Below are 127,085 nucleotides of genomic sequence, written 5' to 3'. Positions count from 1 at the left end.
ACGATCTTTTAAAATGGTATTTATTTTCAACGTAACAAATATACCGCTTACCTTCTACTTAAAACATATATATGTTGGGGGAATGCATATGAAAATGCAAAAGCCAATAACAGTCATATAGAAAAATTTATTCGTGCAATGTTTTATAAATACATAATGGAACACTATTCCTCAATTATCACATTTTACCAGTACCATCCCTTTGCCCTTCCGAACCTTGAGGTCTTTTTTAGAGAAATGGAAATTATATCGACAAATATAATATGAGATGTACTATAAATAGCGTGTTGCCCTAACCAAAATCAACTTTCATCTTTCAATAATTAATCTTTATGTAAGGTATTGGTTGAGATAAAAAAGTTAGTGTCACGAGCGGGATTCGAACCCACGATCTTCGACTAAATACACCTCTGCTCTACCATTTGAGCTATCGTGACCTCGATCCACTAGGATACCAAATCTCCATCTCAACCTCACCTTCCGAATTTTCCCTCCTTTTGATGAAGTATATCATCACTAATGCTCTCCGTGGCTATTTCATTTGTCGCCGAAATAGATTACACGACATTTGAAAAATGGCAAAAAAGATGGAAAATTCGAAAGGTTGGGTAGAGATTGGAAGTTGGTGTCCGATTGGATCGATGTCACGATAGCTCAAGTGGTAGAGCAGCGGCGTATTTAGCCGAAGGTCGTGGGTTCGAATACCGCTCGTGATATTGATTTGTAGTAGCATCTGCGGAGAGTACCTACACAAAATAAACTGTAGGGCATCTCCAAATTGTGAGACATGCGATGAACCTAAAAGCAAAAAAAAAAGCCAAAATCTAACGGATCAAATATACGAGAAATAACATGTTACGTTTGTTATAGTGGCTAAACAATCTTTAAACTCAAAATAATTGGTGAGCGAGTTCCAATGAAACCCCAAAACTGAGCAGGAAGGGTTTTTCATTCTGAAACGTTTTAATCCTTGAAGGCTCAGGATTGCCCACAAGCAATTCGGGCCTATTGGACGATCACTTGTGAGATTAAACCCACCAGATTGGAATAAATCCAACGATTTCATAGAAGTCACAAAATCGTCCATGTCCATACCGAAAACCTTTTGTCCTTTTCGTTAGCCGAATGTTTTACGGTTCTAAGGGCCAAAAATGGTGGCGACGACAATCCGAAAGCTATTTTGTTCAATTCAAACATCTGAAGAGATTCTTCCGAGGAAGATCTTCACAAAAACCTTTTATACTTCCTATGTTCAGGGCTTAACCAAATTTGACGATACATTTAATATCTAAACTTACTGCAACCAAAAACCATCGGAAATGAACCAACAGACTAAAAACATCCATCTGTAGTTTAGAACCAACAGACTAAAAACATCCATCTGTATTTAGGCCCAACCAACAATAGGTCATTTAACGATTTTCCCGATGTGGTTTTAGCAGTCGCGTCAAAGACAATACCCAACGGTGTAATGGAGCTTTAGGGCTTGAAAATCCCGTGGTAGGGAATAAAATAAATGCTGTTGAAATAATCCAGCATGACTAGCTTATAAACAAGTTCCAAACTAGAGGGACTATCCAATTTTTTCTCACTTTTGTCCCAAATGATATCCCGCAACAATATGGTTTTGTAAATTCGGTTATCAAAACGAGAACAGATCAATTTAAAATAAGAAAACAACAAATTTAATGGCTTTGTAAAAAATAAGTCAGTATCCACCAATATTTGAATCTATCAGAAACACATTATAGATGTATTTCATAAACAGTTATGTCGATTCAATTTACACAAGACCTTGCAAAAGCATTTGACACATCATGACATTTTGATAGCGTAGTTGGAGGCATAAGGTTTTTATGACAGTTTTCTCTGATGGTTTCACTGTTATCTGGAAAATAGTTCGAAATAGTCCAACTTAATTTTCCTGTATTTTTTTAAATTTAGTTACTTCAGGAGTTTCTCAGGGCTTCATTACGACTGTTTTCTTATTTTTATAAAGGACATTTCCTCTGTGCTTAATTATATAAATTTTCTTCTCTTTGCTGACACTCGAAAATTTTTAAACCTGTTCCTCCTCCAAAACAATTTAAATTCTCTTTACTCTTGGTGTTTAGATAATAATCTAAATTAATTATACTTTTACTCTTAATACTTCAAAGAGGTTCTTCCGCTTCTCAAGTTGCAATAATTCTAGCAACTATACTTACACAATCGATGACACCTTCTCCAGTCAAGTAACATTGTTATGCATGAATATAGACACACATGAAACCAGTCGTAAAAACATGATATTATATTTCTCCATAAATATAAAAATACTACACATAAACTGTCGAGAACTCCTCAAATTAATTGAGTTTATATTTGATCTCAGAATACCAGAAACCCTCAAACCTTCAACGTAGGTACAATAAGAACAATTAAACTTATTAGACTAATTATGTGTGTTGATTTGGTAGTTTAAAGAAATTGTTTTGAGGGAAGTTAAGTTTGAAATTTTTTGGAAAGTTATGAAGTGTCCCTTTATAAATGGTGGTCGAAATTTTTGCGATGTGTCTTTGTTACTTTCGCGCAAGTACTGAAGGTTAGTTAATAGTTTTGTCCATCAATGTCTGTGGATTTCTGGTTGCTAGATTATTCTGTAAGGGGTAATGAGCAGACAAAATTTGTAGCCATAATTTTTTCTTGAAATTCTATTAGGTATGCTTTCTGTTCATCTGATCCCTTTTCCATAAGTATTTTTGCTCTGAACAAGTCAAACTTGTCTTTTATTAGATTTAATGATCTGAAAGGGTTTTTATTATTGGCCGGTCCTTTCCTATCATCAAACTCTTTGATTAAAAACTGATTCAACTCATTCCAATTGGCATATTGTACGTTCCTTAAGGCTTGCCCGATCTGTTAGTTTGTTTTTGATGTGTATGAAGGCTACTCGGCTCATGATCAGGATTAATATCCATTAATTATTAACTCATTTATTTGAGATGATAATCGTGAAATTGCTCAACTTTTGACATTCATCCTGACCATTTTAGTGAGATCAAAAACGTGTTGAAAAAGTGTTCTATTTTTTCGACCGAAATTTTTTTTTATTAGGGACGCTCATTTTGAATTAAAGTAAACAGCGAAACCACAACACACTGATTGTGTTTATCTTAACTTACTATGTTCCAGTAATACCACTCGCTATCAATGTAAATATATTTTCAATTTCAAAATGGCTAAGAGTTCCCACTGCGCAGTATACCTGCCTCTATAGTATATGTTATCTGCCAGCATTGTCAAGCTCTATACTGGATCCAAGCATTTAATCTCGGAAAATAAAAATTGCTTTTGTTGCCCAACGGAGTAAAATTAAACGCCCTTCTAAATAAAACAAAGATAGAACAATAAATCCTACCCAAAAAAGGACGGTCGGTTCTAACGAAACCAGAAGAACGTGTAGTCAGAAAATCGGGCCAAGTCATTACCAATGTTAGTGGACTGTATTTATGACTTTTAAAAAATTAAATAAATAAATAAACAAACGAACGGTATCATAAAGCTTTATCATACCATATCATAGGAATCAGAGAACTGGCCCAAATCTTCTTGGGAGTACCAAAGATTTTACAGAAATGTTAACGGGTATAAGTGGACTGTATTTGTAAACTTAAATAAAAAAATTAAATAAATAAATAATCAAACGAACTGTATCAAAAGCAGTATCATACCATATCATAGGAACCACAGAAATGACCCAAATCTTCTTCTTGGGAGTACCAAAGATTTTACAGAATGTATTTGTTAGGGTATAAATGGACTGTATTTGTAAATTTAAAAATAAATAAATAATTAAACGAACGGTATCCTAAAGCTGTATCAAATCATATCATAGGAATCACAGAACTGGCCCAAATCTTCTTGGGAGTACCAAAGATTTTACAGAAATGTATTTGTTAACGGGTATAAATGGACTGTATTTATAAATTTAAAAATAAATAAATAATTAAACGAACGGTATCCTAAAGCTGTGTCAAATTATACCATAGGAATCACAGAAATGGCCCAAATCTTCTTGGGGGTACCAAAGATTTTACAGAAATGTATTTGTTAACGGGTATAAGAGTACTGTATTTGTAAATTTAAAAAAAAATTAAATAAATAATCAAACGAAAATTATACCAAAACAATATCAGTTAAAGAAACTTTGTTTTTTGTAATAGTATATTTAAAAAAATTTTTTTAAAAGGAATTCACACATTTAATTTTTTATTCTAGGGTAAGAAAATAATATGCAGGATAGGAATATGTCAGATTAGATATATGGAAATTTACAAAAACTAAAAGACGCTCTCAGTAAAGTAGGTTAAAAAACTTTTTAATAACAACTTTTTTAGCACCTTTTAAAATCCTTAAAAACTAACTTTTTGAGCCAACGAAAAAGAGACATTGTTGGGCTGGATTAGATAGGGCAATTGTTTTTTTCTCCAGTGTCCTGTTGTTCCACTTAAAAATGTATAGCTTTTATCCAAATCTAATGTTATGTCAACCGTTGGAAAGCTGGATAGCTCTGTTTTAAGCCAATGTTAATAATATTTAGATTTTATGTCATTATAGGAGAGAAAATCAAGGATGAAGACCACAAAAAAACCTTCAGGCGTTTTATTTTATATCTCAAATTGTAATTTGTTTTCGGTGATTTATTTCATTTCATGCAATTTAACGATCTAAACCCCTTTAAAGTTTCCCGAGGATCGGTGGAATCATTTCAAAGTTAGTTAGACGTAAAAAGGAACTTTTTTCATTTTACCAAAAATTTATATTCAGGGTTTTTTCGGTGTGGGAAAAACGGATGTCTATTTTGTTTCTTGATAAGAAAATATCTTAGCCTATTTTTTCTACGTCGCTCGGTCAAAAATTATGTATTTCAATATCTACGATCCTACCTAGCTGCCAAATACAATTTTGACGTAGTGAACAAGCAATGTAGCAAAATAGGATGAAATATTTTTCTACCAAGGGTCAAAGTAGATTTTCTTTTTTGCAGCCTCAAAATTCCATGAATATGTAGGCATTATGGGAGGAAAAAATCCACAATATCCTATCCAAAGGCTTTCATTTTTTTGGAAAAATCACAAAAATAGTTATAATAACTGACTGTTGTAGATAATTTTATTATCTGACAATATTTGAAAGATCGTTGGTAAAATTATTGATAACATTAACTCATCATGAAATGTAAGCCAAATTATGCTGGAATCTATTCCAGATTGCATAAAAACGTATTGTAAGCGCCCATTTCGTCATGTCGTTTTATTACTTTTATTGCATTCCAGAATCCAATAATACATTAAGCGTTAATAAAATGAATTTGTAATTGGTAAATTTCGTGATAAATTGATTTTGCATTATTCTGCTTATTGGTGATGACACTCAAGTAAACGGTACGATCAGGAATAATAATGTTTTAACGAATTCATTGCAATAAATTGTATACACGATATATTTAAGAATACGCAGACGCTTAAGACTTAAGGTTTGAAAAAAGTCCGAAAAGTACGAGCATAAGCGGACCCGAACACCAACTATCCGAATTACAGGCAAAATCGGCTTAAAAAACTCGACAAATAATTTTTCTCGTTTTTCCAACAAAGTTTACCTTTTTTCGAATCATCTTCGGAAAACGTTTGCAATCGGTGAAAAGCGAACGAAGAGAGCCAAGAACATCGAGTTTTCCCGTGAATCGAGTACAGATAATCGATCTGAACGATGTCCGACGGGGGAGATCACTAAGCGCTTCTCTAGTTCTCTTGGTTCAGTCCGTGCCAGACAGCCGCTATGTTAACAACCATAATCCTTTTCTGTAAGTAGCATAAAACAAAATCATCAAAACAAAAGAAATATGCATATCCTATACACATATACTTGTACAATTACAATTTTTGAAGGTGGGGATTTTTCTAAATATTTCTTTCGAGACTAATCCAGTATTTAATTCGATCGCGGTTTTGTAAATAAATTTAAATTAAAATAGTATAACGGATGGAAGAGAGGGAGATAAAAAGAACGAGACTCAAGGTGAAGGAAGACCGGTTATTCGATTATTTTTTTGTTATACAAAGGATTAATTGAATTCTTCATTTTTTCTCAGTGATTCAGATTTATTATATGTACTTTGTAGTCGTCGGTTGATTTATTGCGTCGGTTTATTTCATTTTATTAATTTAAAAGCGCAATAAACAAACACTGCCTCTGTGCTTTGATTTTTTTTAACCTATTAAAGTAAAACCTACTATTAATAAAACAACCCATGGTTTATTTATCACTTAGTTTTTATAGTGATATCTGTTAATATTGAAAATAAGATCAGTTTTATGACGTTATCTCTTTGAAATTGACGTAGGTCATTTGTCTGATATTCGTTATTTTATCTTGAGAGGTTCTATGAAACAAAGGATGCAAAGGATTCTGAAGTCCTTTTATTCAGGACTTGAATGTGTCTCGCGGCTTGTTTGTCCGAGAATCAAGGCCGAAACGGCTTCTTTCCTGCTTCCTCGACTTTGCAAATCTCTCGCAGGTTTCCGGAAAGTCCGTATTTTGTGCAATTGTCTTGACCGGATTTTTGCAAATTCAGAAGTTGTTTGGGCTTTTTTTTATATGCCGGTTTGAGAAAAGATTGCAAATTTGGGCAAAGTGGAAAAATGTCGGGGTTTTTTTTTCCTTCGCGAACCCATTTCTCGTCTTGTTTCCAGTTTTAGCCGTAGGAAAACCTGTTTTAAACTTGACCCGAAAAATTTCAATACACCGTGTAGGGGAAGAAATTCGCCTGTTTTTTTTTCTTTTTAGGGTAAAAATTTGAAAAATTCGCGACGGAGTTTCAAAACATGTTTACCATACAGGCAGGTTCAGGACTCCTTGAGGATTTATTTTTACCTCGGACAAACAGTATTAAAATATGATTTGAGAAACATCTTTATCATTACAAATTAAAATTACTTCCATTTGATGATATTAAACAATATTACGGAAATAAAGTACTAATCTTTTTAACTGAATGGATAACAAATAATATCAATAAAATACTACCTTTTTTATTGAACTGATCACCTAATTGTTTATTTTTGTTTAAATTTAACAAAGATTTTATCAAATATTTCGTATATATTTTTTCCCTAATCGTTTAATCGTTTCATGAACGATAGATAACATTTCGACCTTCAACTTTTTAACTCGCGTCACCCAAATTCACTGTTATTGGAAATTTTTTGATAAATTTGATTTGATAGACGGTGTTTGCCTGTTTTTAATTTCAGTACAGAGAAGTTTTATTTATTGTGGTCTTCTGTACCACTCTCAACAAGCACATTGCAGTGTAGACGTTATTTCCACATCCCTTGATCTAAAGCAATATTGCCCGAGCGAGTTTTTGGGTAGGGTCATAGGTCCTGTGTTTCGCCATCGTACTCGTCACTTAAATTGGTCCCAAAAGTGTTCGATAGGGTTCAAATCTGGACACCGAGCTGGCCACAACAAGCACTTAATTCCAATCTCATTCAGGTAGTCATCCAAAATACGGGCTCTATGGGGCTTGGCATTAGCTTGAATTAGCAAGATGGGGGGGGGGCAAATGGCATTGCATGTTCTTCGAGTATTGTAAGTACCTCTGTGAAGTTAGAGATCTTCCTCGCACAACATCAATTCGGTGCGGGCGATCCAACAAAATGTCACCCCAGAACATCAATGACCCACCATGGAATGCCATCTGAAGAACCATACAGCATGAGGCTATGGGCTCTTGAGGGTCTCCACATAAAATTACGCCTATCTAGAGATTTGAGGCCAATTCTCACCTCAACTGTAAAAAGAACTCGTCCCCAATGTCCCATTCACACGTTCACGTCCTGGTCATTTTCAGAGCCATTGTAAGAAGAGGTACCCGCTAGATCAAGTTATGGTCTTGAAGAAGAAAGCAAATTCAGTTGCTACGGCCAACTTTCGACCTATTTTAAAACACTCATCAGGGCAAAACAATCTTAAATATGGTCACAGATTGGCATTCTGTAAAAAAACTTAAGTATTGAGACATAGTTAACGTTGTTTTGCCCTGACGATGACCATAAAATATGTAGAAAGCTTGGGAGAACAACTGAATTTGGTTTTGTTTTTTTCAAGAACAAACCAAGATCGGGAGTGAAAAGTGGTCGATAGTTCTAATACTGAAAAAAGAAAAGGTCCACGAGCCTGGTAAGGGTTCACATTCCGGGCTCTAAGGTTATTTTCATTAGTCTTCTTCTTTTAGTCCTGGAAGAAATCGAAATATTGCGGACTTGCCTTACAAGATTTCTTATCTTATTTCTTTGCGGCATTGTAGAGCCTGATGACGGAATCTATCGCCTCTCTCTCGTATGTAGACCTAGGTCGACCGTGTCCTGGCTTTCTAGGGTGAAGCCTTGTTTCTCTGAACCACAGAAGAACCCTTCCTGTTGTAGAGGGATTTACACTCAATCTCCTTGCGACTACGCGCTGCTTTATTTCCTCTAATAATGTTATGACCCTGACCCTGTCATAGTCACTCAAATGGTTATGTGCAGGAAGTGAGTAGGAAGGAAAGCAGCCCAAAATAAAAATTGTGATCGAGAACGGCATCTTTGGGTCCTCCATTCCGATTTTTGAAGTAAACAGGGTTATTTAATTTGATATTGTACTGGTAGTTTTTGTTGAGTGTGGTAAATATATTTATTGGCATGAATATGTAATGTGAGGAATATAAAGTACCCCATCGACTCAGGAGTGCAATAAACTGTACAGAGTTTCACTGATAAGAGGAATTCCTCCAGTTCCTGGTATCCACTCCATCAACCCTAAATTAGATTAGTCAATCGCTGTAAAAGGTGATGTCTAATCGGGATGAATAATGTCCCACCATCCTGATTGAATGAATGGTATATGAATGAGAAAGAATGTGTTTAGGAATGAGTGAGAGTGTGAATGGTTTTGTATCTAGGAACTGCATACTTTAGGTGCTGAATTGACGTAGTTGTTCACATCACCCGGTGCCCAACGTCAGTGGTTCGACCCCGGACTGCCAACACCCAAGGTGGGTATTCTCGAGGCCTGCGGCAACACTAGATGCGGGCATCCACTTCATCAGTTGATCCATTCTCTACAATATTTTGTTATTAACACGTGGAAACAAAGCAAAATCTAGAGTTCTACTTCGTAGTCAAATGATTATCATTAGGATATAAGGGGTTATGATTAGTATTAGGGCGAGAACATGTACATCCAACTGAATAAATCATCCATTCATTATCACTAGTTCATTATCAATTATCATAATATATATAAAATGGGATGACAAACAGCTGAGGTGATCGCCGTCCCTCTCCGTGTTTTCTTTATTTTTCTGGTCTTTCACGCGTATTTTGTCCAATTACAAAAATGTTTTCTAATCAATAAAATTTAGCGTTCTACTTTGTAATCAGACACTTGACATTAGGGCGAGAGATTCTTGCGGACATCCAACTGATTAAATCATCCACTCGCGACACTAGTTCATTATCAATTACCGTTTTATATATATATATATATATATATATATGACGGACGACAAACAGCTGAGGTGATCGCCGTCCCTCTCCGTGTTTTCTTTATTTTTCTGGTCTTTCTCGCGTATTTTGAGCAATTACCAAAATGTTTTCTAATCAATTAAAGTTAGCGTTCTACTTTGTAATCAGATACTTAACATTAGGGCGAGAGAAACATGCGGACATCCTACTAATTAAATCATCCACCCGCGACACTAGTTCATTATCAATTACCCTAATATATGGGCCGACAAACAGCTGAGGGCATACCTACCATCTGCGGGTTTTCTTTCTTTTTCTGATCTTTCACATGAGAATTTTGTCAAATTACAGGGTGAGAGAAACATGCGGATACCCGACTGATTAATTTGTTCATCCGCGACACTAGTATTAAGGCGAGATAAATATGCAGACATTCAGTGAATGTAAAAATGCCAAAACACTTTGAAACACAAAAACAACGGAGATTCTTCTCATCAGGGCAGTCCGGAAAATAGATTTCTTTATATTAAAATACATGACTTTTTAAAATATATTTTTGAGCTTCGTAGGTATGTTTAATTTTGCCTATATATCTGTTTTATACTGGTGAACGTTCTCAATTGTTAATCACCGGCAGGAGGGAGCTTTTTACTCACGAAAGGTCATTTACCGATGACCCCCTTCGCCCGTCAGAACGTAAATCCCATTCGGGTTTCCGTTTGAATAAACAACTAGATTATTATTTAACAAACTCTCAAAGTTGGACCATTTAAAAATTAACATTTCGAACTACCTGAAATTATCCAGTTAGCGATCATTCCTTAAATTTATTCCTGGGGTTTTTTCCCCAGTTCCAAAATTTGTTCTTTGGTTATTTGGTATGCTCAGTTTTGTTCAGATTAGCCAGAATAACTGCAATAATGGAGAAACTATCAGTAAAACGGTTTATGGGATAAATTGATAATCGTAACGGATTTCGTGGATGAACATTGAACAATAATCTGGAAGTTTTGTAAAAGTGCCGTTAAATAGTTTCTGATCATTTTGGTCTGCTTATTCTCACTGTTGCTGCTGCTTTTCTCCTTGCCATCTTCAGTTTATAACAACAATTTTGTTTAAAACCCGACAGTGAAGATGGCGAAGCCGAAACTCGTCTGACAGACCGAAACTTTTGAAATGAACCGAAACTTCAGGTTCATCACCTCTCCGGCTTTACAAAAAAACTTCAAAAATAAAGCTTTTTTTCTTTTTATGCCAATTCTCAAAACTGATTTCTTACTTTTCCAAAGTTGGCATTTCCAGATCCTCAAATTTCTCCAAGATTCCTGAGTATGCACAGTTGTGCGATTCATTGCTTAAATTGTTTTCAGCCTGTGAATTCAAATTATAAACAATTGTCCTGATTTATTCCTGGTCCGTTTAGTCTCGCTGTTTTATCTTGGTCTGTATTGTCTTGCACTAATTTAGCCAATACTTAGTAGACTTTAGATATTTGGTATATTGGTTTGATGATGATGTCAAATTTCCTTGTAGGCCGACTCAGTCCCAACAATGCCAAGGACTATAATAGTTACAGTCCGATCTTCAAGGAAATTTGAGATCGCCTGTAGAAACTTAAATATGTCAATCGGTAGATATATGTAAGATTGTTTTGCCCTGATGATGGCCTTAAAATAGGTCAAAAGCTTGGCAGTAGAAACTAAATTTGATTTCTTCTTCAAGACCATACTTTCCAGAGTGTTCGTAAGTAAAAAAGTGGTTGATACTTCTAATACTGAAAAGATGATGATGTTGGTGACGGTTATTAGGAAGCAGGGTTTGTGCTCCCCAGGCTCTGCAGCCTTCTGACACTTTTCCTGGCGTCGACATCTCAGGTTAAAAAATTGATAATGAAGATGATGAGAAGTTACTAGGTAGTCCATTTGGCCTATTGTACATTCGTAGATGGTTTCAGTTCTATGTCTTAATTGAATTAAGGTGCTAACCCAGCATCAAAGCATGAGTTTTCAACGCAGCGATACACTACATAGGTTTAAAAAAATCAAAAACATTTAAAAGCTATCATTTCATAAAATTGTTTGTCTGAAAGTCAAGGTGTTAATCAAGCAACATAACACGATACAGCCTTACGTGGATAGAAATAATTTAACAAAAATAAAATAAAACAAGGTATGATTTCTCAAATCGACGTGAATTCAAAAATTCAAAGCAATTCTTTAAAATTGAAGGGTGGAGATTAACGATGCTAAACCAGCAATAGAAAATGAGGTTTTAACGCAGCGATACACCGCTTAGATGAATCTTCGCCTGTACAGTTCAGATCGTTATTTTTTCCATGCAATAGCTAAGCAAGAACAAATGTTAACTTCTTCCAGAACAAAACAAGAACGCTTTAGCCTCGCAAATGAAAGCTACAATCTATTATAGCATAAGTAAATATATAATCCATATATTTAGTAGTCATAATTGACCGTGTATATTATTTAAATTTATTATACTTTTTCATCTCAACCAAGATCTTAGATAAAGTATAATTAATTGAAATATATAATTATTTTTATCATGATTGTAATGACGAGATACTATGCAACAAGGATTTGGTATTTCCCAAGCAGCCTTAGTCTCTAGGATGTCATTGCTGCAATTCTTTTTCTCTGGTCTTCTGTTTATGGTTCATTGAACTGTTGCTTCTCATTCCATGATGATATGGGTGGTAGTTTCTTCCTCCTCATTACATTACCTATAAACGAGGTCTACTCCCAGGTGCCAGTGACCGATGCTATCACTCCCCTAAGTTGTACCCTGTCTAACTGTAGCAAAGTGCTTGCCAGTTTTGGTGAGGGTTGTTACATGAGTTTACTGTGTCTGACACCTCTGGATTTCGTCCACTTCTTTTGTTTTTGGTGAACCCATTCTGAGACTGAGGAGTCTATTATTTGATCTTTTCATCCCAATTAACATGTTCAGGGGCTTTAGTCTTACAGATCCTCCTCTAGCCATTTAGTCTGTTTGTTCATTATCCAGAAAATCTTTGTGCCACGGTACCTAAGATGACAGTTGTTATGTTTGCCCAGGTTTTGGCAATTGTGGATGCATTCACTGACTATTTTGGATGTGACCTTTTTACAATGCTTCAGAACTTCGGCTTTATTTTAATACTTCTCATAGTTGAAATTTTGTTCCGCAAAGGTGAAAATTGAATCGAGACATAGACTCTTTGCAAAGTACCATTTTCCCATGTGAGACGGCTGTTTAAAGTGTTTTCTTTTTGTTGTCAACTATACTTACTTGATCTAAATATTTTTAATTTGAACTCATAAATAATAAACATTTGTTTTTTGTATGTGTTTTAGGTATAGCTGGATTGCATTTGACAGCAAATGGATCACCATGCACCGTGGACCCGGACGGAAGTGAAAAGTTCAACGAATTTGACTGGAATTTAACGAAGGTAGTAGTAATTTGTCGCTTCTAATATGTAATAGCATGCGTACATAACATTTTCAGGTTTCCACCCTTTGAAATCATAATATGATAGTAATTTTTTTTACATTTTTTTAGGCGGTAGGAGCCAGCGGTGCAAACAAGAATGTGATTCTGTCGCCCATAAGTCTCAAGCTAGTCTTGGCGACCCTTTATGAAGGGGCGAAAGGGAGTTCGGCGAAGCAGCTCAGGGAAGCCCTCGACTTGAAAGATGACAAATCGAAATCGACTTCCACGTTAAAACTGGCGAAAATCGTCAACTGTCTCAAGGTAAGCAGATTAGACCATCGCGGTAAAAAGAAATCTCGTCCTAAACCCTGTTCAATTTCAAGAAAGAATATGCCGGCTACGATCTGGACATCGGCACAAAACTATTCATGGACAAAGGGGCGAAACCTCGGCCATCTTTCCAGAAGAAAATTTTAAACCTTTACAACGCGACAATTGATCAGGTCGACTTCAAAAACACTTCAGCCACAATCACGCACATCAATGCATGGGCAAAAGCTGTCACAAAAGGGCATATTCAGGATCTTTTATCAGAAGGTAAAATATAATATTTTCTTTTTATTATTAATGCATACCTGCAACAATTTATGCCATAAGCAGATAGGTTATAAAGAAAGAGCATAAGTGGCCGTGCATGTAGTGCCCACCCCAATCTCAAGTATTTGACGGGGTCTGCTGCTGGAAGTGGAATTTAATTCAGATAAACGTGAGGGAGTATTTTGCGTTTGAGGGCATAGAAAGTACTCCGTTTACTGAACCTGGGTCAAAGGTAATGAGGTGGGCTTGAAGGGATCGAATTTGTTAGAACGGTGTCGAGGTTTGCAGAGATTGCTGTATCATCAACAAAGGTGGTGAGTGTGTCAGGGTATTAAAGGAAGACTGCCTTGTATATACTAAAAAGTAACGGATCAAGGATGCTTTCTTGACGAACAACAGACATGACAGAGTGCATGGAAGAGGTTGAGCTTCGGTAGCAAGAATGAAACGATCAGGTAGGATGAGATTGTATAAACTAGAAAGGAACGATTTGATTTCAGTCCCAAAGCAAATACTCCAAGGCAAAATATACTCCAAACATACTCTAAGGCAGAACTGCTTACGCTCTAGAGACACCAATTCCAGCAAAGAACTGTGGGTTTGAAGGTTTCCGTAGGACATAACAGGATACCTGATCGGTTATCTTTAAGAATTAGGATACCTTGTGAGAAACCAGAGTTAACCACGAAATTGGATTCCCGGGCAAAGAAGTATGTGTTGGGAAGATTCAGTTTTAATATCAGTCCATCGTGCCATACTTTATTGCTCAACATTCGCCTTCCTTAAACTCAAGAGAGAAGATGATGGCGTCCATAAAACAATGAATTAATTAGGTGAATCCTTCGTTAAAGATGATAGGAGTTACTCGAGTTGTACTGGAGGACTTAACGTTTGGGTCCCTCGGACGTTGAGTCGAACTACTTAACCCAGCATAATCTCAAACGAAATTCCTACCCAGCACGATGTGTTAACGCAACGATACACCGCTTACGTGAAAAGAAACAACATAATACAAAACAAATCCCGTTCAGACTTATTTTGGTACACTAATTGACAAATATTCAACAATTAAAAGCCACTATTTGAAAAAATTGAAGATTAGGAGGCCAAGATGCTGAACCAGCACACAACACGATGTTTAACGCAGCGATATTCTGTTTAAATGAAAAAAAAAATTAAAAACCTAACTTGTTACTACTATTTACTACCATAATTGAACGATATTCAAGAATTAAAGGCCATTATTTCAAAAAAAATATAAGACAGAAAGCCAAGAAGCTAAACTAGCAATAATACATTATGTTTAATGTTTCAAGTTTTTAATGCAGCAATTCATTGCTTAGGTAAAGAAACAAACAATAAAAAACCAAAACTATTAAGACTACTTTTGGCTACACTAATTAAAAAATATTCAACCATTAAATTAAACCACCATTTCATAAAATTGAATGTCAGAAAACCAAGAAGTTAAACCAGCAACAAAATACGATGTTTAACACTGCAACTGGTTTAGGTGAACAAAAACAAAATAATATAAAAAAACCGTTCAGACTAGGTGCTCTAGGGATACCACTTCCAGCAAAGAAATGCAGGCTAGAAAGTTATCTGTGGGAGATGATAGGATCGGGATAGGAATAGGATAGCTATGTCATCAGCTATGGAACTAGGACCTATAGGACCATGGGGGACGTACGTTTTCCAAATTAATCTCAAATAAAATTGCAAGGGCTATGCCGGGGTTCGAACCCAGAACCAATCCATAGATATAGTCTGACTCACTAATAACCTGACCACCTAAGTGAATAATAGGCACTCTCAACACGACATGCAAGAATGGCACAATTACACAGAAGACAAACACTTCGAGCCCTGAAGATGATCTCAATAAAGATCGAAACGTTGGCACGATAAAGACAATGTTTTTCTGAAACCTACATCACACCAGACCGCATCTCACGATTTCTGAATAATTAAGTGAATAATTCTCAATTTCCTTTCATTTCAGCTGACACTGAAGACAGCATAGTTCTTCTTCTTTTGAACGCCGTCTATTTCAAAGGAGTGTGGGAAAATATTTTCGCCGCGAACGAGACGATGCGTGGGAAATTCCAGGTGGATCCTAAAACCACGGTCGACGTCGATTATATGAGAGCAACGTTCAACCTGTCCTACGTCGAATCGCCTGCGCTCAGCGCCAGCGTCGTCAGGCTTCCTTACGTTGTAAGCATTCCATTGACATTCTTCCTTTGTTTATCAAATTAATTTGACTCTTCGTAGGGAGGAAGATTCGCCATGTACATAATCCTTCCTTTCAAAAAGAACGACTTGCATAACGTCATGAGCTCGATAACACCGGACTTGTTGAGGGCCGAAGTCAATAAAATGGAGCCCATTACTGCGAGACTTTCACTGCCCAAGTTCAAAGTGGAATTCGCTTCGAGCTTAGCACCCGTTCTTTCAAAGGTAAATTTTACCAACGATGGTTTGTTATTTGCCAATTATAAAAAAGAACACTCGCTACTTTCTGTGATGTTTTGTTAAAACTCCAAAGATCCTCTAGAAACGTCTTACCAGATCAAAGAAAAAACAGAAGAAGGGCCTTTTTGCCATATGACTGTACCAGGCAAAAGGTAGCAACAGATAATCCACTGAAAATTCAAAACCATGATTAACAACTAAGAACCAAAAAGATATTACCTGTATACACTATCCATTCCTAGTCGACCGTACACTGAAATGAAAATTAAATCTATAAAATACATTTTCACCATAAATCAAATGGCTTTCCTTTTAACACTAGTGTCTAACAAGTGCATCACCATTCCCCTAACAGTATTTTACCTTAAACCAGACAGTCACGTGACCTTACTGTAATTTTGAAGGCAATAATGGAGCGGCCTGTGTTATACTCCAAAGTACGCATTATAATGAGACAAAAGCAAAAATAACAAAGGAAGTGAAAAAGATAGCCTAAGGTCATAACGGTGATGGACGATCGCACTGTCAAGTTGGATAAATCATAGAATGTGGAGTTTTTGTTTGTTTGTTCAATTTAATTGTATAATATTATTATTTCACAGTAATGTGGAGATCTTAGGTGATAGATTTGTCTTGGCTATAGAGCCTTTTACACTGCGTCTACATATACGTCTATTGCCCTTGAATGTGTTATCTTGCTTTAGGCTTTTTATTAGCTTCCATAAGTATTGGTAGTTGTTTACTGGATCCAGTTTTTCTTTGCCCGAGAGTTCGATTTCTGCTTATGCCACGCCCGTTATTTTCAAGTGCTTATTGAGGTCCAGTGTCAGACCGACAACGATCTTTAGTTTTGTTCGTCGTTACTTCGTTCTCTGTCCAGGTGAGATGTTCCATCACGTAGTTTTTAACCTGATCCATTCAGTAATTGCTTTTTTAAGGGCAGCCTGAAATTTTACAGAAGGGTTCTGCTTCTACTGGTGCAGTTGAGGATCACACCCTGGCTAGTCTAGTGCAATATCACTTTACATGAACGTTTCCGCAACAGGATGGCGTATGAGAGTTAATATAAGGGAATAAGAGGAAGTGTCCAAGAGGGTAGTTAAGGCGATGTGGAGGGTTCCCGCGATGTGGAAATGAAGAAAATGCTTGTGCAGATGTGTTAAAATAGATCTGGAGGTTGTTATGGAACTGGGTATATAAATACTGTCGCTACTTACCTAGCAAGGAGTATGGACAATTTGTCTGAGGACTTTTGATTGAAATGATTGGATGGCGTAGGCCGTCCACGCATAGAGCCACTCAAAAGAAACTGATTAGTTAGACGAATTACTAACCGGTACGCAAAAAGTCTCTTATGGTAAAACTGAATAACCCGTTAGTACTTCAGGCAGATTCACTAGTGGCTGAAGTTTGGGTGATAAACAGGAACATATTATTTGTGAAAAAGTTAAATATCCTGTTTTTTACAACTTTTTGTTCCTGGTTACTCGAAGAAAGACGTCACTGAAACGGCAAGGCATGAAGTTCGAAAAACGCACGAACGCAAAATTTTCATCGTATCTCTTCTGTAGCGATGATAGTACAGTATGACAGCTTCATCGCTTAAATCATCACAGGAATCATCACGAACAAAGACAGGGATGATTTCCTTTCTACTATTTCATTGAAGAACTACTGTTAGATCTACATATTTTGAGTTGTTTCGTGTGTGGATCCGCGTCACTAATGAGTTAGTAACTTATTAGTGATTCCAGTCACAAACCAGTTCCATTGATTTTGAGTAGCCCCAGGTCTTAGTTGATACCATGTCCAATTCCATGTAGTCGAAGTAAAGATTTGTTTAAATTTCGCTGGGATTCAAAATTTATTATGGTCCCAGGAGCTTTCGAAGTCGTGCGTCCCTGTAAATAAGTTGTTTTATGTGGGAATTGCATGTCGGTCTGCCATATAAGTATGGTCCTGTTAGGTATTAAACCTGTTAGAAGAAGACTTCCAAGGATTTTGGGCATTACAGGAGGGTGTTAGGTGGAGGATGGGGTTTTGAGATGTGTGTCCTGGCAAGGAGCTATAACAATTTGTGTGAGGACTTCGATTGGAAAAATTCGATGCATGGCGTATTGGGTGACTTGGCGAAACCATAGTACTATGTGATCAAAATAAAGACTTGTTTAAATTTTGTTGGGTATTTAGACTTGTGTCGTTGAAGTCTTCCAGTTGGCTCTTAAGTCTTGCTTAGGGATTCAACGTCACTCTGCTATCTAGGTAAAGTACTTACTTCAGAGGAAGCCGGTCATTGTAGTTGGTGTATAGGTCGGAAGGTATGGCTGTTTTCTTCCACTTTGATAACTCAAGGTGTAGTTGGTAGGAATAGGATTCGAGTTAAAAGATGCATAGGAATGTCAGCAGTAAAGGTAGGATCAATATTGCCCCTTCTGAGGAGCCAGTTTGTATAAGAGTAATCTCCGAGTATTCGTTGCCGCACCTCAATAGGACCGTGGTTAAAGAAGATTGTAAGAAACGTTGATTTTGCCTAAGATGTCTTGATACGGTTTTAATTGTCTTTATGCATTTGAGGTTAAATGTGGTAAAGGACACATATTGGAATTTTTTGTTTTCCATTTACGGAACTGTTCTTGAAGAGGTCAAATTGCCAGGACAGGATCGAGGTTTGCAGAAATTGCTGTAACGTTAGCAAGGTAACAGTGTGTGTTACAATGATAAGGGAAATCTGCCGTGTTTTTGCTAAAAAGTAACTGACATAGGATGCTCCTTGATGAACACCAGAGAGGATAGAATGGTTGGAAGAGGACGAGGTTCTGTAGCATGGAATAGGTACGATTTTAGGAGAGACAGTATGTACTATAAAAGAAGGGTTTAAGGATAAAGGGGATAAAGTTTGAGGGAAAGGATAGTGGGATTTCTTTTTATTTTCTAGGACAGGATCGCGGTTTCCACAGATTGCAGTGTCGTCAACAAATGTGAACAGTGTATTGGGTGTTGAGGGAAGTCTGCTATGTTTATGTTGAAAAGTAACGGATCTAGGATACTCCCATGAGGAACACCACAAAGAACAAAACAGATGGAACAATTTTAAGATGAGAGTATCTACACTGACAGGCAAAAAATTCCACCCCATTGATTTTTTTTCATTTTCTCGATAAAAGAAAATTCTGCCCTTAATTTGTCTCATTATTTTTACCAATAAATATTTTTTATGCTAGGTTTTAAATTGGGAAAAACAATTAGAAGTAAACACACTTACTCCTTAATCTAAAACAAGGATAAAGGATATTTCAATGTTTACTTTGTACGGCATTTAAAATATTTATTCTGTCTTCAGAATTCTGAAGAAATAAACTGTTAAGTTTTCGTCTTTGTTTTCTTAATTTCAATTTTTAAACTGAAAAATGCCACTAGTGCTGAGGATGTTGCGCGTGGTGTGGCACTTGATGATGGACTTTCCATCGGTATGCGGCTTTTGCCATCGGAGTTCCCTACGAAACTCTGCAAGTCGCCGTTAGACGTTTGCGAGAAACTGGGTCCTACCATAGATGACCCGGTTCTGGACGCCCTAGGGTTACAGAACCACAGGATGACCGTTTTTTGACTTTGAGAATTTTGCGAAACCGGCACCTTACTGTTATTCAAGCGATTCAGCTCCAGGAAGTTCGAGGTGTCCAAATTTCTGAACGTCCTGCTCGAAGAATATTAAATCAGTATAGACAGATGGCTTTTCGCACCGTAAGAGGACCAGAATTGACCAGAACACAGAGTAGCACGGTTCGCATTTGCTCGAAAACACAGCCTTAGGACGATTGGTCTGCTGTACTTTTTACAGATAAGTGTAGATTTGCTCTACGGTCTCTAGATGGGCGAGAAAGAGTGAGGAGAAGGCAAAATGAACTTTTCCCAGATCAAACCTTTTCAACTTAGCTCAGTGATGGTGTGGGCGGGAATTTCAATGGAGAGTGGTACAGAGTTGGTTGCTGTTCGTGGAGACGGCCACTCGCTATGTGGATGAAATTTTGGAACATCGTGCGTTGCTTATCCTCGATGAAATCAGCGACAATCCTTTTCTAATGCACGATAATGCCCGTCCACATGTCGCTCGCATAGTACAAACGTACCTTCAACAGCAGAACATCAGGGTCTTAGCCTGGCCAGCCCTTTCTCCTGTCTTGAACCCCATCGAACATTTATGGGATAACCTCAAAAGACGTATAAAAGCACGTCCATCCTGGTATCCTGGTATACTCCACGATCTTGAAAGGACTCTTCTTGAAGTATAGGCTAACGTCCAACAAAGAGACATTTCCAGACTGGTAGAAAGTATACCCAGGCGTCTTCGAGATGTAATTAAGGCAAGAGGAGGAAATACACGATATTGAAATGTTAATTAAATATCTAAAACAAAATTAAAATAGATTTTATCTGTCCGTCTTTTTCTTTTTTTCATTTGCCGTAGCAATTTCTCTTTTTTTTACTTTTTTAGACAAAGATTCAATAATTAAACGTTAAAAAACCTGAAACTTTGATTAATATATAAAAAAATCAGGTTATATTACAAGTGTGTGAAATTTTTTGCCTATCAGTGTATTAGAAAGTACCCTGATTCCAGAACCGATAGAACGCCTGGGAAACGGCTAGAAAAATTTCAGGGCAGAACTGCTTACAAGGCCATTTTCAGCAAGGAAAGTTGAGTTTGAAGGCTTATGTGGGGGAAAGGGTATTAAACGTGTTAGAAGGAGATTTTCAACGGTTTTGAACATCACAGGAAGACGACTGTTAGGTCTTTAGGAGGATATGTAGTCGGTAGGTTTGTGCGCGTTAGCAGTTGTGAGTAGGGTGTGGAACAAAATTTCACAACTTAAATCTCCCTTGTACAGTTAAGCCTCTTTGTATACCTTGGTAAATTAACTGTTGGAAATCTACAAATATATCTGATTTACTTCTTGTGTATGTTGTCTATTTTGTTTTAGTTAGGAATAACCGATATATTCAACTCGAAGGCGGATCTTTCAGACATAGCTGAGAGCGCTAAAGACCTCGTCGTATCCAACGTGATTCAGAAAGCCGGCTTAGAAATCAACGAACAAGGAAGCACGGCTTACGTAGCCACTGGTAATCCCCAGGTCATTATACTCAATCGAGTTAATTGCTAAACTGTTTTGTTTGTTTTTTTATTCGCCAGAGGCTGAGCTGGTCAGCAAGTTCGGAGAGTACATAACCGACGTCGACGCATCCCACCCTTTCCTCTTCTTCATAGAAGACGAAGCTACTCGGACGGTCGTCTTCGTCGGACGAATATCCGACCCGACGGACGGCGGACGTGCCAAAGTCGCCGGCGTAAACCAATACCCAAGTAAACTAAATTCAACAAAATAATTAAATTCGTTTTTTGTATTAATTGTTTCTTTTTGACCATTTCACGTTGACTTGTAGGTGAAAATAAAAGTCAAAATTCGACTCGTTGATTTCAACAGTGTTCGATTTAGGGAAGTCGATTTCTGAACGAGGACAAAATACATACACACACGTTTTTCCAATGTTTTGGGAATTATCAGCGGAGGTGTTTAACCACGCTTTATTAAAATGTATCCGTATATCTCCGTATTCAGTAGATTAACACAATGTAACAGCATGTAACTGCTTCTTTTGAAATAAAATATTATTGACGAAGTTCATTGTTGCATTTCCATTTCCATTGGGACGACAAAGAAAAATATAACCTCATTTCCACATCATTTTCATACTTATTAAAAAAAGCCAATTGGACAAAGACCAAATCTCAAGGCATTTATCAAAACTAAAAATACACACGAGCTTATTCTAGAGACGTTGTGATTACACAGCCTAATTTATGAACTTTAATCTGCATGTACTAGAAAATTGGTTAATGGATTTATCACCATTTTAATAAATCACTACTGCTTCATGTAACATTTTACTAATCAAACAGTTTTAATTTGCAAGCTTTCAATCCTACTGGAAGGTTGAGGTTAAAAGGAGTACCCAATGTCCGACAGGGGATTGATGCAACCCAAAATGTTCTGGACTTTACTATTGATGTGGTTGCCTTTGTGCCTGACTGCCCAAGTTGGATGATCTATTGATGACAATGCCCTTTTGATCTCACTGGCACCGCGTTCAACAGCCACAGTCTGGGGAACAAAACTCTGAATTTTGAGATCATCGTGGACAGAACCTTGTCTATCTTTAGCTCCACTGAAGCTTTCATTGGAGGCCTGTGAATGTGTCTCTCGACGGATGAAGATATGTAGTGGTGGTAGATTCGTGAGGTCTTCCTGGACGTCTGTCTGTCTATCTTTCTCTCTCTCTCTCTCTCTCTCACTCACTCTCTCTCTCTCTCTCTCTCTCTCTCTCTCTCTCTCTCTCACCCCCCTCTCTCTTTCCTTTTCAATTTTATCTTCTCCATTTAAAAAAAAAACTTAAGACTTGAAATGATTTTGAAATATTCAAGATATATTTAGAGCATTCTATCTGCTCTAGAAATTCCATTCTTGTAATGTTGCCTATTGAAGAATGTTGACGATTTTCAGTTACTGTATAGTTTCAGTTGGTTTTTATGAATATTGCGTACCTCAGAGAGGGCAGAACCAATGGCAGTTTATGAATTACGAATCAGATTTTGTTTTCTTCAATTAGAATCGATTTCGGTAATCTCATGATATTCTGAAGAAAAATTAGCGTACAACCAATCCGGATAAATTGCGCAACGTTAGGAGGAGGGAGCGGGAATCCCCTTTTTCTAATCCCCCTGAGAGTTGGTGCTGAATGAAGACGGTTCTGCATTTGCGGTCGGACTGCAGAAGGCTTAGGTGAACACTGGCAAAATCGTCCCGGCACAGACGAAATGCACGCTTGGATGATTTTCTGGCCTTTTGGTAAATACCTTTCCAAATTATTTAATATAGGTGTCAAAAATAAAAAATCATAAGTTATGGTACAAAAATGCATGGCCTTTTGTCCGGTCTCCTTCGATTTCGGTTTGATTCAGCTAAAAATATTGTTTTCTGCATGACTCGGATTTTTTTACCTAAAAGAAAGTAGGTATTTTACATATGTAAACACTGGTTAATTTCATAAATTTAAACGGCCAATAAAAAGAGGTCGAGACCAAAAAAATGGTCAAAACGTCTTGCTGACGTAAATTTAACTTATAGCGTTTGACAAGACGACTGATTATGAATGTATTAAATGAAAGTTTAAAAAAAATAGATTACAAAGAATCAGCAGAGGATTTCCAGACATTTATCACAAAGACCTACGCGAGAGTCAACATGCCGACGTACTATGAAAAATTCGAAACGCCAGAATACACAGGATGCAAACCAAAAAGTTTACAAAATACAACTAAGAAGTGATTTCAAGTTGACATTAGTTGAAATGATTTATAGTTGATAGTCAATATTTTTTTCCTGCTTCCACCAATGTTTGGCAAGCAACGAAGACCTAATGATACATTTTTGGTTGGGTGGCTGGAGTCCATTCGTTGCTTCTTTTAAAGTTTTCTTTGTTCTTTTTACTAATAGCCTATCGATAAATATTTCTTGATATCCACTGTTTTTACCTAAGATTTTAATTGTTTGTAATTCTTTTTTGTAATAATTAACTGGTGTTAAGGGGAGGTCCAACAGATGTTTTATGAGTTAAAAGTATCCAGCAACTTTTTGGGGCGTCTAAGGGTGAAAAGTATCTGCTCATATCATAGTGTCTGTAGTTGTGGGTTGTGTATATATGTCTATTTAAAAGTGTTATTTATTATGGACAGCTTTATGCCTAAAAAGTTTAAACAATCGACTTAGTTTATTTCCGATTTAAAATTTATACAGGGTGTAGAGAATTAATTAATTGGAAGAATTCTTTTAGAACCTCTAATGTTCCCGACCTATACATAAAATATAATTTACATAGCGTTTCCAAAAAAAGTCATTTCATAAAATTTATTATTAAATTTATATTAATTAGATAGTGGATAGTAATCTGTAGTAGACAGATAGTAGATGTAACAATTAGACATATTTCCACCATCTAATTATTGGAGAACCAATTTTTTTTCTTTTTGTATGCAGGTCGATGGAGGAATATTGAATAGTCCATCTACCAAATAGAATGAATGCTATGTAAATAGGTTGTGAATGTATTTATTAGTGTGAATGCGAATTGAATGTGCGTTGTAATATTTCGCTCGCGGCTGAAATGACCAAGCTGTGGATGCCCATTAGAAAAAATTAAACCTTTAAATTGATTATTAACTGAAAAAGCACGAATTGACCTAATATTGCAAATACACTTTAAAACTAATTGAATAACCTTAAATTCAATAGTGCAACGGAAAACAGACAAAAACTCCTAAAGGGCCTAGAATTTTTAACTAAGTGATAAAAACAAGCAGCAATCGACTACTGACTAAAAATATACAAATTTACATTTATTTAGAAATTGTGAAATGCAGGTCTGGTGTGATGTAGGTTTCAGAAAAACATTTTCTTTATCGTGCCAACGTTTCGATCTTTATTGAGATTGTATTGTAATATATACACAATGTTTGCAAATCTCAGGCCCTGAAGATGATCTCAATAAAGATCGAAACATTGGCACGATAAAGAAAATGTTTTTCTGAAACCTACATCGCACCAAACCGCATCTCACGATTTCTAAATAAATATCGATTAACGGTCACTAATCACCACACATACAAATTTACTTAAATTTTTCAAAGAAACATAGCCACCTGAATAAATCAATTGATTAGTACAACAGTGCCAAACATCCGAAAACTGCCAAATGGCCTAGAATTTGTGGCAAACTGATAAAACCAAGGAACTAATTTCCTACTGGACTACAGTTTAAACTGCAAATTATTATTTCCAATTTTTATGCAAAGACGGTTGAGAAGAAAAATTAGTGTCACAAGCCGGTGCTTTAACCATTTGAGCTGTTGTGACCTCGTATTGAGCCGAAGGTCGTGAGTTCAAATCCCGTTCGTGACACTAATTTTTCTTCTCGACCGTCTTTGCATAAAAATTGGAAATAATAATTAACGATAAATGATTAAACTAATTTTGCAAAGACACTTTAAAACTATCTGAATATTGTTAAAAGTTATAGATGTATATCCTTTTACGAAATAGAAACCCTGACCAATCAAAAATTAATGATTGACCAACTATTAAACTTTTGAACAGGAAGTGCCAATAGACAAAGTATGAAACAACATATTTTTGCAACATAAACTTTCATAAATGCTCTTGTCTTTTATTTATGACTGTTATATTCAACGATGTTGGGTTGTGGGATGTGCATTCATACAGAAAACACAGCGTAGTGCTCAATTCTTTAATTTGCCAACGTTTCGAATGGTTTTCATTCTTTTGCAAGGCAACGCTGGAATAAAGGTAGAGCCGCTTTTGTTTTTTCTTTGTGTTAGTTATTTTTTCCGGTGTTAGCATTAAAATCGAAGCAGTAATTCGTTTCGAAGTGGTAGTTCTTCAAAAAGAAGAAACAAAAAAAAATAACTACCACTACGGCTACGATTTTAATGCTAACACCGGAAAAAAAGTGGACAAAAACGGCTCTACCTTTATTCCAGCATTGCCTTAAAAAAGAATAAAACCATTCGAAACGGCAAATTAAAGAATTGAGCACTACGCTGTGTTTTCTGTATGACTGCACATCCCACAACCCAACATCGACAAATGCTCTTATTGACTTTTACCACAGTAGACGTCCTGAAGATGAAAAAAATTGATTAAGCAAGCTTAATTATTTATACTAAACTGCCTTATTTGCCGGAAATGTCGGACTAGTCTGGCTTCGAAAAATCGCCAAACATATCCTGAACTGCTATTATCTGAATTCTCCAAATATCTATTTCTGAATAACAAGTGTTTTCTTTTTCAGTGGTTTCGGCGTTAGGAGTAGCGTACAATCCCGAAACCAGCATGTCTGTAAGTGATCGGCGGCTTGTTTTTTCTCATTTCGACATGGAACTGTCACGGGTAAAAATTCATCACCGATTAATCGTTTTACTATCTTATCGCCCGTTATAATTTTAATAAATTTAAGAGCATATTTGACGAATATGAGGGAAACACAATCGTCTCGCCAGCAAGCATTAAAACCATGCTTGCGCTTATTTTGGCAGGCGCGGGAGGCAAGACAGAGGAAGAGATACTCCACTTACTCAGATTGGACAGCTTTTACAACACAACTTCAGCGAGGAAATTTCTACATGACTACAACATGGATTTGCAGGTGTGTTATTAAGAAATCAAGATGCAAAAAACCTGCTTGATTCCTATATAAAAATTCTTGTTTATATTTGTTCTTAATCTGTAGAATCCATCGAACAGTATAACAATGAAATCAGGAAACAAAATACTCGTGAAGAAAGGTTTAAAGGTTCTTGAAACATACAGGGCAAAGATTCTCGAAAGTTTCGGCATTCGTATCGAAGCTGTGGACTTCGGCCAACCGGGGACGATCTCCAGCTACATCAATAAGTGGGTTAAACAACTGACAAGCAATGCAATATCCGAGATCGCGACTGAGAGTAAGCCAACTCCAATTTTCTTTTATTGAAACAAGCCTAAACAGAGAAATTTTCCAGGTTCTTTCACACCTCTTTCAGCATTGGCGATCGTCAACGTAGTTTATTTCAAAGGCGACTGGCGTATCAAATTCGACCCACAGTCGAACTCAATTGGCTGCTTCTACACCAATTCAAAGTGCGTAAAAACCGAGTTTATGTCTATGACTGGGGATTTCAGAGCTGGTGTAATTGGACCTCTTAATGCCCTAGTATTAGAGCTTCCGTACAGCGTGCGTTTTGTTTATTATCCTTTTGTTTATGTAGTTTCCCCTTTAACTGTAATTTACCGTTTTAGGACCCACGCTACACCATGGTCTTCGTCTTGCCGAAGATAGGGATGAAGCAGTTGATGAGGGACCTCACATTCATCCCTCTCCTTCCTTTACTAGACTCTCTTCCATATGTCGACGTCTCGATCAAAATCCCGAAATTTACTGTAGACTATTCCATCAAATTGAACAACATCTTGACTAAGGTGATTTGAACAAAATTAAAATACAAACAAAAAATTCTTTCAGAAAAAAAGTACGGCTTGACTTATTCAAATAGCAGGGAACCTCAACAGACAACATCGACAATACAATTGATACAATATCGACAAGACTAAGGTTACATATATAAGAAAGAAATAGAGAGAATGAGAAAGAAGTAGAAGTTAATAGAACTTACACAGAGAGGACACACCANGATACGGAGAGAGAGAGAGAGAGAGAGAGAGAGAGAGAGAAAACCCACCGAGAGAGAGAGAGAGAGAGAGAGAGCAAAAATCCCTATTACAATTCTTTAATTAATTTAATTTATGAATTTTAATTACAGTTAGGGTCAGGAAGTATGTTCACCGACAAGAGTAATCTTACTAACATGTTTGCGACAAGTGGAAAAGTCACTGACATGGTGCATAAAGCCAAGATAGTCGTTAACGAAAGAGGGACTATTGCAGCTGCTTCAACGGGTACGTACTTCACTTTAAGTGAAAGGCAATACTTCTACTATTTAGATGCTTCAACTATATCTTTACAATTGATTTTTAAATAATTAGCATTTTTGTTCCAATGTATTCTGTTTGATTTTCAGTTTCGTTCGTAGAAACGTTAATCGCTTCTTACACCCGTCATTTCGTGGCAGACCGTCCATTCCTGTACTTAATCAGGATGAAGGATGTTGGATTCCTTTTCCAAGGGCAGTATATGGTTCCAACCGGTGACGATGTGAAAAAAGATGTCGAAATCATACCGCCGACTTTGCCGCAACTATTAAAAGGACCAAGACCTCAGGTCAGTTCCAATTGAAGTGAGTGTCGCCTGTTTTCACCCATCCATAAAAGTGCATCTGTTTTATGTATTTGACTTTTCAACTGCCTCGCCATTACTTTACGTTGCATCTATACCAACTGTCAGCATGCTTTATATACATTTTAAAATATTTTATTCGATTGGCCTGCAATCATATAAAAAGTGCGAACTTTTTTTAATGATTTCCTCATAGTTTGTAAACCTTTTAAAAATAAATTCACTAATTTCGTGGTCCCCTTGGCCAATTAATACATTACAATTATAGTAGATGATTGGGTTTGGTCTGCGAGTTGGCGAACTCATGTTGAACCGGCACCCGGGCACTATTGGGTCTGTCTTCACTCGCGGGTTTTTTTGTTTGAAAAAAGTTTTTCACTGAAGATGGCGTAATGCCTAAACGCATTTGAACAACTCAAACAAAAAAAACCCGCGAGTGAAGACAGACCCAGTAGTGCCCGTGTGCCGGTTCAACATTACAATTAATTAAGGTTTTTAGTTGAGATAAAAAAGTCAATGGCACGAGCGGGATTCGAACACACGATCTTCGGCTAGATACGCCGCTGCTCTACCACTTAAGCTATCGTGACCTCGATCCCCTCGGACACCAACTTCCCATCTCAACCCCACCTTTTGAATTTTCCCTCCTTTTTGCCATTTTTCAAATGTCGTGCAATCGGATTGGATTCTCGACGACAAATGAAATGGCCACGGAGAGCTTTAGTGAAGTATACTTCATTTTTAAATCATTAAATTCACTAATTTCGTGGACCGCTTGGCCAATTCATACATTACAATTAATTAAGGTTTTTAGTTGAGATAAAACTATGGCATTTAATGGCGTTTTTATCTCAACTAAAAACCTTAATTAATTGTAATCTTTTAAAAATAATTTAAATTTGAGTAGGGATACTAAAAAGTTAATTTACTATCAATATTCACTTTTGATCCAGTCTTGTAATTTATTTCATACATTATTTCTTATGTATGTAATATAAGGAAAAAGATATTTTATTTTTATTTTATAATTAGTCATGAATCATTTCTTTTCAGGCAGAGATTTTGAGTAAAAGTGATTCTAAGGTTGAAGATAGGCCATGGGTCCCACAGACATCTGGAAACGTTATAAGTATGGCCTATCCTTTTGAAAACGAACAAAATTCTAGTGGAAACCGCCCAAAACCTAGTATAGTCAATAAACAATATTAAGAATTCCAAGGAGTTGAGAATGCTAATATTGTGTTGATTATTTCTGGATAATCAAACATATATATAATCTAGTTCCTTTTTATTTATTTTTATACTTTTTGCCAAATTTAAAAAAAAAATGATACTGTTGTTTTCTTATTGTAAATAAAAACTATACTATTTAAAAACAATAGTTTTATTTTTAAACATTGAAAAACCTTATTTGCCAGCATAGGTCTACCACCCTTTCTGAAGATCATCACATTAAACTTTTTTAAGTTTAAATTAAGCTATAACAGCGAATTGATTTTTGTGTTTCTGATTTTTACACCCTCTATTTTTTTAAATTTATTTTTTTTTACTTATTTTTTTGTGTGTGTAAAAATAATGTCTTCCATCTAATTCCTTCCTTAGTCTTTTGATCTATTCCTCATGACTACGAGTCGAACATGAGCACATTTTTTGAAAGCTTAATTAGTAAGAATCATTTTCTGTGTGATGAATAGTCTTTGAGCTGTAAGGGATTTATTGGGAAAAAAACACCTGGTGAAGTTAATGTGTGCACCCTGTACATACGTTTAACCAGTTAAAACAATTTTGAATTCTTTCATGTATTTTTAAGTTGAATTTTGCTAAATATATTTGTTAAACAAAAATCTTTTTTGGTGCTGAGCCCTAGGCCAAGGACAATAAAATCATGAAAGACCAACCAAGCAAGGATAAAGAGACCAAAATGAAAGATAATGACCAAATATGCGTTCATGATCCTCGGTGTGGAGAAATCTCACAACAAAAAATCATTCTTAAATGATACATTTTTAAAATGACGGATTAGCTACAATAGTTAACTTGAAATAAAATGTTAAATGAAAAAAGATCAGAAAATATATTTATTGTAAAAAATATGTTAAAAATAATAATAATTACAAATCGGAACGAAAACAATCTTCAAAAGCTTCGAAGAGCGAGTTGTTATATCCAGATCTCAAAGCGATATCCAAAGGCGTGTCGCCTGAGGTGTCTTTTACGTTTTGAATCAGATCAGGTTGAATTAGAAGCATTTGAATCAGCTCTTTACCATCCTTATGGCTTGCGGCTAGATGCAGCGGGGTCACACCTTAAAAAAATCAATAAATAATTAAATAACAATAAAGTTCTATAAAGTACAATTATATTACCTCCGTTAGAAGTTGCATTTATGTCTGCGCCATATGATATCAAAACTTCTGCACAGTCCAGGTTGTTCCAACGGCAGGCAGAATGCAACGGCTGCCACTGGTCTATCGTCTCTGCATCATGTCGGGCGCCGGAATTCAATAGAAACTGGTGAAAAACATTGTTTCAGACTGTTTACACCTTGAGCTACTCACTCGGACGATTTCGACGTGATTGCTGTAACACGCCCTGTGAAGCGGCGTGTAGCCATCTTTATCCTTGGTGTGGACCAGAGAAGCATCTTGGGACAGGAGCTTGACAAGTGTCTCCATTTTACCATCTTGGGCTGCCTCCAGTGTCTGTTTTTCCAAAGGAACTGAAAGAGTAAGTTTGTGAGCAAATGTAATTTTTAAGCAATTATTTAACTAAACTAAACCAAATTAAAAACTAAAGTTTATCGTTTATTTAGATGGATTTTCATCCCCTTACAATCAACTAATTAAATTTAAAAGGCAGACAAACAAAAATAGCTACATGTGAAAGAGCATAATGTGAAAATTGTTTCCATTTATTTATTCTTTTCACAATTACTGATTTTGCATTCCAAACATTGGATTCCTTTTTGAGGTCTAATTTTTTTTATTTTTTATTTTATTAGAAATTGCATTAAGATTTATTAGAAATTATTACGTTTTTTACTGAAGGAAAATTTAATAATTTAATTTTATTTAATAATAATTTTAATAATTATTATTATTTATAATTTAATTAATTTATTTATAAATATTTTAATAATTTAATTTAATTTTTTTTTTAATTCCGTGTATAATGTCCTTTGTTAGCTAAAACCTCTGTAGCTAGGCATACTGTAAATAAGGTTGTTACTAATTTCATAAGGAATTTCACTCCATGGATGTTGTAATGCTGCACTCAGTTGTTGCAGGCCAACTGGCTGCAGATGGTGATCAACAAAGCCTTCTCTGCGATGTATCCCACAAGTGCTCAATGGGATTGAGGTCTGGAGACAATGGGCGAATGGGCAGGTGGGAAATTCCCAGGTTTTCTTAACATTGATGAACAACTCTACCTCTATGAGGTCTAGCATTGTCGTCCAGAAATCGAAAATCCCTGTCAATGAGATCCCTGAGGGCTGTATTCCTCGATAATTTGTCAGACATAATGGACTGCGGTAAGGTCAACAATATGGAATCCAATTTACCATCCAGTGTAAATCCCAGCCCAGACCAATACACCGACAACACCTTTACTCATACGAAAACAAGATTTTGAACACCAATTGATGTGATTTCTTGCAAACTTAACTGAGTTGCTCTGTGTCAAGTCATACTTTCTGGACTATCCAACTAACAAGAATATATTAGTTAATTTAATCAAAATTAATAGGATAAGAACGAATTACATATCCATGTTCATTTTTAAGCAGTTTATAACAGATTCCTATCCAATGTTGAAATACCCAGTATGAAAGACTACTTACAAGCCAATAGTTAGAATGACACATTTGTGACTGTTACATAGCATATTTCTAATCAATGATCAAATACCAGACTTGATGGAGGTTTGAACATGAGCACACAAAACTTCAAGTAATTTTGACAATTATCAAATTCATCACTAAGCACCTTGTGAACAAATCATGTTATGCATTACTGACCAATTTATGATCAATGGGCAAAGACGGCAGCTGCTTTTGGACGACATCGATCCAGTGCCACCATCACATTCAGCACCATCCAGATCAGTATAATTTGGCTATTTCTGGCATTTCTTCTGATTCTCTTTGCGATTTCTTATAGTTATGTTGGTTGGTGTAGGTAGTTGAACTTAAAAGGGTCTTACAAGGGTTTTTGACACAGGTTGCAAAAAAAACAAACATAAGTTCTGAGTCTGGGACGTTTTGAATTTGTTGAGATCAAGTGATTGATACGTTTTGACATTGATTTGAATGGATTTTTTGTATTTAGACTAAAGTTTACCATCAGGGTTTCGTTCGTCCTCGATTCCAGCGTCGTCGTCGTCCCATCCGCTGACCTGGAAACGCGCGTCGTTATCCTGGATCGGCGGCCTCATTTCCGCCAGCCGGTCCAGCTCTTCCTCCGAGTCCGACATGACTACGTGAGGAGGTTACGGCGAGGTTTCACCTGTTATCCAGGTTACCAGGCCGTCAGTTCACCCTCGCAAGACTCGAAACACAAGCATCAAGCCGTAGTCGCACTCGCAAGTAGTTTTTAGCTTTTTTTCCCCCAATTTAAAGTCATGTTCAACATGTTCAATCCGTCGCGGTACGTCGTCAGCCTCAGCCTGAACAGGTCCAAAGTGAACGTCATACCTTCAAAGTCGCTGGTAAAAAATTACATTTCTCATTACCATACCGTCTATACCAAACATGGTTAAGCCTTCACCCAAATAAATTAATAATTTCATTCAAAATCTTTAAAAATCCAACCAAGAACAAAAATATATTCAATAAAACTCCATAATAAAACCATTATAAGTTTAAAATAATAAAAAAATTTCTAAAAGATCAATTTTGATCTTGCGACGCCCCCTCCCAAATTTGTCAATTTTGTATATACAGGCCTTTACAGTAAAAATTCTTTACATTCATAATTTTATAACATTTATTAATTTATATAATCAATCCTGGAATATTGTATAATTTTTAAAAATTTAATTGATTTATATTGTAACAGATGTTTTCTTTCTGAAATTTTTGTCATTCTACCTTGCTAGATTTTACAAAATAATTTTTATATTTGGTACATATTATTTTAATGATTTTATAGTACAAAACAATATTTAATTATTTAAATATTTTTTATTATAGTAATATTCATTATAGTACAAATAATACCACTTGTTTAGGTGGTTTATGAACTTGTACACTGTGAGCGAATGAACGAACAAAACAACACTAAACAAATAGGAATAATATTTGTATAATATAATAAATTTTAAACAATTTTTAAATCAATCAATCTTGTTCTTCTATTTTGTCATTTCAAATGTTTTTAACTCGCCATTTTTTTACAGTCACTAGTCAAATTCTGGTCATCAAAAAAAGAACCTAAGGCCGAGGACAGGATCAAGGCTATCCTCACTGAGACCTTCCCCAAAGCTAATTCAATCGACGTCGTCGATGTCTCGGGTAAGAGTGAAAACCACCTGGTTTAATACGAAACCATCATGGATTGGTGTATATATTAATTTCTGGTATTTTCAGGTGGATGCGGTGCCATGTTCGAGATCGCGATACAAGCCCCACAGTTTAAAGGTTTACCAATCGTCAAACAGCACAGACTAGTTACAGAGGTAATTACAGTTTTTACGGGTTTCATTCATCTTTGGGTTCAACATTTGAACATACAGTAGACATGAGGCACAACATTAGAACATAATCATTATCCATAGGAGATAGGGCTTCACCACGGATAACAGGCACCACAGGAAACGTTTAAAATTAGGAAAAAAGTTGTATTATAATTATGGGCATAGAAAATATAAATTAAATTCCACAGTTAGAAGTAGGTGGTACTGAATCAGCGAAGTTTTCTTTTTCAAAGAAAATTAATATAGGAGGCTGCTTTGTCGGGATTTTCAACCTCTGGAAATTTTTTTGGAGAGGCTCATATTCTATGATTGTCATTCCACTTTTGAGTTAATTGAAATATTTTGATTTTTTTTAACAAACAATATTTTAATTAAGTAATTTTCATGAAAATATTAAGTTAATTTATAATTTTTATTATTATTCTTTCAGGCTCTCAAGGAGGAGATAAAGGACATGCACGGTTTCCGCATACACACGTCATCCTAATCATGTTTTAGTTACCTATAATTTTTTATTTCTTCTGTTAAAATTTAATATGTCATAAAAAATCCAAATATTGAACTTTTGAGTAATTTTTTTACGTTTAGAAAAAATGGGTCAATGTCACAATCCTGTACATTGGTAGGAGTATAATCGCCCTGACATTTCGACCCATAGCATAGTCAGGGAATGCTTTAAAAAATTTATGATAGATTTTATGTTTTATCCCATTGTATTGTTATTGTTGTATAGGCAATAATAATTTTTGTATGTAAATGGACTGGGGTGGATGAAATATTTTAGTGAAAATTGGGATAAAATTTAATATAATGTATAAAATAAACGCATATTTCGTTTTGACCAGATTTCAATTTTACACACCCTAAATGATTAACAAGGTAATAAAAATAATATTTTTATAAGACAAAGAGGCCAGTAAAGATATTAATTTACTTTTATTTACAATATCGTACGAATATATACACAAATGAATATTAAGCTTCTACCTCCGGTTCGTCTTGTAAGTCCATCTCTTCGATGCCCCAGAGGTGAATCTCGTTTTTGGTGGCAGTCATCAGGTAGTCACCGGTCGGATGAGGGTGGAGTGAGTGGACGACCTCGCCTGATGAGTGGACCAACTTGTGCGACACCTTGCTGCCAATCAGGTCCCAACAATAGACGCATCCATCTGTCGAGCCGGACAGGATGTTCCTGTCCTTCCTGTCGACACTGCTTTCAATGCAGAAATCACCCGTCGTGTGACCCGAGTACCTGATTAAAACAGTCACGTGATTTTAAATTTATAATGAATTATTACTGATTGTTTACTCATTGAGAAGTTCGCCACTTGTTTTATCGAAGAGCCAAATTATTCCATTTGCCGTGCTTGCAATGAAACACTGACCATCTCTCGTCAAGTTCAAGCTTACTATTGGTTCTGAAAACGTTTTTCATAAAAATAAAAAAATAATAATATATATTTTTAAACAGACCTCCAATATAGTCTACAGAAAGCACACCACTTCTAATATCATAGCAGCGTATTTTGCTGTCGAGTGAACCTGTCACAATTTCATGGTCTGTTACTATAATGGCGCTGATCGAATCCTTTGCTTCTTTCAGAACCTGGATCGGTTGAAAGTTGAAAGCCCTTATGTCCCATATCATCACCGTGTTGTCGAGCGAACCTGAAAATGCCAGGTTGGACTCCTCGTTGAACTTGACGCAGGTCACATTGCCCGAATGGACACGAAGTCGCCTCAATGGCTTGCCAGACGACACGTCCCAAAGAATTACAGTTTTGTCGACACCTCCCGATAAAATCTGGCTGAATTTTTAATTATATATATATATATATATTTTTTTTTTTAAAGCTATTGTTTACCTGCTATCGCTTGAAGCACAAGCATCTAACACCTCATTTCCATGTCCACAGTACGACTTAAGAAACAACTTTCGGTGTGGATTCCATAATTTGACTGTCTTATCAGAGCCGCTCGTCACGCAATAAACTCCATCCACTGTATCAGATAAAATGGTCAAAAATATTGACACTGTACTAGATTTTTTGGGTTTTGACCATCAGAACTGGATATCATCGTTATTATTACGTTTTCAGAAGAAAATATGAAAATAAGAATTGGTGACTGGTAGATGTCAAAACATACGTAGTCGCTAGTTAATCGCTTCTTCCTTTAAGCCATGTAAATTCATATTTATTATTAAATTAAGCATCTTACCTTTATTGTCAAATTGAACTTCAAATATTTTTTTTAAATAATAATTAAAAATTGACTTTTTTTTCCTATCACATTAGGTACATACCGTTGAACCTCACTTTACGAATAGCGCCCTGCTTGCAGTTTATGGTCGCCAAGCATTTGTAATCCATTGCTTAAGAACTTCATACAACTTGAAATAAGTCAGTAATATTTCGTTAATAAAAATATTCACATAATTATTTCCTTTTTAATTGGAAAAATTTTAAGATTTGTCGAGAGGTCAGGTTTTGTTTACAGTACTGTTATCCACCATGCTCTGTCAATATGAAGGTTATGGTGTTATTTATATACAAAAATAAATATATAAATAATAACATTTTTCTTGGAAATTCTAGATATTAAATGTTTTATATTGTTAAAAATGTTACAATCAATATTTTCTGTCTGTTTAAATTATAAAACTATTTATTGCTTGGTAAAGAATAAAATCCTTTTTTTTTTGGTATGGCTGTGGTTGATTTAGTTTACTACTATTATAAACTTTTTGTTTTAATCAATGGGTTTTTTTATTGTTTAAATGAGCAATTGAAATGGGTATTTCTAGGGATTCGGAAAGTTTAATCAATATATCATTTTGTAAATAATTGTAAAAGAGGGTTTTTTTTCTGTCTGCACCACTCTGATGCATGTGCCTTCAGGTGGCAGTGCCCTGTCAGGATTCGAACCACAATACTACTTCAGTAACAGTCACGGTCACCCTTCAGTAATTATTTGTAAGTCTTGCGGATGGTCTTTCGATGAATCTCTTCGAGTGCCTCATGCCTGTGGTATTATTATACCAAACTTTAGACTCATTAAGGATCCATTTTAAGATGTATGATTTTTTGTGGCAAGATGCTAGGCAACAGAAGGGTTCAGAACCTAGAGAGCCCGTGTTGGCTCTCTTTTTGGCTTACATGTCAACATTTCATTGCATGTCTGCCCTGATTGCAAGGGCCTATTGTATTATTAATGAATTTATAAAATCAATAAAAACGAGAGTAAAGGTACACTTGCCTAAATCAAACAAATTTTCGGAATTTAAGGACCATCTAAAAGAAACAAAACATAATTTCAATTCAAATTTAAATACAAGAGTGTTACATAGTTTCAACAAAGGGAGAGAACTAGATTGGTTTGAGAAATTTGAAATTAAAAAATATAAAATTGAACATGGAGATAAATGCATTAATAATATAATAGATTTTGATCTACCTCCCATTTTAAATATGTACATAAATAATATTAAACGGCCAAATAATTAAATTAATTATTTTAAATGTTATTATTTTTATAATAATTTAATAATATTAAGTATTTACCATTATAATATTTACTTGTGTTATAATTCACGCTTTTCGCACGTTCAAATTGAGCGCCATTAAAAAACCAGCTTCTCATTGGAACGTCGCGTTGGCGGGGGTATCGGCGGGTTCACTTTTGCAATTCATGTCGAGAGACGTGGTTGTAGAAATCCTTCAANCGTTCTTCCAGATTTGGAGCCGTTTTTGTAGGAATTTGCCTTTAGCTGTGCTCTTTGGCCCGTTCTTCCAGATTTGGAGCCGTTTTTGTAGGAATTTGCCTTTAGCTGTGCTCTTTGGCCCGTTCTTCCAGTTGTGGAATCAGTACCTTGTACTTTTTAGTAAAGTTGTGTTGTGACCACCTGCAGTTACCACCATTTCTGCAGACAGGGTGGAACAACGCCGCACATAAGCAGGGGCACATGCTCGCCGACTTCATCTTCACTAATTACAGCAGGGGAGGCTCGTCGACTTGACAAGCTCTCACTATCAAGTTAACCTGGACAAGCAGACTGCACCAGTTCAACAGCAAGGGCACTCGCAGCATCAGCCTCGACCTCTGCCAATGGCTCAACACCAGTCCTTTCAGGGCCACCAAAACTCTCGGTTAGTTGTGGAGTTGTGACATTGGCATTACTTAATATGGCATCATTCTGCATCTCCTAGTCCTCCCTCATTGTCTATTTACATGGCCTATCCTTGCAGATGGTTGCCCATTTATGAGCCTGGGAGCAGCTGTCTGGCTTCTTGGATTAAAAATGTAGCTGGCTTATGCTAATGGCTCAAGGACACTGAAGCAATATTGCCTTTGGATACCCTGCTGGTCCAACACTGGGCACTGACCCATGTAACGTTGGCCCCCCTCCACAATTCGCGTTAGTTTTGTTTAACGTATTTCTATTTATTTGTTTGTTAATAGGCAATGTTTTCATTTATGTGTTTGAATTTTTTGTTTTGCAGTTACAATTAAAGTCATTTATGGGTTTGTTTGTTTCTATTGGTAATGTTGGGCGGTGGTTAAAAAAAAGAAAAAACAGTTCCCGGAACTCCTGGACTACTTCGGAGTTCAGAGCCCTTCGACGGGCGACTCACTCTTAATTATGAAATAGTCTATCCTTGAAATAGGAGAAAAGAGGAACATTTCGGGGTCGGCCGTCGGCTCCTGGCCGGATTTTGCGCAAAAGGCTCGCCGAGATTTAAAAAAAAAAAAAAAAAAGCGGGGCGACACTTGACAACAAACACGTCGTTGTCTGCCTACTGCCAGTTATCATCACAACGGTCATGGCATCACACGGCACAGGTTCGTACATCCCACCCGAGAACAAAATCCTATTTGGAAAACTCCTCAAAATTATTCCATTTTTCAATTTTACAACGGCAGGGCTGAAGGTGCCGACGCGGCCAGCGCCAGGGCTCCCGAATAACAGGAAATCAGGAAGGAACTTGGAGACCGAGGAGTGGTAACGTACATTTCCAATCCTTACATTCTTCAGACACCCTTTAACAATTTATTCCCTACAGATGTTGACACATCAAGCCTGTTTATTACAAAACAACAATAGTATTTGTTATAAAAAAAAGTCATTTTGGTTTATCTAAGTACAAATTTTAAAGTTGTCAATTTTGTTCGAAAGCTTTTCAGGCGAACAATGTGGCTCAAGTTTTGCACCCCTGTGGAGTATACCAATCGGTCAGCTTAAACATCATATATTAGATTAAATCACATTCAAGATAATGAGTTCCATATGTTATCAGTCTTGATAAGAGTTATCAGTCATATTTTTCTATTCCAAAAACCTTATAGTCACACAATCGACCTTAACTCGTTTAAAATACTGTATCAGTTGTGTTTATTTTCAACCACGGATTACTTTACAAAATGTACAAGCCTTAAATTTGTGTTGCTTATAGTAAAAGTTGATTTATTTTTGACCCGACTAAACATGTAGTTGGTTTGCCGAGCTCTGATCGTACAATTCAATTAACAAATAGTCATGTCCGCTGACGAAAGCTTCACATACCTTGAAAGTTTTTTGTAATAGAAGTTTGATCGGCTCTTATCATTGTCTTAGGGTTTGTCATCTTTTCCGAACAATCACACACATAGCCGAAAAGTTTTTTGTAGTTGGACCGGCTTTGATCTCACAAGTCTGTCTTATCTCACTTATTGCAATGCCTGTTGTTCAAAGCTTCTTGTCTCTTGAATGTCTTCTTTCAAATTGGCCATGTCTTACAGTTTTGTCATGGCCAATGAACAAAAACTTCTAACCTTTTAAAAGCTCATGCAAGCACTTTTACCAGCGCTGATCCTACATATCAACCATGTCTTAGGGCTTTATCATATCCATTTAAAAAAAGCTCACCTATTAAAAGCTCTTTGTAAGTATTTCAAGTTTGATCAGCTCTGATTTTACAAATCTTAGTTTTGTCATGGCTGACAAACAAAAGCTTGTCACAAATTAAAAGCTGTTTGCAATTTGATGATTTGAAAGAATGTTTTTCTTGATTTAGGCCAAAATGATCAGCAATGATCTTTCAATGCCCAAGCCTCAAAAGGAAAAAAAATATTTTCTTCTGTAATCTTTTAGTATGGCCTGGTAGTGAATTTAAATTCCAAAGAGTGGATATTTTCAATTTAAGTTGGTTTCTCCCACGATTTCAATGCTTTTCAGACATGCTGCGTCCTTTTAACAATATTTTACGATTCATCTGAGTGAAAGTACAAAGTCTACCTAGCCCAGAGTTAACTAATATAATACCAAAAAAATGACAGAAAAGATTTTTCCTATAGTCTAAACACCCAGGAAATACCCAACTTCTCAAAAATTGTCTTCCTTCAATGATTAAACCACCATGAAATATTCAACTGATCCAAACAACAAAAAAGAAGACCGTGTTGATAGGTAGACCAGGCTAATTATACAAATTCCCAAGGCTATTATTTTGTTTCCGACAAACTCACATGGTTGACGATCAATTAACTTAATTTATGCCCTAATATTTAAACATATTTTACATACTTTCAAATTTATTTTTGTATTGCCCCTTTTATTTACATTATACATGCTTTTGTAATCTTTAGACGCTGAATTATGTTGTGAGGTAGTTTAGCTTTGCTGACCTTTGAACATTTGTGTCTCAGCATGTTTGTTTTCCTCTGACTCAATTCGATAAAATTTGTTTAAAGTTAACCGATGCCCAGGGCAATCTAAAAATCTTAAATAAACCAGTGGTTTAAAAGTTTGTTTACTTTTTCTTGTGACTGAGAAGGATTTAGTTACTTCTAGACCAGGGTTTGTAGGTGTATTGTTTGTTTCAATTGATTATTCTTTTTATGTAAGGTTGAGATAAAGCGGGCCACGAGCTGAAGGTCGTGGGTTCTAATCCCGCTTGCGACACTTAACTGTTTCATTGTCACCATCAAAAAGAATAATCAATTGAAATAAGTAATTTGGTTAATTAGACCTCTAAACATAAGTGAATTGTTATTATTTGTGTTTGTTTTTTGCTTTGGAAGCTTTGAGGGCTAAGCCAGTCTCAATTTTGTAATTACTTCTATAAAAGCAAACATAACCCACAGATATCCCAAGTTAGTTATTCTTGAATTCATAGTAAAATTTATCCTATGCTAAATTTTGGGAGTGTTTACATCAGAATTTTTTCCCTCTTGTGTGCTCATTTTCACCCATATAAATATTCAGTTTTAATTAATCTGATAAGCAGCTTAAGAGGCCATAAGATGCCATATTAAAAGAACAAACGTGTTTATTTACCATTTATAAATTATTTCGCAGTTTAAAAAGAAATGCAATTAAAACTGTACACTGAATTGAACTGGTTTTTATGTGATGTTCGTACATAGATTGATTACCTATTATCCTGGCTTGCTTAGTTAACTAATTAAAATTATATAACAGATTAGATTATGCCTATGAATCGTCGAAAATCAATTAACAGCTTCAGACCATCCTGGATCTGTATAGTAGTATCTGTAAAGCAGATCTGCTGTTTTAAATTATTACAATAAAAAATAAGGGTTCCAGTATGATCAGAAACAAACTGCTGGCAATGTTAATAATACTTTAAAAAAATTAAATTAATGGTTCTTTTCTGTTTCACTATATCAACTTCTATTATCAAATAAATCTGTCTTGTATGTTTTAGTGGTGTACTTGTGTGAAAGAGTGAAATTGTTGCATTCTTATTTGATCAATTAATGGCCAGTGTCCCAGTTTTTGATAGCTGTAGTTGAATTTTGGCTTTGTTTTTTTGATAGAGTATGACAGTTACATCAGGAAAACATTTATATTTTTAGCTTTCAAGATGTTTGCTTAGATGAAAAAAATAGAAAAAAAAGTGAAAGCATGAACAAATTGGTATGAGTGTTTTATACCTAAGCAAATAAGAGAGACTGAATGTGCGGGTGAGTAATTAAAGTAATTAAGTGGATGAGGCATCTGTTTCTCTGTGAGTTGGTAGCTGAGTTATTAAGTGAATGAGTGAGTGGGTGAATTAGTAAGTAAACAAGTGAGTGACTAGATAAATCATTAGTAAAGTAAATGAGTGAGTAGGTGAGTTAGTAGTAAAATGAATGAGCGAGTAGATGAGCTAGTAGTGAAATGAATGGTGAGTAGTTGAGTTAGCAGTGAATGAATGAATGAGTTGGTGAGCTAGTAGTGATGTGAATGAATGACTAGGTGATTGGTAGTGAAGTGAATGAGTGAGAAGATGATTAGTAGTGAAGTAAATGAGTGAGTAGGTGATTAATAGTGAAGTGAATAGTGAGTTCATAAGTAAATAAGTGAGTGTCTATATTAATTAGTACTAAAGTGAATAAGTGAGTAGGTGATTAGTAGTAAAGTGAACGAGTGAGTAGTTGAGTTAGTAGTGAAGAGAATGAATGTGGTGATTAATAGTAAAGTGAATGAGTTAGTAGGTGAGTTTTTAAGTGAATGAGTGAGTAGATAAATTAGTAGCGAAGTGAATGAGATTAGGTGAGTTGGTATGTGAACGTGTGTATTCAAACTTCTTTTTTTCAAAATGGGTTTGTTAAATTTGCAAACAACTATTTCAGCGTGGACCCATTTAGCCCAGTCAAGCAGAAAACGAGCGCAAAATCTGACAAGAAAGTCCCACCACCTCGTCCTCCGCCGCCGAAACTTCAACAACAAATCCAGGTAAAAAAAATTTTATCAAATCCAAAAGTGTGAAAGCAAAAAGAAAGAGAATAAATTTAAAACAGTTGCTTAAATATTTTGTTTTTTATTCTTAGAACATGATTACCCACAATTGAGCTATCAAATATTTATCAAATTTCAGAAATGGTCAGTGTAAAACGTCAATTAATAGTTCATGTATTAATTTATAGACAAGTAGGAGTATTTTTGGCACAAGTAAAAAGAAACAACAGAAAGTCGCAGCAACTGCAGTAGTCAAGCCGATGCCGCCACCTCCTGTAACAATACCGACTGGAACTCTAATAGATTTGCAGTCACCACCAAGTAGCCCGTTGTTTGAAAATAAATTGAAAAACAGTCTTTCTTTTAGTAAAAACACAATCACAAAAACGTTAGTTTTGTGTTTGAGTTAAAAAAATCATAATATTTAATAATTTGGTTTTTGTGTTAGGTCACAACCGGAAAGTGGTTTTGAAGATGATTTCAACTCTCTCATATCATCATCGGCGACCAGCCCAAGCAACGATCCGTGGTCGAACAGTTCGGACTTATCTCCATCACCAACTAACTTCCAGAATCAGCTGAAGCCAAAATCCAAGCCAATCAATATGTCCAAACCAACCATAATTTGTGTTCTGACGGACAAAGGCAAACCGATGAGGCCACCTCCGCCTAAGGCTTGCTTCGGTTCGAGGGAAGATTTAAAAATATACACAGAGAAAGAAGGCTCTCCACCTATGCCGTCATGCCCTCCGCCGCCACCGCCTCCAGAAGTCCTTGGAGTGCTTCTCAACGGTCCCAAAGTCCCACCAAGGCCCTCTGGAACAAGTGCAATCAAGGTTACTTTCATAATTACATTTTATGTTTGCGTCAGTTTATGCATTACGTTTTTCACATAAACTGAGATTATTACTTAGTTTTTATAAAAACAATTTTCTCATGTAAATCAACTATTTGACCTTCCCAAATCATCATGATCCACCTGTACTTAAATTTTGACCACCAAAACACTTTGCATCTCTTGAAATTTGTACTGAGTCTTGATTATCAAGTTTTTAGTCCATTTTGTTGCTTGTTTAGAGAACAGGCAGTACAATTAGTAAAGAGTTCGCAAAAAAAATTTTGTTTACTTTAGTTAAGTAAAAACTTGTTCTTTTGGTTTTATATATTATTTTTATTTTGCAGGACGAGGAGCCATATTGTGTAGCTTTATATGACTTTGCATCAACCCATCCTGATGATTTACCATTTAAAGTAGGCTTTGATAATTTTTTTTTTTTTTAATGTTTGAATTATGTTGTTTTTAATAAAAGGCAGGAGACAAGATAGTTTTGACGGAGCAGGTAAGCGAGGAATGGCTCAAGGGCAAGCTTGATGGCAAAGAGGGCATCTTCCCCAAGAGCTATGTTGACGTGATCGTCCCAGTTGACAATTACACAAAAGGAAAAATGAAAGTCATAGCCGTATTTCCATTCAAGGCAGAAACGTGGGATGACCTAGAGTTGAATGTAATAATTTGACAAAGCACACTTCATCAGACATTTCAATTAAATGATTTTATTTCCAGGAAGGGGATAAAGTGGATGTTATAAAATGGATCAATGATGACTGGCTGTACGGTGAGTCCGAAGGAAAGAGGGGACAGTTTCCATTCTGTTTCGTACAAGACATAACTGATTTTGAAGATTGATGGTTTCCTTTCAATCTATACTCTTTTAAATTTGTGATTAAGCAGTAAGCACGTCTTTCTGTTCAAAGCCAATGGCCTGTCCAACGAATACGCACTATTTACCTCTTTATTTATATATTCTTTTTTTTTTTTAAATAAGGCTAACCAAAATTTTGCAATAAATAAATAACAATGTACTTAAGAGGACCAATTTTTGTAAATAAAAAGCTTTAATTATTACATAAACTCAATGCTATTGTTTGTTTTTTTTCTATATGTATGTGATAACATTTTTCTTGCTTTTCAATATGAAAAGTGAATTGTGTATTAGTAAAAACAACATTCAAAACCACTGGATGGAAGATCTATTTTTTATACTAAGCATGTGTGATGTGTGGAAATTTGAAATAAAACATTTTGTAATTAATAAATATATGTATATGCAATTTAAGGGAAAAAAGTACTGCGTTCTTAGTTTGTATTTTTGTAAGCAGAAGAAATGCCCTATTTAATAGTTTTGCATTATTGTTTTTCATTTATATAATAAATGTATTGTTATCATGTATTCTAAAAATCAAAATCTGTATATTTGTTACCATTATATTTGATATTAATATTTTACATAGGTTTTTTATTATTACACCTCTTTAACTTTTACCATGACATTTTATTTATTGATTTAATTGTCTTTTAATTATTCTGAAGCACAGTGGCTTGCTCAAATTTTGATGAAAAATTTGTTCAACAAAGAGTAATTATAAAAACAGAACATGATTCGACAAATGTTGGTGGCGAATCAGTCATGAGGCTTAACATGATTGATGTCGTCAGGTGGCCTTGGGGTAGTTTTTAATTTAGTTTTTTCTTGTTACACAAGGTAAGTTTTTTTTAACAGTTAATTAAATTTAGTATTGACATTATTAATTAAACTTTTTTTTTCACTAAGATGTAATTTTAAAAACAGAACATGATTCGACAAATGTTGGAGAACCAATCATGAGGCTTAAGATGATTGATGACGTCAGGTGGCCTTAAGGGAAGTTTTTTATTTATTATTTTTCTTGTTCCGCAAGGTAAGTTTTTTTAAGTGTTAATCAAATTTTTTGTATTAACATTAATTAAACTTATGAAATTTTTTTTCAATAAGGTGTAATTTTAAAAAACAGAACATGATTTGACAATTGTTAATGGTGAATCAATCATGAAGCATATCAAGATTGATGACGCCGTAGTTCGATATTGGTCGAAAGCAGGTGGCGCTCGTGGTTGTTTATTTAGTAAGCTGATTCTTAAAAACAAAATGGACGCTGGCAGCGGACGTCGGCCTGTTTGTTTTCCGATTTTAACCCGTGAGAGTGAGACTGATGTCGATTGACTTACACCCCAAGCCGAGTAAACTATAAATATAATTTGTTATTAATTCATACCAGTCATAATTTGTTGATATTAATTCTATAACGCGCAACCCGACTATTCGTGTAAGTCGGTTCAGAATTCAGATGCCGTCGTTTTAATCAGACCGATAAAAAAATACATATTCGATGTGAAATGACCGAAGTGAGCAAGACGTCGGACGAGATCCTCAACGAGCTTTTCGATTCGATCAACGTCCTGCAGAAAGCTGAATCGGACACGGACGATACGACCGCAGAGAAGAGGACGAAGAGGAAGTCGAAGAGGCGTCGCAGAGAAGAAGACAAGGACGGTAAGAAGTCCAAGAGGAGAAAAAAACACAAGCACAAGAAGTCCAAGTCCAAGGAGAAAAAGAGAGACAAAGACAAGAAAAAGCAGAAGAAGGAAAAAGACGATAAACGGCCTTGTGATGAGAGCCGAGACCAGTCACCACCCGATGAAGCCCGGCCTGTCGACGAGATTCCCCTGCCGCCGGCTGCCAGCCCGAAAAAAGACGACAAAGCGGAACTCGACGCGGCCAAATTTGAAGACTCGGAATATCGTTCTGAAAACCGGGATCAGAACACTGCCAAATCGCTCATCAACTCGACTGGTAAGAAATCCAACTTTCTCTTTATCACTCAGCTATATTTTACAATGTCAGGCCTCATCGGTGTAAAAGTTTAATTGGATTTGGTCATATTAATCGACCATGTCTTACGGTTTTCTTTTGACCACTGAACAAACATAGCTGAAAAGCTGTTTGCAAGTATTTGTAGTTTGATAAGTTTTGATCGTACATTTCAGCCGTGTCTTAACGTATTGTCTAATACTTGAAAGCTTTTTGTAAGTATTAGAAGTTAGAACTTTGGCCCTTATTATCGTACAGTTTTGTCATGTCCAATGACCAAAGCTTCTCATCTCTTAAAAGCTCTTTGCGAGCAGTGGAAGTTTGATCTGCTCTGATCTTACAAATCAGCTGTCTTACAGTTTTGTCATGCCCGATAACCAAAGCTTCTCATCATTTAAAAGCTCTTTGCAAGTAGTTGAAGTTTGATCGCTCTGATCTTACAAATCAGTCATGTCTTAGGGTTTTATCATGCCCAATAAAAAAAACCATGCATTTTTCTAAAGCTGTTTGCAGTTTGATCACCTCTGATTTGACAAGCAGGCCATGTCTTGTTCTGTTAAAATATTTTTCGTTGATTTAGGCCAAAGTGATCAGAGATGATCTTATCACTGCACAAGCCTCAAAAGGAACAAATTTATTTTCGTTCTTTCTTCTGTAATCTTTTTGTATGGCCTGGGATGAATCTGAATAACTAAAGAGGTGTATATTTTCAATTTACGTTGGTTTCTCCTGCGAATGATGTGCTATTTTAAGATTCTTCTGAGAGAAAGTACAAGGTCCACCTAGCCCAGAATGAACAAATATAATACCACAAAAATCACAGAAAAGATTTTCCCAGCAGACTCAACACCCAGGAAATACCCAACGTCTTAAAAATTGTCTTCCTTCAATGATTATCCTAAAATATTTAACTGACCCAAATAATAAAAAAGAAGACAGTGTTGTTAGGTAGACCAGGCTAATTATACAAATTCCCAAGGCTATTATTTTGTTTCCGACAAACTCACTCAAGGGGCACTATGGCAATGAGGAGGCGGACAGCCTGGCCAAGGAAGGTTCAAATACTGAGTTCGTCGGACCACAACCGGTATTACCCCACTCTTTAAGCACAGCAAAAGAGAGTATAGGTAGCTGGGGCATGAAACAATTCCTTAAGGAATGGAATATGTCCCCAGGATGCAGACAATCGAAGGAGTTTCTGAAGGAAATCAAACCTAAAGAATCGAAATGGCTATTCTCTAACTCTAGGAGGGGAATAAGGAGGCTGATAGGTATCCTAACGGGCCATTGCCCCTTGAGAAGACACCTCTTCATAATGGGTACTCTACCAGACCCCTTCTGCCGCTTCTGCGAAACAAAAGAAGAAACGGCCCGACACTACCTCGCAGAATGCGATAGGTATGCTAGGGAAAGATTTAATACTTTCGAAGGAGAGGACATAATCAAAACACTCCCCAGGATAAAATGGTCCACAACCCTGGGGTTTGTGAATAGGTCCAATAGGTTTATACAGGACTCGTGAGCCGACCAGGTCCCGGACCTTCTAGGGATGGGGTACGGGCCTACTCAGGCTTTTAACCCCTCGGGTCCTGGTCGCCCGCCCTGTGTAATATATATAATATATATAGGTAGACCAGGATTATAAACGACTAAATATTCCCAAGGCTATTATATTGGCTCGCACAAAGTCACATGGTTGATGATCATATGATCATCTTACAGTTCTGTCATGTCTATTGAACAAACCCACAGATAAGCTGAAAAACTCTTTTTATTTGCTTGTCTGGGTTTGATCTTACAAGTGGGTTTTTTTCTCATTTATTGTCATGTCTGCTGACCAAAGCTTCTCCTCTCTTGAAAGAGTTTTGTTATTATTTATAATTAACTCAGCTTTGATCTTACAATTTGGGCTTGTCTTTTTGTATCATCATGTCCAATGAACAATGCATTTGATATTTTGAAGGGTTTTTAGGTATTTACAGTTTAACTGACTCTGATCTTACGATTCATTGATGGCTTAGCATATTGCGAAGACCACTAAAAAAACAAGCTTTAAATGTCTGATGATACAAACATCTCATTTCTTAATAGCTCTTTTTGATCTACTTACTTACCCTTTGACCTACTCAACAAGTCTTCACGTTTTATAAAATTTGTAGCTCCAGTGATTTTTGTGTATTTTCGTTTTGTTGAAATGTTATCATTAATTGATCATGTCTGATCACCAGGTCAGTTTTCACCCCACTGTTTTTTTTAACTGTCAAAGAAAACGCCAAATCTCTTTTGTATTTAGCTTTGAGGCTCTGCTGCAATTTTTGTCATTTCTTCCATTTTACTCCCAGATCGTCTTTGTGCGGCTTATTGTTGTTGTAAGTCCTTTTACAAAGATTTTTTTTTTTTAAATTTAGCTTTAATCTAAAAAAGAAAGTTTATACTGATCAAATTAAAATTGCAAGAAAAAAAAATCCTGGGCTTTACTGAAAAGTAACATCCTGGGGAGTACTGAAACTGCTTACTCTATACATCCAATTTAGGCGTATGTATATTTTGCCTGGGAATTTGAACTGAACCCTGCAACAATAACAATAACTTAAAAAATTATTTACCTGAATGATGTGTTAAAAATTAAGGAAATTCTATGTAAACTTGTGTTTAGTTAGAATTAAAAAAACAAAAATAAAAATACCCTTGAAAGATTAGATTAGTGTTGATTAAAATTATTTGTTTGCTCGGTGTGAAAATTAAACAAACAATAGATAAGAATACCGTGTTGACTCACAGTTTATACTAATGTCACAGACGTTTTTTTTCTGTAGGGAAAAATATACAAAACCGTATTGACAAAGTGCGTAAGGTTGAATCTCGTTTAAACGTGGTAAAATTATTTTGTTCAAGATTATTTTCAGTTAAAATTTTCTTCAGTTTGAAAAGGTTTAATTTATTCAATTTGCCTCATTGTTATCTATAACAAACGGTTGATTTTAAATTTTTTTTACAGCGTTTATCAATTTATTCGAGTTTTCTAGTTAAGCATGGTGTACAAATGAAAGATTTTTTTTATTTAATTAGTTTTGTTGTAAAAGGAAGTCTGTTGACGCCTAGCCAATTATGTAAAATCTAAATAGTTCTTAACCAACTTATTCTATAAAAAAAATAATATAAAATTAGATGCTTAATTTAATTACAGATTAGTAGTTACATTTATTAGATAATAATTAAACCAAAAAATAAATTATAAAATATTATGCTGAGGTCTGTGAAGTTGAACCTAGTAGTTTGATAGTTTGATATATATCAATATTTTTGATATATATATCAATAGTTTGATCATCTGCGATCATTATTGTTCTTATTTTCAATTGCATAATAAACTTACTCTGAGAAAAGTAAAAAGAGAAAAAAGAAATAATTTTTTAATGACTTTTACCAATATTTATACTGATACATGTCGATTTTCCCCCCCAGAAAAGCCTAAAATGTCAATTAAAATAACTAATCTGAAAAACAGCAACTTGCTCGAAATAGCTGAAGAGAGGGCCAAGCTAATAGCAGAAAAATCGGAAGAAGGTGAACTTAGTACGAGCGAAGAAGAGTCATCGGCAAAACATAAAAAAGGTAAATATTTGAATATTTATTTGTTTATTTCTGGGCTGAGCGATCAGGGTTAGTTCATTTCCTCTCAGAAAATAATAATAATAAACTGAAGGCAATTAAGAGAGAAGTTAAACAATGGCTGTTAGAGCAATCTTGGCACGTCTTAGAATAGGGCATTGCAGCTTACCCATGGATTTGCCAAAACTGTCAAAAATTTATCAACCAAGCACTTCCTAATGGAATGTTTTCACTTGAGACAGAGGAATTCAAGTGGTATGTTTGACAATATTTTTTTCAAGTGGTAGTCTTGGCAAAATCTTATCAGTTTGGCTGCCCTTTTAGATTCAGTTTTCTTTAATACTGTAATCCAGGAAATCCTAACACTAGAAGAACAGAGGAAATGTCTTGGTTCTATTCCTGTTGGTATAGGAACATTGTGCCTTCCATGGTAGTAATCTTGCTGACAGGGCTGCCAAATTAGACACACTGGCCGAGCCCCTGAGGAAGACTTCTTCTTGTAAGTCAAAGCAGCCTGTTTTAATATATGAGAATAGGGCATTGTCCGATTTTGCCAAAGTTATCAGAAATTAATATTAGTCAACATCCCAACAGAATGTTTTCACTTTGGGAAATACTCTCTTATTCTTGTCTAATATTATTTAAAGAATAAAGAACTGAATTTCCTAAGGCTGACCGATCTATCTAAAATCTAGTCGATTAGGTAAAAAATTGCAGTAAGCTAGACAGGCCTTGAAAGTGTGGTATAGTGGCACATTCCTTGTCTTCTACTTACAGTATTTTTTTTTTTTTAAATAAGTAAATTGTTTGATCGAGTATGGTGGACTGCCAGATGGTATCCCCCGTGCAAACTGTCTTACCTTGCCTTCTCTCCAGCCATTAGTTTTATGACCCATAAGAGTTGCAAGCCATTACAAAATTTATCTACCCAGTAAATATTTTAAATAATTTAGCATAAGCATATAAGGATAAATAATGAGATTTTACATTTTAATGTTTTTTCCCTTTTCTATTCAGTTTCCTCCAGTTTGGCAAGTCTGAAAAGCTCTGGAAGTTCTAGGTAGTATTTTTTATTGATTATTTGTATTAATTTAGTTATAATTTTATTTAAAGTATAACTTTTTTTAACAAGTGCTCATAGGGATAGTTTTGGTCATGAAAACAATGGAAAAGCAGAAAAAGATAGACGCCACAGTGAAAAATCAAATCACAAAGTCAGATCGAAAGAGTTGTCCAAAGAAGAGGTGTCTCCTAAAAAATCAAAAGATGAAAGTGAAAAGTCGACTGAAAGAGACCCCTCAAAAGACAAAAAATCAAGTCGAAAGCGTTCCCATTCCAAGGAGTCGAAAAGGAGTTCTCGCCCGAGGAGATCCAGGTCCCATTCTAGAGGTCATAAGCGTTCGAGGACAAAGAGCAAAACGCCGCCACGGGACAAGAAGCCTGAAGAAGCCAGACCGAAGGAAAAGGACAAGGAGAACCTTTACAAGGTTAAAGAAGATGAGAAAGAAGGCAGCTCGAAACACAGGTCCAGATCGAGAGATCGCAGGTCCAAATCTCACGAGAGGAAACGCTTCAGATCGAGGTCAAGGAGCAGGCGGAGGAAAAAAGACGAGAAACACAAATCCAGGGATCGATACCCTCGAAGGTCAAGATCGCCAAGAAAGAGTTCAAAATACCGAAGTGACGGGCGGTAATAATCTCTTTGTTTTCTATTATTTATTATTTTATTTTATATTAGTTTTATTTTATTTTATTTTAGAAGTAATAGTAAGGATGAATTTTTTATCGATAAATCCAAACTGTTAGAAATAGCTAGGAAAAACGCTTTGAATATGATGAAACAAGGTCAGGTCGGCACTGATTTGAACAAAGTCGCTGCAATCACAGCTGGTGGGAAAACCGTCGATGAGCTTACAGGTAACTTGTACAATATTAATTTTAAAGTAATAATTCAGTTTAAAAAAAAAAACTTTTTTAAATTTATTGACAGATTTTTGCAAGCTATTGAGCCAGAAAGAAGCTACAGGGCAGGAGTCTGTTAGTTCGGAAAGCTCGAGCGACAACGAGAATGAAAGGCCATTTCACCATCCTTTTCAGCTGAAAGAAAGACCAAACAATATCGTTATGAATATTAGAGTATGTTAAAAATAAATGTCAAATTTTTACGTTGAGTAACTTAATTAATATATTTATTTTGAATTCAGAATTGTGCTGCGTTGCCTGTTAAAAGTCATCAGGAAAAAACAACAGAACACGCACAACAGTTAAGACTGCAGTTCCCCGTTTCGAGCGGGCAACATCATAGAAAGACTGGTAATTGAATTATAATAGCATTTTATGCTTGTTATGCTCAAATCAAGAAAATATTAAAATGAAAAATAAAATTCTGGGACTTAAAATCCCCTTGAATTAAAAATTACGACTACAACACATTTATACAGATTCAAGTGCAATAAAGCTATAGAAAGTTTTCCATTTACAAAATTACATACACCAATTATTAATATAAAAAATTAATATATGTATTGGGTTGGAGGTTTTGAAAATTTGTTTTATTTTCATGCGCTGCTTTTTACATGCTTGTCATGTAAAAAAGTTAAATCTTAAATCTAATTTATGGATTATAATAAATATTTTTAACCGCACTATTTTCCCTGTATTAATTATTGGTGCCCGAAGGTAGTACTGGTTTCTCGAGAACCCTCCTTTTTTCCAAAGATCATCAGTACAGTAGTTACCAATAAAGGTAACATGTTTTAGAGAGTGAATGGGTACCAGTTGTTGGCTCGAAAGCCAGCGAAATGAAAGCGATAATGCCCCCGTCACCAAAACCCGAAACGGAACTCTTCCCCCTTTCAAAAGAGCCAGCCGTCGAAAATCCCACCATCTCATTCGCCAACATCCCTCTGCCGCCGTCCCTCCCACCAGCCGAGGACCAACCCCAAGTCCAGGTATGTAAGGAAACATAAGGAATTCATTGGGTAAAAATCGAAAAAAAGGTTGATTTCTAAATTTCAGAACAATTATGCTCTGGGCGCTGTCATATCCGAGAGGCTGGCGGCGATAAGGAAACAGCAGGAAGTGACCAACGCCCTCTTACCCTATCAACAAATAGACTTACTCAATAAGGTATTTTTTTTTTTAAACATTGAAATAAAATTTCAAATCTATTTTAATAAATTGTTTTAAAAGCAGGTGCAAATGTGGCCTGGGGCGGAGAATCAAGCAGGCTTATTCACAGGGAGCACAGGAGCAAGAGTTTTGTCCCAGGCAGAGCTAGCATCCGGACAACAAGCTTGGGCGAGAAAGGTTGGTCATAGGAGGAAGAGACATTTGGTTCTTTAATCTTAGAAGTCATTCTTTTATATACATCTTTATTTTTTCTTTCTTTCTTTTTTCATTTTAATCAAAAACTTAAATTGTAAAGAAAGCTTTTTCCATTGTTTTCTTTCTTAAAAAAAAAAAAAAATGTATTTTTGGCCAAATGAAAACGCAGAGGACAACCTTTTAATCTTTGCTTTTTTGGCAATCCAAAATATACTTAAATATCCTTAATAAGTACGATGGGGATAAAAAAGAAAGTGAAACTTGAAATTTAATCATTGCCGATCATTTTGGTCTGTCGAGACACACTGGAGATGACAAAATGCCAATTCTCTGATAGATCAACACAGAGAGGACGGTAGAGCAAAGTGATAGGTAACAACAAAATTTCATTTTTAAAAATATTTTATTTTTTATGAAAATAATTCAAAACAAAGGCAAAGAAAATTATGAGATTTTTCCATGTTGTCTGCGAGATGTGAAACCACAAATTTTTGTCATAAAAATCATACTTTTTATGGATAATTTAAGTATATTGTTATTAATAAAAAAAAAAACCTTACTGTTTAAAATCCTTGTCTTCATAAAAAATACAATCGGTAGATTCACAGACAAAAATATGAAGAAAAACAAGAAATTTAAGCGATATTCTTAACTAATTTAATTAATACATTTTTTTGATCATATTACAATACTACTGTTTGCTATTTTTGTGAAAGATCAATCTCATGGACGCCTAGAAGAGGGAAACGTAAGAAAGGTCCTATTAACAAAATTGTGCTCCTGGTAGCAGGCCATTTAAACTGGGAAAGAATGAGGTGTTAATAGTCTAATATTGCTACTGGTAGCCGTTCATTAATTAATCTTCTTTCTTTCATTTTAATCTCTAACGTATCTGCCTCCTGAATGTGTGTAAAATAATAACAATTTATTTATTTTTTATTTATTTTATTTAATTAATTTATTTTTTAACGAGGGTTCACAACAGCAGAGGTTATAAAAACCCTCGGAGTGCTGGTGTTTTTGAAAAAAAAAAGCCCATTTGTAAGTATGTCGGGTTTGAATGTAGGGCCGCTGGATTCGAACCCATGACCTTTATCTTACAGTGATGAACGCTGTGTCAATGCCTAAACCTTGCGGCCACCGATGCCCCCTAACAATTTAATTTAAAATTAAAGAATGTTTATAGAAAAAGTGTAATTTCACCCTATTTATTAAAACCATGCGTATTTCATTTGACTAACTATACAAACATTTCATTTGACAGCTTTATTATTTGTTTTTATTTATTTAAAAAAAAATTATTCTTACATTTCTATATTTCATATATTAACTATTTAGACTCTATTTACAACAATAAATAAAGTTTTCAATCCAGTTGTAACAAATTTTCAGGTCTCGGAGCAGTTAGGAATGCCCGTTTTTGCAAGATGAGCTATTCTTAACTGCTCCAAAACTTTTCTTTTTTTTTTAATAAAAAAAAAATTATTTAAACACGGACGATGGCCGTTTTCCTCCCAGGCACCTACGTTGAACGTACGGTTTCAATCTGGGTGCCTGGAAGCACGTCCAGGCGACGCCGCCAGCGTTCCTGGACACTGGGAGACCTGAAAATTTGTTGCAGGCGTCTAGAACAGGTTGCTCAAGGAAGTTTATCAACACGTTTGTGTCCGTTAATTGACAGGAATTGAAGGGCTGCCGGCTTGCAAGTGGTTGTCACCAAGGTAAAATAGCGTGTAATATATGAAATACTAAATAAATCAAAAGGCATAAAGTTACCTATCAACTGATATCGGACAGGTACAAAATATTCAATTTTCCTTAATTTTTGTGTAAAAATTAATTGTTTTCCATTTTAAACAACAATCAAGAGGAAATGCCTTTTAATTATATATAAAAAAAGAAAAGATTGAATAGTGAAATACATAAAAGGAAATTTATTTTATTTTTATTCATTTTATTTAGATAGGAACCTCTGTTAATTTCTTTCTTTCTAATTTTTGTTATGTTTACCAGGTATACTTCTTTTCAATACGTAAAATAGTTTTTTAACAATTGTTCTTTAGTCTTTATTACCAAAAAGATATGTGCACAATTGGTTGCGAGGAATCCATCCGAAACTCACTTTTTTAACACAAGTTGTTTTCACCTTCTCAATACCATTCCAGGGATCCTGGAACCTTTTCAGAAGTACAATGTACCGGGTATGCTCATTTTCCTCTTATTGTCATCTTGTAGAAGTCAAGCCATTTTAAACAGGCTATTTTCACACTGGCCAACAATTCTAGTCGACATACAGCTCATATAATTCCTAGTTCTAGAAAATTTTCAATCGGTGATGAATCTGATCCAAAGGGATAAAATTTCTTACATGAACAGATTACAATAAACGGTAGGGACTTCGATCTGTCATTAGAACGTTGACAATATCGCTAATGATAATTCTGCCCTAGGGATTTTTTGTGTTTTGCCCCTCATAAAAATATTTCTGTTAAAATCTCGCTAACATACTGACAGAATTTGTTTCAAACTTTCAAGATGTGATTAAATGGTCAGCTGTCAATCTGTCGAAACCTTGACAAAATCAGTATCGATAAACATCTGGGGTTAAAACATTTTCTTTAGTAAATCACACAATTCTATACCTATTTTCTTTAAAATCTCATAAACTTCTTTTAAAATACCTTAAACTTTTATCAATAGGATTTCAAAGAATTATGGATAATTTTGGTCACAATTTGGCCTTAAAATGTTTTGACTATTGAATTGTTTGTCATAAAATTACATTTGATGATAATTATAAGCAATTATATAAAAAGTATGTTGATTAATGGAGGTTTCTTGTTTTTCATTATTATTATTTATTGATTTTTTACTTAAAAATTACTCTTTGGGTTCATTATCTGTTCATATAATCATTAGTGCAATAATTAGTTTGATCAAATTAGCGGTTTTTTTTCTTTTTATACATATTAATTTGAACAATTATTGATTAATTTTTCCATTACTGTTTCAGAAGAAAAAAAAAAAAAAAAAAGGAAAACACCTTGCATATTATGATTAAAAACAAATTAGCGAAATAGAGTTAGACTTATTTTCCCCCTACTCCTGGGCTGTTCGTTTTCTGATTTTATCTTTTCTGGCGTTATTTAGGATCAGCTCATATCTGCGCAGCCCGTCTGCGGTGGGATGGGCATGTCGCTGTTGCAGAAGATGGGCTGGAGGCCGGGCGAGGGCTTGGGTAAGAACAACGAAGGTACGCTTGAGCCCCTGAAACTGCAGGTCAAGATGGACAAACGAGGCAAGTTTGTTTTAATGTTCATTTTTATGATGAGGTTACTTTTTCGTTTCTTTTTCCCCCACCCTTAGGGCTTGTCTGCGCTGAAGAACTGCCAAAGAAGCAGCGGGTGCTCCAGCCTCCCATCAAACCTCCAAATACCAAAAACGGCAACACTGGCAATGTCAAGTCAATTGAAGGTACACTTCGGTCTTCACATATTTATTTTAAATTGTTTTATGTTTAATTGCTCTTAATTGATTACTTGATATGATGATTGATATACTGGATGTTCTGTCTATGTTTCAACAAGCCTTGCAGAACATTTTTGCAATCATCGAATTTCAAATAATTAAGAATAAAGTTGTAAAATTTAATTATCAATAATAAAAAATATTGTATAGTTTAATGAACATTTATTTTTATGCAGGTAAACATCCTGTGTCTCTCTTAGTCGAGTACTGCACAAGGAGGCACTACCCGCCACCCGTGTTCACCGTCTGCTCCGAGGAAGGACCAGCGCACAAGAAAAATTTCATCTTCAAGGTGACCGTGAACGGCATCGACTACCTTCCGGCGTCGCCAAGCCCAAACAAGAAACAGGCGAAGAGCGAAGCGGCTTCCCTCTGCCTCAAAAAGCTCGGCCTCCTTCCGTTTGCTTCCTAATGTGATCCGAGTGTACAGTTTGTAAAAAACATTTTCTTTTTATTTTAATTATTTTTATTTTTAAAAAATGTAAACTTGATAAATTAGACAAACAAAAAGTAAATTATTTTTATGACCAAAGATTTATTCTTTAATACATGTGTAATTTATTAAAAATTAGTTGTCTTTATTCAATTTCAACCCATTTAAATAATAAACTAATTATATTTTTAAAAAATTAATTCTCTAACTCTTTGTCACAACTTTTAGGCCCAACTATTTTAAGCCATAATCCTTGTTATCTTCAGACGTATTCATTTTCATTTGACCTTGGTGCAGGTTCATCATTTGTTCACACTTCACTGACTTACAAGCCAACTGCCACCAATATTATTATTTGTTGAAGTGGGGAGGTTTGTTCAGGAATGAAGTATTTTAGAAAAACACCTTTTTCATTTTTTTACTGATGTTTCGGCCTTTTATTTGTGTCATCGAAGGTGCTCCTCACTACTTCAACAAATTAGAACAACTGGTTGCTAAAAAACACATTTTTATTATATTATTGTAGAAGCAACCTCGATTTTCCCCTTCCTGTACCAACTGGGCCTACTTTTGATTTTTTAAGCTTTACATTATTTGTTGTCTTGCCTTACGAATTTTTATATTTTCTTCTTTTCATATTGGTCATTTTTTATTTTCTATTAATTGTACTTTATTTTCTTGTTTTTGTGTTGTTAATGTTTTATCTTATTGGTTTTTTCTTTTCTTATTGGTCATATTTTATTGTATTTTGTTTTCTTCTTGATCATTTTTATATTCATTGTGATCATTTTTTATTTTCGTGTTATATTTTATTTTCTTCTCATTTATTTGATCATATTTTATCTTCTTTTCATATTGATCATTTTATTTATATTTTAATATTGGTCATTTTTTGTTTTCTTCTGGATGTTTTTTTTTTTTTTCAGCCGGCTAGCTGCCTGGGCTATTGCCGGCACCTCACATTTCTTCCACCTCACGTTTTATAAATTTATTTATTTAATTTTTTTTTTTAATTAGCTTTTCTGTAGGAAGTCTGGCGATCTTTCTGGTTGTTCTGGGACATTTCTGTGTTCTTATTTCTACATGTTTAGCCCTCCCACACGTGGTGAAAAGGCTCTGAAACTATCTCATTCACTAACATTCAATCCTAGCCTAGCCTATAGGCGGGTTTCAGAGTACTCGATATTCCTCTGAAGACCCGCCCTTGTTCACGCTAATAAATACATCCATACATTATGTACAATTAAAATTACAATTAATCTAAAACGTTAACCTAGGTGGTGGGTTTATGGGGTACTTGATATTCCACAATAGACCCACCCATGCATACACTACTATCGCACTAATAAATACATTCACTCAAACAGTAACCAATCATTCTGTATTTACAAATTAAAAAATGCGGAGCCACTGGCGCATTTAATATTACAACAGTGCCTCCGCCCATTCACTCTAAAAGATATAGCCTAATACTAACCTAAATCGTTGGGCTGTGGAGTACTCGATATTCCTGCACAACCCACCCATACACACTCACTTTCGCGCCAATAAATACATTCATTCTACCAAAAACACAAAGAGATATCTATCCTAGTTTGGTGGGTCTGTGGGGTACTCGATATTCCGACCATTCTTGTTAGTATTTCTTTATTTTCTTCTTTTCATATTGGTCATTTTTGTTTCCTTCTTGATCATTTTTTTTATTTGTCATTTTTTTTTATTTTCTTTTTGATCATTTCATATTTTCTTCTTGTTATAATAATCACTTTTTATTTTCTTCTATTGATTCTTATATTGATTTTTTTTTTGGGTGTTGATCATTTTTTAAATTTAAATATTGATAATTTTTATTTACCTGAAGCCAGTTGTTAAGTTGTATGTTAGAATTTTAATCAAATTGGTCTTCTAGCTGCAACATTCACTCTTCAATCCTATCGGTCAAATAAGGTTAAGGAACAGTGAGAAGAGTGTAGGACTTGAAACACAACCTTGCCTCACTCCCATTTGGGGGGGGGGGGTTACAGCAGTAGTTATATGACCAAGAAAGAAAAGCCCATTACTAGGTGCATTCTGTTTGAATTCAGGGCCACAAACTATCCATATCTAGGATGCTTAAGGCGTCAAGACCACATGCTAACACCTTAATTATTGTGGCCTATATACATATAAATAATTAATGTATTTTACTTGCAAGAGAAAGGCAAGAGTATCCTAATATTGCACTTAAAAGATGTTTTCTCACATTAATTATTAATATAATTTACTTAGTAACTATATGGCTCAAACTATTAAACAATGTGATAAAATAAAATATAGAATGGCTATTCACAGCTATACTTAGATAGTTTATTGAGGGGCTTGGGGGTGATTAGCCTGTAGTTTGCTTGTGGAACACATTTTGCCATCTTTTGTGATGTGTACAACCAAACAAGATGTTTCAGTTTTTTAATGGTTGTGAGCCCGTAGAAGTCTTCATAGACAAGGTTCTGGAATACCTGTCAACACCAGGATCCCCAAATATCAATTTGATAGGAAACTTCCTATTAAAATACACAATAGAGTAGAATGGAAAATCAAAATTAATGCGGACTATATTTTGTATGCAGATGACTAGATGAAAGGCAAAGTACAGGTTAGGAATTGCCGTCTGGAAATAAACCAAGGACTAGAATTTATGCGAGCAACATTCATTCGTTCAGTCTTAGATTGTGACTATTGAACATTGTGCTCAAAAGGGCTTTACCAACAAAAGAATAGCCTTCTCATTGGACAGCCAGACAATAATGGCAACTACCTTATCGAAAGTAAAGTCCAGAGCTGTTTATGATTGCATCAAAGCCCTGTCAGACATTGGGGACAACAGAAAAATTACTTTTGTTTGGGTACCCCGACAGATGGGCAATTAGGAAGGCTAAGGAAAGTTCAATCAGGAAACTTATTGGCCTTCAGGATTCAGTGACACAACCATATATCAAGAGACAAAGGGTTAAAAATAAGTCTTAAGTTCAGACGGATAGAGGCATGCGCTGTTAGGACAACTGACTGGAACTGCAGATTCAGGAGGTATATGTCTAGACTCGGAGCAGCAGAAAAAAATACTGATATTGTAGAGGATGAAACTTAGCAATGCAGCTGTAGAGGAGCTTTTTGTTAAAAGCACTCATCATAGAGTACTGCGATAGTAGAAGGTAGATAGCAGGCCCATAGGAGTTTTGCACTGCCACATGCCTGGTGGACATCAGGCTGCTATCCATTGTTAAGCCCAGATGTTTGAACAGGTAATGCTATTTCCTGCTGCCACGACATGGTTGATTACTGCAGGTCTTCTTTTGGTGAAGAGAATAGCTTCAGTATTGGTGCTAAGCCTTCTTGTTACTGTGCTTGGCCTCCATGATGATGTGAATAGGGCAAGGTTGTTAGTGAAGAGAGCCAGCCTGCAGGTACAGGTTAAACAGAATAGGGCCATGGATTGGTCCACGTGGGACTCCAGCCATTATTTTGTAAGGATGTGAGAGGGCCTTGTGCGAAACTCTATTTTTTTTTTTTTTTTTTTTTTAAGGTGTGAGTAGATGAGTTATTTGATAAAATGGGAAGCTATGTAAATTATATGTCCCTTAACAATGCTTTGGGATCTGAAAAAATGTTTTTGGCTAAAGAATAGCTCTAGTTCATAATAGACAATGCACAATGGAACGATATTTCGCTAGGTCGTAAAGAGGCCAACTCCTTTTAACCTTTAATGCTGACCAAATCAAAATCTCCACAAAAAAAATCAACACATGCAGTACAATCAAACACATCCAAAAAAAATTGAACCAAGAGCACAACAGAAAGATAAAACAAGAAAAACCTAGAGCTATGGTGTACTCTCTGGGAAATGACGCAGGTGGCCTAACTGATATTTGTCTTGGGCATAACTGCAACCATCATTCAAGTTGAATTACCAGTCATAAAAACGTGCACAAGATTATGAACATCTCAAGAGTGCAACTTTTATCAGCTCTTCAAGCCTATAAAATCAACTTATTTGGAACTGCTTAAACGGCCTAAAGTAGCTGATTAACAAATAGCATTATGCTAAGGTTTCCAGGTCATCAGGGAATGTGAGACAAGGCAGAAGACATACTAGTATAAAACGAAGCCTTGGAACAACACAAAGGCCCAAATCCTTTATATGGCAAAAACTGTAGCCATATTAAAAAAGAACTGGAAACTAAAGAACACAACAAATACTGGGAGCCTGACACATGAGAAAGAGATAATCCAACTATATAAAATTAAAAACTAAAAAATACATTTATGGTAATGCCCCTGTAAAATACTACGTCTTGACAGACCGAAATTGGTAAGGATCAAATTACAGGTTGTTAAATTAAAACACTGCATAAACTGAATTTGTACCAAAAGTCTAAACTTTAAAATCTCAATAATGATGTTTTTTGTACTTTTTTAATTATCTACTTTTGCCCCGAGTATGCAGAATTAAAATAACTTAATTATGATCTAATATAAAAAAAAAGTATGGACATGAATAAGCAGAATTTAACTTAAAAATTTAGAATTCTTGTAAAAATAAACTTTAAATTAATAAAAGCACAAGCAGAATATTTAAAAAATATGATCAATTATGTTTAAATTAATCATGTACTTATTCTGTCTTGATTATTTTTCTAATAATAATTTTTACAAACTCGTCAAAATAAATAGATAAAAATAAACTACACAAAATCAACTGGAACACTATTTAATGTTAACGATGAAGTGAACATTTAATTTTTAAAACATAAATTTTTAAATTTGAATTTTTTCCCCATGGTATCTTCTTTCTTCATTCTTCTCTCCATCTTGGCCAATTCTGCTTCCAATACTGTCTTGTTATTTATTATTTGCAAATATAATCACTTTAAAAAAATTGAAATTATTAAAATAAATAATTAAGTGTAAGTTTTTTTACAATAAAAATTAAACTAATTTAAAGCATTTTAAAAAACAAGCTTTTAACTTAAAGAACTCAATTTAAAAAAAAGTTTCTGTTTAAGTGATTTTTAATTTTTCGTTTCTCTTCAAGTTTCTTCATTCTTCTTTGTTCTTCGCATCTTCTGTTCTTCGCCTGGGTCCGATTCTTGAGCATGGATTTTTTTTTTTTTTTTTAATTAGCAAATAATGTTTTATTTATTTATTTTTTTAAATTTCAATTTAAAAAAATAAAGATTTTAGAATACACAGTCAAAATATAAAGGTATTACTTCAAAACGAATAAAATTAATATTATTTATTTGTACAAAATGATAAATGGCAAAGTTTTTTAAATGTATTTCTTCTGGCTCATGCTTCAAATGTTGAACTATTTATTTTACAACTTCAAATTTATATTTATATATGTACAAGATTTATTTTTATTTGAGTAGCATAAAAAAATTTTTTCTTATCAAAAAATCTGAAATAACTTGTGGTTTCATTATACATATGTCTTCTTTTTTTTATGAATATATTCTCTATTTACAAGTTTAAAATATTTGTTTGTTTTTAACTAATCAATGAGATTTTTATTGTTTTTTAAATTGAACAATTCAGTTATTGTTCGTCTACTCTTTCCAGTCTGTCAAGGATCTTGTTAAGTATATCAATTTTCTGTTTTTCGACAATTATATGCTCTTGTTGCATCTTGATTAGCTGATGTAGCCTCCATTCCTCATGGCTTTTATACTCTTTGGCAAACCGCTGAAACCATTTCGGCGGGGCAGTCCCGAGTGCGATTTCAAAGTCTTCGTAATTGTGACAGTGCTGTTCGGGATGGCGTTGGAACCGGTCAGCCAATTCAAACCTGTCGTAGTCCCGCCTGTACCTGGTCAACTCTTTCATCTTCAAATCTGACCTGTAATTATTCTGGGATGGGAGAGGATAGAACCTTTCGTGGCTCCTGTTTGGGATCCTCTTTGGCTCATCAATATTAAAACTGTGTGACGTGCTCGGCAAACTTCTCCTATAGTCGTCTTTGTCTTGGAAATGATGAGTACTTTTAGGCTCGTATCTGTCACAATATTTTACCTTGTATGGACCTAGGAGGCGGTTTCTTTCTTCCTCGTTTTTCCTGACTTCGTGGTCGACGAAATCTTCAATTTTTTTTTTCAAACTAGGTGGAGTGTTATCATAAGCTTCCCTGTTTATATACTTATTAAACGTCCTTTCAGGCCTTACTTCTGGCGATCGTATCTCCTTCTCTCTCAAAACGTTCACACTCGAATTCCCTTCCTTGTGGAAATGCACCTCCAGATTACTTTTTGGTAAATAAGGTTCACGTAAATTTGATCTTGGTGTTGATGACGTAAGTTCATCTCTGTAAGGAGACTCTTTGAAAAGGAATTCCACAATTTTTGAAGAATTTTTCTTTAATGTTTTTCCATAATCGTTCATTTCAATTTCTTTGATCTCCTCGGGTTCTTTTCTCGCGCTATGGTGGTCTTTATCTTTCTGCATATGTTTGCGCATGGGTTTTGTTGGTCTTTCTAGCATTTCTGGTTCTTGAGATTTATTAAAACGCCTGACTTTCGTAGGAACCTTCGGCTCCGGACTTTTTTCTCCACTATCTACTCGCTCACCCTTGTGGCTCTCAAGTTTTTGACTGTTATCCAACTTGGGTCTTCCACGTTTTTTCTTCAGCCTCTCCTCTTTGGATACTTTAACTGGGAGCTCAGAGAGTGTTTCGCATAAATGTATGTCTAAATTAACAGGCGGGCTTTCCTTATCCATAATCCTTTCCATTTCGTCGCATTTTGTCAATAAGACAAAGGAATTTTTTATATTGTGAACAATTTTATCGTTCTCTTCTTCTGAAAGTTGTGTAGTTTCTTTTGCACTTGCTGTTTCTTGATCTTTGACATTTCTTTTTGGCATGATCCTCGAAGGCGAAAGAACAAGCTGTCGCGTACGCTTTCTTTTTACTTTAGGGGCTGGGGAATCTTGAACTACGCTTTCTTCATCTCCTTTCTCCTTAGTAATCTCACTTGCTTTTTTCAAATTCTCGGCGTTTTCCTTCAGGGCAAAATCATTTTTAGGATCATCGTTTTGGAAGTAGGGCAGCAGGTCGAAGGCCAGGTCGTACAGCTTCATTTGACTCTCTTTTCTACAATTGACTACCTTTTTCGGGTTCTTCAGCTGCACCTTGATCCTAAAGGCCAAAGCAGCGCAGCTTTCCTTATTAAAACAATCGGGGTTCTGAGATAGTTTAGAACACCAATCTGCGATAGCGTTCCACCTGTCGTTCCCTCCGTTTTTTAAAATGTCAACATTTTTTTTGCAAATATCTACAAAAAGCAGTACGTCATTGTCAGGCCAGCCTTTCACAAAATTCCCTTTAGTCCTTTTTCTCTTTTTCACCACCTCTTCACCTTCGTCATTGACATCTTGAGATTTTCTACTCTCAGTTGTTTCTTTCTCATCAAATTCAGAAGTTTCTTTAATCTCCTTTTCGGCAGTTTTCAAATGCAAATTGCTACTACTTTCTGAATCTCTGTTTTTGTGTTTTTCAGTACTTTCCTTTTCGGCATCTTCAGGATCAATTTGATCATCTCTCTCCTCGGTGCTTTTCAAATCAACTGAACCTTCTTCTAAGCCATCAGGGTTTTCTTTTACTCTCATTGGGATGGCCTTTTTACGCCTTCCTTTCACCGGTGTTTCCATGTCTTCCTGACTCATGAGGTCTTTATTTTCTGCAGGTGATGCTTCAGGTTCATCAAAATTGGAAGGATTTGAATGAACTGATATCACCTCTTTTTGATTATCATTCATGATTTTTCTTTTTGGCAAAGTGTCAATCTTAATTTCAGAACTAGTGTTGTTATCATCCTCATTTTTTTCCATTAAATTGCCAGGGCTTTCAACAGGGATGGATTCGTCAACTGTCGAGCTTCTCATGTACTTTCTAATAGGTGAAGTCTGTGCTTCGTCTATTGATATTGTATTTACTTGATTTGTATTAGATTCTTCCCTTGCGTTCTCATCCAATTCTCTTTCTGGAGTAGGCATGTATTGTATTCCTGCATGCTGTACCTTCCCCTCATTGTGGTTTTTAGCCGAGAAGCAACTCTTTTCCGGCGGAGTGAGATTAACCGGAACATCCGCTCCAACTGAAGGCTCCTGAACGTCTAGTTTGGTCTTCCTCTGTCTTCTGAAAATTTTTTTCCTCTCGCCATTTTTATCAGAATCAGAGAGGACCTCGTCTTGAACATCTTCCTGGAATGTTTCATCCTCTACGAGATCCATTCTCGTCTGAACGAATTCAGACTTTTTGATCGATTTGGGCGGAATATAATCAAAAAATTCCAAATAGTTTTTTGTGAGCTCAAGGAAAAGCTGTTCCTTGCGAATCGGGTCAGCCTCTGATTTGACCTCGTTTATAATTTTCATCTTTGTCATTTCAAGATGTTTCTCAACATCAACGTTGATGTTGGTCTTTTCTTTGACTTTCTTAGAGATCAGCTTCCATACATGGGGTGTGTGCGAGCCTTTTGTTGTGAAAAGGTTCAGATGTTGTTTACCTATCGAAATGATGTACATTTCTAAAACACTCTCTTTTGCTTGACTATTCGTCTCTTCAGCCGACTTGCTCCTGCTGCAGCGTCTCATCCTTTTTGTTTCAGAAACTGATGATGTAAAATGTGGTAAAATCTCTTTCACGTCACAGCAAAGCTGCTTGAACACTTCGTCGTTCTTCAAGATTTCTTTGTACTTTTTAATGTATGCGTCTACACTCTGGCCGAGCTCAATGCACTGGTTGACTGTGAAGCAGCTCGGGTTCAACGAGGCAGCTGCACCGCTCTTTGCAATGTTCGACCACTTGAGATCGTCTTCTGTGTTGTTTTTCAAATCTTCAAGGTGTTTTTTGCAGCTGTCAAAAAACACAGCTATATCGTCGTTCGACCAGCCCTCGGGTACGCTAAAGTTAAAACTTTTCAACTTTGAATATGTCCTTTTTGGCGCTGATCTCAAAACTTTATCATAACTTCTTATAGTTGAAGCGATACTTGCCTCAGTTGCAGTCCCAGTTCCTTCACCCTCCTTTTTCGGAACCACCTCAGCAATTGCCATCCTAAAAAAACAATAACTATAATCAGAAAATTTTACCACCGCTTAATTTAAAACAAAACAAAAACAACAACACTAAAACCAGAGAAAAAAATCAATAAAAATGAAATGCAAACATGCCATTTGATCATTTCTGATGTCATACACCAATGGCTGCATGATGAAGCAATTTATCGCCATGACAATCAGCAATAATGACCATGATAAGCATTCACAAGAGTTCATCCAATCGCAGATATCTAACAGAAAAAAGTTTCAAACTAGAATAAAGACTGTACATAGCTTAAACATTTAAATTAACAATTAAATGTACATCATTGAAAATCACCACTGAGAAAAGTACACAGATTATCTCCCCTGGTTATCAAACCACATCATGCCTACAAATAAAACCACTATTTGCACAGCCAATATAATAAAAACAAATTGTTTATTCGCATAAAACCCAGCGATCAAGGGTAATCTTTTATTTTACGCTTAAAATATATCTTAACAATAGTGTCTTCTTTTTTTTTATAAATTATTAATAAGGATTATCGAGTGTAAATTTAGGCTTTTTGCAACTTAATCACAAGAAATGAAAAATTTATAAAAACAATTCTTCTCACCAAATTTTTGTACAGTTGCATAACAAAACTAAATTTTTAAATTTTGATGGTCTGCAGGATGATTGAACTTGAAGAAAAACAACAAAGTTATTGATAATTTGTCAACTCTCTTCCAAACTTGAGATAATTTTATAAATTGTAACTTAAAGACTGTTAGTATTTTAAATAGAGCAGAATTGTAAATGCTAATTCTGACTTCTGGTGCATCTTGTTTATATTGAACCAGAACGAATGATATCAGGTCAAGCAAGTTCAAGAATAAAAAAACAGTTTTGACAATGAACCCTATAATTCAAGACAAACCAAACTGCACACAAATTTTCCTATAAAAATCAAATTGCCAATTAGGATAAATTGGCCAGGAAGTGTTGTGCTTTAAATTATTGCCATGCAGTGGGTTCTGGGTACAAATCCAAGGCATTGCCCTTATAATATTTCCTAGTATTTGGAAAACGGTTTGAACCCTAACTACAATTGTACAATACGCTCACATTGCACACGCTGTAAACTAACGAACAACAGATAGTTTTAATTCAAATCCACTAGTAACTATTATGGTTAATAAAACCCTAGCCTGATAGGGGCGAAATTTGAAAAACTCATTGCATTGTTGAGTTAATTAAATTAGTCCTTATGTATTCTGTATAATCTGGCAGAAAAATACAGTTTTATTTATTTATTTTTTACGGCTGTCAACCCATTTTACATTATCTTGTTGAACCAGAAACATTCAAGATTCATACCAGACATACAAGGCACAAGATTGTCCTACATTTGTCTAATTTGCAACATTAATGAAATCCTAATGCGATAGGGATCACATTTGTAAAATGCATTGCACTATTGAGTTAAATAAATTAGTTATGATGTATTCAGTATAATGACCGTAAGCAGAAAATGACCGTTTTAAACTATCGTGTCGAACTATAAGTCCAAAATTTAGGGAATTTTGATTGATACAGGACACACAAAGTCCAGGGTTGTCCTAGATTGCAATAATACTAAAATTCTAACCCGATATGAGAGTAATTTGTAAACTACACTGCTTAATCAAGTGGAATAAATTATTCCATCTAATTTGTACAATCCGGTGGAAATAAGGCCTGTTTTAAAGTATCTTTGTCGAACCAGAAGATCAAAATTTGGGGAGTTTTGATTCACACTGGACACACAAAGCACAGGATGGTCTCAGATTGCAATAATAATCAAACCCTAACAGGATAGGAGTGAAATTTGTAAACTGCACTGTTTAACTGAGTAGGATAATTTTTTAAAAATTTAATTTGTACAATCTGGTGGAAATAAGGCCTATTTTAGAGTATGTTTGTCGAACCAGAAGATCAAAATTGGGGTAATTTTGATTCACACTGGACCCACAAAGCACAGGATGGTCTCAGATTGCAATAATAATCAAACCCTAACAGGATAGGAGTGAAATTTGTAAACTGCACTGATTAACCGAGTAGGATACATTTTTTTATCTAATTTGTACAATTGGTGGAAATAAGGCCTATTTTAGAGTAAGCTGAATCAGAGGACCAGAATTTGGGGAATTTTGATTAATAATGGACACACAGAGCACAGAATGGTCTCAGATTGCAATAATAATAAAACCCAAATCAAAAAGGGGTGAAATTAGTAAAATACAATGCATTTACAAGTTGGGAAAACCAAAAATCGAACTAAGCCTACACTGAGCTAGTTAGATACAATATTTATAAATAAGCTTAGATAGTGCTTTAATAAACTAATTAGAATAGTAATAATTAATAAGTTTTGTGATTAAAAGTAAAATTGAATTTAGTGTAGGTTGTTTACTGAATTAAACTGTTAAATTAGTTCATGGTATTTAAGGCGAAAATTATAGTTAATAGCTTTAACTGTAAGGAAATGTTTTGAATAGGAAATAAATAAAAAGAATGTAGAGTCGGTTGCGAGATATATCATAATTTAGAAAATAGGGGTTTAAACAAATCGAAAATGTCAAACAAAATAAAAGGGAGGAAAAGCGGTCAAATCGTTACCTCAACAATCCAAATCGATAAAAGGATAAAAGGGCCTCATCGGGTGGGCGCTCGGTCTGCGAGTTTTGGATGAAAAACGAGCCAACTCTCGGCCTCCCGATAAATGACAACTGTTGTCAAAGTGTGAAGTCAACAACAAAAACTTGAAACTCGACAGAATCTCGGCCTGGATACGTCGGAAAAGAAAAAAAGAAAGGTTAACGCCGCCGAGACGAGGGAGCGTCTGCACCGTGCGTGACCCGGCGGACGGCCCCGGTCACTAAAACAGACGTCAACTTTGGGGAATTTACGCCCACGTATAAATAGTTCATCCAGCTGCGGTCCGTCTAATCTCGCCATATTCGTCGAACATTGGGGCTTGACAGTCCCATGTCAGTCCAACTGTTCTGCTTCAAAATTGAGTTATGCTACTTAAATTAAACACAAGGCAGCAAATTACAATGAATTAAAACCTTAAAAGAATCAACTAAGTTTCGCCTGCTACAAGGGGATAACCAGATCACGGATTTGGATCATACTTTTTTTTGGTGATTATACATTCCAAAATATCGGACACGTATACGCCACTCTTTTTGAAGATGCCCTAGGTTTTGTCATTTTTTTTTTTTTAGTTGAAATTTTCTGTTTTATTTCGCCTTTCTACTTGTTCAAATCAACTATGTGAATATATTATTTTACTGAATTTTTTATGTAGATTGCAATAAATATATGAAAAATATACAATAATATATATTAAAAACATATATGAAAAACGAACCAGTAGTGTGTATAATAAAAACTCAACCCCCTTTGGATTTAAGCTACCTACCTAATTATTTTTTGCTATAAATCCATCATCAGTGTACTGAATATTAGACTTACAAGGGGATGACTAGGTTGGTATGTCACGGATTTGGATCCAACTTTTCTGGTGATTCTACACTCCAAATTATCGGACACGTTTATGCCACCTTTTGTGAATAGGCCCTGATTTTTTTTTTAAGTTGCAATTTTCTGTTTCCTAATATTTTTATTTCACTGTTCTACTTGCTCAAAAATCAACTATGTGAATATATCATTTTACATAATTTATTATGTAGATTGCATTAAAAATATAATAAAAGTTATCCAGGTTTATCAATAATCAAAAAACTTCTAAAAACCCAATATTTTTCAAGTAAACTAGGTCATAATTTTTTCCATGAAACTAATATGAAATTATTAAACTAGAGGGGAATTAATAAATCTTAATTATAAACCCCACATATTAGGAAGGATTCTGCTCCTTATGTAATTGGAAAAGAAATGAAAATGATTACGACTAACTTTTTGGGTCGTTGTCCAATATCATTGAGCATCAATTGAAAATTTTTTTAGTTCTGAACACCTGTCGGATGTATTGAATGAACCCATTGGCTAAATAAGTTATGTAAGGAATCTACACTACAGGAATTTTTTAGTTGAAAATCAATTAATCAGTTTATCAATAATCAAAAAATTTCTAAGAACCAAATATTTTTCAAGTCAATTAGGTCATGAATTTTTTTTCTGGGATACTAACATCAAATTTCATTGTAGCACTCTAGAGATGCCAAATATAAATTTTTGTTGGAATTTAAATTTATCAACTTTTTGACCCATACATTTTTTTTTCGATTTTTGAGAAGTAATAGAAATATTTTTGTATAGAAATAATAGTCCGATTTTAATGTTTGATACAGTTATAAAATGCAGTTTGAATTTCTTTGAAATGAATTATCAACTGTAAAAATCGGTCCATTAGCTTTTGAGAAAACTTTAGAGCTTACACTAGGAATGCCAGTCAGAATGATGGTTCAAATTATCAGCCAAAAAATTAATTTACACTGATTTTTACAAGTCGGTATTTAAGCGTTTCATAATGATAAAATTACGACAGTGAGATCAAATCCAAGTTTTGACCATTTTCTGACTTATTTTGCTTACAGAATGTCAGTAAAAATATGCAAAAAAGCATTATTTTATTGATTTATCTTTCTAAATCATACCAAATTAGAATATTCTGCATCGTACGTACACATTTTTTGTTTTTATGTTAACCAACAATGAAATATAATATTTTTAAAAATCTAAAGTTATACTCATTTAATTAAATTTACTTTTAGTTAATTACTAATTATTTACTTTATTTAATTTTTTATGAATATTTTAATTTATACACTATAAATAAATAAATAAAGAGAGATAGATAAAGAAAAAGTTGCCTGTATAACCCTTGGGTCCCGCTATGGTGCCCTGCATCCACATGGTCCCGCTTTCGGTAGAGATTCATGGCAGATATAAGCCTGAGTGGATAGAGGGAAAAAATGTTATAATTTCAACATTTTTATGCTGATCCTTTTGTTCTCCTTTAAATTAAATTATTCAATGTCATGGAATCCCGGTTTCTTTTAATGATCCAATTTCCCTTTATGAAATCATCTCGCCAAAATGTATTACACTATTTAAGTGTTTCAATGAGATAATTCAGATGGAAATAAGTATTGACAGAACTAAAATTTATAAATTTACATGCTTGCTTTCTCTTTGACATATTTTGAACAGTAAAAGTTACACTGCATTTAATATGTTCTCTTAAGATTGCTTACTTTGAAAACTAAGCAAATTTAGTTGTAAACAAGGCAGTAATTATTAAAATTGGTTTATAAAACAAATGCTGAAAGATAAAATTTTCTTCATAATGTAAAAATCATTCTAAAGCAGAAAATATTTTGAACAGATCAATTTTTTTTTTTTTTATGAAAACACATAAAAGTACACACAGACAAAAAAGCAAATCTTCTCTGCTTTTTTGAAAAGATCACCACTCAACTTTGACAAAAGTTAGTTTCCAGTGTTTATAAATTTTTTTCTAAATAAAATTAGGGAATTTTTGTTTAAATGAATAATGAAATAGTAATAAAAAAATAACAAAAGAATATAATTGTGAGATTTCCTCTTGGGGTCTTCTGGGTGATGGACTTGAAATTTGATCCTTTCCAATCATTTTAGTACAAATCAACAAAGATAGGCAGACCAATATGAGAAGTTAATAATAATAGAAGCTAACAGGAATTACGGAGTTTTGTGTACAGACGGCCAGTTCCCTTACACCCTCGTTTTGGGAACCAATACAAAGAGCCAATTGGATCAAAGAAATAAAAAGCAGACTAGAGACACCACGCAGGGCAAGACACGAAGGAGGCAATCGAGGGCAGAAACAAGTGGCCTGTTAAGGAGAGTCAATTGAGTTGCAGCTGACTTGTATGTAACTAATTTGATTAATATAAATATAAAAAACAAATTCAATAATATGCATATGATTGCGATCTCTCTTGTATTTTTTTGAACCTTACCTTCCTTCCACACAAAAAGTAAACGAGCGCATTCTCTAAATGTACTGGCCTCGCTTAGTGAGGGAAAGCGTCCGAGCCGTTGTACACCTCAACAGTCAATAAGTTCTTTTTAATGTATAAAAGGTCTTTCTTTTCAACATGATTCATGCATTTCTGAGAACGAACGGATATTAAGAGAAATAAACTGAAAGCAGATAAGGAATTTCTTATTATTTTCCCAAGTTAGTCAGAGATCTTTGAGATAGAAAATTCTAAAAAAAAAATCCATTTTAAAAATATAAACTATGTAAGAAATTCCATTGGCTAGCAGTTTTATCTACATGCCTTTGGGCTTCTTTTGTTCGAATCAACAAAAGATAAGGCCAAGTTGTATATAAAATAAGAATAACTTTAAAAACAGTCCAAAGTTATATTTTAAATTACAAAAAATAGGCTTCTTTTCATTGCATGGAACTGGATTGTATGGACCCAGTTTGGCATTTCGCCATTTTCAGTGTTGGGCCTGTCTGAGAGGCCAGCAAAGCAAGGATAGGCCGACCAGGATGATAGAAAAAGATCAAATTACAGCTTGTCAATTAGCAGGACCCGCACAGAAATCTCACAATTTAAAAACTAAGTTTTACTATAGTTTGAATGGACATGTATATATATATATAAGACAAACACTTTGAGCCCCGAAGATGATCTCAATAAAGATCGAAACATTGGCACGATAAAGAAAATGTTTTTCTGAAACCTACAACATACGAGACCGCATCTCACGATTTCTGAATAATTAATAAATGATAAGTAGGAACAATATCTTGACAAATTGTTGTGCATACTTTTAATTCAAAATATATCATGAGTGAAAATGACATATTTCATTTTAATTTTAATTTAAGTTTTTTGAGTGTACACAGCTATGAAATTTCATGTCAATATTTCTAAGAATAGTTCAATTGTTTTCTTATCATCAGTCTGCCTATTTATAATACAACAGTTCACACAAGTCAAATGACTCAAAAGTTGAGCACTCAGGAATGCATAGACAAACAAAAACTATAAAAAAAATTCCAAATAAAAAAATGCTTTTAAACAAAAGAAAACATATGTATGTAAAAGTTTAATGCGCTTAAATAAATAATGAACAACAAAGGGCTAAGGGATATACTAAAGCTAGTGCAGTCTTCTTTTTGAAATCTGGTAATGAGTCAGGGAACTGTGCTGTCTCCATATTTATTATGTCGCATCATAGATGGGCGTAATTCTGAACCATAGTTTGTCCTATGTTGGCGAGTATAAAATAAAGTTAACACCAACAGCTCCAAAAACTGGACAACATTCCCGGGAAATCAATTGTATTGTTCAAATTTTTCATGGAAACAAAACCGAAGCCAATATTCATCTTCCAGTCCGATCTGATCAGATTCAGACAGGCGCTATAAACGACAATATCTGAGCAGCAGGCTGCGTACCTACTGATTTGGATATTTCCTCGCTTAAAATGATCAAAAACTGTCATAATCAATTCACAGATCTTAACAAAATACTTCACAATTTTCGACAAGTGGTTGAACCTAATGGTAATTATTTATTTAATAATTATTCAGACATCGTGAGATGCGGTCTGGTGTGATGTAGGTTTCAGAAAAACATTTTCTTTATCGTGCCAACGTTTCGATCTTTATTGAAATCATCTTCAGGGCTCAAAGTGTTTGTCTTCTGTGTAATTGTGCCATTCTTGCGTGTCGTGTTGAAAGTGCCCAACTCACACTCTCAACATGACACGCAAGAATGGCACGATTACACAGAAGACAAACACTACGAGCCCTGAAGATGATCTCAATAAAGATCGAAACGCTGGCACGATAAAGAAAATGTTTTTCTAAAACCTACATCACACCAGACCGCATCTCATGATTTCTGAATAATTATCGATTAACGGTCACTAATCACCACACATTATTTATTTAATTATTGTTAATGCGATCCGCTTGTTTCTGAGAATTGTAAAAATAAAAATTGATTGGTATAAGAAATTTCTAGTTACATTATCGAAAGTAAGTCAGATCTAATGAATAATATAGGCTAGAATTCTATGAGTCAGTAGTTTTATCTAAATTACTTTAGACTTTTTGTTTTTAAATAAATAAGCAATACAATTTTTCTTTAAATTGATGCTTTTTTTTTAATGAATGTAATAGTCTTTTTTATATATGCAATATGTTATATTTTTCTAAATTCTAATTCTAGTGATGAAAACAGCCCCCTTCCATGGTTTGGATATGGAAATTTCTTGTTTAATATTTTTTTTGTTTCATTTCACAATCTTCTTCTCTTAAAGCAATCAGTAACGATCGAACCATTACCTTGCTGACCTCAACGAAACAGCATGATGAGCTTTTAGAACTATTACTACAAATTAAAAAGACTGTTGTAAATTTTTTAAAGGTTTTTATTTTATTTTTAGGGTTGACCAACATAAGCAAATCTGAAGGCGACCGCAAAGACTACTTTCTACCAAAAAATATCAAAATTTAAAATATACTTTATAATTTAAAATATGAAAGTTAATCGGTAGAAAAAGTTGGGTGTTGTATTAGAAAAGTAGTATAAATGGTAGATTTTTGTATGAAAAAATCTAAATAGGCCTTAATTATACGGAAAAAGATTTGAATGGAAAATATACAAAAGATATGAGAAAAATTGAGTGGTATGAGAGAGAAACTAAGATTGAAAAATGTAGTAGAAACAAAGTTGAAAATCTAAAAAAAAAGTGTTAAATTTATTACCTCAAAAATCCAAATCAATAAGGATAAAAGGGCCTCATGGATGGGCGCTCGGGATGCGGGTTTTTGGGGTGAAAACGAGCCAGCTCTCAGCCCAGACCGCCTCCCGGATAAATGACAACGGTTGTCAAATTCAAGACAAGTCAACAAAATAAACTCAACAGGAGGAATTCCTTCTGGATCCGACGGGAGTGGAAAAAGGTTAACGTCGTTGGGCGGTGGAGCGTCTGCACCGTGCGCCACCTGGCGGTCGCCCACTGTCACTAATTGACACGTCAACTTTTGGGAACTTATGTCCTGCTATGTATGAATTGATTCATCGTGCCTTGGTCCGCCTAATCTCGCTGTTTCAACTTAAGCTTCATCGCGAGAATACCTTGAGAGGCCCATGTCAGTCCAACTAGTGTGCTTAACTTTCCAGAGTTCGCCTAACACCTAACCCAAGAAAGGTGAAGTTTGTAAGTTGTTGATTAATTGGAGATCGTGAGGTGCGGTCTGGTGTGACGTTAGTTTTAGAAAAACATTTTCTTTATCATGCCAACGTTTCGATCTTTATTGAGATCATCTTCAGAGCCTGGGATTTATAAACATTGTTTAAATTTTACAAATACATGTAGGATGTGAAAAGAAATGAATTTATATAATGCTAGAAAATTTTAGATATAAAAATATGAATTTATACAGTGTTAGAGAATTTTAGATGTAAAAAAAGAATGAATTTATACAATGCTTGAAAATTTTAGATAAAAAAAATGAATTTATAAATGCTGGAAAATTTTAGTTTCAATCTAAGTATTTATATTCACTCAAAGTGTTTGTTTTCCATGTAGAAGTGTCATTCTTGTGTGTCGTTTTGAGAGTGCCAATGAGATATTGTTGTGTTATGTACATATGCATATGTATACATAAAACAGCAATATCTCACTGGCACTCTCAACACGACAAACAAGAATGAACATAGAAGAAGAAGAAACAGCGGAACATGTCCTCTGTTAGTGCGAAGGCCTTTGCAGGCTGAGATTCCTAATCCTTGGAGAGGAAAAGCCTGATTTGGGGTCTGTTAAAAAGCATTAACAAGGAGCTCTAGATAAAAAAAAGAATAGAGATGCACAAAAGACCACTACTGGTAAAGAAGCCAGTTCCTATATAATCCAGTCTCAAAACCATCTAAGTTCACAAAACCATCATTACTATATACAATAAAATAACCCTGGTTTCTCCAAGAATTGTATCAGGGGACCCAGATAGTCACTTCCGTGCTCAAGAACAATTTTTATATCAGATGGCATTACTACGTGCTTTCAGTATGTACCCTTCAATTAGATGGGGGATAGCAATGTTTCTCTATATGCTGGACACATATGTGGGCTTCGGCCCAAAAGTAAGTCTGTCAACCTTGCATTGCTTTTTCTTAATTGGATGAGGATGACCCTTCTTCTATGAGTCAGATCCTCTGAGGCCACCTATCGACAGTGCTCTTGATATGTGAGAGTTTTTCTGCCAATACAACCCACCTATGCTGCCATTTTCATTTAATCATGTTTTTTATTATATTTTTAGCTTTAAGGTAGTTAAGTCCAGAGTTTGGGGCATCCCAGCCTTAGTCTCCTTGTCTGTTTTTCCTTACCCTCCAGACCTATGTGTCTGGGTACTCAGACGAAAACCTCTGTTTTGCTAAGCCACACCAGTTTGGGGAATATCTTTTCATCAAGAGCACATTGAAGAGTTCGACAGAGAACCTCACAGGCATCAGTGCACTAAACGAATGGTGGAATACAACAGCTCTGAAGTGTTCAATTTAGTGTAGAAGGAATAACTCTGGTTAACTAACTAATCTCACTGTATTCAGTTAAGTAAGCTTTATTGGGTAGCTTGACAGGAGCCCAAGTCAGTCCAACTACTGTGCTTAACTCTTTAGAATTCATCTAACCTCTAACCCAAGAAAATGGAAATTTGTAAGCTGTATTGTTCAAAAAAGTTTATTGCCTCAGCTCTGAATTTATATAATCTAGTAAAAATAATCACTCTCATTTTGGCAACCTCAAACTATTGGGTTGTCCGGAAAATAATGCAGGATTTTAAGTTTTCATTAAAAAAAATCTATATAAAATATTCTGTTTACGTTTACAGGATTACTCATTTGTATGAANGTATGGGAAATTATTTTGATTAAAGAACATTGCTTTAAAGTAACTAGTTTCTTTTTTTTTGTTTAATACCAAAATCCTGCATTATTTTCCGGACAACCCAATAGAATGTAAACCTTCAGGTTCGTTTACATTTAGCATGTTCTTATACTTAAGACAGCTATCAACAACTGGGCTTAACATTCCAGGTTGATCCATGATTTATTCTGCTTTAATTACAATAAACCCTATCTGATAAACCCTAACAGATGACATTGGTATGCTGTATTGCTCATAAAATTAAATAAATCAACTTTGATGTGTGATATTTAGTATACGTTAATTGATGATTATTTAGAGATCATGAGATGCTGCCTTGTGTGACGTTTAGAAAAACATTTTCTTTATCGTGCCAACTTTTCAATCTTTATTGAGTTCATCTTCAGGGCCTGGGATTTATAAACATTGTTTAAGATATGAAACAATGAATTTATACAATGATAGAAATTTTAGATTCAATCAAAGTATTTGTACTGTCTCAAAGTATTTTCTGTGAAGATGTGACATTACTGTGTGTCGTGTTCAGAATGCCAGTGAGTAATGTTTTTTGTTTATTTACATTGGATTTTATAATAAGATATAATCAGGTTTTGGATAATGTACAAATTTAAAGAGAGTATGATTGCCTACTTGATGCAATAGGCTTTTAGCTACCTCCCCCTCAACAATTCCAGTTTTGGACTAAGATTTAACATATTTAACTAAAAGGCCAAGCTTTGTGTTCATTCTGGAGATGAGGCATAGGATAATCAAACTGCTTAAAGCGAGATAGTTTACCTGATAGCCATAGGTTTTTTAGCTAACTAAAAACTGCTGTTTTGTTCAAAGATTGAGGGGTACAAAACTTATCTGTATAATTTTGCTGAAACAGAATGATTTTTGTGTTTTGAACAACATGTCGAAGGAATATATCAGCACCGGAGTATTCTATGTATTCTAGTTAATTATTGACTTTGTTTAGGGCAATCTGAAACTTGAACCCTAACCTTTCAGAGTTGTCCATTCACACCGAGAATGTTCTCATACTTAGGTCAGTTAAATTGCTGGCACTACTGAATTTGTAACAGAACAGTCTTGCTTGGACAACCTCGTTCAAAGTAAATCGTGAAGTAAAGTTTATGATTACAAACCCAAAATAACAGTCATGGTTGTTATGAGGTTCATGATTACAAATATAATAGGAAATTTTGATTGTTTTGAGTTATTTTATTAGAACGGAAATGCCGAAATTAGTCAAACCGTTTTTTTGTTTTTCTTTTTATAAAATAAATAGTTGCTTTTTTAAAAACTAATACTGGAAAAAACTTACGTTCGTGATTTTCTTTTTTCAGCGACCTCGACGGCCTTCCTGACGGCGTACCTCAAGACGCGTCGGCAGAGCCGGGTGACGTCCACCTCATGGATTTCCATCTCGAAACTTTTCCAGTTAGACTCGCGAAAATGGGAAAAAGTGAAAATCCAACCAGCTGTTCACACTATTTTGTACAAAATGGAGAAGAGTTTCTCGTGGAACCTGGCCAGGATGAATGTCCGGAGCCTTTGAACTAAGAAAAACTGTGATCGGCATTACCGCGAGGCCGACCATGCCAGTTATTAAAATTATACGGATAAAACTTTTGAAAAGTTAAATTTTGGACAAACGGGACAGATGGTTAAAAAACAACAACAAATTTTCAAGATTTCCCACAAAATTAAATATCCTGTACAATCCGATTCTTGCTCTTTCCCAAAATCGCGGTCCACCTAGTCTCGCTCCATTCCTCAATCCTGGTTAAAAGCAAACCCGAATACAACTTGCCAACTGTGTTATAAAGGAGATCTCTCTGAAGTTTGAGACATCATTTTTATTTCATTTTTTTGTACAGTAGAAAAACTATACTTACAACTAGGTATATCCCCCCCCCATTAATGATTTCGTTAAAAGTGGATAACAGCAGGAAAAGAAAATTGGAATGTTTAAAAAATTCAATTTGTATGGTCTTTACCCGGTGACTTATTGTCTTAAACTTTGTTTAATACCGATTACGACAGTGTTCAACAAAGGACAGCCTTTTTGCCAACGCAGCGATACACTGCTTAGATAAATATGAATTCTCACTTATACAAATCAGATTGTTACTTTTTCCTAGCAATAGCTAAGAAAAGGACTAGAATACGTCTTCTAGAAGTAACCAAGATCGATCTAGACCAGCAAAGAAAGCAGATATCAGGATCATTAATTATTTTTATAATTTTGCAATATATTGTTTTAAACATTAATATAATTATGTAGGTAGGTAGAATTTTTTGAGTTATATTCATAAGGTCTTGTGATGAGGTTTTTTTTGGCTTCACCAAGTTTTCGACGATTTATATCGCCATCCTCGGGGCATATTTACTGAAAAATACATACAATAACAATAATGAGATATTGCAGAATTACATTGTTTTCATAATAAACTTACTTTACCCAGTGAAGTATTGTAAATAAAAACATTGGGTATAGATTAGATTAAGGTATAAATAGATTTTATTATGAAATATAGTTCTGCAATATCTCACTGCAACTCTGTTTATGCGTGTATTTTTCAATAATTAGGCCCCGAGGATGGCGATATAAATTATCGAAAGTTTGGTGAAATCAAAAAATTTAGTTCATCACAAGGCCTTATGAAGATAACTCAAAAAATTCTAACGTAGATACTTGATTTATTTTACTTTATTAAAAAAAACCTTTATCCAAACAGTTAGATTTCTCCGCAATTAGATGATTTTTGAATATTAATCTTTGATGCTCTTGTCATATGTATTTAAAAAAATTTAAAAAAAAAATTAGTCATGAGCGACTTGAGACCCAGTTTGAGGTTTTAAGGCTAAAAATGTGCGATTGTTTTCTGAATAAATACAACGCTTTTGAAGTTCTGCGTCAATAGGCACGTGCTGCCGGCAGATTAGGGCAAAAGGTCTAAATTTGGCGTTCGAATATAATTTTTTTCCACCTAAAACGATTGACCTTTTAAAAAATTGTTTTTATCCTTATTACTCTATTATCCTAGGATGACACGACTCGGCGTCGAAAAACAGGCTTTTCCCTCGATTATAAAAGTATGAATGGGTTCTTTTTATTTTGTTTTGAAAAAAAAAAATTATATTGCCGACTGGTGAAAAATCGTCCCACAGCCGTCTCCCCCCCAGCGGCGCGGCGTGTAGGAAGCGAGAATCTGTTTCTAAATCTGGATCCCGTTCAGTTTTATCCGACTCTTGAAATCGAGGGGAACACTGCTGCCTACAACGTAAATAATTTACATTTTACATTAACACGGTTTTTCATGTAATATTTTTTTAAACTATTGTAACGTTCCGCCGGGCTGGAGGACTCTTTAGACCTCTTCTTCGGCCAGGAAGATTTCAACGCCTCAGAACATTACATACTCCCTGATTTCCATGCAATTAATCATGCATACTATTTTCATCGACGAATTTTCAACAGAAAAATCAATAAAACAATCCGCTTTTTATATTCCAAACACTTAACTTACAATAGAGACACAATAGCACGTTGAATGATGGTATTTATTAAAGCTTTATTAAAAGAAAACAATCTTTAAAACTAGCCCTGTTGTACGAAGTCACTTTTTTTTCAATTTCGGCCCATCATCATCATAATTAAATGGGTCAAATCGTTCTGGAACAATGAACTCACAATTTCGGTTTGTTTATTCCGGATCTGTCACCGCGTCAACCACACAGTGCCATATGAACACAAAAATCAATTTATATTATAATAATTAAGCATACAAAAATTAACCAATTATAATTATTTATACGATTGTTGTTTATACTCTTACTATTTAAATAAACATTTATATTAATTAAAATAATCAAGCAGAAAATGTGAAACCATTGTGGCAAATTTATCATCGTTCAGAAGGCTGCCTCCTTCGTCTTGAACTAGCCCAGGATGAATTTTATGCAATAAATAATTTATAATTAATTATATGAACGACACAGTTTAAAAAAAACTAACTTCAATTTAACATGAAATGGTAGCCTTAACTATCTTTTCCTAATATTCACTGAGTTGGTCAAAGACGAGATTCTACAATAATAAGTAATTATTTATTAATTATTAACTAATATGAACAGAACAATCCTGTCGATTCTTACATTGGGCGCTGGCTCCTTCACGTTTTACAAATTTTTATTGCGTTGGCTGTAGATGTGTTTCTTCAACTGTAAATAATTAATGATTAATTATTATTGAACTAATGTAACAGAGTAAATATCAATAGACATGACATCTTTCAGTCGATTCTTACTTTGAGCACTGATTTCTCCACATTTTCCTAATTTGCATTGCGTCGGTGGTAGATGGTTTCTTCTATAATAAATAATTAATTATTAATTAATAATTGATCAAAAATACACGTGGCATACATCAATAGACATGACCCTTCCAGGTCGATTCTTACTTTGGGCACTGGTTATTTCAAATTTCATAAATTTCATTGAGTTGTCTATAGATTCGTTTTTTCAATGATAAATAATTAATTATTAATTAATAATTGGCTTAAAATATATAAAGCACAAATTAATAGACATTGACTTCTTAGTCCATTTCTACTTTGTTGCTGGCGCCTCCAGATTTTTATTGGGTTTGTTGTAAATGTGTTGTTACAATAATAAATAATTAATTATTAATCAATAATTGAACTAATATACCACACACTATATCAGGACATGTTATCACGTCTTGCCTACATTCAACTTCTTATTTTATATTTTTTATTAATTACAGCATACCATTTTATAATTATACCAATATATAACCTATCATAAAATTTATATAATCAGACAGATCTATAATTACCTTCAATCTAACTTCAGTTGTTGATTCCCTGCTTTTCTTTAATTTTGACATAGCCAAATTCTGTCAATAATAAATAATTAATTATAATGCACAATTAAATTAAAATACAGGCAAAAAAATCGACTCTATCAACTTCGCTCGCTTTTTCAACTTTTTATAATTTATCTAATTTTTGATGTAAAGTAATTGTCAATTTATTCATAAAATTATAGCGATTGTTTAACTGTAATATAAATATTATGCTGAATAAAAACATTACTACCTTTAACCTAAATTGTATAAAATAAAGGGTTCTAACACACCTATTATTTTTAGTAAATCAGACTATTTTTAATGAATTTTATAGCTTATTTGTCATAAATCTTATAACAATTTGTATTGTGCTTCTACTTTTTAGTCATAACAATTATTAAAGATTATTCGGAGATCGTGAGATGCGGTCTGGTGTGACGAAGGTTTTAGAAAAATATTTTCTTTATCGTGCCAACGTTTCGATCTTTATTGAAATCATCTTCAGGGCTCAAAGTGTTTGTTTTCTGCGTAATTGTGTCATTCTTGTGTGTCGTGTTGAGAGAGCCCTCAAGAATGACACAATTACGAAGAAAACAAACACTTTGAGTCCTGAAGATGATCTCAATAAAGATCGAAACGTTGGCACGATAAAGAAAATGTTTTTCTAAAACCTACGTCACACCAGACCGCATCTCACGATTTCCGAATAATCATTAACTAACGGTTACTAAACATTACACAATTGTTAAACTCTATTCGACAAGAGGTATCCTGGTATGTCGAATTCTTAGTCTATAAACAACACGTTCCTATTTTGTATACCTTCTATAAATTATTTTTGACGTTTCCATTGGCTTCATGTCAAATTTTATTTATTTATTTATTTTTTGTGTTGAACCTTTCAGACCAACACATTTCAATATTACAATTAATTAAAGTTTTTAGTTGAGATAAAAAGTCAATGGTACGAGCGGGATTCGAACCCACAATCTTCGGCTAGATACGCCGCTGCTCTACCACTTGAGCTATCGTGACCTCGATCCACTCGGACACTAACTTCCCATCTCGAAAAATTGCAAAAAGGAGAGAAAATTCAAAAGTTAGTGTCCGAGTGGATCGAGGTCACGATAGCTCAAGTGGTAGAGCAGCGGCGTATCTAGCCGAAGGTCGTGGGTTCGAATCCTGCTCGTGCTATTGACTTTTTTATCTCAACTAAAAACCTTAATTAATTGTAATATATTAATTGGTCAAGCGGACCACGAAATTAGTGAATTTAACATTTCAATATTTTTAAATTTATTTTTTCAAATGGAGTAATAATGTCATAAAAAGGTGCATCAATTTTGCTAAATTAATAATGGACATTTCTAAAATTTGCATTGAAAAATTTAATTTTTTAAGAAAAAACTCGAATGAGTAAATTAAACAGATCTAACCTAAAAAAATGATTTGATTGCAGTTTATACCAATTGATCTTGAAAATATTTTCGGTGAAGTACAAAAGCTTATAGTGATCTTTCTGCAGGCCTGCCAGTTTAAAGAAAGACCGATAACTGTTTACGAGGGAGTAAAAATAGGTAAAATTGCTGTGTATTTTTGTTTTACCCGATCCATAAAGATATCAAAGTCATAAAAGCCGCATTCTTTTGTAATAAGTAGACTTTACGAGTACTTAGGTAGTCCGTGCGTACAGATATAAATGTGCCTGGCTACAGTCCAATTACACGTATTCAATCAGTTCAAATCAGAACTGCCTTTTCTATGTTACGGAGTTTCAATCTGGGTTTTTTTACTAACTGAATATTATGATTTGGTCTTTTTTTTAATGCCTTTTCAGTTCAGTGTGAAAGTAACGCCATTTATACAAATAATTTTGGCTTTTATAGTGAAGACATGAAGTGAGATCGTAAAATGGGAGGGAACTCTGCAAAGCAGAAAAAGCCCGAACCTGAGCATTGTGAGCATCAGCCGGCTCCTAAGCAACACTACGGGAAGAGAAAGCAGCTGTACTGCCGGACTGGCTATTTCCTTGCAATCATGCAAGATGGGACAGTCGCCGGGATTGATGAAGACATGCATCCGAACGGTAAGTTTATCATGGTTTGAGTTTTCTTTTGTTTAGTTCTGTCTGTTTTAGCCATCGTTGAATTCACGACTGTAAAAGCGGGCGAGGTGCGCATCAGAGGTACGAAGGCGAATCTTTACTTGGCGATGAATAAAACCGGCCGGCTTTACGGAGAAGTAATTTAAAAAGAATTAATACAAATAAAAGAAAAAACAATAATAGATTTTGATCAATAGGCAAACGTATTGGACGAGTCGACTGTGTTTTTAGAATCGCTTCACAGGCACCACCTCGTCTACCTTTCAAAACCATACGCCCGCTTCAATTGGTACGTCGCGCTTAAGAAAAACGGCAAACCGAAGGATGCCAAAAAGACCAAGCTGGGACAAAAGGCGATCCAGTTCCTCACAGTCAAACTCTTGGAGGACAGATAGTTCAATTTAATAAAACACTAACAAATGCAACTAACTCGAACAGCTTGGATGTATCGTCACGACCAAAAAGCTCTGAAAAGAGCAACTATGCTTTATTTTAATGTTATTATCAACTAACATATTTTTAATCTAAGGTCTTGGTTGAGATGAAAAAGCTAGTTTCACAAGTGGTATCGAACCCACGATATTCGGCGGGTGGGTTCGAATCCCGTCCGTTACACTAGCTTCTTCATCTCAACCATGACCTTAAATTAAATGTATAATTAATTCGATCCATTATGACTACTAAATACATGTATAGATTAATATAATAATTATCTATTTAACATCATTGATGTTAAACCTTAATCTAGTTTCTAACTCTTGGTTGAAAACAGTGTTTTTATTTTATTTTTTTAAATTTTTAAAATGCTATAGTGAAATATATTGTAGAAAAATGATTATGTATGGTTAAGTAGATGGTTCAAATTATATTTTGTAATTTTTATATCATGATTGTACTATTGTTGATAAATTAAAAATTAATAATCACAAAAGGCCTTCATTATTTTATAGACCTGTTGTCATCCAAGGTCCATAAACTTTAAAAATAATTACTAATTAATTACAAAATCGCATGTTTTTAATAATGGATTCATACTTTTTTTTTTGAAACTGAACGATTTAATTTTGCAATTCTAACAAAAAAATCAAATCTTCGTTGCCCATTTGAGGGAAAAGTACGCTTTAAAATCTAAGCTGAAATAATTTAATTTATGGCTTTTCTAATTGCGAGAACAAAATGGATTTTAGATGGTTGTTTAATGGGGTTGTGATGTTTTAAAATGCCCTTGATCATCACAGGATTCAACAGTCCACTTCTATTTACTTTCGGCTGGGCATCATCAGTGAACATTTTATATGGGAAAAAAGTCAACTGAAGGTTCTTCCCTAACAAATATTCAATTGATGTAAGTGTATATATATGTGTATGTGTATATATATAAATACTAAAAATTGAGTATTGCCAATATTGGTAAGTAAAATTGAACACTATTTTATCAAATTAATAGAACAATAATATATTTTACACATTGAGCTCGAAGTATATTTTTATGAATGCTTGTGGAAGAACGTCACCTAGACCATTTTTTTTGTCTAACATAACATTTTATATATGTGTATTAACATGTTTTATGTTGAGTTTGGATAATTGATTGGGTAATTAAGTCTAATATTCAGTATTCAGTACACTGGTGATGTTCGTTACAAAAATAACTAGTTACCTCAAATCCAATGTTAATTGTTGTTTTTTTCTACACACTACTAGTTAGTTTTTCCTATACTGGGTGACCTAGTTCCTTCTGACGAAACTCAGGGAATCGATTCTACTCTTTTTAGAAAAATGTTCAGGAGAAAATTTTCGGAAAGTTCTCTATTTTGAAGATATTCGTCAATTTAGGTTTTTTCAACTTTTCACTACCTTACCACATAAAAATGCTTACAACTTCCAAAATGTTGAGTCTACAACAAGCCCAATTACACCATTTGAAAGAACGCTAAATTTGCTGTAAGATACTTCTATTTGCAATAATCTGAATGACATAAAATGTTAGCCAATATCAGTTGGAACATGTCAAAATTACAAAATTTAAAATTTTGGTCATGATTCACGTTCTACTGAGGTTACAAAAAATACCTACAACTTGTCAAATTTCACAAAAACTTCTTCATCAAATATACTTTATGTTGATCTATCCAGGTTTTTAAATAACGTTCTAGTAGAGTTGAGAAATAACAATTGAATGTTCGAAAACGTGAGCTAAAGTAAATTTGAAGGGGGGGTAGAAATAAATCAATTAGAACTCGCTTTGTAAAATAAAAATGACACATCTGTAATCTCACAAAAACCATACCAGAAAGCTTCATACAATAAAATGCAATGGTTCTTCTTGTAGCAACAAAGGAGGAACTTTTCAGAGGAAATGCTCAAAGTGTTTTCCCTCTTCTCGAACATGTGGTAAGGTAGTGAAAAGTTGAAAAAACCTAAATTGACAAATATCTTCAAAATAGAGAGCTTTCCGAAAATTTTCTCCTGATCATTTTTTGCTCCAAACGAAGAGTTAGAATCGATTCCCTGAGTTTCGTCAGAAGGACTGGGACGCCCTGTATTTCTTGATATATTATTGTATATTTTTCCTAAATTTTCAATGTTTAATTAATATTGTTTTATTTTAACTTGTATTCTGTTTCATCAGGACATCCGGCTGGGCAATATCAATTTATCACAAATTATTTGTAAAAGTTAATTGAACTTGAAAGGACGTCCAAAATCTTTATTTTTATTTAATATATTTAAGAATTTTTCCTTTGTTTTAAATTAGGTTTTATTTATTTCAACTTGTAAGCTTCGAAATGCTAGCAGCTTTTTTTCTAAAATCCAGAGTTTTCTCAATAATTTTTCCTATATTGGATATTTGCGACATTTTACTTACATTGGATTTTAATTTATTTAAACTTGTTTTTGTTCTATTAAGATGGATCTACACTGGACTAGCCTGACGAACGTGCACTGAGAGCAGTAATGTCAACATTACACGTAGCTATTAATAATTAATTATAAAATCAATTTGTCATATACAACATCAATAATTTTATAAATAATAGTACAAACATTAATAATTAAGTAAGTGTATAATCATTAAACAAATATAATTTATTGATAACAAAATGACAATTTTTAAATTGGCTGTCTTTTTTAGTTCAGTCAAGTTGTCAGAATAAAGTGCTCTTAAATCTTTTATCAAGGTTTATGAAAATGTTCGGAATTGTGTCGGCTGTGATAGTACAAATACATAGTATAGTGGGTGGTATAGAGGCATAAAATGTTTCTCAAATTTTACCTGCGGGGAGGGAACTTCTTCACCTTCTTGTTTGAGGCAAAGGCATAAAAATGACATTGTTTCGTAATAAATTCATAAATAAGTAGATTTTACGAGTACTTAGAGAGTCTGCGGAATCAAACATAAATATGCTTGGCTACATTTCAATTACTAGCCTTTAATCAGCTCAAATCAAAACTGCCTGTTTGCATCCCCCTGTTGTACTTTGGACTGTTGGCCATATTTTTTATATCCAGTTGTTGTCGAACCGTCCTGGAGAACGTATCCAATATTTGAAATTTTTTTTTCCGGTGAATAAAATTAGTCGATATTCCTGGATATAGTGGTGTTCCGGTTCTCAAAATTGTGGCTTGTCGTCTCACCTGTACTTTCGTCGACCGAACTGTTCCTGCGGCGTGATAGTTGTCTCCACCGTAAGGGTTTTCCGTTCCTTTTTCCAAACCATCTTTTCGCTCCGATCATCCCCTGGAACCCTAGTCGGTGAAGAAAGGGAGCCGACGGAAGACAGGTGAAATTGCTTTTATTATTATTTTTTTATTATTCCCTTCTGGTTTATTTTGTTTAGTTTTGTTCATTTTCTGTTCTTTTTTTAATATATTTTTATATTTATCTAATTTCAATGCCATACAGTCCACGGTCTCCGGCGCAAACATTTGGTCCTCCGAGCCGTATATAGAAGTCGGAAAATCGGCATATCCATTGGTTGTCAGAACTGGAACGGTCGCCATTTTGTTATATCGTTAGTCGTTGTTATATTGTTAAGTTGTCGTTTGCTCATCAACCTAAAAGCCATTAGTGATAAGGCAAAAACCTAAAACTTATGTCAATCCTGAACAAAAAGGAAACGCTGTTTCGACGAGTTCAGAGATTGTACGATTTCGGAGGGAAGATTCCGAAGCCGGGTAACAGGAATTTAAAACAGCGTGTACGCTTCTGACGAAGACGATGGACGAATTTGCAATCTCGAAAGGAGAATTAACGAGATATCGTTAGATTGTGTGGACAATTATGTTCTCCAATTTTCCACTTCAATTTTGGATATGGTTGAACAGATAGAAAGGGAGCCGACAGAAGATTGGTTTTATTTTATTTTTATTATTTCTTTCTGGTTTCGTTCATTTAAAAAAAAAAATTAATTTCATTACCATACACACTGTCCTCGGCGCAAACACTGCCTATTTTCTGCTACCGAAGCTCTACCTGAACATTTTTACTATTTGAAAATTATGATTTGGTCCTTTTTTTAATCGTGCATTTTCAGTGCGAAAGTAATGCGATTTATGAAAAAATTTTGTTTTTGTAGTGAAATCATGAGGTGAGGTTGAAGATGGGAGGGACTGCAAAGCAGAAAAAGCTCGAACGTGAGCACTGTGAGAATCAGCCGGCTCCGAAGCAGCACTACGGGAATGTAGTCGGCGGGATTGATGATGACATGCATCCGAACAGTAAGTTTATCACGGTTTGAGTTTTCTTTTGTTTAGTTCTGTCTCTTTTAGCCATCGATGATGACAGATATCCTCGCAAACATCACTGATTTACTGGACAAGTTAGTCAAGTGTAGCTATAGCCCCAACTTTTTTTTTCACCGTCCCATCCTTTCGATCTTCCAAACCGTCTGAAACGACAATGGCCTTGTGACCTCCTTCCTTAACCGTGGCCTCTAACTAAATAAAAGATAGCTCCAGCACTGGTTGGCTCCCCACTTTCTGACAAATCTGACAAATTTGTATGTACTTATCAACATACATCCATAGCAAAAAGTTTTTAAGGTTAAATTTGCCCCAAAATATTATGACAGCAGTACAAAAGATAGCAGTACTAAATCGTCAAATGACCTCTCTTTTCTGTATCATTCCAAATTTTTCCGTTCTATGAACTGATTTATTGTTCCTAAAATCATAAAATTCACGCTAATTGTTTATGAACCTTTTTTTTACCAAAAAAAAGTTATTTTAATTTTGATGTTTCATATCATGAAGTGTTTTAAATTAATTTGTTTGGAAAGTCTGGTTCAATTGCAATTGCATAGGTAAATATTTTCAGTTCGTAGAAGAGAGGGTATGGAGTTTTTCTTTTTATTATAAATTATTAATATTTTTAAGGCTTATACTATATAAAACAGGGAAAACATTTATCACCTAATTATCACCGACAAATTAAAATGTCGAAATCGATAATTTCATTTCGAGATCTTTGTAGGGGCTTAAAAAGAACGGTGAGGGATTTGTCTGGGGGATTGAAAAGGTGCTGATTGCCTTTGGGCCCGAATATTCCACGGGGCCGGCATTATGCTAACAGCATAAATGCCAAGCCCGGTAGCATCCTCGTTTCCGTCCAAACGCCTTTGAATAAGTTGGCCCCTGATTCCGCCGTGCTTCCGTAACGGCCTCCCTATCGTTCCATCAAAGGAATAAATATGTGCTCAATGCTCTTCCTCCTACCTCCACCTCAGAACCCCCTTAATTCAGAAACGATATTTCCTACGATAAATTGCGAAGCGAAAGGAGCAGCGTTTCACCCACCCTTTGATATAACGAACCAAAGAAATAGTCCAGGAGAAAGAGCATTTTCTATGTATGTTAATTGTTATCCAAGTGTCCTTTCACATGTTCCTGCAAATTGTTTAAAGATTTTTCTCCTTCAGCCCTTGGAATGTTATTGTTTACTGTAACATATTCAAACCTGGAAACGACCAAGATTAAGTGACATGGGGGATATAAGCAGGGAGAGGCGAGACCTTTTGTACTTTCTCAATAATTGTTAATTTTTTCTGTGGTTTTGCAAGTTAAGTTTTTCTTTAATATTCCGGATGATCAAAGCAAGCTACTTTGCTGTTAAAGCTAACCCTGACGGCTTGGCAACTCTCTAAAGCACAAGCTGTACTCGTGTCCGCCTCGGGTTGGCATGGGGCGGCGGGTGCCTTATCACGAATATTAGGGCACCAGGTCCTATCTGCATAGACGGGGGAGGTTGCATAGTCATCTGTACGACAGGATAACAGAAATGTTCCAAGGTTCACCCCTGTTAAAATGGGAATGGACTCGTAGTTGGCCGTGGTGAGCCCCTGGCGTGTACTTAGAGAAGAAGCTGTCTTCTATCTGTGACCTTCGCACGAAACTTGCTCATGATCATCGTTATACACCCAGCCTACGGGATACGGCGGATCGGACGGCAGCGTATAAGCGTTGAGGACGCTATGATTATGCTGAAAAGTCCTTGAATGTGTGAGTAGTGGCGGATGGGAATGGGTAGTGTACTACTCGAGTATGCTTTGCACGTAGGTGCAGGCTGAGCTCGATTGGAGGCTTTTACCGTAGGCGGTCTAGTCTAGGGGGTGGTTAGCAATTCCACTTTAAAAAAAACCGCGGCCGGAGCGGATCCGGTAGTTTCTACGCTGGGGAAGCCCCACTACTCTAGGAGGCAGAGTGGCCTTCTCTACCTAGGGAGTGCGAGGGAGACCAGGCTGATGAATTTCGACTTAGCCCTTTGCGCACGGCATACGGTTCGATGCTTAATGCTGACCCGGCCACTCGGATTGGGCAAGCGGGGAGTGAGGTTCGTCTTGGCCCCTCGGGGCTGAGCTGCCTCTACACCAACGCTGCGGCAGTAACACCCTTCTGTCGTATGCCAGGTGCGTCAGCTCTCAATTTGAGAATCAAAACGTCTGATAAGGCCGAATAGGCTAGGTACGGACGTTAAAGATCCTCATTGCCCTTTTTAGGACGACCGAGTATACGGGAAGTAATGTTAAAGCTAACGTCAATAAAACTGTTGTAAATATATAAATTTCACAACACCATCATAGTGCTTCACTTGTAGCGTTCAGCCCTTTAAGCAAAAGTTAAATAGCACTAATGGCCAGAAGAAGCCTAGGTAAATATTTAGGACGACAACTGAAAATGGCATATTGGGTATACCGGTTTTAATTGTATTGCTCATAAATCTGGCACTGACAAGTAAATTTATGCATCAAAGGAGCAATGACTAGAACCAACCCTACCGGCTGTTATATGTACAAAGACAAGCTAAGACAAGCGAAAACAGATTTCACAACACATAAACTGAATGGGGACTAAATCTGGCATACAGGCCTTTTCTAAATCCTACAAATCATTTAATAGACTATAAAGAGAAAATGGACATGGAAACAGGTGAGGTATATTCAGTGCAAGCCAGATATGAGCAATCAAACTCATTAGAAAAGTACACCTGGTCTTTCAAGCTGAAATACTTGCCATCAAAAGCGTTTGTCATAGGAAATCTTGACAAAAATCCCCGTATGTTCACACAGCTTCCCTAATAGCATTTGTACGTAAAACTGTCAAATCCAAAATCTCAAAAACCTGGGAAAACATAACCGGACTATATTTTGGGTAGGCACAAAGGAGTTTTGAGTATTAAACAAGGGACAAGCTGGCCAGGGGGATGGTCTGCAAGACCAGAAGCGCTAATAAAAGGAGAAAAGGACGAATACCAGTTGTGCTAGACGCAGTAAACTAATGATCAAAGAACCCTCACCAAAACTGGCAATCATGGTAGATTGGGTATCTATAAGGACCAGGAAAATATGGGTACATTTAACAATACTCCATTTTGAGGTTATGCAATGTGGAGGGAGAAACTGCCACATATCATTTTCGAACGAGAACTGCTCAATAGAGACATATCCTAGGGTACAATGAAAACCCGGGAAAAACAACTACAGTAATGACAATCAATGGCTTACTTCTTATTAAAAAGGAGGATTGAGTTAAGCTGAATTAAGGCTCTAGGAAAAGCCCATTAAGCCAGAAGGTTGCAGTGCCTCATAGTCGACGTAGCCTAGCGATTGAAGAAGACTCAAGAAAAAAGAACTATAGTCATGACAATCAACGGCCTACTACTTCTTAAAAGAACGCTCGACTAAATTGAACTGAACTTAAAAAGAATTATCGAGTCAATTGAACTAAACTAATGAACCAAGAAAAGTATAACAAGGCTGCAGTGTGCTCAATGCATACATATCCTAGAAGACCCGATAAATAAGAACTGCAGCAATGACAGCCAATGTACAGCTCTTAAAAGAAGGATCGAGTCAATTGGACTAAACTAAGAAAGTATGAAAGTATATTAAGCCAGAAGGCTGCAGATTGTTGTTCTGCTTTGTTTGTTCTTCTTGTTCCGCATTTGGTCTCCAATTTCGTAACACATTCAAATTCATAATGATTTTAATACACGTGCATAAAAGAAGTTTAGAAGAATCAAAAGAAACTCATTCCCGGAAGGGCTCTAGTACATTTACGAGTCGAGGAACAAATTAAGCATTAAATTCGGGTATGGTTTGTTATTCTGGTCAGAAAGGGACCAGCAGTTCTTTCCACAATTGCAATCACTTGGCTAATTCTTCAAGTGCCCTAAACCCTAGCTGGATTTACTCAACCTTCCCTAACTTTATTTTAACACACGAGCTGCATTACCAAGCGGCTGAGCAGAAGGGCGAAGGGAGTTAGCACATTCGAGATCATTCAACGCAATTCTGGATAATAAACTATTTATTTAATTAACCGTTTAAATTTATGTGTGTGTCATTTTTGTCAAAACGTTTTAAAAAAGAAAGAAAGGATCAAATGTTAATGACCAAAGCATTTCGAATTTTGTGAGAGAGAGAGAGAGAGAGAGAGAGAGAGAGCGAGAGAGAGAGAGAGAGTGAGGGAGAGAGAAAGAGAAAGAGACAGAAAAAGAGAGGGGGTGAGTGAGGAGGGAGGGAGGGAGAGAGAGAGAAATGAGCACCTTGGGTACAATTTGTTCGCGGTTAGTTAATTCGAGAACCAGGAAATCTGAAAATCAGATCTGAGCAATTCTTTTCTTCAAGCTTCTTCGCCAGTTTTAGTAGATAGTCAGTAAAGTTTATAAAAAAAAGTAACGACATGCAAAAGAAGAAAGGAACCCGTTTTACGTTTTACAATATGAATTTCAAATTGCACTTTTGTACTGTGAGAATGATTGGATGTTCGAGATTTGCCGATTCTCCAGCAATTTTCGTCCGGTCTTTCCGAACAGGCCGTGGACGGAATTAAAGTCAGGCCATGCATGGTAAATCTGAGCAAATCGGATTTGAACGGGCAACTTGTTATTTTTTCCCATCCTTCGCCCTCCGCCTTTTGTCTTCGTTTGTTCTCTATCAGCGTTCCTCCGGCACCACCGATTAAAATAAGCCAGGATTTATTGCCGCCCGAGGGTGGAGGTGGAAAAGTGGGAATTAATTAACCGCTAATTTGTTTTCGCCTAGCTAATCCTATTTCCATGGCATTCGTTGAGAGTCGACGGCATATTCGGGCATAGCGATAGCCCCCGGCCTGACGCGTCTCAAACCAGAGATTAACGACCGGGAAATTATTCATTTTATTATTATAACAAACGGTTTTCCTTAATTAATTGACTCCTCGAATAGGGGTGAAATCTAAAATTACACCCACAAGAGTCTGGGGTTAAAATATACTTGTTGCAGTTGTTTTTCGATTTGATCTAGCCTTTCTATCGAATTATACTATCAATTCATAAATTTCGTGGTCTGATTGACCAAATACCATCTTTCAATTAATTGATCATTTATGTAAGGTATTGGTTGAAATAAAAAAGTCAGTGTCATGAGTGGGATTCGAACCCACGACCTTCGGCAAATACGCCGCTGCTCTACCACTTGAGCTATCGTGACTTCGAAGGTAGGGGGTTCAAATCCCGCTCGTGACGATGACTTTTTTATCTCATCCAATACCTTACATAAAATATATTATCAATTATTATTTATATGCTAAAATAACAAAACATATAAATTAATTTATAATATTAGTGGGAGGGACAGGAAAGAAGGTGAGAATCCAACGTTGCTTTTTGCAGGTTTTTATTTTTGACGTTCGTTTATTTATTCAATAAATTTGTAACCATAGAAATACTATAGTTATCAGAAAAAATAATTTTAAAAGTAAAAAGAATATCAAACATTTTTGCATTGGCATAAATCGACTGCCCGACTTTGTACAAAAATTATGAGAGAAAATACAATAGAAAATTTTTAATTTAACAATAAAAATAGTCTGTGGTATTTAGTGACAGTTAGCCAATGATTATTTGGAGATCGTGAGGTACGGTTTGGTGTGACGTAGGTTTTAGAAAAACATTTTCTTTATCGTGCCGACGTTTCGATCTTTATTGAAATCATCTTCAGGGCCTGGGATGTATAAACATTGTTTAAATATTACAAATACATGTAGGATGTGAAAAAAATTTTAGATAAAAAAAAATGAATTTATACAATGTTAGAAAATTTTAGATTAAAAAAGTGTATTTATACAATGCTTGAAAATTTTAGATTAAAAAAGTGTATTTATACAATGCTAAAAAATTTTAGATAAAAAAAATTGAATTTATACAATGCTAGAAAATTTTAGATAAAAAAAAATGTATTTATACAATGCTAGAAAATTTTAGATTAAAAAAATGAATTTATACAATGCTAGAAAATTTTAGATTAAAAAAATGAATTTATACAATGCTAGAAAATTTTAGATTCAATCAAAGTATTCGCACTTACTCAAAGTGTTTGTTTTCCGTGTAGATGTGTCATTCTTGTGTGTCGTGTTGAGAAAAAATAATAGTAATATTTCTACATCTTTATTTGCACACGTTTTTTTCTTCTTTTTTTGCTGGTAAGTATTAATATACATGAATACATAGTTGAAGATATTTATTCCGTCGGATCTTCGTTAAATTCGTTGACTTGGTAAATCGAATTTCTTGACAATAGGCACTCCTCAGTAGGTCATTTTGGTAGAGAATTCTGTGTATATTGTGCATACACTCTTTAGTACGAACTATTTTTCGTAACGGGGGAGAGAAAGCATTCTAAAATCGAATTGGGGCCACTTCCCCTCTGTATACTTGGCACTTTTTCTTTGTAATGTCTCTCTAAACTTCCACATATAGTTAACTTTCTTGCAACCTGAAGTAACGGAATTTTTTCTAGTTTGCTATGTTCGGCGGTCAGTGTTGTGTCAATGTGTTCTCACTTCCCAAAACCAATCATATTAGAAAATCAGTTACACAAAGGATCCAGGCTAAATTGAAACAAAAACCGCTTCTCGTTTTTCTAAATTCTTTAATGCATAATAATGTTCAATTTTAACGTCAGACGTACCATTTGTAAGAAGAGGACCGTAGCTTTTTAACAACTTATGCAACATAAAAATATATAAAAGGTTTCTACAACAAAATAGGGAAATTATTTGTCAAAAATTAACCTCGTTTTTTTAAGTTTTAAATAATAGTCCGATTTTGACATAGTTTTAAAATGAAATTGACAATTCCTTTAAAAATAATTATCAACCATGAAAATCAGTCTCTTAGGTTTTGAGAAAAAAGATTAGCGCACTACAAATGTTCACGCAAGGAAATCGAAATTATCAGTCAAAAAAATTAATTTACACCGATTTCCGCGAAAAGCGGTATTTAAGGGTTTTATAACGCTAGAATCACGAAAAATGAATTCAAATCCAAGTATTGACCATTTTATGACTTACTTCATGTTTGTTAAATTTGAAAAAAAGTAGTATTTTGTTACTTTTTAACTCATTCCAAATTATAATATTTTCGGTCCTAAAACATTTTTGTTTTTATGTTAACCAACGATGAAATTATTACATTAAAAAAAATTAATGTTTTGATTAGATAAAAAAAGTTAGTGCCAGGAGCGGGATTCGAACCCACGATCTTCGGCTAAATACGCCGCTGCTCTACCACTTGACCTATCGTGGCTTTTTTATCTCAACCAATACCTTACATAAAGATTAATTAATTGAAAGATGTTATCTGGTCAATCGGACCACGAAATGTAATGGATTTAATAAGTAAAACGAAATATATCGTCACTAAAACTCTCCGTGGCCATTTCATCTGTCGCCGAGAATCAAATAGATTACACATTTGGAAAATGGGAAAAAGAAGGGAAAATTCGAAAGTTTGGGTTGAGAAGGGAAGTTGGTGTCCGTTTGGATCGAAATCACGATAGCTCAAGTGGTAGAGCAGCGGCGTATTTAGCCGAAGATCGTGGGTTCGAATCCCGCTCGTGTCACTGACTTTTTTATCTCAACCAATACCTTATATAAATATTAATTAATTGAAAGAGATTATTTGGTCATTCGGACCAAGAAATGTAATAGAATTAAAAATGATAATTTGTTAATCTATAAATAAAGAATTATTATCATTTAATTAAATTTACTTTAAACTTATAATTTTTATTAATATTATTTTAATTTATTAAATATAAATAAATTCATTCAACCAGATTTACGTTTAGTCCTTCCCGCTTCGCAATTAATAAATTTTGTAAAATTATATATTAACATAGTTGATTTGAGTAAGCAGAACGGCGAAAAAACGGAAAATTTGAACTTTCAATTTTTTCGACAAAACCAAGGCTTATTTACAATAAGTGGCGGATATATGTCCAATATTTTGGAGTATTGAATCAACCAAAAAAGTTTGGTCCAAATCCGTGACACTCCAACTTGGTCGTCCCCTTGTTTGTTTTACATTAAAGTAGGCAGCTTAAAAATAAACGGCCACGAATTTTATAAAAAACAGCACATCCTTTGAACAGAATAATAGTAATAATAAGATTTGGGAGTTATTGCTTTACCAGACTTCCCGGAAATGACCATTTTGTACATTTAATCAAATGTCCTGTTTTACTTTATTATTTTTTTACAGCTGGGCCGCATGCTTGGATAAGACGGCGACCGATGTTGCCCATACACATGCTCTTCTCCAACAATGAAAACTCGGTTCAGAAGGCTTTAATGCGATTTCCGGGGTGTAAAGTAACAATCAGTTTAGGCGGCCGAGTGGGGCCGAATCGAGTTGGAAGGGTCATTTACGGAGGGATAGGGCCTTAGTGAACAAACCAGGGCGGTGGATTATCTGTAAGTGCAAGGCCTCCTTGTGATGACATATCCGAGCCCTAAGGGTGACGAGAGACCAATATCTGACCACCTCTGGGGATCTTTTTTTATCGGGAAAATTAGATCTGAGGAGGTCGCCGGCGTAACAAGATCAAGGATAGAGCCATGTCGGTGGATTGCCCTTCTCTCTTCGAATAACTTCATCTGTTTGACATAAGCGTGAGGAGCAGTCCTTCTTTCAATATGCAAAAGATTGGAAAAAGAAAAAATTATTAACTTTGAGAAAATAGCTACTTTATTGTTTTAAATATATACTTTTTTTCTACCATTCTCAAATGTTTGAAAGTATATATCATGGCCTTTTTTTCAGGACAGTTAAAACATTTATTACACAATATTTATTATTTTTTATTTCGTCAAATGACAAATGAATTAAGCCTTTTTTGTAAATGATTGTTCTCCACACAGACTTGTTGATTATTGGATGGATTTCGAGCATTAAACGGTTACAAACATTTCTCTCGACATAATTATTGCTTCTTTTTTTAATTCGTTTTACTAGCAATCTATCGATGAAGATTTCTTGATATCTATTGTTGTTAGCTAAGGTTTTAATTGTTTGTAATTAGTTTTTATAGGAATTAACTGGTGTTAATAGGAGGTTCAACATACTGTCTATAAGCGAAATGCATCCAGCAACTTTTTGAGTTCAAGGATGGGAAGAATCTGCTGGGTCATAGTGTCTGAATTTGGTTTTCTTTGTATATTTTTTTCTATAGGTTATTTATTATGAACCTTTTTAAGTCTAAAAAGTTTAAACAACGATCTTTATTTTCAAAGTGAAATTTATACTAGAGTGTAAAGGATTAATTAATTGGATGAATTCTTTTAGATCCTATAAGGTTCATTACCAAATAAGGCGTCGGGGTGAACGAAATCTAGCAAATGCTACTACAAACAGGTCAAGAAATCCTCATCCTCATGAATACCGAGAATATTCAGAGCCTTCTTGGCGTGGAGCTATATCCGTAAGTATTGGCGTGAGATAGTAGTGGTGTATATGACCAAAGGATACTATCTATTACAAACCTAACTCGTACAGACCTATTTACTGGGAATGGACTCGTAGTGGCTTAGTGGCGATGCTCCTGGCGGGAACTTCGAGAAAAGGTTGTTCTTCTATCTATGACTTCCGAGCAAGCACTTGCGTATGACCTTCGTTATAACCCCGGCCTCGCGGGTTCGGACCATCGAACCGTATAGCGTTGAGGACGCTCAGACTACGCTGACGGAGTCCCTCGAATACGCGAGAAGTGGCGGATGGGAACGGATAGTGGTCGGTCGTGCCTACACGAATGGCGTCCTTTACCTAAGGCAGCCTCCTATAGGGGGTGGTTAGCAATTCCACTTTAAACAAAACCGGAAGATCCGGAAGTTCTTTCGCTGGAGGAGCCCCAATGCTCTGGGAGATAGAGTGGCTTTCTCTATGTAGGGAGTGCGTGGGAGACCAGGCTGATGAATTTCAGTCATCTTTGGTAGCCCTTTACGCGCGGCGTACGGTCTGATGCTCAATGCAGACCCGACATTCGGAATGGGCAAGCGGGGAGTGAGGTTCGTCTTTGCCCCTCGGAGCTGGAACAGCTTCTCCACCAACTCTTGCGGCTGTAACGTACATTCAGTCGTGAGCGGAGGTGCGTCATCTCTTATCTTGAGAATCAAAACGTCCGGTAAGGCCATGAGCCAGGTACGAACGCTAAAGAACCTCATTGTTCTTTTAAGGACGACCCGATTTGGGAACGTAAGACCTATTTACCCTACCACATCAGAGATAAAGCACTGACGAACAAACTCCTCAATTAGCGAGAGATGGTCATAGAAAACCTGTTTAACTGGTTTAAACACATAACCAAGTCCATAAATATCAAGGAGATAACAGTAACACTTTTCACGGATATAGAGGGAGCATTCAACACAATAGCCTTTTTTTTAAAGCAGTTAACAACAGAGGGTTTTCGGAATAGGTCAATCAATGAGTGGGCCTAAGGAATACGATAATTATATCCATCTTGGGGACAGAACCAACGGAGCTAAAATTACCAGAGGATGCCTACAAGGAGGAGTTCTTTCTAAGAACTACAAATTCTGGAACAAGCAGGATTCTAGTGTCTAGGCATGCGGACGACCTTACCGTAATGGTAAAAGGCCGCCGTGCAGATCGTTTTACCCCTTCAGCGGAGATAAATGGTCACCTTTTACAAAACTTTACAATAAATTAAACTGAAATGAATAATGTAAAACAAAATAAAATAAAATGCAAATGTTAAACTCCTGGAATCTTAGGAAACGGGAATATACATGGCAATAAACGCCCTTCTTACAGGGTTACCGGAAGGGAAAAAAGCCTGTTGTGGGGATTCTACGTCACTATGCTGTCTAGGTGTATTCTTAAGTAGCTGATTTGAGTGGAAGTAGCTCCATATACAGTGGTGGCGAAGTCTGTTTTTTCAATGTTTAGATTTTTCCTTATACAGATGTTTAGATTTTTCCTTATACAGATGTTTAGATTTTTCCTTATACAGTCTGATCCTCTACTTTTCCTCTAGCCTTTGATAAAGTCAAGGTGTTCTTATATGTTGGAGGTAGCTTGTACATTCCGGTTAGAATACAGAGAAGGATGATGATGGAATTTACAGTAGAGTCAGCAGTGTAAATGGTATACCGTACGGGATCAAAAATGCTCCCTTGATGAGTCAGATATCTGAGAATTCTTTGTTGCGTCTCAGTCTCAAACAGCGGTCAGTTTAATAGGATTGGAGGATTTAAAAAAAATGTTTGAAATCAATCAGCTGATAAAAAAGTTACCGCGATGTAAACTAGGTGCCAGAACAAGACACACACGGTAGGTCGCCCTTCGAAAACGGTTGAATAATTCAATATGAACTTCACGTTGTATTTCCAGCACAAGGGAAAACTATGAACTGTTTCGACCATTTCAACGAATTCTTCATCCAACGCTCAACACCTCAAGCGAATAACAAAATAACACTATGGCAAGGCTTCAGCATCCTTGGAGGGCAGATAGACACTATAGCCATCTACGAAAAGGACGTTCTTAAAGTAAGTAGCAGAAAGATTAAAACCTCGGATCGATTGATTAATTCATTTTTTTTTTAACAAGATTGTCATGAACATTCCGACTGACCATCTAGACAAGATTTGGCTCCGATTGGGCACGAAGAACATAGACTTTTACACGAGCCGGAGCCGGGTGATGAGGGAGAAAGACGTGACACAGTGTAGCAAAGAGGAAGTTAAAAGATCGATTATGTTTCCATTTCCTATACAGCCGCTTTTTGCAGTCTGGGACGAAAAAGACAGCATAGTCACCATTACGATACCCTGGCTGAAAGGAGAGGAGAAGAGCCTCTGCACGAAGTCTCTGCTCAAAGGGAGCGGTTGGTCATGTTTCTTCCCTTAAAATAATTTTGTACTATGCGTCCAATGTTCTGTCAACAGTCTTGTCCAAAACATTTCGCCTAATTATAAAGATAAAACTTACAAACTGCTGTTAATTTTTCAATAATTTCCATCAGTTACGGCCTCATGGGTAGGGATGAAGACAAGGGATCATTTTAAAGTCGTAAGCTATACGTTACTAATACTTACTCTTCCCCAATCAAAACGAAAAAAGGTACCACAGAAAGTAGAGAAAAGAAAGCAGCATTAAAAAGTGTGATTCTACGACAAAGACTTGAGGTTTTTGGAGTAACTAAAAAATGTGATACCCTGAAGATCTAGACAGAGAGGTTTGCTTATCGATTTAAAAAATTGAAGTTTACAAATAAAAGAAAAGTCTTTCTAGTCTAAAATTTGACCTAAATTTATTTTAATCCCCGTTTTGATACAAAAGGTATTTTAGTACTCAGTCTTAATTATTTTGTTGATCGTAAATTACGTTGTTGATAGTATAGACTGGTGAGTCGAAATGTTGGTATCATTTTTGTAGATCGTGTGATGCGGTCTGGTGTGAAGTAGGTTTTAGAAAAACATTTTCTTTATCGTGCCAACGTTTCGATCTTTATTGAGATCATCTTCAGGGCTCAAAGATTTGTTTTCCGTGTACATATGTCATTAATTGGCACTCTCAACACAACAGACAAGAATGACACATCTACACGGAAAACAAACACTTTGAGCCCTGACGATGATCTGAACAAAAATTTTAAAATTTCTTTAGGCATTATGTTGGCGGCACTGAGTTTTAATTAGTGTAATTTTTGTGTGAATGTCTTAATGTTTTTAATGCTCGTGTTGATTTCTGTGTTTAAAATGTTTCTTTTGCCCACACACTGGCAGTCTCAACATGGCACACAAGAATGACACAATTACGCAGAAAACAAACACTTTGAGCTCTGAAGATGATCTCAATAAAGATCGAAACGTTGGCACGATAAAGAAAATGTTTTTCAGCAACAATATGTCACACCAGACCGCATCTCACGATCTCCGAATAATCATTGACTAACGGTCACTAAACACCACACATACGTTGGTATCATTGGTGCAGTTGTTTTTCCGGTATACTTCGGAACTATCAAACAGCAGCTGTAAATAATTGAATTTTTGAATCGCCACTAACAGAGGTTGGTACGTAAGTCTGTAAGAGTTACAAAGCTACTAGGTTAACAAAATGGCACTATTACACCCCTGAGGCACTTTTCGGCACTACCGTCACCGTCTGTTTTCTAACTTTTGAATATTTTTAAAGCTTATTGAGTTGATAGGTTTGGATGCTATGCTTTTAAGTTAACTGTACGTCTTGTGCCTTATTTTATATTGAAAAAAAAAGTAATTGTAGATTCGGATAGGCTAAAGAATGATCGAGATTTAAAAGAGATTAAACAAAAAGAGAATTTCATAAGGGTTGAGTTTAGATAATCTCCTCCGCCTATTTAAAATGGCGGAGGGTGAGATGCTTAATAAATTTCCAAATAATCAGCTATTGTATTTAAGTTTACTTGGTTATGCCAGAGCTGGCCGCCGATAAGACCGGGAAACAAGAGAACGGTACTAATGAAATACGAGCCCCCGGTTAATTAGACAGTGTGTGAGAGTGTTATCAGTTGGGGGCTGCTTTAGCAGTTAGCAGCGTGTTCTTAGAGGCGCTTCTCCTCTTTCTCTATAATGAAAGTTAATGAGCCGGAAACACAGATTGTGCCCGCGGTGTTTTCTCAGTCGGCCAGGGCATTATTCAACTAGCAACCGGCTCACCTAATTACCGTTCAGATTTAAAAGCGTCTTCTCCAGTATTTTTCCCGTCTCACTCGCTCCAATTCTGCTTTATAGCTTTATGAGCTATAACCTGTCAAAAGAAAAAGAAATAAATCAACCACTTTTCCTATTTTTATTTAAAAATCGATAGATTTTCATTAAGGATGATTAGCGATGGATGGTAACCTTCTGACCTTAAAGAACGCTAGAATATTCCTTGAAATCAAGCAAGCCTTTTATAAAATGTGTATTGACAGAACTGTATTTCATTTCATCAAATCGTATCATTTCAACAACTAATGCAAATTTGCTAAGACCATTCCATTTTTCCGATGTGTCACAAGGAAATATCATTGGTCCTTCCCTCTACTCCGTTTATACCCACGATGTCCTTACAACCTTTGCTGATGATTTAGCCATAATTTCTTCCCTATTCTGTTCCGACTCGTCCTTTGGTTTGTGGGGTGTTGAACCTTTTATTTAATCCATTATATTTAGTGGTCTATTGACCAAATTACTTCTTTCAATTAATTAATCTTTTCTTTTGTTCGCTAACCTCTTTCCGGTCGTAACTTTTCGAGTGCTGGCATACTCCCCCCTCATCAAGATTGCTCCGTACACAAGGATTCCATAGATTGTTCCATTGCCAGACGCTCTCTGAGATAAGCCGCCATAAACAAACATAACTAAGCAGGCTTGGATCTTAGGAAATAGTAAACATGAATTTCAAACTTGGCTTAGTTCATTCAAAGTGTCTGGTTAAGGTTAAATGGAGGTTAATTAAAGGGCTCGGTATTAAATATCAAATGAGCCATTTCCAGCAATTAGAATAGTTGAAATATGATCAACATGATTAATACAAGCGCGGTGAACGTTTGACGAAATTTTTCAATTAATTAATCTTTGTGTAAGGTTTTGGTTGAAACGAAAAAGTTAATGCCACGATCGGGATTCGAACCCACGACCATCGGCTAAATACGCCGCTGCTCTACCACTTGAGCTATCGTGACTTCGATCCACTCGTTCACCAAAATGGAAAAACGGCAAAAAAAGGGAAAATTGAAAAGGTTGGAGGTTGAGATGGAGGGGGATGTCCGAGTGGATCGAAGTCACGATAGCTCAAGTGGTAGAGCAGCGGAGTGTTTAGCCGAAGGTCGTGGGTTCGAATCCCACTCGTGGCACTAACTTTTTCATTTCAACCAAAACCTTACATAAAAAGACTTTTATTTAATGTGTGATAATCTTAGTCTACCTATTCTCTGAACTTTAGTGTGTTACCAGAAAGACGGAAAGTTAAAGATGGCGACATGCCAAAACGCTTCCGACCAACCAACAGGCGGAGAAGATCAATAATGATCAAAATATACATTTTCTTCCTAGAATAGCAGTATTAAAAGCTTAAAATAAAAACAAACCAAATTAAATAAAAAATAAAAATAAATAAAAACCGAATCCAATCTGCAAAACTTTTTGTCAAAGTGGAAAAGAAGGGCGTTTTGATTTCCCGGGCAACAGGTCTCTCACCGTGGAAAGCCAAGTTGAGATTGGATAGAAGCGGTTTAATTTGTCGTTGTCCACGTTCTTGACTGATGATCCATGCGCGGAGGGTGTCGCAGATGCCTTGGAGTCTCAGATGTAGCCGGCTGATTGAAACCTAGATGGTCCCAAGAGCGGGTTCCATCAAACGGCCAGGATTGATTGCGTCTTCTTCCTTCAACCCTTCCCCAAGGGAAAAGGACGACAATCAAGCTTCCACCTTGGACAAATTTTTCCTACTCCCTCGTTACACGAAGAAATAATTGCTTTTTCTCCGATCGCTTCGGAGAACTTAACGGTTGGAATGGGTTTACTTCATTCTCCTAGAGCATAGGAGGTTGTCAGCATGCTTCAACTTTCTCCACTGGTGGACGTCCTGACTGCAAATTCGTTGAATATTAACATAAAAATTCACAGTTTATACTAAAAACTGAATAAAAGTCAAGTCAAATTTACATCAGGATAAAACTTTCGTGTTTCCTTTTAATAAAAAAATCTTTAGTATGATTATTACTTCAACGCGAAAAACTAATCCAACAGTTAATTAATTTTCTAATTTAATTGTAACCATTGCCAAAGAAAAACACTAGTACTTTGGCCAACTGTTGGGCAAGTGCAACAGAATTGATTGTTGGCATCCAAATTATTAATTGCATTATCGATCATTTGAATTGATTTATCTGGTAAACATTTCTCGGTGTTGATTTATTATATCAAAAAATATCGATGTAATGTGTCACAAAGAAATATGTCAATGTTTCAATGATAAAGTTTTATACAAAAGTGTACATCCTCACATATTCGAAATAATATACCGATACATCTAAATCGATTCTATGTTAAAAACTATCGATTCATTGGAGTCAAAAAATTTGTATTTCATTTTTGACAATCAATAATTTTACCACATTTGTTGACAATTTATAATCTACATGTGAAAGAAACTATTATCAAATCGTTTAAACAAAAATCGATCGTTTTTCATGTACATAGAATATCGAATATTCAGGCAGACTATCAAAACACAGTATCAATACATTTAAAAAGCATTTTTTCTATAAAAATCAATATTTGTTGCCAAAACTTTTTTTTCAAAAGCATTTTATTTTATTTATTGCTATCTATACAGAATATACATTGAGCAAATAGTTTAGTTATAAACAAATCTGAGAGACCTGTCAGACCAGGAGACAGTGGGAAGAGAAACCAACCAGTGCTGGAACTCTCTTTTATAATTGGGTGGGTTAGATAGAAGGTCACGAGGCCATCGTCGTTTTGGCCCTCAGGAATGGAAGGGTGAAACGTTGAGGAAAGAGTTAAGGCTAGTGGGTTAGGTTGGAGGGATAATTTAGAGTGGAAAGTGAAGAAGCGTATTCGGATAAGATCTTTCACGAACGGGATTTTAAGATCTTTATGGATCGTTTGATTACATGACATAGAAAGGAGCATTGAGGATACGGCGAAGAACTTTACATTGAAAGATTGAATTCGTTGGATATTGGACGGATTTGGCCGAGTCCCATAGCTCGACTCCGTAGGTCCAAATAGGTCTGATGAGTGATTTGTAAGCGGTTAGTTTGTTATGTATGCTTAGTTGTAACGTTCGTAACATAGTATGAGTGTATTGTTGTTGTTTGGCCAGGGATGCCTCCTGAATTGTACTGCCACCTAAACTAAAATTGGCGGTGGGTTAATCAAAATTAAGACAGCCTAGGATAGGCTTATGAGAGAGGAGAGGAGTGAATAAAAAGAAAGGACAGTGTGCGTCGAGATGGATATCCCTACGGCCTGGCCGAAGCAAAGAAAATCATCAATTCCTTGATCAACGAAGGCGATCGCGGACCCACTCAACTTCAGAGAAGGTGCTCCACGTTCCTAGAAGCGGGGATTTTCAATCGCCTGGAAAAGAAGCATATCTGGACACTGGTTCCCAGAAAAGTTTAGTTTTTAAGGAATGTTTATTTAGATTTTATGATAATTTAGGTTCATTTAGTGTGTAAGTTTGTTAAAATGTTACCCGTAGAGAATTAAGATTAATCTATGTTTAATATTTTAGTTTCCGTTGGAATAAATGTGTTTTTTTGTTTCCTTGTGTAAATATTGTGTTCTCTTTTTTTTGTTAATTTTACTGTTATTGAATTTTCTTTGTCTTATTTTATTTTCTTTTTTTTTCTTTACGGTTCGCTGTTTCCGTGTATATAAACAACGTGGCGCCCATTTTTTTTAAAATTTAATATTAAGTTATTATTGTTAATTTATTAAGTAACCCCGCCCGTCTCCAAGGAGCGAAGCCGGCAAATTCTCGGCGTGTTGATTTTAGACCAAGTAGGTGTCTAAGTAGCCCATATTTTTTGTTGAGATCTTGCCGTTTTAATCTTGTATGTGGGTTCCATGTAAGTCTACTATGTAAGTAAAGCCAAAGGTAGAGTACTTGGTTCGATGGTGGTATTATCCTGTTGTAAATGTGTACTGGTGGACAGGTTTGACGTTTGAGCGTAAACATAACGCTTTTTTGTTCGTTTAACCTGATCCACCACAGATTGCACCAGTCGGTAATTAGGTTCAGCTGTTGTTGGGTTGCTAGGATAGGATTGGAGTGTGTTGATAAGATTGCGGTGTCGTCCGCGTAGGTTGTGAGGTGTGGGTTTGGATGTGTGGGTATGTCAGCAGTGTAGATGGTGTAAAGGATTGGGCCTAGGATGATTCCTTGTGGAACGTCAGCTTTGATTGACGGGATAGGTGAAAAATCGGTGCCGATTCTCACTTTAAGCCATCGATCCAAGAGGAAGGATTTCAGGATAAGATAGTAGGAATGAGTAAGGATACGTTTTAACTCATAAATGAGGCCGGGTATTATTTCATCATTACATTTTTCCATGTCGCTATATACCACTGGTACTGCAGATCAAGGAAAACAAAAAAGAAAAAGAACAGACCACCTGGTTTTTGCACGAAAAAATGCCCAACTTTGGAAACGCATATTTTCTCAGCCTTTTAAGTCATAGAAACTGCACAGGTTTCATTTTTAAGAAAATTTTGGGCGAAATAAGAAGGCTTTTTAAAATGTTTTCCTAGCTTTGGTTATTCATCAGTAAATGGAAGAATTCGGGAACATGTTAATTGTTGCACTTTTTACGAAAAATTAAAATTGAGCTGTGGTGCTAGGAAATCGTCGAAAAAATTTGCCCTGAATGTAATTATTCTTTACTAGTATAGTGTTATACGAAGGTTATTGTTTTTAAATAATATTTTTAAAGTATGGATTACCTGAGAATTGATCGATGTCAATGCGGAACTGTTGAAAATATATAATTTTGAAATGAAAAGTGTTGAGTGGGTATGTTGGTCATAAATGCATGACGAACGTTTATACTATTTTATATTTATGATTCTCTTCTTTCTTCTTGGTTGTTCGCTTGTTTTAAGTTCTTTTCAGGTGTTTTTTCAGGAACTGACAACCATTTCAACATACCCTTTTATTATATCGATATCGATATCGATTTCGGGGGCACCAGCCTCCCCTCTTCAGTCTACATGATAAACATTTAGAAGTTACATATCACCAACAATTTTTTCCATATCATTTTAAACAAAACATATTTTAATGGTTAAAATGCTTAAAACCTGGTTTCAAGTTTAGAACCGCATAAAATCGAAGGGTCTTATGTGTTTACCATTGTAGTGGTTATCCTTATTATTTGAGTTATGACGTATTCTTTCAATTCCAAGTGGTGTACTCTTAATGTACTTGTTCTTTTATTATGCCAAATTTTACATTAATTACTTTTATATTTTCACATTTACTAATTTTTTTAACCAATGACGTTACATTATTAAGTAAATTATTATTATTTTTATATAAGACTATTATTTTTTTCACATTTAATTTATCTATTTTAAAATTGCTTTATTGTCGATTTTTATACATTTTCTAAAATATTTTTATATTGTTTACAATTGGTATTGGTTGAAATTAAAAAGTTAGTGTCACAAGCGGGATTCGAACCCACGGACCTTCGGCTCAATACGCCGCTGCTCTAACCGGTCGTGGGTTCGAATCTCGCTCCGACACTAACTTTTTCATTTCAAAGATACCTTAAATAAAGATTAATTAATTAAAAGAAGTTATTTGGTCACTCGGACCACCAAATATAATGGATTGTTTACAAATTTAATTTTTGTCTTGTTGTATGTTTCTATTATTGTCTTCTAAATTTATATAGATATTTTCTAGTTCTATTAGCTTAGCATCATTCTTTTCTTTACCTAGAATCTTAACATCATCGAAATTAATTTTATGTTCAGTTTATGTTGCATGTTGTTTTAATGCAGTTTTTTGCTTTTATTTTTTAGATATATTTTGTGTTGGTTAACTCTTTTAATCAAAAACTGTTCAGTTTTTCCAATGTATACCTTTTTTCAAGAGCGAAAGATTTATACTATTTTATTATTGCCTTGTTTACTTTAGGTAACAGTTAATAAATATTGTAAGACGATTTTTTATTGTTGTATGGTTAATTGAAATAAACAGATTGAAGATTCACCCTTGCCCATAGCGGAAGAGGACCGAGGGTGACACCTAAGTCTATTGTGCCTCGAAAAAAGGACAAGGTCAGGTTGATGGTGGCGTGTGTGCGGTTGGATGGCATATGTCCCCCCGGTTGCGACGGTGCATATTGGGCACTTGTGACACCCTTCCTCCTTCGGGCCCTGATAAGGGCGCATCTGTCCCGAGCACATGTTAGCTGACTCCGGTCATCATCCCGGCTCCCTTTGAAAGCATCAACTTTCATTATACTCACTAATCCGGCTGAGGAGGTACAATAGTCCCGCTCCCCGACTCGAACAATCTGCTGGCTCGACTCAAATCCCTCAATCGACAATGAAGACAAACCTTAATCCCAATATGTCGGCTTTCCGACGGACGTCAGAGGTGATCGTCGGGATGTCATTGACTTGCGACTAGGAAGCCAGTGTCAGCCCAAAAGGCAAATATTACTCATAACAATCAACTCCGATTTTCAAAAAAAAGTTCATTTTTGAACTTTTTAGACGTTCGTGGTTGGAATATTGGATCTAGCTAATTTTTGAGATTTACAGACTCATCGGCTACCTGTAAATTTGAATCAAATATCATTTTTAACACTTTGTTGTTTCTAAGGTTTGATTCACGAGATTAGTACTTCAGAAAGGACCTTGCGTTGTGAAAGAATTTCTGTCAGAGACGGCATCGGGTTGTGACTGGAAGCCATTCTTATCAGCCCAAAAGTCAAATATCCTCAACATTCTAGTCAGAGCTAGTGCCACGAGCGGGATTCGAACCCACAACCTTCGGCTAAATAGGCCTCTGTTCTACCACTTGAGCTATCGTGACTTCGATCCACTCGGACACTAACTTCCCATCTCAACTCCACCTTTTGCATTTTCCCTACTTTTTGCCATTTTTCAAATGTCGTATAATCAGGAAAAGGAGGGAAAATTCGAAAGGTTGTAGGTTGGGATGGGGAGTTGGTGTCCGAGTGGATCGAAGTCACAATAGCTCAAGGGTTCGTGCAGCGGCGTATTTAGCCGAATGACGTGGGTTCGAATCCCGCTCTTGGCATTAGCTTTTTAATTTCAACCAAAACCTTACATAAAAAGATTAATTGAAAGAAGTTATTTGGTCAATAGACCACTAAATATAATGGATTCTAGTCAGAGCTGATTTCCTACAATTTCTACACTCAACCTAAACTTCGCCCAAAAATAGTGAAAAATATTGTTGATTCTTATTCAGAAATCGTGAGATGCGGTCTGGTGTGATGTAGGTTTCAGAAAAACATTTTCTTTATCGTGCCAACGTTTCGATCTTTATTGAGATCNGCTTCTTCGATTCTGTACTTTGATCAAGCGTAGAATGAATAAAAATGCTTGTCAAATGAAAGTAAGTAGCTTTATTCAGAAATCGTGAGATGCAGTCTGGTGTAATGTAGGTTTCAGAAAAACATTTTCTTTATCGTGCCAACGTTTCGATCTTTATTGAGATCATCTTCAGGGCCTGGGATTTACATTGTTTACATTTAACAAATACTGAATGTGGAAAAAAGTGAATTTATACAATTCAACATGTATTTGTTCAATATAAACAATGTTAAATCCCAGGCCCTGCAGATGATCTCAATAAAGATCGAAACGTTGGCACGATAAAGAAAATGTTTTTCTGAAACTTACATCACTCCAGACCGCATCTCACGATTTCTGAATAATTATCGATTAACGGTCACTAATCACCACACATTGTCGATTCGGGTGGGTGGAATGTTTGGTCTAATCGATTTTTGATTATTGATAGCTTGCTTGTCACTAGTTATCTACGTGGAAGTTTTTTGAGGAGATAATTACTTTTTTCTAGAAGTTTTTAAACCCAGTTGGTTTATTATAATTTTTTCGGTCTTCTATGACAATACGAAAACAGTTCTCAGTAATAGGGTTTCGTCGAGATCAAGTTTTACCAAAAACTTTTATTAATGTTTACATAAGATATTTTGTATTTCAAGGATCAAGCAAGAAGATGTCCAGAAAACGATTTTACATTCGAGTTATATACGGTATTTTTCTTTTGTCCAACGAGACAATCATTAAACCTTAATTGTTATTCCATGTTTTTTTTTCTCGTCTCGACCGACCCCTTTTTAATATAAGGCTTTGGTATTTATGAGTTCGCTCTACAAATGGTTACATAATGCTCCGCTAAATACTCGGCATATTGTATGACGGGGCAGGGTGCCATTCATACCTCCCCGGGGGTTGACCCGCCCAGGGAGATGGAGAGGACTCTGTCTATTTCCAATTAAACACCAATGTCAGGGCCATATGGTGTGTCCTAAATGCGAGAACAGGTGCGGCCCAATGAGTACTCCATTACCATCAAGGGGACCCGTCAAGATTACGGACAAGTCATTTGATTTAGCAACGGACATTAAGAGGATTAGGGTGGAACGGAAATTCTATGGGGAGGGTTTCATTAATGATCGGAATATGGCCATATCTGCTTCTTTGCTTCGCAGACGTGCTCTTTTTCTCATGTTTTCTCACCAATGGCGCATTGTATTTGCTGAAGGATCTTGTCCTTGCAATCGGCCGAATGTTCTTTACATGCCGGAATGCCTGTCATTTCGAAAAGCAATAACTCCGGACGAGACATCGCCCCGTCAAAGTTCCACTCGGCGACATCAAAACCGTAGTTTTATAGAGAAGGGAAGTAAAACTGTGAAGCAGCTTGTCTGATTACACCGGTCGTAAAAAAGACCGCGAATATACAAACAGGCGGACGGCAAACTTTCCGGCTTAAGTTGTGTCCCGAGGTTCAACTGATCTCGTAAAAAACTGACTTTGTCACTTTGTTTTTGAGACCGGTATAATCGTAAAAACGTTCAAAGTATTCACTTTGTAAACATAGAAAAAATATTTAATAATAATAAGTTAATACTATAGCTACAACTTAATTCTACTTGCTATAAAAATACATTGTATATAACTAGTCATAAAATAATTGAATAACATATTATTTTTAATTTCTATTTTTTTATTTTTTACGAACCCACTGAAACAAGAGTGATAGTTTTTATGTTGAATAAGGACGTTTTAGTTTTATGGGGTACAATTTTCGTCATAACCATAAAATTGGGTAGAAAGTCGTTTTGTTGGTCTTGTATAAACTGTAATAGAGTTATGTTTTTGTATATTGAAGGTGGATTTTTTTCCGTAAAATCACATTACCGCTAAAATTGGGCTGAAGTTTTTAGTAAGCGTGTGTCAAATGTAACGTACTAGAGATATAGAAGCAGAGCATTTTTCTTTTTTTCTGGCCATAACACATAACTCCACTGAATATGTAACAACACAAACTTTAGGTTAATCACCAATCAATCACATTTTCGTATATTTTGGAAGGAGAGATTTAGTTGTAAAAGCAAGTGTACAATAAAATTGAACTAATATATGTCAAAACTTTATTTCCGATAAATACCCAAAAGCACAGATCAATGAAATAAATGGTTATTTTTAGTTGATATGACTTGTCATATGAGGTATTTGCATCGTCACGTCAAAAAGAATCTTTTTGTAATTTTACACGTTTTTCGGAGGCCATAATATTTCAATGTTTTTAATAAATCCATTATATTTAGTGGTATATTGACCAAATTACTTCTTTCAATTAATTAATCTTTTTATGTAAGGTTTTGGTTGAAAGGAAAAAATCAGTACCACGAGCGGGATCCGAACCCACGATCTTCGGCTAAAAAAGGAGGGGAAATTCGAAAGGTTGTAGGTTGAGATGGGGAGTATGAAATGGGGAGTTGGTGTCCGAGAGATCGAAGTCACGATAGCTCAAGTGGTAGAGTAGCGGCGTATTTAGCCGAAGGTCGTGGGTTCGAATCCCACTCATTGCACTGACTTTTCATTTCAACCAAAACCTTACATAAAACGTTTTTTTAAAAAGTTTTACAAATTTATCATATGTGTTAAATTATTTAGCAAAATTATTGAAATAACATAACAATTTCGATGGAGCTTTGGTTTATAAAAGCACATTCTTACTAAATTTGGACTGAAATGTGTTATGGATTTATAAGCTAAGGTAAATCACTAAGAACACAATATTTGAATAAATATTTTATAAAATCTGACGTAGAATGTGAAGTTGTCCTATTAAGCTATAATCAAGTACACAATATACAATAGAAATAAAAAATTATTTTTAGTTTGTAATTTGGTCGTTACCGTTATCATCTTGATTTGCCTATTTGTAGTGTTGGTCTGTCAAACGCTTTTTGGCATTTCCCCATAATCAGGTTGAGTCTGTGTGATTTCTGTGAAGTCATTTCTCTTTTATAAAGTCTTGTGGGGTGAGGTGCTGTATCTTTTGTCATGTAAGTCTGAATTTTTTTTATATTTCTAGTCGATCTATTTATGTTCGTCTTTTTTATTTTTCATTAGCGTTGTGTTCAATGGTGTGTGATAAATGTTAACCATTGTTAGTTTGAAGGAAAATGACCAAAATGGTAAAAAATTTGAAGCAACTCCACCGATCTACGGTAAATATGGGAAACTTTACACACGTTATAGCACAAACTTTTCCTCAGTAAATAAATTTAAATCAAAGAAATAAAATAAAAATAAATTCAAACAGGAATTGTACACCATATGTTTGAGGTTTTTTTATAATGACATAAAATCTAAACATTGATATAGAAACACATTAGAACAAAATTTAGTTTAGAAATGTGTGGTGATTAGTGACCGTAAGTCGATGATTATTTAGAAATCGTGAGATGCGGTCTAGAGTGATGTAGGATTCAGAAAATCATTTTCTTTATCGTGGCAACGTTTAGATCTTTATTTAGAAATTGTGAGATGCGGTCTGGTGTGATGTAGGTTTCAGAGAAACATTTTCTTTACCGTGCCAACGTTTCGATCTTCATTGAGACACATTGTGTACTCTCCACACGACACGCAACAATGGCACAATTACACAGAAGACAAACCCTTGGAGCCCTGAAGATGATCTCAATGAAGATCGAAACGTTGGCACGATAAAGAAAATGTTTCTCTGAAATCTACATCACACCAGACCGCATCTCGCGATTTCTAAATAATTATCGATTAACGGTCACTAATCACCACACGTTTCGATCTTTATTGAGATCATCTTCAGGGCTTGGGATTTACAATCATTGCTTAAATTTAACAAATAGATGTAGGATGTGGAAAAAACTGATTTTATACAATGCACCATATATACAGGGTGAATTGCTACTCGTGCTACAAACTTCTCCAGTAGATTCTTCACCCTAAAATGAACAAAAAAGTTCATATTGTCCATGGTCCGATTCTCAACCATTTCAGAGTAATTTCGCTTTTTATCGATTTTGAAAGATATCACGTCCTGGCGTCGGAAAATCNCACACACACACACACACACACACACACACACATATATATATATATATATATATATATATAATATAAATTCATTTTTTTTCCACATCCTACATGCATTTGGTAAATTTAATCAATGTTTGTAAATCCCAGGCCCTGAAGATTATCTCAATAAAGATCGAAACGTTGGCACGATAAAAAAAATGTTTTTTTGAAACCTACATCACTCTAGACCGCATCTGACGATTTCTGAATAAAATTTAGTTTGTCAATTTTTGTAAATAAATTTTTTGCGTAATGTGTATTGCTAGTCCGTACGCACGGGCTGGTCTGTCGTTTATGACTGGTTTGAGAGAAATTTTGTTTATGTATTTAGACATTTGTCATTAAAATAAATATTTAAAACCCTAATGTAAAGTGTAAGGTACATGCTTCTCATATAAAATTACATCAACCCCTATAATTGGGCTGGAAATAGTTCAATTTTAATTAAATGTATGGTGAGGTAAAAAATAATTTTTTCATTTGGTTTTGAACAGATTGTGCTATTCCACCGCAGGATTGTTGGTGTTATAGTGTTCTGCGTCGGGCCTATGTCGGAAGATGATTCACGGTGAAAACTTGAGGATTCATTGTTCCCTCTCGGCTGGGGAGTCAATGAGTATTGAATGTGTAGCAGGGGTGAAGAGGCAGGGGGCAAACAAGGGTCCATCTGTTCGCAGCCACCTGCCACGATTCGGCCGCCGTTTAAAAAGAATCGTCCCGTGACTATTTAAAACCAGTTATGACTTCACTCTACATTTAACACCAATGTCGGCCGGCGATGAAACAAATTTGAATGACGTCGATTCGATGTAAATCCCGTCTATGCTGCAGAGTGGGCGTGGTTAATGAAAACCGTCCCTTCCGTTCAACGGGTCAAGGTGCAAAGTTTTGCTCGAGGGATGGACAACGTAAAACATTTGTAACTATTGCCCTAAAAACATTTTCTTCATAAACCCAGAGGAAAAGTTCTTTCCACTTGAAGAAAATGTATGTTGACAGTGCTGAATTCAAACTGGACATGGATTTTTTTTATTATTCGTCTGTGCTTCCTATTATGAAAAATAGGTTATTCAATCTTTATGTAACACATAGAAAATAAATTAAACTAACCTGCTGGGTTATCAGTGATTTTTGTTTGAATTTAATATCATTTGGAACGATATACAAGATTAGTACTGCATAGCAGGACTCTATTTTAAACGTTTTTTGTTATTTTTGATTATAGTATTTCATTAATTTTCATTCAACAGTAAGGGAGAGTTAGAGTGAGAGAGAAGAAGAGTGTGTGTATGTGTGAAAGAGAGAGACAGACGTATTAATTAATTCTGATTAATTCGAATGCGATTATAAAAAAATAATTACAATTACATTGACTCGGCGCTGATCTCTGTAAGGTCAAGGTTTTGGCAATTGTCTAACCACTATCACGTTTAGAAGTCAAAAGTATAGTGTAGGGGAGAGATGAAAAAAGAGAGACAAAGAGAGAAAAGATAAAAATAAGAGGATGAAGAGAGAATATAAAAAACAAAGAGGGAGAGAAAAATATTGAAAACGTACAAGAGCAGACCCAAATGATCGCACACAGAAAAAAAGAAAGAGAGTGATTGGGAGAAAGAGTTAGTTAATTAAAGAAAGATAGATAGAGTGAGAGAGAGGAGGAATAAAGGGATAATAAAAGAAGAGGCAGAGAAAAAATACTGAAAAACAGCAAGAGCTGACCCGAATGATGCATACAGAAAAAAAGAAAAAGAGAGATTGGGAGTAAGAGTTAGTTAGAGGGAGAGAGAAGAAATGAGAGGGATAAAGAGAAGATACAAAAAAGAAAGAGAGAGAGTGAGACAGAGAGGAAATAAAACGATAAAGAGAAAATACAAAAAAAGAAAGAAGGAGGGAAAAAATATTGAAAACTAACAATAGCTGACCCAAATGATCGCACACGGAAAAAAAGAAAGAGAGACCGGGAGATATATTTCATTAATTAGAGAGAGGGTGGGAGAGAGAGAGGTGGAATAAGGGGATAAAGGGAGAATACGAAAAGGAAGTGGGAGAGAAAAAATATTGAAAAAGAGCAAAAGCTGACCCGAATGATCAAATACAGAAAAAAGGAAGAGAGAGACAGGGATACCGATAGTAAGAGAGGGAAAGAGAGAGAGAGAGAGAGAGAGAGAGAGAGAGAGAGAGAGAGAGAGAGAGAGAGAGAGAGAGAGAGAGAGATGAGAATGGGAGAGAAGGTGAGAGGTAATCCATCCGCCTTGTAGAGAAACATTGACGCTTTGGAAAATTATTGTTTTCATCTTGTGTCATAAGTAGACAGACTTCCGCCAACGTTCTTATTTTTATACCGTCAAACTCCATTTTTCACATTTAATCAGGACTCTCGTCGTCACTACAGACTTCCCAAAATTACATTTATTTGAGGTAATAAACGCCAATTTGTCCTGGTTCAAAGCACTTATTCACTAGCCCATGAGTTCAATATTGATTTGCCATTCATATGAAAATATATATGCTTATATGTGAAGAATGGTTCACACAAGGAACTATCATTCAAAAGAATGTTTCGACTTAACCAATCATAATCTAATATTTTATTTTAATTATTTACGTTCGTTTTATTTTATTCGTATTTACGTTCAAACTTTGGTGCCCTACTCATTGCATAACATCTCACGGTTTCCTGAGTGTCTCTTTCTTACGCGTTAAGGGTTTTATCTTTGGGAACCACCAGAATTTTGAAAAACAATCTAATTGTTCAGACGTTTCTGGTTTAATTAATAAAATATATTTTTATATAAAATCGAACGTAATCCATATGGATACTAATCAATAATATTGTAACGTATTGACATGTCAAAGCTAAATGGGATCGGATTAGTTATTTGCAAATCCCCATGTCCGCGGTCGCTGGCATATTGGCCCTCCTGGAGACGGGATCGCGTTTAAATGGGCGCCCGGGAGGGTTTTCTGCCACTTCATTGTATTTAAATGGGACCTATGTAGTGGGCAGCTAATGAGGGTGCAGATGGCGCACTTGCTCACCCCAGCCGCAGATCACAACAATACGTCGGTTTATTTATCAAAGCCAGTGTCCCTTTTGAAAACGACGGGAGGCGCCCCCTTGTACCGCTAATACACTTAGCTCCCCCGTCCCTTTTACGTAGTTTGAATCTATTTAAAAGGCCTCCAGTTATTTATGGAAGGGGAGTCCCGCTCCGGTGCACGCCCAATCGCATGTGTCCACATGACGATTCTTTGGGGAGATTTCGATTAGGGACCACATTTTTAAAACTAAAATATCATGTGTAACATAATAATGCGATTTGCGGCGCTCTCGGTTTTTAGAATCTGCCGAAAAACGTTTAGCTTATTTTCTTGAGCCATTTACCTAAGCCCTAACCTAACATTACTTTGATACTTTTTCTAAGTTTTATGCAAATGGTAGAGCACTGGGGTAAAAAGAATAAAAAATTTATCTGTTGCTAATCCTACGTCGAAATTAAATTATTTTACGATATTTGAATATTGGCTGTAAAGGAGAAAATGTAAATAGTATTGGTAGAGAGGAACAGGTGTCTTCTTGGCGGACGTCACGATAGTTCAAGTGGGAGAGAACCGGATTATAAAGCCGGGGGTCGTGGGTTCGAGTCCCACACGGGACATTAATTTTTCTTCTCAATCTTCTTAGTATAAAAAAATAGTTACTTTGATACTGCATGAAATTGTTCAAATATCAGCTAAAACGTGAATATGATGTGTTTGCCGATGTGCCGGTAACATACATTTTACGACACATAAAAACAAACCACACGTCAAACATATGACAACAGGAGTACAAAAAAGTGGAAAACAGCAGAAGCCGAAAAATGACCCAGCTTCCTATAGGCCAATTGACTTCTACCACTCTTCGCAAAAATCTATGAAAGACTCGTTCTTCCTCGTCTCCTGCTTCCCCTCGCACCTTTGCTCCCGGACACGCAGCAATTTGGATTCAGATCGAACCACTCCTGCCAAAATCAACTGTAGAATTGTAGACAAAATCTTACAAACCTTTGACGAAAAATCAGTTTGCTTGGGAGTGTTTCTCGACGTAGAAAAAGCCTTTGACAAAGTGTGGCACCCTAGCTAAAGTTAAAAGAAGCCTTAGATGATACATTGTATCGTATTATCCAGTCTTACTTATCAAATAGGATCTTCTCAGTCAGAATAGAAAACCACAGTTCAAAGAGATAAATGCAGGTGTTCCTCAAGGGCGTGTCCTGGACCGCTTCTATACCTTGTGTAAGCTTCTGACTTCCCAAGGTCACAAGTCGAATCACTTACAACAGCCCAAATCGCCGATGACACCGCAGCTCTCTCCAAAGGCGACTGCGAAACAGCACACGAAGTTGAGACGTGGTGCAATAACTGGAGAGTAAAAGTGAACAAATAAAAATCGAAACTCGTTAGATTCACCCTAAAACGGAAACTGCAACCAGTTAATATAAGATTCAGAGGGAGAAACTATACCATTATGCACTTCAGTAAGATACCTGGGACTGGAGCTTGACAAGCTGACTTGGTACGCATATATATCAAGTCTACTCAAAAGACTGCGAAACAAATTCTACCGGCTAAGACCTCTGCTGAATGCCAGTCCCCCCCGCAGTCTTCCTAACAAACGCCTAATCTACCTAATATTTATACCTTACGCCAGCGGGATATGGGCTATGGCATCGAAAACACAAATAAACAAAATCCAGGTATTTCAAAATCGTTGCTTGAGATGGATCACTGAAGCCCCCTGGTTCTTCAGGAACTGTGCAGTACACAAGGACGTCAGTGTTCCAGAGGCACAGCTGTTCAGAGAAGCAGCGCTCAACCCGCCACCCCCTCAAGATAGAAGAAGGCTCAAGAGAAAACTACTAGGTCATAGTGTCTAGTTAGGTCACAGGTTGTGTGTTATATAGTTTGTTAAGTTGGTTGAAATCAGGTGACGGTAAAAACTTGCGAAAATCTTTTCAAATGGTAATAATGGTAAGAAATGAAAGGTTTCGATGGTAAATCCGTGGTTGGAGAGCTTAGATCGAAAAGGTTAACCGTGGAACCTTGGAAAGGAAGAAAGACACAGGGTAGCTGCTTATGGTAATGGTGTGGTTGTATAGTCTGTGTAGAATTAAATCCAGTTTCGTATTTTCATAAGGGTAGAGAATAGAAAATTTCTTTAACTGTATGACATTAAATATGTTAACCTTTTTTTATAAGTAAGTTCTTATATGCCATGGATAGTGCACACTCACTCGTAAGGTTCTACGACCACTAATACAATCAAATCTAACGATATGTACTCATAATATTTTTAGGATCTATAGGGTATCAAATAACAAAGTTAGCTCTCAATTAGACGGCATTAGTAAGGTGAACAAAACCAGTATAAAAGTGACATAAACTAACACACCAGCAATTCGCGATGTCGGTAGACATTTGAGAAACTCTTTTAAAATGCCGATGTATAATGAGATGGAAGGATCCTTAAAAAAATCCGGTTTAATCCAGCCGCACTCACAACTTTTTCAGGGATTTTAGGGAAAGAAAATTACTGTTAGTCCCCAACAACATTAGGGTGATAACGAGACCGGTAAACTAGAGTCATGGACTAACGACCCAACAATCAGTAGCAAAAAACATTGTTAGTTCCTAAAAAATAAAACAGGACTTAGAAAGTTAAAGAAAAATAAAGTGTGTAAAAGCGCGTATTCATGGATAATTTGAAAACATCCAAACATCATAAAACACACAGGCCAAGATAACAAGAAACAACAATGAGTGGACGAGAGAAACCACCTGCAGTGAAAATATCTTCAAAGAAAAAAAGAAAGAAAGAGAGGGAGAGAGAGAGAGAGAGAGAGAGAGAGAGAGAGAGAGAGAGAGAGAGAGAAAAGGGCTTCTCTGCTGCCAAAGATACAGCCTTGAGCAATTAAAAACTCCGAAATGACTATACCAAAATAAAGTGCCATCTTAACTGTGCTATTATTATTTTTTTTTTTAAACGAAGCAGAAGTCATATAAACCCTCAGGGTGCCTGTGTTTTTGAAAAAAAGCCCGTTTGTAAGTATGTCCCTTGTAAGATTATACAGTAAAATAGAATTGTTTTAAATATAAGTTAGTTTAAATAATATTCGATTTAGTAGCTTTGAAACAATATAACCCTACTTTTCCCTTTTCGAAAGAATTAAGCGCATTTCCCTTAAAAGCTTCCCATACCTGTCACGAATTATAAAAGATTATTGTTTGAATTAGGGCGACAGTGTTGTACCTTTGTTTGGTTATTTACGGACTATTCTGCTCTGACAAAAATCAGGAAGGATAAAAAGAAAGGTCCCGGGGTGACAGAGTTCGGGGCGGAGGCTCTGTGTTTTTATCCAGTCGCTTCCTGAGGTGTCCTCTCCTTATGCAAATCTCCATTGTTGCCTCCTCTCGGATTTTTATTTCCTTCCAAACATTTCTTCCGGGACGATGGGGTGGGGCCGGCGGAAAGTTTTCCATATTCATTCCAGGATTGTCACCTATCTGGGGCGCATATTGGCTCCGGAAGATTGAAAGCCAGGATTGTCACGCTGTTTGCGGACAGTCTAGGAAGGGTGGCTGTAGAAAATACGTCAATCCAATATGCTCAGTTTTCCTTTCTCCAAACTGTTCCATCTTTAGAGAAATGACATAAAAAATGTGTCTATCAAAAATGAAATTAAAATATTGCCCATTTTGATCCAATGTCATTAACCGTTTCATAGCACTCCTTGGGGTGGATGTCAAACAAAACTCTTGCATTGAAATTTCGTTTAGCAGAATTTAACTTTTTTTTACATTTCCACGAAGAAATTTGGTCATAGATCAAACCAAGTAATACAATGACGAAGCAAGATCAGGGATAATAGGCGGCCAGGTGAGGCGAAACATCTTGCTGGAAGCGGGCCGTAGTCAACCAACTGTGAGTTCCAGTTTCTTCTGCTGTCACTCACTGCACAGACAGAAGCGCGACTCATCAGTAATCATAACAGCATTCTAATTGAATTCTAGGCGCTCGCTGCACCATATTCTTGTGAGTTGCTGGTGGCGGTCTGTTGCTGCAGGTCGTCTCCAAGGGGAAGAACAACTGCTTTGTTAAAAGCCGTGCCAAAAAAACTTGTACTTCATTTAGGTTCTGGCGGGTTCTACGGAAAGAATACTTCTGTTCTCCCTTAGCGTCGTAATGAGCTGAAATCGACTTCAGGCCTTCTATTGGCACTTCCAGTCTCTCGGAATCGGACGCCGCTCTGGGAAACGCCAACTGCCTCTGCAATATTCATTTTCCCGTGACCACGACATTCTCACAATAATATTGTGAACTTCTGGTTGAAGAGTTTAAAAGGGTAGTTGTGTCTTTCCATGGTTAAAGAGAATGTAACTGGATTAAAATGGAGAAAAGGTGTTTCTTCACAAAATGAGCAATCTTCATATTTACTACTGTTAAGTAAACATGTTTCACAGGAGCCCCCTGACAACGGTTGTAATAATTATAATTAATTAAGGTTTTTTGGTTGAGATAAAAAAAGTCAATGGCACGAGCGGGATTCGAACCCACGATCTTCGGCTAGATACGCCGCTGCTCTACCACTTGAGCTATCGTGACCTCGATCCACTCGGACACTAACTTTCCATCTCAACCCCACCTTTTGAATTTTCCCTCCTTTTTGCCTATTTTCAAATGTCATGTAATCGGATTGGATTCTCGACGACAAATGAAATTGCCACGGAAAGCTTTAGTGAAGTATACTTCATTTTAAATCATTAAATTCACTAATTTCGTGGTCCACTTGACCAATTAATATATTACAATTAATTAAGGTTTTTTGGTCGAGATAATAGCCATAAAAATGGCAAAAAGGAGGGATAATTCAAAAGGTAGGGTTGAGATGGGAAGTTAGTGTCGAGTGGATCGAGGTCACGATAGCTCAAGTGGTAGAGCAGCGGCGTATCTAGCCGAAGATCGTGGGTTCGAATCCCGCTCTTGCCATTGACTTTTTTATCTCAACCAAAAAACCTTAATTAATTGTAACATATTAATTGGTCAATCGGACCACGAAATTAGTGAATTTAATGGTTGTAATAATGTTGAATTTGGATAAAATCAAGAGTTGTTTAGGTGGAACAATAGTACATGGGAGAAAACAAAACAGAAAAACAATGGATATTTTAAAACTTACATTCTTGTAGAAACTGGAAAAATGTCAACGTGCATCGGGATTCATCAATAAACCCACCTATCCATTATTTACCCATTTTTTCACACAATTTTATATTGAACGGACATCTTAAAAGAATTTTTGAATTCATCCCTATACTACGACATTTCTGAGTCTGTAGTTCCTATGCAAGCCTATTCTACTATACTAATTCACCTTAACAATCTCGCCGTGATGGCATCTATCGAGACATTAGATATTGGACACGCCATGAGAAAATAATGGGTATATGTGGCCGGAATAGAATATTTGATTCTATAAGTGGCCATAGAATTTTTATAGATCTTATCCGTTGGTGCATGTCACTAGTCTACAGACATTGTTCCTAATGGAACATTATTGACAGTATCAGTAATTTTCCGAATTCTACACTTTCTTGCAATGTCATAACTTCATGGGGTTTGGTTGGATTTAATTCTACAAAAGAGCCGAAAAACCCATCCAATTTCTATTCTTTCTATCGCCACCGCGGATTGCAGGGGCGTAAGTTCATGCCCTTTTGTCTACTGGAATCCTCCACCTCCACAATGAAGTGTAGTTGGAGACTAACCCGATATTCAATATTCTTTACTTCCTTGCCATGGGTACATGTAACAGGAGTTGATTCTACAAGTGGCCGTGAATCTTTTTAGGAAGAGTGGAGGTTTCGGCCTGATACTACCCGCCTTCCTCAGTGTTGGATCTGTGTGCTATTTTGTCAGCCTGATAAGCCGACCCACGTCTGACTAAAGAGAAGGAAAATTTTGTGGAATACTTATTTCTTTTTGTACAAGGTTTTACTTACGACCATTGATGGCTGATTAGAATTTCAGCAATATCTGTTGGTTCATGTCACTAGTCTACAGACATTGTTCCTAATGGAACATTATTGACAGTATCAGTAATTTTCCGAATTCTACACTTTCTGGCAATGTGCATAACTTCATGTACTTTGGTCAGATTTAGTTCTACAAAACAGCCAAAAACCCAACCAATTTCTATTCTTTCTATCGCCACCGCGGATTGCAGGAGCGTAAGTTCATGCCCTTTAGTCTTCAATCCACCTCCCCGGTGACGTGCAGTTGGAGATTCCCGATATTCAATACTCTTCACTCCCTTGCTATGAGTACTTGTAGCAAGAATTGATTCTACAAGTGGCCGTGAATCTTTTTAGGGAGAGTGGAGGTACCTCCGAGAAGAAGAAAGAACTTATGATCTTTGATGATTGCCTGGTATCTCATCAATATCCGTAGGTAATCATCTTGATTCCTTCCTTCGTCCTTACAAGGAAATATATACAATATTAAATTTTTCATATTAAGGACGTCTTATCATGGATTTACCACGGACCCATTTGATTTCATACCGTATCGAAGTTTTGAAAGATTTTCGTTTCGGATTGCTGGGCGGTTTATACATGTTACTGGGTTACTTGCCTTTTTTCATCTTCCTAATTTCGTGTAGTTTGGGGCTAACAGTGTTTTTCAATATACTTCAATCCCTGGCAAAGTCATGAGTGTGTGTGGCTTGATATGATTTTTCAACTTGCCTAGAATATCTACGATATCTATTGTACCCTCCCTGGTCCATCGTCTTGACGAAAAACGATGTTCGTTCAAGAAACCCTTTTCGATCAGTTTTTTTAAAATTATGTTAAGAGCTGCTTCTACACCTGTGAACTTTATTTTATCAAATAATGTTTTGTACTATTGCCTCTTGAAGTAAGTGGAATGACAGGACATTGTTGTTTCCGACCATGTTAGTCCTCAACTCGCTTTTTGGACCCAATAGACGCGTCTTTACTTCCCGCCTTCCTCAGTGTTGGGTTTGTGTGCTATTTTGTCAGCCTGATAAACCGACCCACGTCCGACTGACAAAAATTTTGTGCGATACTTATTTTTTTTTTTGTACAAGGTTGAGGGAACAAAGCCAATCGAAGATTTTTGAACATCATAGATTTCCGACTACAAGACATGAACTGGACAAGTTAAATAGAATAAATGTAGTTACAGTCATTGAAATACATGAACTTGAATAAAAAGGTTTTTTTTTGTTACTTTGAAGTACAGTTTAAGGATATTTGGACAGGTTAGCATAAATTGTAATTGAATTTTTCAGTTAAGCTTAAATTAAACTAGAAACAGTTGCTGTTTTTACGCTTTTAGTATGGTAATAAAAATTAGACTCTCATGCAAAATAAATTAACACGAGTAAAATAAATGTGTCGATGATGTCGACAGACGGTACTCCTGCTCCCAGATGCTCTCTGACCCGACTCCCGTCTCATTCCTCCCGGCACGCGACCCGATTAATTATCCGAATATTTTTCTGGCGAATTAAGAAAATGAGAGGTGTGGGAAAGGAGGACAGTTGTTGGGATGTGTCATGGGAACGGGCAAGGAATCGGGCGGAATTAGCCACGGCTCCGCCGAGATTCGTCTCACCCTGTTAAGCCCACCCTATCGGAAAGAGGCCGTTTGCACCCCCCTTTCGACATCAATCCGAAGTGTTCGCACTGCTGTCTCCTCACAAGCCGATCGTCATTAATACCACTAAGGGATCAACGATAATCGTAATGACCGGGAAGTTGAATGAAAAGGGGTTGTAATTGCATTTCCGGAGAGAAAAAAAAGAGACTGATTTTGTCTATAAATATTTAATGTTAAATAATGTTCAACACTTAAACATACATTAACACCGTGTGATTTCCATTTAACCGCATCTTACTTTTATAAATATCAACAATATCCGTAACAAAATTTTTTAAAAATTATTGATCCCGTAACTAAATTTTTTAATTAGAAAAAATTATCATTCAACATTGTAAATTATATAACACTTATTATTGAAATTATTTTTAAAATATCACACTGCATTTGTTAGAGAACTTGAAAGATATTGTCTAAAATCTTTGGGCTTAGTTGTTCTCGAAAAAGGCAAGAAAAAGATTTTGAAGAAAAAATTATTTCTTCATCCATGTATTAATGAGTGAATAAAAATTACACTTTATTTTGGAATTTGGGAACCACTTAAAGTTGAAAGAAAGAGAGAGAGAGAGAGAGAGAGAGAGAGAGAGAGAGAGAGAGAGAGAGAGTGAGGGGGAGAGAGAGAGGGAGGGAGGGAGAGAGTGGGGGATATACAGATGTTATAATAGCGAAAGATTGGAATAAATATGAAGGGAGTTTAAGGGGTAAAAAGAGAGGGAGAGAGAGATAGAGAATGCGATAGAGAAGTAGAGAGAGAACGAGGACGAGAAAGTGATAGAGAAAGAGAGAGAGAGAGAGAGAAAAAGAGAGGAGAAAACAGAGGAATGCTACTTGGAAAGGGGGCAGAAGTTAGAAGTAAAATTTGTACCACGTAACATCACAGAGCGCTGATCACTGTAAGGTAAAGGACCCGCGTTCGAATCCAGCGGCCCTGCATTCGAACCCGACATATAACCTCTCCTGTTGTGAACCCTTGTCCAAAAAAAAAATAATACAAAGATAAAAAAGACGAACAAGACCAAGCGAGTGTGGAAGATAGCGACATGTTAAAGAAGATAACAAAGAGAGATTGAAAGAAAAGAAGGGGGAAATGTAAAACAATGAGGAGAAAAGAGAGAGAGAATGAGATATAGAGATATAATGAGAGAGAGGGAAAGAATGAGGAGAGAGAGAGAGAGAGAGAGAGAGAGAGAGAGAGAGAGAGAGAGTTAGGAAGAAAGAGGGTGAGAAAGGAATGCTACATGCATACCGGGCAGAAGGTTAAAACTTCTGTGAAAAGTGTTAAAGTGTTAAAACTTGTACCACGTACCATGAAGAAAAAATGGAAAGAAAAAGATATTGGAAGAATGTGAGATGGATAGTATGTAAAGATATGTAGAAAGATAGGTAGGTAGATAGATAGATTTATATATATATATATATATATATATATATATTTATATATAACTTNAGAGAGAGCGAGAGAGAGAGAGAGAGAGAGAGAGAGAGAGAGAGACAGAGAGAGAATGAGGGTGAGAAAGAGTTGATTAGTTCTTCGAAACAACATTTTTAAAAAACTGCAAAGCGTTATTTTACGTCTTGGACATTAAGTTTGATAATTAATCATTGGGAGGAAAATCATGGGAAGACTTAAGAAGAGAGAGAATTCTTCAGATATGACAATCAAACGGTGAATTATAAAAAAAAAAGAAGAAGAAAGGACGGATGAAAAATCGCTCGTCTGATGTGAAATAACGAAACGGGCGTTTAAAACAGACTAACGAGTGAGGAGGTTCAAATCCATTAATTATGGAATCTCTTAACCCGAAGTGACCGGGTTTTGAACGTTTAATAGCTCGAAACGTCATGTAGCCGGGCTCCATTCTGTATTCAAATTGTTTTCATGTGCTCACTGATGTCTAAAACGATAAAAATATTATTTTATGAAAAGTGCCACCCCACGACAAGTCTCCCCTTCCCCGTTCTCCCTGCTTCCGTTTTTTATTATTTCTTTTTTGTGTGTATTTTTTAACGAGTCACCCGACGCCTTATTCCTATGCGGCGTCATTTATCTCGGTTAGTTACGGGTGGCACCCTTCTTTTAACCTAGTTATGTACAATGTTTCCTATTATCCCTTCGACGTCTGATCGTAAAATTTGCTGAGCCGGCGGTCTTGTAGCAGTCGTAAAACTGACTACAACGCGAAATAGTCGGAGAAATATTTCCAACCAGTGATAAAGACCACTTTAACATGATCTTGTGTCAATTGGAGGATCAACAAGGATTGATCTGAATCGATCAATTAATATTTCTGCATACAATTCCATTTATGACAATTTATTCTGCTTATAATTCTAGCCATCACATATACAATTATTATTATGTATTCTCCGGACACTAACTTACAAATTACATTCTTCCCAGTTCGTATTCTCA

At 35.6% G+C, this 127,085-nt stretch overlaps 10 protein-coding genes and 1 non-coding gene across 26 annotated transcripts; 8 read left to right on the top strand and 3 right to left on the bottom strand.

Annotated features, from left to right (window-relative positions):
- The first annotated feature begins 5,741 nt into the window (after positions 1-5,741).
- Positions 5,742-29,296, top strand: LOC106669534. 3 transcript variants are annotated; one of them, XM_014399063.2, is made up of 16 exons: positions 5,742-5,845; positions 12,905-13,002; positions 13,113-13,304; positions 13,367-13,580; positions 15,586-15,800; positions 15,858-16,043; positions 21,038-21,179; positions 21,250-21,420; positions 25,983-26,080; positions 26,148-26,336; positions 26,421-26,634; positions 26,692-26,903; positions 26,969-27,148; positions 27,490-27,625; positions 27,748-27,947; positions 29,016-29,296. In XM_014399063.2, the coding sequence occupies exons 1-16, from the start codon at positions 5,821-5,823 to the stop codon at positions 29,169-29,171; spliced, it is 2,628 nt and encodes an 875-aa protein (XP_014254549.1). In that variant the 5' UTR covers positions 5,742-5,820; the 3' UTR covers positions 29,172-29,296. The 3 variants fall into 3 exon arrangements, with proteins under 3 accessions (XP_014254549.1, XP_014254548.1, XP_014254550.1); XM_014399062.2 differs by having other exon boundaries at positions 12,905-13,005; XM_014399064.2 differs by having other exon boundaries at positions 12,905-13,005; positions 27,748-27,963; positions 29,016-29,290.
- Positions 29,297-30,027: 731 nt separating this feature from the next.
- Positions 30,028-32,454, bottom strand: LOC106669584 (ankyrin repeat domain-containing protein 49-like). The gene is made up of 4 exons (XM_014399157.2): positions 32,303-32,454; positions 30,521-30,681; positions 30,329-30,473; positions 30,028-30,267 (listed from the first exon to the last, which is right to left on the bottom strand). The coding sequence occupies exons 1-4, from the start codon at positions 32,433-32,435 to the stop codon at positions 30,074-30,076; spliced, it is 633 nt and encodes a 210-aa protein (XP_014254643.1). The 5' UTR covers positions 32,436-32,454; the 3' UTR covers positions 30,028-30,073.
- On the top strand, positions 32,344-34,218 carry LOC106669585 (bolA-like protein 3). The gene is made up of 4 exons (XM_014399158.1): positions 32,344-32,669; positions 33,360-33,474; positions 33,550-33,638; positions 34,087-34,218. Exons 1-4 carry the CDS (start codon positions 32,583-32,585, stop codon positions 34,141-34,143), a joined length of 348 nt encoding a protein of 115 aa, XP_014254644.1. The 5' UTR covers positions 32,344-32,582; the 3' UTR covers positions 34,144-34,218.
- Positions 34,219-34,573: 355 nt separating this feature from the next.
- LOC106669583 (WD repeat domain-containing protein 83-like) lies at positions 34,574-36,160 on the bottom strand. Its single transcript, XM_014399155.2, has 5 exons — positions 35,962-36,160; positions 35,522-35,657; positions 35,130-35,464; positions 34,966-35,074; positions 34,574-34,908 (listed from the first exon to the last, which is right to left on the bottom strand). Exons 1-5 carry the CDS (start codon positions 36,026-36,028, stop codon positions 34,632-34,634), a joined length of 924 nt encoding a protein of 307 aa, XP_014254641.1. The 5' UTR covers positions 36,029-36,160; the 3' UTR covers positions 34,574-34,631.
- A 2,059-nt stretch (positions 36,161-38,219) lies between these two features.
- On the top strand, positions 38,220-44,665 carry LOC106669575 (SH3 domain-containing protein 19). 2 transcript variants are annotated; one of them, XM_014399140.2, is made up of 8 exons: positions 38,220-38,498; positions 38,580-38,658; positions 42,273-42,375; positions 42,567-42,766; positions 42,827-43,214; positions 43,561-43,629; positions 43,689-43,883; positions 43,943-44,665. In XM_014399140.2, the coding sequence occupies exons 1-8, from the start codon at positions 38,480-38,482 to the stop codon at positions 44,063-44,065; spliced, it is 1,176 nt and encodes a 391-aa protein (XP_014254626.1). In that variant the 5' UTR covers positions 38,220-38,479; the 3' UTR covers positions 44,066-44,665. The 2 variants fall into 2 exon arrangements, with proteins under 2 accessions (XP_014254626.1, XP_014254627.1); XM_014399141.2 differs by lacking the exons at positions 38,220-38,498; positions 38,580-38,658 and adding an exon at positions 38,786-38,888.
- Positions 44,666-45,325: 660 nt separating this feature from the next.
- On the top strand, positions 45,326-57,044 carry LOC106669569 (protein SON). Of its 6 annotated transcripts, XR_002910604.1 has the most exons (14): positions 45,326-46,049; positions 49,533-49,682; positions 50,697-50,739; positions 50,812-51,369; positions 51,439-51,596; positions 51,670-51,815; positions 51,884-51,992; positions 52,440-52,630; positions 52,698-52,808; positions 52,872-52,988; positions 54,688-54,727; positions 56,157-56,304; positions 56,373-56,480; positions 56,711-56,959. XR_002910604.1 is itself a non-coding variant. In XM_014399127.2 (13 exons), exons 1-13 carry the CDS (start codon positions 45,593-45,595, stop codon positions 56,944-56,946), a joined length of 2,529 nt encoding a protein of 842 aa, XP_014254613.1. In that variant the 5' UTR covers positions 45,326-45,592; the 3' UTR covers positions 56,947-57,044. The 6 variants fall into 6 exon arrangements, 3 of the variants coding, with proteins under 3 accessions (XP_014254613.1, XP_014254614.1, XP_014254611.1); XR_001340946.2 differs by lacking the exon at positions 56,711-56,959 and having other exon boundaries at positions 52,875-52,988; positions 54,628-54,727; XR_002910605.1 differs by lacking the exon at positions 56,711-56,959 and having other exon boundaries at positions 54,628-54,727.
- Positions 57,045-62,060: 5,016 nt separating this feature from the next.
- Positions 62,061-78,612, bottom strand: LOC106669576. 6 transcript variants are annotated; one of them, XM_014399145.2, is made up of 3 exons: positions 74,811-75,018; positions 66,172-66,290; positions 62,061-66,055 (listed from the first exon to the last, which is right to left on the bottom strand). In XM_014399145.2, exons 2-3 carry the CDS (start codon positions 66,192-66,194, stop codon positions 62,542-62,544), a joined length of 3,537 nt encoding a protein of 1,178 aa, XP_014254631.1. In that variant the 5' UTR covers positions 66,195-66,290; positions 74,811-75,018; the 3' UTR covers positions 62,061-62,541. The 6 variants fall into 6 exon arrangements, with proteins under 6 accessions (XP_014254631.1, XP_014254632.1, XP_014254628.1 ...); XM_014399146.2 differs by lacking the exon at positions 74,811-75,018 and adding an exon at positions 68,684-69,137; XM_014399142.2 differs by lacking the exons at positions 66,172-66,290; positions 74,811-75,018 and adding an exon at positions 78,303-78,612.
- A 1,574-nt stretch (positions 78,613-80,186) lies between these two features.
- Positions 80,187-84,519, top strand: LOC106669526 (fibroblast growth factor 1-like). Of its 2 annotated transcripts, XM_014399056.2 has the most exons (5): positions 80,223-80,265; positions 83,314-83,431; positions 83,741-83,940; positions 83,992-84,095; positions 84,156-84,519. In XM_014399056.2, exons 3-5 carry the CDS (start codon positions 83,766-83,768, stop codon positions 84,351-84,353), a joined length of 477 nt encoding a protein of 158 aa, XP_014254542.1. In that variant the 5' UTR covers positions 80,223-80,265; positions 83,314-83,431; positions 83,741-83,765; the 3' UTR covers positions 84,354-84,519. The 2 variants fall into 2 exon arrangements, with proteins under 2 accessions (XP_014254541.1, XP_014254542.1); XM_014399055.2 differs by lacking the exon at positions 83,314-83,431 and having other exon boundaries at positions 80,187-80,265.
- Positions 84,520-85,078: 559 nt separating this feature from the next.
- LOC106669527 lies at positions 85,079-97,941 on the top strand. Of its 2 annotated transcripts, none has more exons than XR_001340938.2 (3): positions 85,079-85,303; positions 86,870-86,931; positions 88,539-89,149. XR_001340938.2 is itself a non-coding variant. In XM_024228598.1 (3 exons), the coding sequence occupies exons 2-3, from the start codon at positions 88,563-88,565 to the stop codon at positions 97,165-97,167; spliced, it is 303 nt and encodes a 100-aa protein (XP_024084366.1). In that variant the 5' UTR covers positions 85,079-85,303; positions 88,539-88,562; the 3' UTR covers positions 97,168-97,941. The 2 variants fall into 2 exon arrangements, 1 of the variants encoding a protein (XP_024084366.1); XM_024228598.1 differs by lacking the exon at positions 86,870-86,931 and adding an exon at positions 96,983-97,941 and having other exon boundaries at positions 88,539-88,680.
- A 1,767-nt stretch (positions 97,942-99,708) lies between these two features.
- Positions 99,709-100,731, top strand: LOC106669525. Its single transcript, XM_014399054.1, has 3 exons — positions 99,709-100,072; positions 100,133-100,290; positions 100,352-100,731. Exons 2-3 carry the CDS (start codon positions 100,147-100,149, stop codon positions 100,649-100,651), a joined length of 444 nt encoding a protein of 147 aa, XP_014254540.1. The 5' UTR covers positions 99,709-100,072; positions 100,133-100,146; the 3' UTR covers positions 100,652-100,731.
- A 2,821-nt stretch (positions 100,732-103,552) lies between these two features.
- Positions 103,553-103,625, top strand: Trnan-guu. Its single transcript has one exon. It is a non-coding gene; the product is annotated as a tRNA-Asn (tRNA).
- The last annotated feature ends 23,460 nt before the right edge of the window (positions 103,626-127,085 follow it).

This window comes from Cimex lectularius, unplaced genomic scaffold (assembly GCF_000648675.2).
Source record: "Cimex lectularius strain Harlan isolate CLEC.00 unplaced genomic scaffold, Clec_2.1 scaffold77, whole genome shotgun sequence".
Lineage (NCBI taxonomy): Eukaryota > Metazoa > Arthropoda > Insecta > Hemiptera > Cimicidae > Cimex > Cimex lectularius.
Note: the sequence above shows the minus strand (reverse complement) of the source record. Positions and strands in the feature narration are given on the sequence as shown.

Excerpts from the sequence above, each read along its gene's own strand:
- LOC106669534 (XM_014399062.2), top strand. The coding sequence starts at position 5,821 with ATGTTAACAACCATAATCCTTTTCT. Across the intron at positions 21,421-25,982 it reads CGGCGTAAACCAATACCCAA|TGGTTTCGGCGTTAGGAGTA; the intron begins GTAAACTAAATT and ends TTTCTTTTTCAG. Across the intron at positions 26,337-26,420 it reads ACTACAACATGGATTTGCAG|AATCCATCGAACAGTATAAC; the intron begins GTGTGTTATTAA and ends CTTAATCTGTAG.
- LOC106669584 (XM_014399157.2), bottom strand. The coding sequence starts at position 32,435 with ATGTCGGACTCGGAGGAAGAGCTGGACCGGCTGGCGGAAATGAGGCCG. Across the intron at positions 30,474-30,520 it reads ATCACGTCGAAATCGTCCGA|TTTCTATTGAATTCCGGCGC; the intron begins GTGAGTAGCTCA and ends GTTTTTCACCAG. Across the intron at positions 30,268-30,328 it reads AAATGCAACTTCTAACGGAG|GTGTGACCCCGCTGCATCTA; the intron begins GTAATATAATTG and ends GATTTTTTTAAG.
- LOC106669585 (XM_014399158.1), top strand. The coding sequence starts at position 32,583 with ATGTTCAACATGTTCAATCCGTCGCGGTACGTCGTCAGCCTCAGCCTG. Across the intron at positions 33,475-33,549 it reads CGACGTCGTCGATGTCTCGG|GTGGATGCGGTGCCATGTTC; the intron begins GTAAGAGTGAAA and ends TGGTATTTTCAG. Across the intron at positions 33,639-34,086 it reads AGCACAGACTAGTTACAGAG|GCTCTCAAGGAGGAGATAAA; the intron begins GTAATTACAGTT and ends TTATTCTTTCAG.
- LOC106669583 (XM_014399155.2), bottom strand. The coding sequence starts at position 36,028 with ATGGATTACAAATGCTTGGCGACCATAAACTGCAAGCAGGGCGCTATT. Across the intron at positions 35,465-35,521 it reads TGTGCTTCAAGCGATAGCAG|CCAGATTTTATCGGGAGGTG; the intron begins GTAAACAATAGC and ends TTAAAAATTCAG. Across the intron at positions 35,075-35,129 it reads TTCTGTAGACTATATTGGAG|AACCAATAGTAAGCTTGAAC; the intron begins GTCTGTTTAAAA and ends AAACGTTTTCAG.
- LOC106669575 (XM_014399140.2), top strand. Across the intron at positions 38,659-42,272 it reads AACTTGGAGACCGAGGAGTG|CGTGGACCCATTTAGCCCAG; the intron begins GTAACGTACATT and ends CAACTATTTCAG. Across the intron at positions 43,884-43,942 it reads GGGATGACCTAGAGTTGAAT|GAAGGGGATAAAGTGGATGT; the intron begins GTAATAATTTGA and ends TTTTATTTCCAG.
- LOC106669569 (XM_014399125.2), top strand. The coding sequence starts at position 45,593 with ATGACCGAAGTGAGCAAGACGTCGGACGAGATCCTCAACGAGCTTTTC. Across the intron at positions 46,050-49,532 it reads ATCGCTCATCAACTCGACTG|AAAAGCCTAAAATGTCAATT; the intron begins GTAAGAAATCCA and ends TTTCCCCCCCAG. Across the intron at positions 51,993-52,439 it reads GCAACATCATAGAAAGACTG|AGAGTGAATGGGTACCAGTT; the intron begins GTAATTGAATTA and ends AACATGTTTTAG.
- LOC106669576 (XM_014399142.2), bottom strand. The coding sequence starts at position 78,403 with ATGGAAATCCATGAGGTGGACGTCACCCGGCTCTGCCGACGCGTCTTG. Across the intron at positions 66,056-78,302 it reads GAAAAAAGAAAATCACGAAC|GATGGCAATTGCTGAGGTGG; the intron begins GTAAGTTTTTTC and ends TTGTTTTTTTAG.
- LOC106669526 (XM_014399055.2), top strand. The coding sequence starts at position 83,766 with ATGGGAGGGAACTCTGCAAAGCAGAAAAAGCCCGAACCTGAGCATTGT. Across the intron at positions 83,941-83,991 it reads TGAAGACATGCATCCGAACG|CCATCGTTGAATTCACGACT; the intron begins GTAAGTTTATCA and ends TGTCTGTTTTAG. Across the intron at positions 84,096-84,155 it reads CCGGCCGGCTTTACGGAGAA|GCAAACGTATTGGACGAGTC; the intron begins GTAATTTAAAAA and ends TTTGATCAATAG.
- LOC106669527 (XM_024228598.1), top strand. The coding sequence starts at position 88,563 with ATGGGAGGGACTGCAAAGCAGAAAAAGCTCGAACGTGAGCACTGTGAG. Across the intron at positions 88,681-96,982 it reads TGATGACATGCATCCGAACA|CTGGGCCGCATGCTTGGATA; the intron begins GTAAGTTTATCA and ends ATTTTTTTACAG.
- LOC106669525 (XM_014399054.1), top strand. The coding sequence starts at position 100,147 with ATGAACTGTTTCGACCATTTCAACGAATTCTTCATCCAACGCTCAACA. Across the intron at positions 100,291-100,351 it reads ACGAAAAGGACGTTCTTAAA|ATTGTCATGAACATTCCGAC; the intron begins GTAAGTAGCAGA and ends TTTTTTAACAAG.